General features: G+C 42.2%; 1 protein-coding gene across 1 annotated transcript; it reads right to left on the bottom strand.

Moving 5' to 3' along the window:
• Nucleotides 1-36,636: 36,636 nt before the first annotated feature.
• Nucleotides 36,637-124,751, bottom strand: HUNK (hormonally up-regulated Neu-associated kinase). Its single transcript, XM_069760842.1, has 11 exons — nucleotides 124,581-124,751; nucleotides 94,178-94,418; nucleotides 64,988-65,280; nucleotides 57,999-58,054; nucleotides 56,879-57,014; nucleotides 55,527-55,654; nucleotides 54,147-54,276; nucleotides 47,202-47,370; nucleotides 46,945-47,028; nucleotides 39,987-40,149; nucleotides 36,637-38,092 (listed from the first exon to the last, which is right to left on the bottom strand). The coding sequence occupies exons 1-11, from the start codon at nucleotides 124,676-124,678 to the stop codon at nucleotides 37,425-37,427; spliced, it is 2,166 nt and encodes a 721-aa protein (XP_069616943.1). The 5' UTR covers nucleotides 124,679-124,751; the 3' UTR covers nucleotides 36,637-37,424.
• Nucleotides 124,752-144,179: the final 19,428 nt, after the last annotated feature.

Raw genomic sequence — 144,179 nt, 5'->3', positions numbered from 1 at the left:
GAAATAAAGTTCTGGACTTTATTCAGCGACCAACGATCTCCCAGCAGGGGCCTGATCGTTGGTCGCTGTCACACATAACGATTTCATTAACGATATCGTTGCTACGTCACAAATAGCAACGATATCGTTAACAATATCGTTATGTGTGAAGGTACCTTAAAGAAAACTATCACCAAGGATTGGGTGAGTGCTGCAATTCTTCTTGCTTTGCTTGTCGGTCTATTGAAGTATACATTGAGGAAAAGTCGGAGAATTAGGTCAGAGTCACACTACCGTAGAATACGGCCGAGTGCTATGCGAGTACATAACAAAGTACTCGGCTCAGTGTTACTCTATGGGGCAGCTCAAATCAGCGTTTTTTTCACAGGCATATTCGGCGTGCGTGTAAAATCGCAGCATTCACCAATGCAAGCCAATGGGTGCGAGAGAAAAAAATCGCACAGCTCTCGGATCATGCGAGTGCTATCCAAATTTTACACACAGATGTCTTTTGAAAAGCTGGCAATTCAGCAGCCACATACAGTAAAATCACAGCAGGACCCGACAGAATAGAATAGATGGATTACATACAGTATATACACATAAAATATATAGATATATAGATGTCAGTGACATATATAATTAGTACAGTGCGTGTGCAGCCTACTGTACATGTATTTACTTATTAAAAGATTATTTTTCTGAAAAAAATAGTGTGGGTTCCCGAGTAATTTTCTTAACCAGAACAGAGAAAGCCGATGGCTGGGGGTAAAGGTGGTAATACCGATAGAGCTTCCCAGGCTATAAATATCAGCTCACAACTGTATACTTAGCATTTACTGGCTATTAAAATGCTGAACCCCCCAAAAATGACATAGGATCCTCCTATAATTAATAACCAGCAAAGGCTAAGCAGACAACTGCAGGTGAGACACTGAGCAGCGATAGCAGATGCTGCTCAGTGTCTCTGCTTAATGTCTGTCTGGTCAGGCTGTATGGTCGCATTATGCAATCATGCAGCCTGCCATCTTGATGTAGCAGAGCTAGACTCATTGTGGGACGAATGGATTATTATCTTCTCTGTGAACAGATGAGGAATATTGTTGTTTGCTATTTTAATTATCTTGCAGGGGACAATGGCGTCAATGGAATGAACAATGTCGTAAGCATGGTTTAATTAAGATTTATTAAAGGAGTCTGTGCCATTCTTTCAATTAAATGACTTTATTCTGGGTGTGAGTGTTTTTATACAATATGACTATCAGGTTAGTAATGGGGGCATTTTATAGACACCTCTCCATTACTAACCTCTGGGCTTGATGTCACCTGACAATACAAAGGTGACTTCAATCCCCCCAAGTATTACCACACTTGCCACCGCATCAGGGCAAGTGGGAAGAGCGAGACTAAGTGTCAGAATTGGCACATTATATAGATACTCCTTTTTTGGGGTGGCTGAGATCTGATGTTTTTAGCCTTGGGGGGGCAGTTTCCATGGCCTATTCCTAGGCTATTAATATCAGCCTACAGCTGTCGGCCTAGCCTGTTGTGAATTCTGTTGTTAAGCTCCCTCCTGTGGTCATGAATGGTACTTCGGCTGGTTTTGTCCATGGGCTTCATCTGGTGGTTGTGAGTTGGGCTGCAGCTTCTGAGGTTCCTTCCACAGGTGACGAGGTTAATTCGTTAGCTGGCTGCTCTATTTAACTCCACCTAGATCATTGCTCCATGCCACCAGGTCATAACAGTACAGGTGGACCAAAGTATTAATGCATTTCAATAGAGGGATAAGAGAAGTTCTGAGACCATTTTTTTTTCTTTGCAGTGTGTTTTGTCTCTCTTTTCCCCTTTACCTCTGGGTGGTTCAGGATACAGGTGTAGATATGGACATTCAAGGTCTGTTCTCTTGTATGGATAATCTCACTGCAAGGGTACAAAACATTCAAGATTTTGTGGTTCAGAATCCGATGTTAGAGCCTAGGATTCCAATTCCTGATTTGTTTTTTGAGGATAGATCTAAGTTTCTGAATTTCAAAAATAATTGTAAATTGTTTCTTGCTTTGAAACCTCGCTCCTCAGGTGACCTGTTGTGAATTCTGTGGCTGAATTCACTCCTGTGGTCACAAGTGGTACTGCGGCTTCTGAGCTTCCTCCCTCAGGTGTTCTGGTGAGCTCGTTAACTGCTTCATTACTTAACTCCGCCTGATGCTGCTATCCTTGCTCCTTGTCAATGTTTCAGTGTTGGATCTGAGCTTCTCCTGATTGTTCCTGTGACCTGCTGCTCTGTATAGCTAAGTGCTTTTTGCTTTTTTGTTGCTTTTTTTCTGTCCAGCTTGTCTTTTGTTTTGCTGGAAGCTCTGAGACGCAAAGGGTGTACCACCGTGCCGTTAGTTCGGCACGGTGGGTTTTTTTTTGCCCCCTTTGCGTGGTTTTGCTTTAGGGTTTTTTGTAGACTGCAAAGTTCGCTTTACTGTCCTCGCTCTGTCCTAGAATATCGGGCCCCACTTTGCTGAATCTATTTCATCCCTACGTTTTGTCTTTTCATCTTACTCACAGTCATTATATGTGGGGGGCTGCCTTTTCCTTTGGGGAATTTCTCTGGGGCAAGTCAGGCCTATTTTTCTATCTTCAGGCTAGCTAGTTTCTTAGGCTGTGCCGAGTTGCCTAGGTAGTTGTTAGGCGCAATCCACAGCCGCTTTTAGTTGTGTTTAGGATAGGATCAGGTGTGCAGTCTACAGAGTTTCCACGTCTCAGAGCTCGTTCTTGTATTTTTTGGTATTTGTCAGATCACTGTGTGCGCTCTGATCGCTAAGCACACTGTGTTTCTGGATTGCCTTCATAACACCTGTCATTAGCAAACATAACAGTACAAGGAGACAAAACTAATGATTCTCAATAGAGAATCACTTTTTTTTTTTTCCCCTAGACATTTGGGTGATTCTGGACACAGGTGTGGACATGGATATTCAGGGTCTGTGCTCTTCAATGGATAATCTCGTTATAAATGTACAAAAAATTCAAGATACTATTGATCAGAAATCTATGTTAGAACCAAGAATTCCTATTCCTGATTTGTTTTTTGGAGATAGAACTAAGTTTCTAAGTTTCAAAAATAATTGTAAGCTATTTCTGGCCTTGAAACCTCATTCTTCTGGTAATCCTATTCAACAGGTTTTGATTATTATTTCTTTTTTGCGCGGCGACCCTCAAGACTGGGCATTTTCTCTTGCGCCAGGAGACCCTGCATTGAGTAGTGTCGATGCGTTTTTCCTGGCGCTCGGATTGCTGTACGATGAGCCTAATTCAGTGGATCAGGCTGAGAAAAATTTGCTGGCTTTGTGCCAGGGTCAGGATGATATAGAAGTATATTGTCAGAAATTTAGGAAATGGTCAGTACTCACTCAGTGGAATGAATCTGCGCTGGCAGCTTTGTTCAGAAAGGGTCTCTCTGAGGCTCTTAAGGATGTCATGGTGGGATTTCCTATGCCTGCTGGTTTGAATGAGTCTTTGTCTTTGGCCATGCAGATCGGTCGACGCTTGCGCGAGCGTAAATCTGTGCACCATTTGGCGGTACTGCCTGAGGTTAAACCTGAGCCTATGCAGTGCGATAGGACTATGACTAGAGTTGAACGGCAGGAATACAGACGTCTGAATGGTCTGTGTTTCTACTGTGGTGATTCCACTCATGCTATTTCTGATTGTCCTAAGCGCACTAAGCGGTCCGCTAGGTCTGCCGTCATTGGTACTGTACAGTCCAAATTCCTTCTGTCCATTACCTTGATATGCTCTTTGTCGTCGTTTTCTGTCATGGCGTTTGTGGATTCGGGCGCTGCCCTGAATCTGATGGATTTGGATTATGCTAAACGTTGTGGGCTTTTCTTGGAGCCTTTGCGGTGTCCTATTCCATTGAGAGGAATTGATGCTACACCTTTGGCCAAGAATAAACCTCAATACTGGGCCCAGCTGACCATGTGCATGGCTCCTGCACATCAGGAAGTTATTCGCTTTCTGGTGTTGCATAATCTGCATGATGTGGTCGTGTTTGGGTTGCCATGGCTACAAACCCATAATCCAGTATTGGATTGGAATTCCATGTCGGTATCCAGCTGGGGTTGTCAGGGGGTACATGGTGATGTTCCATTTTTGTCGATTTCGTCATCCACCCCTTCTGAGGTCCCAGAGTTCTTGTCTGATTATCAGGATGTATTTGAAGAGCCCAAGTCCGATGCTCTACCTCCGCATAGGGATTGTGATTGTGCTATCAATTTGATTCCTGGTAGTAAATTCCCTAAAGGTCGATTATTTAATTTATCCGTGCCCGAACACGCCGCTATGCGCAGTTATGTGAAGGAATCCCTGGAGAAGGGACATATTCGCCCATCGTCATCACCACTGGGAGCAGGGTTCTTCTTTGTAGCCAAGAAGGATGGTTCGCTGAGACCGTGTATTGATTACCGCCTTCTTAATAAGATCACTGTTAAATTTCAGTATCCCTTGCCATTGTTATCTGACTTGTTTGCTCGGATTAAGGGGGCTCGTTGGTTCACTAAGATAGATCTTCGTGGTGCGTATAATCTGGTGAGAATCAGGCAAGGAGATGAATGGAAAACTGCATTCAATACGCCCGAGGGTCATTTTGAGTATCTAGTGATGCCGTTCGGACTTGCCAATGCTCCATCTGTGTTTCAGTCTTTTATGCATGACATCTTCCGTGAGTATCTGGATAAATTCCTGATTGTTTACTTGGATGACATTTTGATCTTCTCAGATGATTGGGAGTCTCATGTGAAGCAGGTCAGAATGGTTTTTCAGGTCCTGCGTGCTAACTCTTTGTTTGTGAAGGGATCAAAGTGTCTCTTCGGTGTGCAGAAAGTTTCATTTTTGGGGTTCATCTTTACCCCTTCTACTATCGAGATGGATCCAGTTAAGGTCCAAGCCATCCAGGATTGGATTCAGCCGACATCTCTGAAAAGTCTGCAAAAGTTCCTGGGCTTTGCTAATTTTTATCGTCGCTTCATCTGTAATTTTTCTAGCATTGCCAAACCATTGACCGATTTGACCAAGAAGGGTGCTGATTTGGTTAATTGGTCTTCTGCTGCTGTGGAAGCTTTTCAGGAGTTGAAGCGTCGTTTTCGTTCTGCCCCTGTGTTGTGTCAGCCAGATGTTTCTCTTCCGTTCCAGGTCGAGGTTGATGCTTCTGAGATTGGAGCAGGGGCGGTTTTGTCACAGAGAGGTTCTGATTGCTCAGTGATGAAACCATGTGCTTTCTTTTCCAGGAAGTTTTCGCCCGCTGAGCGTAATTATGATGTGGGCAATCGAGAGTTGCTGGCCATGAAGTGGGCATTCGAGGAGTGGCGTCATTGGCTTGAAGGAGCTAAGCATCGCGTGGTGGTATTGACTGATCATAAGAACTTGACTTATCTCGAGTCTGCCAAGCGCTTGAATCCTAGACAGGCCCGTTGGTCGTTATTTTTTGCCCGCTTCGACTTTGTGATTTCGTACCTTCCGGGCTCTAAAAATGTGAAGGCGGATGCTCTGTCTAGGAGTTTTGTGCCCGACTCTCCGGGTTTATCTGAGCCAGCGGGTATCCTCAAGGAAGGAGTCATTGTGTCTGCCATCTCCCCTGATTTGCGGCGGGTGCTGCAAAAATTTCAGGCGAATAAACCTGATCGTTGTCCAGCAGAGAAACTGTTCGTCCCTGATAGGTGGACTAATAAACTTATCTCTGAACTTCATTGTTCGGTGTTGGCTGGTCATCCTGGAATCTTTGGTACCAGAGAGTTAGTGGCTAGATCCTTCTGGTGGCCATCTCTGTCACGGGATGTACGTACTTTTGTGCAGTCCTGTGGGATTTGTGCTAGGGCTAAGCCCTGCTGTTCTCGTGCCAGTGGGTTGCTTTTGCCCTTGCCGGTCCCAAAGAGGCCTTGGACACATATTTCGATGGATTTCATTTCTGACCTTCCCGTTTCTCAAAAGATGTCAGTCATTTGGGTGGTCTGTGATCGCTTTTCTAAAATGGTCCATCTGGTGCCCTTGGCTAAATTGCCTTCCTCCTCCGATTTGGTACCTTTGTTCTTTCAGCATGTGGTTCGGTTGCATGGCATTCCTGAGAATATTGTTTCTGACAGAGGTTCCCAGTTTGTTTCAAGGTTCTGGCGAGCCTTTTGTGGTAGGATGGGCATTGACCTATCCTTTTCCTCGGCTTTCCATCCTCAGACTAATGGCCAGACCGAACGAACCAATCAGACCTTGGAAACATATCTGAGATGTTTTGTTTCTGCAGACCAGGATGATTGGGTGTCCTTTTTGCCGTTGGCTGAGTTCGCCCTTAATAATCGGGCCAGCTCGGCTACCTTGGTTTCTCCATTTTTTTGCAATTCTGGGTTCCATCCTCGTTTCTCTTCAGGACAGGTTGAGTCTTCGGACTGTCCTGGTGTGGATTCTGTGGTGGATAGGTTGCAGCAGATCTGGACTCAGGTAGTGGACAATTTGATCTTGTCCCAGGAGAAAGCTCAACTTTTCACTAATCGCAGACGCCGTGTGGGTCCCCGACTTCTTGTTGGGGATCTGGTTTGGTTATCTTCTCGTCATATTCCTATGAAGGTTTCCTCTCCTAAATTTAAACCTCGTTTTATTGGTCCGTATAGGATTTCTGAGGTTCTCAATCCTGTGTCTTTTCGTTTGACCCTCCCAGACTCCTTTTCCATACATAATGTATTCCATAGGTCGTTGTTGCGGAGATACGTGGCACCTATGGTTCCATCTGTTGAGCCTCCTGCCCCGGTTTTGATGGAGGGGGAATTGGAGTATATTGTGGAGAAGATTTTGGATTCTCGTGTTTCTAGACGGAAACTCCAGTATCTGGTTAAATGGAAGGGTTATGCTCAGGAAGATAATTCCTGGGTTTTTGCCTCTGATGTTCATGCTTCCGATCTTGTTCGTGCCTTTCATGCGGCTCATCCTGGTCGGCCTGGGGGCTCTGGTGAGGGTTCGGTGACCCCTCCTCAAGGGGGGGGTACTGTTGTGAATTCTGTGGCTGAATTCACTCCTGTGGTCACAAGTGGTACTGCGGCTTCTGAGCTTCCTCCCTCAGGTGTTCTGGTGAGCTCGTTAACTGCTTCATTACTTAACTCCGCCTGATGCTGCTATCCTTGCTCCTTGTCAATGTTTCAGTGTTGGATCTGAGCTTCTCCTGATTGTTCCTGTGACCTGCTGCTCTGTATAGCTAAGTGCTTTTTGCTTTTTTGTTGCTTTTTTTCTGTCCAGCTTGTCTTTTGTTTTGCTGGAAGCTCTGAGACGCAAAGGGTGTACCACCGTGCCGTTAGTTCGGCACGGTGGGTTTTTTTTTGCCCCCTTTGCGTGGTTTTGCTTTAGGGTTTTTTGTAGACTGCAAAGTTCGCTTTACTGTCCTCGCTCTGTCCTAGAATATCGGGCCCCACTTTGCTGAATCTATTTCATCCCTACGTTTTGTCTTTTCATCTTACTCACAGTCATTATATGTGGGGGGCTGCCTTTTCCTTTGGGGAATTTCTCTGGGGCAAGTCAGGCCTATTTTTCTATCTTCAGGCTAGCTAGTTTCTTAGGCTGTGCCGAGTTGCCTAGGTAGTTGTTAGGCGCAATCCACAGCCGCTTTTAGTTGTGTTTAGGATAGGATCAGGTGTGCAGTCTACAGAGTTTCCACGTCTCAGAGCTCGTTCTTGTATTTTTTGGTATTTGTCAGATCACTGTGTGCGCTCTGATCGCTAAGCACACTGTGTTTCTGGATTGCCTTCATAACACCTGTCATTAGCAAACATAACAGTGACCCTGTTCAACAAGTGAAAATCATTATTTCTTTGTTACGTGGCGACCCTCAAGACTGGGCATTTTCCCTTGCGCCAGGAGATCCGGCATTGTGTGATGTTGATGCGTTTTTTCTGGCGCTTGGATTGCTTTATGATGAACCAAATTCAGTGGATCAGGCAGAGAAAATCTTGCTGGCTCTGTGTCAGGGTCAGGATGAGGTAGAGATATATTGTCAGAAGTTTAGGAAGTGGTCTGTACTCACTCAGTGGAATGAATGTGCCCTGGCAGCAATTTTCAGAAAGGGTCTCTCTGAAGCCCTTAAGGATGTCATGGTGGGATTTCCCATGCCTGCTGGTCTGAATGAGTCTATGTCTTTGGCCATTCAGATCGATCGACGCTTGCGTGAGCGTAAAGCTGTGCACCATTTGGCGGTATTATCTGAGCATAGACCTGAGCCTATGCAATGTGATAGGACTTTGACCAGAGCTGAACGGCAAGAACACAGACGTCGGAATGGGCTGTGTTTTTACTGTGGTGATTCCACTCATGCTGTCTCCGATTGTCCTAAGCGCACTAAGCGTTTCGCTAGGTCTGCCACCATTGGTACGGTACAGTCGAAATTTCTTTTGTCCGTTACTCTGATTTGCTCTTTGTCATCCTATTCTGTTATGGCATTTGTGGATTCAGGCGCTGCCCTGAATTTGATGGACTTGGAGTTAACTAGGCGCTGTGGTTTTTTCTTGGAGCCCTTGCAGTATCCTATTTCATTGAGAGGAATTGATGCTACGCCTTTGGCCAAGAATAAGCCTCAGTACTGGACCCAATTGACCATGTGCATGGCTCCTGCACATCAGGAGGATATTCGCTTTTTGGTGTTGCATAATCTGCATGATGTGGTCGTTTTGGGGATGCCATGGCTACAGGTCCATAATCCAGTATTGGATTGGAAATCTATGTCTGTGTCCAGCTGGGGTTGTCAGGGGGTACATGGTGATGTTCCATTTTTGTCTATTTCGTCATCCACCCCTTCTGAAGTCCCAGAGTTTTTGTCGGATTACCGGGATGTATTTGATGAGCCCAAATCCAGTGCCCTACCTCCTCATAGGGATTGCGATTGTGCTATCAATTTGATTCCTGGTAGTAAGTTTCCTAAGGGCTGACTGTTCAATTTATCTGTGCCAGAACACGCCGCTATGCGGAGTTATATAAAGGAATCCTTGGAGAAGGGTCATATTCGCCCGTCGTCATCACCATTGGGAGCAGGGTTCTTTTTTGTGGCCAAGAAGGATGGTTCTTTGAGACCTTGTATTGATTACCGCCTTCTTAATAAGATCACAGTCAAATTTCAGTACCCTTTGCCGCTGCTGTCTGATTTATTTGCTCGGATTAAGGGGGCTAGCTGGTTCACCAAGATAGATCTTCGTGGTGCGTATAATCTTGTGCGTATTAAACAGGGCGATGAATGGAAAACAGCATTTAATACGCCCGAGGGCCACTTTGAGTACCTGGTTATGCCATTCGGGCTTTCCAATGCTCCATCAGTATTTCAGTCCTTTATGCATAACATCTTCCGAGAGTACCTGGATAAATTCCTGATTGTGTATTTGGATGATATTTTGGTCTTCTCGGATGATTGGGAGTCTCACGTGAAGCAGGTCAGAATGGTGTTCCAGGTCCTTCGTGCGAATTCTTTGTTTGTGAAGGGGTCAAAGTGTCTCTTTGGAGTTCAGAAGGTTTCATTTTTGGGTTTCATTTTTTCCCCTTCTACTATCGAGATGGACCCTGTTAAAGTCCAGGCCATTTATGATTGGACTCAGCCGACATCTGTGAAGAGTCTGCAAAAGTTCCTGGGCTTTGCTAATTTTTATCGTCGCTTCATCAGTAATTTTTCTAGTATTGCTAAACTGTTGACTGATTTGACCAAGAAGGGTGCTGATGTGGTCAATTGGTCTTCTGCGGCTGTGTTGTGCCAGCCAGATGTTTCGCTCCCGTTTCAGGTCGAGGTTGATGCTTCGGAGATTGGAGCAGGGGCTGTTTTGTCGCAAAGAAGTTCTGATGGCTCGGTGATGAAACCATGTGCCTTCTTTTCTAGAAAGTTTTCGCCTGCTGAGCGCAATTATGATGTTGGCAATCGAGAGTTGTTGGCCATGAAGTGGGCATTCGAGGAGTGGCGTCATTGGCTTGAAGGAGCCAAGCATCGCGTGGTGGTCTTGACGGATCACAAGAATTTGACTTATCTCGAGTCTGCCAAACGGTTGAATCCTAGACAGGCTCGTTGGTCGCTATTTTTCTCCCGTTTTGATTTTGTGGTTTCGTACCTTCCGGGCTCTAAGAATGTGAAGGCTGATGCCCTGTCAAGGAGTTTTGTGCCTGACTCTCCGGGTGTTCCTGAGCCGGCGGGTATTCTCAAAGAGGGGGTAATTTTGTCTGCCATCTCCCCAGATTTGCAGCGGGTGCTGCAAAAATTTCAGGCTGATAGACCTGACCGTTGCCCAGCGGAGAAACTGTTTGTCCCTGATAAATGGACTGGCTGGTCATCCTGGAATCTTTGGTACCAGAGATTTGGTGGCTAGATCCTTTTGGTGGCCGTCTTTGTCGCGGGATGTGCGTTCTTTTGTGCAGTCCTGTGGGACTTGTGCTCGGGCTAAGCCCTGCTGTTCTCGTGCCAGTGGGTTGCTTTTGCCCTTGCCGGTCCCGAAGAGGCCCTGGACGCATATTTCTATGGATTTTATTTCGGATCTCCCTGTCTCTCAAAAGATGTCGGTCATTTGGGTGGTTTGTGATCGCTTCTCTAAGATGGTCCATTTGGTACCCTTGTCTAAATTGCCTTCCTCCTCTGATTTGGTGCCATTGTTTTTCCAGCATGTGGTTCGTTTATATGGCATTCCGGAGAACATCGTTTCGGACAGAGGTTCCCAGTTTGTTTCGAGGTTTTGGCGATCCTTTTGTGCTAGGATGGGCATTGATTTGTCTTTTTCCTCGGTTTTCCATCCTCAGACAAATGGCCAAACCGAACGTACTAATCAGACTTTGGAAACATATCTGAGATGCTTTGTTTCTGCTGATCGGGATGATTGGGTGTCCTTTTTGCCTTTGGCTGAGTTCGCCCTTAATAATCGGGCCAGCTCGGCTACTTTGGTTTCGCCGTTTTTCTGCAATTCTGGTTTCCATCCTCGTTTCTCTTCAGGGCAGGTTGAGTCTTCGGACTGTCCTGGTGTAGATACTGTGGTGGATAGGTTGCAGCAGATTTGGACTCATGTGGTGGACAATTTGACATTGTCCCAGGAGAAGGCTCAACGTTTCGCTAACCGCTGGCGCTGTGTGGGTCCCTGACTTCGTGTTGGGGATTTGGTTTGGTTGTCGTCTCGTTATGTTCCTATGAAGGTTTCCTCTCCTAAGTTTAAGCCTCGTTTCATTGGTCCGTATAAGATTTCTGAGGTTCTCAATCCTGTGTCATTTCGTTTGACCCTTCCAGCTTCTTTTACCATCCATAATGTATTCCATAGGTCGTTGTTGCAGAGATACGTGGCGCCTGTGGTTCCATCCATTGATCCTCCTGCCCCGGTGTTGGTTGAGGGGCAGTTGGAGTATGTGGTGGAGAAGATTTTGGATTCTCGTATTTCGAGACGGAAACTCCAGTACCTGGTCAAGTGGAAGGGTTATGGTCAGGAAGATAATTCCTGGGTCTTTGCCTCTGATGTTCATGCTGCCAATCTGGTTCGTGCCTTTCATTTGGCTCGTCCTGGTCGGCCTGGGGGCTCTGGTGAGGGTTCGGTGACCCCTCCTCAAGGGGGGGGGTACTGTTGTGAATTCTGTTGTTAAGCTCCCTCCTGTGGTCATGAATGGTACTTCGGCTGGTTCTGTCCACGGGCTTCCTCTGGTGGTTGTGAGTGGGGCTGCGGCTTCTGAGGTTCCTTCCACAGGTGACGAGGTTAATTCGTTAGCTGGCTGCTCTATTTAACTCCACCTAGATCATTGCGCCATGCCACCTGTCAATGTTCCAGTATTGGTCTAGTTCGCTCCTGGATCGTTCTTGTGACCTGTCTTCCCAGCAGAAGCTAAGTTCCTGCTTGTTTTTCTCTGTTTGCTATTTTTTCTGTCCAGCTTGCTATTTTGATTTTTGTCTTGCTTGCTGGAAGCTCTGGAACGCAGAGGGAGCGCCTCCGCACCGTGAGTCGGTGCGGAGGGTCTTTTTGCGCCCTCTGCGTGGTCTTTTTGTAGTTTTTTGTGCTGACCGCAAAGTTACCTTTCCTATCCTCTGTCTGTTCAGTAAGTCGCGCCTCACTTTGCTAAATCTATTTCATCTCTGTGTTTGTAATTTTCATCTTAACTCACAGTCATTATATGTGGGGGGCTGCCTGTTCCTTTGGGGAATTTCTCTGAGGCAAGGTAGGCTTTATTTTTCTATCTCTAGGGCTAGTTAGTTCCTTAGGCTGTGACGAGTTGCATAGGGAGCGTTAGGAGCAATCCACGGCTATTTCTAGTGTGTGTGATAGGATTAGGGATTGCGGTCAGCAGAGTTCCCACGTCTCAGAGCTTGTCTGTATTATTAGTAACTATCAGGTCATTCCGTGTGCTCTTAACCACCAGGTCCATTATTGTCTTCACCACCAGGTCATAACACTAGCCTTTGATGGTTATTAATTCTAGGGGGGTTCCCATTTTAATAGTAAAGGCTAAGCATGCAGATGTGAGCTGATATTAATAGCCTGGGAAGCTCCATGAGTATTACCCCCTTCCCAAGCTATAAACATCTGCTCCCAGCTGTCGACTTTCCCTCTGCTGGTTAAAAAAATTACGCAGGAGCCCATGCCATTTTTTTCCAGAAAAAGTATCTAATTAAATAAGCTGCACACACACTTTACTAATTATATATGTCACTGACATCTATATATCTATCTAGTCTATGTGTATATACTGTATGTAATCCATTTATTCTATCCTGTCGGGTGCTGCTATGATTTTACTGTATGCTTTTCATCTAAGTCTATCTATCTATCTATATACAGTGGGTAAAAAAAGTATTTAGTCCGCCACCAATTGTGCAAGTTCTCCCAATTAAAAAGATGAGAGAGGCCTATAATTGACATAATAGGTAGACCACAACTATGAGAGTCAAAATTGAGAAAAGAAATCCAGAAAATCACCTTGTCTGATTTGGCAAGATTTTTTTGCAAATTATGGTGGAAAATAAGTATTTGGTCATTAACAAAGTTTCATCTCAATATTTTGTTGTATATACTTTGTTGGAAATGACAGAAATCAAACGTTTTCTGTAAGTCTTCACAAGGTTGGCACACACTGCTGGTGGTATGTTGGCCCATTCCTCCATGCAGATCTCCTCTAGAGCAGTGATGTTTTGGGCTTGTTGCTGGGCAACACAGACTTTCAACTCCCTCTGGAGACTGGCTAGGCCACTCCAGGACCTTCATATGCTTCTTACGAAGCCACTGCCTAAATAATTTTTTTCCCCACTGTATATATGTGTGTTTTGAAGAATATTTCCTTTGAAAACTATGTGTAAATGACATAGAGGATTGCCCTATGTAAAAGCTCATGTTAAAATCGCAAATGGAATTGGATAGCAATCACACTGCATTTGGATGTAAATTGGATGTTAGGTGTGAAAAATCGGATTGTACTCGCTTAAAAAACACATGACACTTGCATTACTCTCGTGCGATTTGCAGCAGTGAGAATCGGACTGATTTTACATACATTTAGTGTGACTCCAGCCATAGAGTGAAAAAGAGAAGCACAGACACATTAGAGTTTCAGCTTTCTAGTCAAACCTGGATTCACATCTACACTGCTCAGTATTGCTGTATAATGTCCTCCCCTCAGCTGCTGCTACCAAAAGAAAAAAAGTATATCATCACAGAGCGGATTTAAATTCAATTCACCGCATGAAGAGATCCATACAAATTAAAAGACAACATTTTTATTGGTATTTCAGTATAAAAACATACACAAAAGACAAAATTTGATATACACAAAACAAAGTGTCCTATGGGGGGAGAGACAACAACCACATCCACCACTGGATATAACGCACAATCTATAAATATACGAATGCATATAGCTCTGACCACTAAAGAGGCTACTGTTAAATAACAGAGAGGGAGGGATGGGTAAACATATGTTAATGCCTTTAATGCAGTGCAGGAAGGAAAAATCCAAGGAGGAGCTCTAAGATGCTCCCACACACCGGCGCAATGACCTTGGCCAAATACCTAGCACTATGCTACATACCCAAATATCCTCACTACACAAAATGCAGCAAACCAACTATTCAGTGGAATGGGCATATTACCTGATGGTGCGGTGTGTCTCAATTCCCCCAAGCGCCCCGACGCGCGTTTCGCCCAAGCTTCTTCCGGGGGCGTAGTCAAAAGAAAAAAAGAGCAGGAATCCTTCATGTTTCTGCTTTCTCTCTCAAAGAATATATATGTCCACCCCAAGAATATATATGTCCACACTGAAGAAACATGATCCACCACATAATCACCACCACAAAGGAGTGAAGCCTCAAACAGTCAGGAAAGATTAGGCTGAACAAGTGCTCTCCTGCACACTGGTTATTGTATGTGCTTCTAGTCAGAACCAGTCCCACGTGTCTTCCACGCAACAAACTTTGTCTAACCTACCCCTTGGATAGGGAATGGTAGGACCAAAACCATGAGTACATCCATACCACTAGTGTGTCGCCACCGGGAGCCAACCTATGAAGGTTCCATCATCAGTGTAGCATTACCTGGACTATGCATAGTATTCACTCCAATAGCAAGTGAAAAGAACTGTGCTCCAACCACCCTGAGAGGCCCTAAACTTGCTTGTTTCATAAGGAGAAGACACCTCTATTTCATACGCACAATATGCAGTGCAACCTATACAGTGAAATGCCGCCACTTTGCCTTTAAGAGAGAGACTGTCCCCCGTTTTCTCCTTCATTAAAGCATCACTTTTACAAGTTCACATGTGTGTCGGGCTGCTTGAAATTTTACTACCATCACAGGCGCTCCAACACCTGCACCCAGACACCACCTCCACAGGAGCGACCCCGGGAGGGTGTTATACCCTCTCCATAAGTGCAACCTCTGGCTATTGACAATTGTTGTGGACACGAGGGAAGTGTTTAGTGGTCCAACGACCCACCTCAACTACCGTGACAATAACATCTACTGCCAGTGGAACTACATCTCCCACTGGCCCCAGAGCAACATCGGGTACCTCCCCGTGGGTCACCGAAGAACTTATTACCTATATATAGGGTAAGCTATCCTGACCGCTGGGACCCACATTGATTGACAGATACCATGTTGGAGGAAATATTATCCAGCAAAACAATTGCTCAGCCTTAATAAGAAACGACATCAACATGAAAATAAATTGTTTGTGACGGCTGTGCACAATTTTGCAACTTTTCAGGGAGCAATGTGTGAAAAAACAGTTAGGCGCCCTAATGAAGCTAAATTTGCATTATAACAGGTATCGTATGTCCCGTTTAGTCATGTAAGTTGCAGACATGGTAAATTCTCTCTGACAGAAGCTGCGGAACCAGCAAATGCCCTCCGGTGCTGACAAGACGATGAAAACGCTGAACTCACAGAGATGAACAATATGTCTCCGTAGCTGTGATACAAACAAGAGGAAAGAAAGTGGAAAGTACATGTAAAGCTGAGTCAGAGAGGAGCTGACAACCACTTACCGACGTAGCCATAACAACTTCGCAGATTTACGCACTATGCCACTCGGCGGATAAATTTAGGAACTTTCAATAGTTGTCTGGGACTTAATATAGAATTGAAATAATGTTTGTGGAAAATAGATTTTCAGGACAAATTGTCTAAAAAAGTTTTTGAAAAACTGAGAAAAACGCAACAGCAAAGTTCTTTAACTTTTAACGCCATCAAACTACTATTGTTCCCTCCTCGCTACTTGTTAGGGCACACATTGCACTCTCACATTTTCCAATGCATGGTGACCAATGGTCAGTAAAATTCTTGCTATATATATATATATATATATATATATATATATATACTATATAAAGCTGAATGTGTGTGTGTGTGTGTGTGTGTGTCCGGGATTGGCATCTGCACCGTCGCAGCTACAGCCACAAAATTTTGCACAGTCACACGTTTGGACCCCGAGAGCGTCATAGGCTATATTGTGAGGCGAAATTTTAACCCCGCGCGTTCCAATTCACCAAACAATTTTGCCCCTATCTACATAATGGGGAAAAAAGTGAAAGGAAAAGTGTTGGAGGCGTCGCAGCTACAGAAACAAAATTTTGCACAGTCACACGTCTGGACCCTGAGAGCGTCATAGGCTACGTTGTGAGGTGAAATTTTAACCCCGCGCGTTCCAATTCACCAAACAATTTTGCCCCTATCTACATAATGGGGAAAAAGTGAAAGGAAAAGTGTTGGAGGCGTCGCAGCTACAGAAACAAAATTTTGCACAGTCACACGTCTGGACCCTGAGAGCGTCATAGGCTACGTTGTGAGGTGAAATTTTAACCCCGCGCGTTCCAATTCACCAAACAATTTTGCCCCTATCTACATAATGGGGAAAAAGTGAAAGGAAAAGTGTTGGAAGCGTCGCAGCTACAGCAACAAAATTTTGCACAGTCACACGTCTGGACCCCGAGAGCGTCATAGGCTATGTTGTGAGGTGAAATTTTAACCCCGCGCTTTCCAATTCACCAAACAATTTTGCCCCTATCTACATAATGGGAAAAAATGAAAGGAAAAGTGTTGGAGGCAAATTGACAGCTGCCAGATGTGAACAAGGGGGACTTAAAGAATGAGAGCGATGGCGCCAAAGAGTATATACCGTACAGTTGCTAAGGTGGGGCCTCGACATGGGATACTCACCACACACGGGGATATGAACACACACACAAAATGCGCCACACACTACCACGTGCTTGAACACATATTACCCTCAGCACACATTTCACCACAAATACACCAACCTCGCCACATAAAAGTCAAAACACAAAAGTCGCCACTCAAAACTCGCCACGCGCAGAACTCGCCACATGCAAAAACTAGGCTCTTGCAAAACTCGCCACAAGTGCAAAATTCTCCTCATGAAAAACTCGCCACACGCAAAACTTGCACACGCGGAAAAATTGCCACATGCACAAAAGTTGCAACACATGCAAAAGTTGCCTCACACAAAACTTGCACATACTCAAAAGGCACCACACATAATACTCGCAACGCGCAAAACTCGCCATGCGCAAAACTTGCTGCACACAACTTGCTACACTAACCTGTCACATGCAACTCGACACACAAAAAGTTGCTACACGCATGTTGCTACACAAAACTCATCTCACAAAAGTCGCTACATGCATGTCGCCACACGCAACTCAACACACACAACTTGACAAACGAAACTCGCCCTAAAACACACACAAGTCTGGTATTATCCTTCAAAAATAAAAATCTGATTAATAAGCAGACAAACTACAACAATTGCACCATATAGGAAATACGGCAGCTGTCAGTCACATGACCTGTCTATTATGTGCATGTGTGAGCTAATATATACTGCCAGGGGGAGGGCTTCCTGTTGGCTGGGGATTTATCAGGCTGCCAATTTAGCTTACAAATACTGAGGTAAAAATACTGAGCAAATAACGTGTGAACGAGGTCTAATACAGGAGGAGATGACACACAGGTATATACTATATACAGGGGAGATGACACACAGATATATACTATATACAGGAGAGATGACACACAGGTATATACTATATAGAGGAGGAGATGACATATAGGTACATATATATACAGGAGGTGATGACATACAGGTATATACTATATACAGGAGGAGATGACATACAGGTATATGCTATATATAGAAGATGACATGCAGGTATATACTATATGCAGGAGGAGATGACACTCAGATATATACTATATACAGGGGAGATGACACACAGGTATATACTATATACAGGAGGAGATGACATACAGGTATATGCTATATATAGAAGATGACATGCAGGTATATACTATATGCAGGAGGAGATGACACTCAGATATATACTATATACAGGGGAGATGACACACAGGTATATACTATATACAGGAGGAGATGACATACAGGTATATACTATATATAGAAGGAGATGACATTCAGGTATATACTATATATAGGGGAGATGACACACAGCAGGTATATACTATATACAGGGGAGATGACATACAGGTATATACTATATACAGGAGATGACATACAGATGTATACTATATATAAGGGAGATGACAAACATGTATATACTGAGGTGATGAGGTGAAAATGAGAGGTGTGAGGTGAAAATGAAAAGGTGTGAGTGCAAAATGAGAGGAGTGAGGAAAAATAGTGGAGTGATCAGAAAATGACAGATGTGAGGTTGAAATGACAAGTGTTAGGGGGGAATGAGAGGAGTGAGGGAGAAAATGAGAGGTGTGAGGGAGAAAATGAGAGATGTGAGGGGGAAAATGAAAGATGTGATTGGGAAAATGAGAGGCGTGATGGGAAAATAAGAGAAGTGAGGTGCTATAACTAACCACAGATATTTACTATGCCCAGGCAACGCCAGGCTCTTCAGCTAGTATATATCTATAATATAACGCTGGGAGCGTCACTCTGTCCGAAGCCTCTATAGACTGCGCAAGCGCAAGCGCCGGCGCAGTCTGGGCCTCACAGAGCGACGCTCCTGGGAGATCGCGGTATGCGTAAGCACTGAACGCATACCGCGATCTCCACCGGAGAGTCAGGGACCGCCAGGAGGGAGGGTAAGTATACTCACCTTTCCCGGTTCCAGCGCTGCTTGCGGCTCCGTCTCCCGGCTCCTCTGCTCCCGGCTCCGGAGGGCGCGGACTGCGCAGGCGCCGATTCCTGCTGCCGGAATCGGCGCCTGCGCAGTCCGCGCTTTCCGGCGCCATTTTCTTGAAGACACACTCCGGCTCCACTGCAGGTGTGTCTTCAAGAAAATGGCGCCGGAAAGCGCGGACTGCGCAGGCGCCGATTCCTGCTGCCGGAATCGGCGCCTGCGCAGTCCCCGCTTTCCGGCGCCATTTTCTTGAAGACATACCTGCAGTGGAGCCGGACGATAGGTGAGTATGGTATTTTTTTTTTTTTTTATATGGCAGCAGCATTCGGGGGCATACACACTGGAGCGGGGGGCATATAATACAATGGTGCCGCTGGATGGCAGCAGCACATGACAGAACGGGCGCAGGATGGCAGCAGCACATGACAGAACGGGCGCAGGATGGCAGCAGCACATGACAGAACGGGCGCAGGATGGCAGCAGCACATGACAGAACGGGCGCAGGATGGCAGCAGCACATGACAGAACGGGCGCAGGATGGCAGCAGCACATGACAGAACGGGCGCAGGATGGCCGCAGCACATGACAGAACGGGCGCAGGATGGCAGCAACACATGACAGAACGGGCGCAGGATGGCAGCAGCACATGACAGAACGGGCGCAGGATGGCCGCAGCACATGACAGAACGGGCGCAGGATGGCCGCAGCACATGACAGAACGGGCGCAGGATGGCAGCAGCACATGACAGAACGGGCGCAGGATGGCAGCAGCACATGACAGAACGGACGCAGGATGGCAGCAGCACATGACAGAACGGGCGCAGGATGGCCGCAGCACATGACAGAACGGGCGCAGGATGGCAGCAGCACATGACAGAACGGGCGCAGGATGGCAGCAGCACATGACAGAACGGGCGCAGGATGGCAGCAGCACATGACAGAACGGGCGCAGGATGGCAGCAGCACATGACAGAACGGGCGCAGGATGGCAGCAGCACATGACAGAACGGGCGCAGGATGGCCGCAGCACATGACAGAACAGGCGCAGGATGGCAGCAGCACATGACAGAACGGGCGCAGGATGGCAGCAGCACATGACAGAACGGGCGCAGGATGGCCGCAGCACATGACAGAACGGGCGCAGGATGGCCGCAGCACATGACAGAACGGGCGCAGGATGGCAGCAGCACATGACAGAACGGGCGCAGGATGGCCGCAGCACATGACAGAACGGGCGCAGGATGGCAGCAGCACATGACAGAACGGGCGCAGGATGGCAGCAGCACATGACAGAACGGGCGCAGGATGGCAGCAGCACATGACAGAACGGGCGCAGGATGGCAGCAGCACATGACAGAACGGGCGCAGGATGGCAGCAGCACATGACAGAACGGGCGCAGGATGGCAGCAGCACATGTCAGAACTGGCGCAGGATGGCCGCAGCACATGACAGAACGGGCGCAGGATGGCAGCAGCACATGACAGAACGGGCGCAGGATGGCCGCAACACATGACAGAACGGGCGCAGGATGGCAGCAGCACATGACAGAACGGGCGCAGGATGGCCGCAGCACATGACAGAACGGGCGCAGGATGGCAGCAGCACATGACAGAACGGGCGAAGGATGGCAGCAGCACATGACAGAACGGGCGAAGGATGGCAGCAGCACATGACAGAACGGGCGCAGGATGGCAGCAGCACATGACAGAACGGGCGCAGGATGGCAGCAGCACATGACAGAACGGGCGCAGGATGGGAGCAGCACATGACAGAACGGGCGCAGGATGGCAGCAGCACATGACAGAACGGGCGCAGGATGGCAGCAGCACATGACAGAACGGGCGCAGGATGGCAGCAGCACATGACAGAACGGGCGCAGGATGGCAGCAGCACATGACAGAACGGGCGCAGGATGGCAGCAGCACATGACAGAACGGGCGCAGGATGGCAGCAGCACATGACAGAACGGGCGCAGGATGGCAGCAGCAAATGACAGAACGGGGACGCAGGATGGGAGCAGCAAATGACAGAACGGGCGCAGGATGGGAGCAGCAAATGACAGGATGGGAGCAGCAAATGACAGAATGGAGGCGCAGGATGGGAGCAGCACATGACAGAACGGGGGCGCAGGATGGGAGCAGCACATGACAGGATGGGGGCGCAGGATGGAGCAGCACATACCAGGATGGAGACCATATACCAATATAAATGCTCGCCACCCGGGCGTAGAACGGGTTCAATAGCTAGTATATATATAGTCCAGATAGAAGAAGAAGTGGAAGCACTCACCAGTCTTGACAGCAGGTAATCCTTTATTAACACATACTCTTCATGGCTCGGGGGTGCATATTTACAGATGAGTGTACAGGTAAAACGACGGCCGTTATAGCTGTTATAGCTTCTTGGTGAGAGCACCCGAGGTCTTGCTGTTCGGCTGATATCAACGCTTGCTGGGTCCGGTGTGTCGGCTCTGATGTCCTGGTGGTGCGGTCAGCTGTATCTGGATTTACGACTATATATATATATATATATACATATATATATATATAGTTTTGGGGCTTTTATGCAAAACAGATACACTTTCTTCCCTCTTTATCTCCAGAATTCACGGTTTTGGCCAAAACAATATGGTCTGCTAGCTCACTGAGGAGTCAGCTACAGCTACCTATTGAAGTATATGGAGGTGAGAAGGAAGGGGACAGAGTGAAAATGAGATGCAGAGACCCATAGACATGTATCAAAATATTAAATTCTTTAACCCTTAAGGTAAACACCTAAAAAACAAAAAATGAGCGCTAGCTATTTTTTTTACAAAGTTCAACATTTTTTAAAGATATGAAAATAATAAAAATAAAAAAAAAGTTATGGCTCTTGGAAGAAGTGGGGGGAAAAAACAAAATAGCAAAAAAAGCAAAAAATTGACTGCGTCATTAGGTTGTTAAACATACCCCTTAAGATGAATTCTTTGTTGTTGAATTGTTGTTATGGGGCTCTGGCTAGGTTAGGGAATGGGAGGTCACAGAACTGGCGACTCAGCTTTTGACAGATAGAGGAAACAGTGAGGCCTCATTCAGAAGTCAGATTTTCACATACGAGTGTTTTGTATTTTTCACGGATAGCTTTCCTACCTTTGATAGTCCACGGGGCCATTCACATGTCGAGGAGAGTGGAGACATGTCTGATTTCAATCCAAGAGCTGTATCAAAATCTGCAATACGAGTCATTGAAGCCGTGAAAAAAACAGACCGTACTTGGATCTCATCTGAGTGTGCTCTGATTTTCGCGGACTGTCAGAAAGGAAGAGGTGGAGTAACAATTTTTTTTTCTCCAGGTATGAGATAAACGAATGACAATCGGACCGCTCTATAATCAAAGTCTGAGCAAAATAATCAGTGCGTTTTTCTCATACGTGAGAATGAAGCCTCTAAATTCTATTCCGTTCTAAAAGAGATAGGTGGGGTTGGGACCTTGAATAGTCATGAGGATTCAGTTTGGTGAAGCAATGCAGTCAAAGCCACACAACCATGGTGCTTGTCCTTTTCAAAAATAAAATCCTTTTTCTTGCTTTATAAAAAAATGTATCTTATGGGAATTTGTTTTAGGAAATGATAACCCACAAACGGCATCACATCCTGACTGATGAAAAGTGTCCTTCAAAACCCATGAATTCATCATCTCTGACCACTGGTGATATAACCGATCCTCTGGACTCTGTCACGTCTAAAGGAAAACATTGACTGACTACACAAATAAAATGTGAAAGTAGGAAACCGGCGCACGATGGCTCAACTCTGAAAAACCAAGAGCAGATGAGAAAAGTCTGGTCATCTGTCAGCAACACGGACTGTGTTACTCTGCATACAGAGAAGTAATGTTATCCACCCCACCGCTATACATCACTGGGACGTTTCGATGCAATTCACAGTTTATCAAATTTCACCACTGTAGCTATATACATATATGCCCGCTTCCTGTTACTGTATATCTGACACACTGAATGATTATTGGTTCTTATAGGGAACACGTCAGCACATTTTTACATATGGAAGTAGTGGTATGGTTGTATAGGTGCTTGTCCTCTAATAAAAACGACAGCTTTATTGTAGAGATCTGATGTACCAGTCGTAAGAAATCCAATGTGTAAGCCATATACAAATGAGTCTAGAAGTGGTCTGGGGACGTGTCAGAGCACTTGGAAGAAGCAGTTAAAGAGAAGTTCACAATGCAAAAGTAGAGCTGCGAAGTGGTCAGCGTGGAGTCCGATAGTGGTTGACGCATGGGCCAACTATTGTAATCCTGATGTTGGAAGATTTGTGCCTACCGGCTCCTGACGGTTACCACAAAGTTTCTACAAGAGCACTATGCCACAATCAAGGGAAATTAGAAGATATAAGAAAAAAAAACTATTACTTTGAAAATATTATTTAGGGTCTCGGACTTCATCTAAACAAAATAAGGGCCATTATCAAGAAAAAAAAAAGTATACTTAGACTTATAGTAAATCTTTGCAATTTGATCCTCGAAAATGACTGCAATAGTGCACCTGTGCCCTCCCAGCATGCTGACATGAATTCAACTTTTACTACATCTTTTTTTATCAACAGGTCTATGTTAGAACTCATATCTAGGAACTTATACTTGCAATAGATTAGTCCAGTGCTCCACTCTGTTGTCTGTGCACAAATTGGCGCAACCCTCCACATGGTTGCAGCAACTTAGAGAAATCCAGGAACTGGGGCACTAGACATCCTCCTTTTTGGTAAATGTATTAGTACAGAAAAATTACAATGTTTCAGCCGTGCAGGGCCTTCATCAAGCCATTAAAAAAAGCATACAATAATTTTTTATGGTTTGATAAAGGTCCAGCATGGCTGAAATGTGATTTTTCTGTACTAATAAAGTTAGCAAAAGGAGGATGTCTGGTGCTCCCGATTCCTGGATTTTTACATATTTGAGATCTGCAGTATGGGAGGCAGAAACAGTAACAGTGAACCCTGGGCTGTACTGTTATCTTGACAGTGATTTTCTTTGCATAAAAACCTCAATAGAAGCATTTTTCACAAACATAATGCATGGATATATAGAGATTTATTTCTACTTTGTAAATGGAAAACAGTAAATTTACTAAAAACTTTAAAAAATGTTTTATTAAACATGGCAAAAGCTAAATAACATATGCAAGCCTTGTAATCTTAATCATACATACTTAATCATCTATACAGCACAATAAACATATTATTTATAGTTATCGGGAAATTTCATAATTTAAAAAGAAAATGTTATGGTTATAAAAGCTGGAAGACAGAAACAAAAAATAAAGTACAAACCCTCTTGCTTAAAATAAAAGGGTTAACTTTGCAGCATACAGATGCCTTCCTCTCTCTTCGGATACATTTTTCCATAGTAGTTTTGGGGCCATTTTTGGAGCAACAATTCACAGGAAAATATATTTATGTCATGTAAAATATGTCAAAAACTATCATCAATGTCATTTTGTTTGCATATCTTGGGTGGATCAAGGACTTTACGGAATAAGGGGGCCCCAGGACTGTGACCAAGGGCAGTCGTGAACGTTGAGTAGGACTTGTCGCGGCACAGTTCCCTTCAATGTAGCCAGAAGAAAAATCCGACAACTGTCAACCATATCATCCACATGGCTGCCAACATGATTAGATTTTAATAATCTCTAAATTACTTTTAAACTACAAATTATATTTAGTTATTGACAACGGTACCTCCATAATTATAAAATTTCACACTCTATTAAAACAAAAATTGTCAAAAACATTTTTTAAAACACCCCGTTACAAACCCAGATGGTCATTTTATAAGGTCCATCACAATAAATATAGCCATTGTTTAAGCATGGTGGGATGTCACCTCCTCCTGACCACATTTCTGTTGTTAGTGATGACATGAGGCTACGCACGCAGGCTCAGTGTGATATCTGGGATGCTGTAGGTGTTGGGGAAAGTACTGACGATTGCCTGACTTGCACCTGTAGTGAATGCGTATTATAAATAATGCTGGTGGAAATTGCCTCAGTACCCCCTGATGAAGCAATATGCGAAACACGTATCGGAATCCTTTTTTGGACCTTTTTCTACACTGAAATTGTAGTTGTGATAGATAGGTATTGTTTCAGTATTGAATATTAAACTATTAGATTTTTTTGCTCTGCTGACCACGTATCCTCCTTATATACAGTCTTTTTCGCCGCCACCTGGTACAAGAAGAGTTAATATATTGCCACGCTCTCACCTTTCCTGCCAAAAATACCCTCAACCAATATTCTTTAGAAATAGTTTCTATTTTTGTAGCTAATCAAGACACAGAGAAATCTCATGGCCACATCCATTTATTCGTTTCTGGAAAGAAGATGCAGACCCGTTACCATGGAAACTGTTGCTCAGATTTCGCTTTTTATTTTTTTCTTCATTAAAGGAAACTGCACCCTAAAGAGTAAGACGTAAAAAAGATGTAATGGTTGATATTATGTAATTGTATTTAATAATTGAGAGAGAAGCTTCATCGCCTTGTAATGGAATGCAAAATACGTCTTTTGTATAAGCATCTATGTCGCTAAATTATTCACAGATATATGACCCTGGAGAGCAACTAGTGACAGTTCTGCAGCCATATGTTTGCTATCTGTGGTTTTATTGCAGCATTTTGTGAGGGATATTAGGTCTTCTCGACTCATGGCCAGATTAGCTTTGGTCCCATGCACATGAAGAGAGGGAATAGATTAAGTCACTATTGTATCTGTCTATGCCTCCGAATGTACATATGCAAATTTTTTCTAGAAGACTCGTATGAAAATTAACCTTAATACTTAACAACATTGGAAGCATTCGATGTTTAAAGGGGTTGTCCAGGATTGGGGCTCAAGTTTGTAGACTTGTTCCTCAAGGTTAGACAACCCATTTAAAGGGACACTGTCACCTGAATTTGGAGGGAACAATCTTCAGCCATGGAGGCGGGGTTTTTGGGTGTTTGATTCACCCTTTCCTTACCCGCTGGCTGCATGCTGGCTGCAATATTGGATTGAAGTTCATTCTCTGTCCTCCATAGTACACGCCTGCGCAAGGCAAGATTTCCTTGTGCAGGCATGTACTACGGAGGACAGAGAATGAACTTCAATCCAATATTGCAGCCAGCATGCAGCCAGCGGGTAAGGAAAGGGTGAATCAAACACCCAAAAACCCCGCCTCCATAGCTGAAGATTGTTCCCTCCAAATTCAGGTGACAGTGTCCCTTTAAGCTACATCCACAGTCCCACCTTTAGACACTTTTCCATAAATTCCTACCATTTTAAGCCACAGAAATCTTGACATTGTTTCCAAAAATTGGAGTATGTCCTGGCAAATTTGTCACACACCTCTGAGGTGTGTATGAGCATTTAGATGGGTCTTCCCATTTCAAAGATTATTCCACCATGAGAAGCCAGAAAACCATACACCAGAAAATTGGAAAATAAAATAAAATTGGAAAAGAAAATTGGTCATACACTAGAAAATTTGGACCATTTTTGTTTTTCATGACATGAATGAATGCTGAATTAGATGCAGATAGAAGGCATACAGCTTGTTAAAAGTTGATCTGCCTGTTGCATTTTTATAGTCATTATCGGGTGCTGTAGTTGGAAAGTTGTTCACAACAAATCTACATTCATCTAAAGAAGCCCAGACTAGACAACAGATCATGGTAGAAGCCAATTTGCGAAGTGTCATTTTAAAGGGACTCTGTCACCTGAATTTGGAGGGAACAATCTTCAGCTATAGGGGCGGGGTTTTCGGGTGTTTGATTCACCCTTTCCTTACCTGCCCCCTGCATGCTGGCTGCAATATTGGATTGAAGTTCATCCTCTGTCCTCCGTAGTACATACCACCAAAAAACCACTCCTCTAAGTCTAGGCAAAACGATCCTCTCCACAACTCAATAACTATAACCAATAGAGATGGTGAAGTAAACACAATCGATATTAAATATAAATAGCAACTCTTTATTATTGTATAGAAAATACATCAAACAATGACAGTACATGTGCATATATACAAGTATAAGGACTAATATATAGGTAATAACAGCAGAGATGGAAATACTAACAACTCTGCTATCAATGGACTATCTAATATAGCAACAGAGACATACAACCTGAGAACTCCCATAGACACCCCCACTACTAAAATACAATGTCTCAAAAAATACTATCAGTAATAATTACTCTGCAGCAGACTATCACTCCATGTATACAATAGATGGGCTATCAACCTATAGATAGTATGGTACACGCCCCGTATTAAAATAAGTCATATATGCAGAGGCAGTACCCACTAGGAAGCTAAGTCCCATCTACCCTATAAACAATACCATGTGTCCGTACCTGCAGCCATAGTGAGGGTGAATACGTGGTACCCAGATGACCCCGACGCGCGTTTCGCTGTCCTGCAGCTTCGTCAGGAGGTGACTAGCTCAATGCATGGCGTCCTTATATACAGCCTAAAGTGCCCCAATTGTGTGCAGCTGCGGCGGCGCGTCCCCGGCATGTTGCCGCCCGATGATGAGCGCGGCGCTCAGGGATCGCGTCACCCGGCAACAAAAGCCCGGTCACATGACCGCGCCTGTTGCCAGGGCAGCGCGATACCCATACAGAGCGCAGCTACCCCCATCGAGCAACAGCGCATGCGCGGGTCGCGCTCTAGTCTGCAATAACCATAAAAACATCCACTAGGTATAAGATAATGTACCCCCAGCCCCAATAACCTACGTAACTATATATATGGGCCCATCAGTATAAAATATACATCAGTACAGTTAGATAGCCCCTGATTCTATAGTATATAAACGCAAACCTCATAGATAACTGTGTGAACCAACACAATGCACTGGCTCATAGCACTACTACCTTACAATATTTGCATAGTGTGATTCCAAGCATAAAAAAGGAGCATATCCATCATGTAGAACACTAATAATAACCATAATGTAAGGAAACATAAATAAATAAACATCTGTATGTAGAGCCACAGTATACGTTATCCACCATGTTAGGGACATAGCGGCAAGTCATGAATACATCTATACCCAGTATAGTCTACCACTTCATCGTACGTAATCTATCCCCACATGGTTTTTATACTATATAGGCCCCAACATGACCGGTTATTATAGCTGTTAATATCTACATATTGTAATTCAAGACAGTTCTTCTTTCAACAGGACTCTTCCAATTCATGCGATCATTGGCTCCATTTGGATATAATCAGTCAGCTAGATCATCGCTCATGGACTCATCATAGATCTCTCCATACCCGTCGGACAAGGAAGTTGGGGTAAGTATACAACCAATATACCTAGATAAATAAACACGGTAAATAAAAACATCATTAACAACAACTTACACAGAACTAAAATTCGCGCCATACATTAGATGAAGGATTTGAAGCTCAACACCTCATTTAACCCCTGAGGTGCAAGGGTATTAAGTACAACAATCCATTTGGTCTCCCTTTTCAGCAGTTCTTTTTGATAATTACCTCCCCTTATTCCCAACTGAACCCTGTCTATTCCTCTTATTCTGAATCCCCTAGGGTCACTCTTATGATGGACTAAAAAATGTCTGGGGATAGTTTTTAGCGTTGTGATATCCTGAGTAGGATCCACATTTTTGATGTCCCTCACGTGTTCTAAAACCCTCACTCTTAGTTGTCGTGTGGTCATGCCAATGTAAATCTGATTACATGGGCAGGATGCAAAATATATTACCATATCAGTTCTACAAGTGATATGGTGAGTGATATTGTATGTACGTGATTGGTCACTATTAAAGAATGTAGATGTACGTTCAATGAATTTACAGGCCGAACAGTCTCCACACTTGAAACAGCCCCATTTGGGACCCAGTCTCTCTGAAAAGAAGGAGTTTTTGGGAGGTATATAATGACTGCGGGTCAGGATATCTTTCAGGTTTTTTGATCTTCTCCACGTAATAGATGGCACCTCTGGGAGATATTTAGCTAAATCATTGTCAGCTTTCAATACTGACCAATGTTTTTTACAGATATCTAATATATCCGTCCACCTGGAATTAAAGTCAGTGATCAATCTCACTGGTTGTTCTGCTTGTATTGCTGATTTTTGTTTCTTGACAAGTAACTGATTCCTAGGTGTAAATTTGGCACGCCGATAGCCCGCCCTGATGTTATGATGATTATAGCCCCTTTGTTTCAGATTTTGTGTCAAGATTTTTGCCTGTTGCTCAAATTTCAGATTATCCGAGCAAATACGTTTCATACGTAGAAATTGTCCCACCGGGACGGACCTGATAGTCTGTGGGTGATGTGATGACCCCGCATGAAGGAGTGCGTTGGTAGCTGTCTCCTTACGAAATACGTCTGTAGTGACATATCGATCGCTGCCAACCTCTATCAACACGTCTAGAAACTCTACACGTTTTTTACTAAATTTCCATGTCAAATTGATGTTGAGCGAGTTCTTATTTAATTTGTTGAGGAATGATGTAAGCCCCGTTTCTGTTCCCTGCCAGATAAAATATCATCAATATATCTAGACCATGAGATCACGGCGGCAAAGTCCTCCAAATCATAAACGATCTCCCTCTCCCACAGCCCCAGGAACAAATTTGCATACGAGGGCGCACAAGTCGCCCCCATAGCGGTGCCCTGGAGCTGTAGGAAAAAACGATCTTTGAATGTAAAAAAAATTATGTGTCAGGGAAAAAATCAATAAATCAATAATGAAATCAATCAGATCTGAATCAAGGTTGGTCATATTTAAGAAGGACCTTGACGCCGCGATCCCATGGTCATGGTGTATGGAAGTGTAAAGCGCCTCCACATCACAGGTAACGAGGAACATATCATGCTCAAGTTCCACATCATTCAATCTCCTTAGAATATCTGACGTGTCGCGAACAAAGGATGGCAGCGTCTCGACACCATTCTGTAGATAAAAATCGATAAACCTACACACTCCCTCACATAGTCCACCAATCCCAGAGACTATGGGCCGTCCCGGTGGGTTACTGGCGTCTTTGTGTATCTTTGGGGTCATATAAAATGTGGGGATAATGGGTGAATTGTTAGTCAGTCCATCCAACATTTTTTTGGAAATAATTCCCTGCTCAAAGCCGTTTTGGAGTAGCGCATCTAAATCATTCTTAAATCTGTTAAGAGGGTTACTGTCAAGTTTGGCATAGCACTGTTTCGTATGGAGCTGTTTGAAGGCCTCACGTTCATACATATCTACAGGCCATAACACAACATTTCCCCCCTTATCCGCAGGCTTTATAACAAGATGTTTCATCTTTTTAAGTTCATTGACTGCCCTATTCTCGGTAGCAGATAGATTGAATTTAGAGATATCCTCAGGTAACAAAGCAATATCATTTTTTACCAACTTCACAAAGATGTCGACATTTGGACTTATACCTGTAGGGGGGAAATGTTGTGAACGGCCTTGCAGATAGGCAGGAAAGCGCTCGTTATCCTCTTGTCCTTGCTCATCTAAGAGGGATTCCAAGTCTAATAGCGCATGCTGCTCTATGTCTGTTGGAAATAAATTTTTAGACTGCTTAGCAAAAAATTTTTTAAACGACAATTTTCTGGCAAATAACTCCAAATCTTTCACCATTGTGAAATAACTAAATCTGGCTGATGGAGAAAAGGAGAGTCCCCTTTCCAACACCCTCATTTGTGCCCTAGATAGCTGTGTGTCCGACAGATTGATTACCTTAAGGTTTCTTATATTCTCTTGTTTCTCTTGTTGTAATTGCGTGTTTGAATATGCGGGAGCGGGGTAGCAGGTTTGTGGGTTTGCTGATCCGAATTGTTTCCTTCTTTTGACCCACCCCGTTTTCCTAAAAAAGGCTCGCCACATGATTCTTCTGATCTAAGCGATGTCACAGATGATGAACGTGATATTGGCTTACGTTGAGCTTTTTTGTACTGCCACTTATAGATCCTATTTGTTGAGTAGTCTTGCAGGTCCCGTTGGAATTTTCGGACCTTAAACTCCTGTATCTCTTTCTCCCACTTATTCAAATCCGTATCCAGTTCTTTATCAAATTTATTACAATCTTCAACAGATAATACGCTCTGAATATTATTTTTCAGGGTTTCAATCTCTCCTTCTATGCTGTCCAGTGCTTTACGATCTGCTCCAATAAGTAGCTCTAGCAATGTGCGTGAGCATTTATTAATTAATTATTAATTTTGCCTTGCGCAGGCGTGTACTATGGAGGACAGTGAATGAACTTCAATCCAATATTGCAGCCAGCGGGTAAGGAAGGGGTGAATCAAACACCCGAAAACCACGCCGCCATGGCTGAAGATTGTTCCCTCCAAATTCAGGTGACAGAGTCCCTTTAACTTATGTCGATGAGCAACCGCCACCGAAAAGTATGTCAAAAATAACAAATCTGAGATCACTGATGTACGGCCGGCTTTAGTCAAACGACCAAGTAAAAGGCTACATTAATTGATCTGTGGTGTCTTACAGACCACCTGGTAACTAAGTTGAGACTTGAGGATGCCCAATTTTCCTTTCTATGAGAATAAGAAAAAATGATCATAAGGCCTTATTAAGATGTCAGTTATTCTCACCTATGAGAAAAAATGAACCAATTTTATATATCAGACTTTGATCAGAGTTTGGTCCAAATGTCATCAGTTTTTCTCATACATGGAAAAAAAACCGTTTTCCACCTTCTCCTTTCTGATAATCAGTGGGAATTGGATGGCATCTGTGTGGTCCGATTTTTTCCAGGATCCATAGACTTACATTCCCGATTTTGATCCAACCCTCACTTCAAAATCGGACATGTCTCCTCTATTTACCACAGACCACTCGGTCCAGGAATGAACAAGGAGTTGTTCCACAAACGATCACAGGTATGAGTGCTACCCGTGAAAACCAAAGATAACACACATACATGAAATGCTGAATAAGGCCTTACCATGAATAAGGAGGAACTGTCACGTAGTGACAAGGAACTGTGGGCTCCCATCCAATCCCTTGAAGAAAGGGCACCCTAGGCTATCCCTATCCCCTGCACTACCCCAGATGGTGGAGACACCGGGCTCTCTAGTTTGCTATGCTCCTATCTTAACCCTTATCTGTTTCCTTTGCCACTCAAGGAGCTTTGAAGCCTAATAAGTGTATTGGAAAACACTAACCAGACAGAGGTAAACAGACAGGAATAAAATAAAATAAAAAAATCACACAAATACATTCACAAATCAACAAGTGGAAATCAAGGGAGCAGTAAAAGCGGTAAAACCAAGTAGGAGAGGATTAGGATAAACACACAATACCAAATCCATGCAACTATCTCCTGTAAACTACACCAACCGCCTGTTACTAATTCAGAACTCTCCTTAACCAATAAAAAAGGAAGTTGAAAGTATCACTGGCAACTCCCAAGTTCCAGTGGCAAACATATATACCAGGGGGGAGTAGCCAAAACAGAACAGCTGAGACAATTCAGGATGGAGAGCTGCAGGAGATCAACTGAACTGATTAACCCTTGAAATGACAGAGCAAGGAAAACCTGCAAGGTTTAATAGGATGGGGAATCAGTTCTAATCAGTGCAGGAGTATGTGTAACCAGACGCTGCAATCTCTGTTGCAGTATACCTACCGTGACAGGAACTTTATGAAGCAGCCAATATTTTTGAGTTTGGGAAGACCAATATATGGCGTTTCCGGATCATCGCGACCAAGTGGATTGCTTACTGGATGTTCAAAATGGTCACTGTAAGCTGAGATCTAAACCATGACTGACACCTCCACCTTTTCTATGCATCAATTTTGATAAATATCCACCATTAAAAGGATATGACTACAGGCGATATGTCATGTGAGGTTATGAAAACCTGACTAATAGAGTTGTACCGTCAGCTGCTATGCAAATGGCACAGAAGAATCACTTTAGCTATAAAAGCTTGTAACATACACCTTTTTACACCAACAGTGCCACACTTGTCTACAGGTTGTGTGTGGTAATGCATATCAACCATCTTCACTTAAGTAAAGGCGAGGAACAATTGCAGATATGAACCTCGGCGCCATTTCAGGAAGGAAGCAGCCATGGTTTTCTAATCGGTGATGCTACAAGCAGAGCTCTCACAATGCAGATTGGGATCAGTAAACATCCACCATGATCCACTATGACATAGGAGGTACTAATGGCACAAAGTGAGCCCACCTTTTCTAATGGGGATCCTGTGAACTGGTGGCCCACGAGGGAACCTTAGCTTTGGGTCACAAGGTTACACTAGCTGAAAATGTAGCTCCAAGGAGGGTCAGTGTGTGCTATCCTAACTCTACTCATATTCAAGGCATTCCAGGTTGATTTGTAGTGTCTGTTACAAGAGCCTTCAACGGGGCCACTTGCTTTCTAATTGTTTTAAGCTAATTGTAGATTAAAATTTGGACAGGGAAGAAAACGTGCAACTCAAAATCAGACAGAAATCGTGTATCTGTAACATCTGTGCCGGCTCCTGTCCCTTTAAGCTATGCTTCAGCCGCTAAGCGGCACGGCGCCTTTGTTGCAGGTGACATCATCAATTCTGTTTTATTCTTGGTACTTTTGGTGGTGCTGGATCAGTGAGCTATGGGGTTGTCCGGTTTTGATTACTCCTTTCTGAAAGCCCTAGGCCAGGCTACCTGCTATTTAAACCCTTGGGCCTCTGGTTTCCACTGCCAGTTAATTAGTTCTGCTGCCTGGTTTTGTTCTAGCCCTTGCTTGTGTTGTTTTCCTGATTGCTCCTGTTTTCTCACCTCGGGGGGTGTATTTTGACCGTACTGTTGTTTTAAAATTTTGTTTCTGACATGACGTTTTGGCTTTGACCATGCATGGCAACCCTTCCTGCCCGTGGCTCGCTCTTCCAGACAGCAGCCCTTACATGTAAGCAATCCAGGGGACCCCATTTTAAGACCAGATCCCTGTACAGGAGTTAAAGAGTGAAGATGGGGGTTCCTCTGGAATCTGCCAGACATAATGTCTTGTGCCAAGTCTAGCCAAGGCAGCCTTTTTGAGCGAGTGGCCTCTAACAGACGTTAACAATATCAAAATTCATACTGTGACATTTTGTTCCAAAGTGAAGGATTTTTTTTATACAAAAATGTATATCTAGCAATCAAGTTCATATAAGACGCAAGACAATGGTTTTTCGAGAAATGTGATTTTATGAAAACGTTTGAATTACAATTTAAAAAAAAAAAGCGATTTAAATATTAGGTACAATAAAATTTCCATACACATGCCAAAAAAACAATCCGCATCTGATGATGGCTTATGTTACACATGGTGAGAAGGAAGATGAATGTTTGCTTTTTGCTACATCTCGAGCGACTTTGAACAATAAGCACTAATTACATATTCATGTAATATGTTCACGGGTTTCTGCTCAAATTGACGTCTTCTTCAAAAACATTCTTTGGTAGAATCTGAGAACAAGAATTTGGCAGATGACAGATCTGATCTGGTGGAGTCAACATCAGGCATTGCTTGTCCCTCTACACATGTTATTAGGACAGATTCCAGCTGTATTTTACAAGACACTTTGAAACGGCAGCGAGTTGTAAAGAAACAGAAGGCGAGAAGCCTGTAAGCAATAGAGAGTCAAGCCTTTTGTTCAAGAATATTACCAGCTACAAATCAGCTTTTTACATTTTTTTTTTAATTGATTCAGGATGCATAGAGCTACCGCTCATCTTCTAGGACCATAGACACTAGAAAATAAATCCAATAGAAGGGGCAGATTAGATGAGTTAAGGTACCGTCACACTCAGCAACTTTGCAAAGAGAACGACAACAATCCGTGACGTTGCAGCGTCCTGGATAGCGATCTCGTTGTGTTTGACACGCAGCAGCGATCTGGATCCCGCTGTGCCATCGCTGGTCGGAGCTAGAAGTCCAGAACTTTATTTCGTCGTCAGGTCGGCGTGTAACATCATGTTTGACATCAAAAGCAACGACGCCAGAAACGAGCATAGGGCCCCTAGATGTGTGTGTCGGATCGGTACACTCCGGCTGTTTGACATGGAGCCAACAACCAGCGAGAACGAGAAGTGAGTCACCGTTACGTCACTGGATCGCTCCTGCATCGTTCTGGAGTTGCTGTGTTTGACGTCTCTACAGCGACCTAAATGCGACCTAAGCGCTCCAGCGATCTAGTTTAGGTCGGCTCGTTGTCTATATCGCTGCAGCGTCGCTGAGTGTGACGGTACCTTTAATCTCAGCGTCAACAAATGTTTATAACCAGATTAGCAGGGTTGTCTGCCATTTTTGACATTAGACATAAAAGTGGGGGCTTTCACATAGTAGCCTTAAGTCCACCTTATTAATGTCACAGAGGAGGATGGTAACTTACTCTACGAGACAAAATGAAGAACAGATATAAAAAGAAAAAATGTCCAAAAATATTGGCACAGACTACGTTTAGAAATACACTCGGAAATAATGAACATGCTCACCTACTTGGCAACAAAGGTTGACGTTCGAATGATGTCACAAAATTGGAAAAAAATTTTTTTCCTTTGTGCCTTAACCTTGGATCACATGTCAAGTTGTCATCTGTTTGTAACGGATCCAGTATTAAAAAAAGAAAGTTGGAGCAAATGGAATAAAAAAAAAATGAATGTACACTTTAGTGTTTGTTTTGCATTCATTATTTGTTCCATTTGCAACCGATCCATTTTTACTGGAGATGTGTGGCAAAATTGCTTTGATGAATCCCAGCTAATGTTTGATTGATCTAGCTGAAAAAATTAGAGAGGAAAACGGAAGACAATTTAGGACATTTCCTTCTCTACTCAAATTGGATAAAATTGGAAAAATGTATAGATGAAAAAAGTTAGGCCTAATCATCTGTTACCATCGCAAACACCTTGTAAAAAAATTAGACATTAACCCTCCATTTCTAATGGTTAACAAAGAAAGAAAAAAAAGAAAAATCAACTTTGAACTTACTAAATTGCCAGAACTATAGAGATGCCTGAAAGACAGATATACAAAGTCATGCCTTTGTATTCATTCTCACTGGGCTGCGACAATGTAAGCAGAGACATAAAGGGTCTTCAAATGCCTTTGTTTCTGCAGTATAAGTTAACCAGAACTTTCATTCCAAAAAAATGTTGGAGTAGGTGTTTTTTTTTAACTTTTTGCTTAAAACAAAAATTCCAAAATTCCAGAGGGATAAACTTAGTTTACGTAAAAGGATTGTAACCCACATCATGCAGAGATCCTGAGAGCCTGAATGCTTTTGTACAACAACTTATGAAAACATTTTAAAAAATGTGGTCTCTTTCCATGTTACATTATCTGCCTGTTAATAACTCATTTGTTTAATCAGACTTACAATGAGTTTTATGAGCTGGACCTGTAATCAGTTAGGTGCTTCACTTCAAGGAAAGAGTGAAGATATAGTAGTGATTATTCCGCACACAAATGTCTGCCTCCACTCTTGTTCCTTAAATAAAATATGTTGAGGACTACTATGGAGGAACTTAAAGGTACAGTCCAGTTTAGACAACTTATTTCCAATTATAAATAGTGTTTTGGGCTTTGGAGGACCTTGTCCTGCAATGCCTGATTTTCCCTTCGAAGGCACTGCAGGAAAACCTACTGTTTACAGCTAATTGCATCCTGACAGGGAAACACTTCACTTCTAGTCAGTAGGGATTGTCTAAGGTGGAGATGGTTTGTACCTCTGCCTGAGCCTGTTCCATCACTAGAAATAGGCATGACCAACATTTTTGGGTCGAATCAAACAATAGTTGTAGGTAGAAGTAGGTAATTTTGACTTTTCATATCAGTGTAATATGGAAAGCAGGCAGGCAGGATGTCAATCAAACCAGGGCCAGCATTCTCTCAAGAATAGCTACACCGCATTGACTGTATATAGACTTGGGAATACAGCCTCGTTTTACATGATGCCGCATCTGCTCCAGACTAGAAGGACATCATTGGCATGAAGCTCTTCTGGATAAAAGGTTAGTGGCAATATGGTGGTCTAATTCCTGATTCCCTTTATTTATTTTTTTTCAGGTGGAGAAACCCTTTAAAATGTACTAAAACAAATATAATATATTTTTTTTCAAAACATGTTTTTATATTGTTTCTTGACGCTCACATTACAAAAATCTTGAATTATAAGTCCACAGAGGATGTGAATCAACCATAAAAGTACCATAAAATGCCCAACGTTTCTTCATCAGTCTTCAAAGAGCAGCGTAAAAACTTTATGACGAAAAAACAAAGAAAAAGGTGACCCAAAACGATGAGACTGAGGAAAATGGTGACACAGTGCCAATCAAATATTAACATAATAACACTTTGAGGAAATAAAGTCCTTAACGTTTACAACAGCCGTTTTGAATGCAAGTTGTTCAGCTCTGTAGAAATTCTGGTGAGTCAAGGTCAGTGCAGGAGATCACCAGCTGAGGAATCATGTTTGGTCCATGGCAAGTTGCATTAGCAGATTAGTACAGCAGATTTCTGCGCTTTTAGATGTCCACAGAAATATCCATTAGTAAAGTTTGCAAGAAAACGGTCAATATTTTAGTACTGTACCAGACAGAGATCTTGTAGTTTCCCTGGCATCACTGCCGCAGAAGTGCAATTCACAGAAGTGATGAATTTTTCAATGCATAAAGTTAAACATTCACGGTAAATGCTCTTGATGCAATGAGGAAAATGGCAAAATTCACATTTACAGATATAATTCAAGTTCTCCTCTTTCTACAATGGTTGGGGCAAAAACCCATCAAATAAACCACAGTTCTTAAGAACAAGTCCAATCAGCAAAATACGTTCATATCGCTGGAATTGAAACTGGTATAACCTGGACTCATCTGCTGCAAAGCCGGCATTCGAGATTCCAAGGAGTTTTCAGGTTTGGGAGAGGTTACCTGACTCCGCTTTCTTAACATTTGTCCAATGCCCATCATAGGAAATCGACCTCGGCTCCTAACGCAATTTGGGCTTCCCAAGTTGCCAGAAATGTTATTGTTACACGATGGGGAATGGGGAGAAGTTGGAGACATGGATTCGGAGCTAGACGGGCTACTTTTGTCTTCGTATGTGAAGGACGAAAGGGTGGAATGAGCCTTCACTGGGGTTGTGTTGTCAAACTGAAAGATGGGTGAAAGAGTTCTTTCACTGGAATGACGAGGGGAGAAGGACACCGGGGAACCTATGACTCGATACTGGTGAGATGGAGACAATTCTATTTGGTCTTCTCTGTTCACAGATTCGAAGGAACGTACAACATTCATATGAGGTTCCCTCATGCGGACACCCATGTTCATGTTCACAGTCTCTTGTGAGTGGGAGTCTTGGCGTCTCATGATCTTAGGCGTTCTTGGATCTGGACTTTGCATTTCCAAATATTCCAAAGAACAGGAAGTGACACAGACTGGCTTGCTTAATCTGACTTCATGGAAGGGACTTAACCCACCAACGGATTCTGCAAAAGGGAAAAGAACATCAATTGTTTCAATCTGCAATGACTAACTGCTAGACATACGAGCTAGACAAATATTCTCACCAACTACAGTCTCCTATGATGAGTAATGACGAAAGTAAAAAAAAGGTAAAAATATAACTTGCTTGGAAAAATCAACCACATTGTGAATACCGTAAAGTGGTGGCCATTTAATAGCGCTTCACTCCTAGAGAGTCATGACCACAAAGGACTTTTCTTCCATCCATATTCTTAGTAACCACATCCTTCTCACCATTAGATACAAATGTATGGTGATGTGTTAATTTCCTACATATGTGACACGATGTTGTTTATTTATGCACAAAACCTAGCATTAATGTGTCCGCGCGATGCAAAAAAGACCTTCAGTTCAGCATCACCATAGGTGTTGCTTAGGAATCATTTGCTTTAAAGGGCCCGTGAGCCATTACTCTATGCAAATAATAACATATATAATAACATATATACTCAATCGACAAGGAATTTCTTATTCGTGTAGAGAGGCTAATGGGTTCTAGAAACCCATCCTTGTATCATTTTAACATTCATATCTTTAATTCCATAATAATTCAGAAAGTATTCTAACTCTATAATACAAAGTAAAAAAAGAAAAAAAAGAAATGGAAATTTTAAAAAAAGTCTTAATTCCAAAATTGTTTCCAAAAAGTAAAATATTTCTATTTTAATTTTAAAAAAAATATTTTTCGGTATCAAAGCTAGTTTTTAATATATATGTGGTTGGTGCTGCTATTTCTGATTCAGATCTCCAAAACTAAGGCATTGGCATCTAGCCACATGATAAAAATTTGTCTGAAGTCGCCACTAGAGTGTTAGGAGTTTACTTCATACTGTTTATTCACTTAAATCAATAAAAAAATCAGTATGCAGTAAACCGTGGGAAAGAAGAACCTTTCTGTGTCTTTTTTTTAAATGTAAACTGAATACCTTTCAGTTGCCATTTAGCCGCTTTTGGAACAGTTTTTCTTTTTCTTCTATGACCCTCTGTTCCAAAGTTATGCCCTCCGGAATAAAAAAAGTGTGAATTTTCTCTTCCATCCACTGAGTGTAAAACACAGATCTTTTCCAGGGGCGTCGCTGTGTTCTGATTGGCCGGCATCAGAAAAGAAAATACAAATGCCTACGGAGAAGTTCTATGGTACATGCCCAGTTCGTTGAAGGGAAAATTTGCACTTCTTTTTCCAGGGGGCCAAAACTTTGTAAAGGTGGAGCACAGAAGAAAAAGAAAAACTGTTCCGGAATCAGAGGAGCAGTGGCAATTGGAGGAGGTAATCAATTTAAATTTAAAAAATGAGTGAAAAGTCCCCTTTAAAGCAGTTGCTTGCCTTAAAAAGTCACTTTTTTTGTTTACAAGGGACCCCCAATAGAGTATTTTCCAGTTAGGGTCCACAATCTTCAGTTCTCCTGCAGCAACACCACAGGTGGCATGGAGCATTACACAATTTCTAGTAAAATGTATGAGCTGGCAATGTTGTATGTACACATCAGGCTCTCACCTACCATGGAAACCTTCAAAAGGAACCTGAAGACCCACCTCTTCCGACAAGCCTACAACTTGCAGCGATCCTCTGTCTGCTGAACCGCCGCGTGACCAGCTCTACCCTCTCCTAGTGTAACCTCACCCATCCCCTGTAGACTGTGAGCCTTCGCGGGCAGGGTCCTCTCTCCTTCTGTACTTGTGTGTGCCTTGCTTTACTCATGTTTATTGTACTTGTCTATATTTGCCCCATTCACATGTAAAGCACCATGGAATAATAAATGGCGCTATAAAAATGTATAATAATAATAATAATAATAATGATAATAATATATGCTGGTTGCCCCAGATGGAGACATCAATTTAAAACTGATAACTTACCCCGTTCAGATTTTGAGGACTTTCTCTCCTTGAGAGGAGGCTTGGAGTTATGGCCCTGAGTCATGACACTTGGAGCCTGCCTGTGGGATGGGGAGCATTTTTCCATTTTCTTCTGACCACAACGCTGTTCTGATCGCTTTTCTGAATCCTTAGGTTTTCTTTCCTGCAAATAATGGAAAGAACATAACATTATTGAAAGATAAATCTTCATGAAAGGAGAAAAGAAACACAAAGATTTTCTCAAATGAAAGATCGGGAATTTAAACATTTTGCTATATTTACTAGCATTTTTTTCTACTTTGTAATTGGGGCTGTGGGGGGACAACACGGCTGCCACTTGAGTTGCACAGCGACTGTACGGAAGATTTTTCTAAACACCTGAACGCAAGTGTGGATGTATGATATATATTTAGTGAATATAGAAGCTCAGTAGAACTTTTTATTGTGTTTTATGTTTGTTAAAGTTTGTTTTATATGTTTTTTTAATGAGTTTGGAAGAAAGAATACGCTGTACATTGGTGTCGTCACTCACAGAAGAGAATACTGTATTTAACAAAGTGACTCAGCGACTCATAATTACCGGTAAATGTTTTCTACTTTCTACAGGGGACGCACATTCTTTGGATAAGTCAATCTTGCAAATCCTAACATAACTATGAACGTAACACCTCTATTTTGACACCTACCTGGAATTTCTCTGTTTTTGAGATCTGACTTTGTCTGGAAGCACTCATCAAAAAGCTTTTCATAATAATATGTAAACGTCAAGAATCTTTACGTTTATGTGCCTTTCTTAGAAATCTGCCTTTTCATGTGCTAATTGTTTATTCCATTGAACTCAAAGTTCAAAGAACTCAAGACAATGCCCCATTAGAAGAGACTAGTAGAACTGGAATTTGCTTCATTTTCATGGGCTGCTGACATTCTTAAGGGTACCGTCACACAGTGAAATTTTGATCGCTACGACGGCACGATTCGTGACGTTCGAGCGATATATCCGTGACGTTCGAGCGATATCGCAATGTCTGACACGCTCCTGCGATCAGGAACCCCGCTGAGAATCGTACGTCGTAGCAGATCGTTTGAAACTTTCTTTCGTCGTCTAGTGTCCCGCTGTGGCGGCATGATCGCATGGTGTAACATATATCGTATACGATGTGTGCATAGTAACCAACGGCTTCTACATCGCACATACGTCATGAAATTATCGCTCCAGCGTCGTACATTGCAAAGTGTGACAGCAGTCTACGACGCTGGAGCGATATTGTTACGACGCTGGAGCGTCACGGATCGTACCGTTGTAGCGATCAAAATTTCACTGTGTGACGGTACCCTTAGTCCTTATACAAACAGGTGTAGCTATAGGGGGAATAGAGGTAGCAGTTTCTGATGCCTGAGGGACTTCTAGGAACATCTAGGACATAACAAGTCATAAGAATTGTAAATGACAATGAGTACATGGAAACCCAAGATTTTACATGACCAAAAGCTGAGTCTTCTATCAAATGTGCAAACCAAGGGGCAGGATTGAGCAAAGTGGTGTAGAGATTCAATAGAAATTAAGTATTAGTTACAGGCAAATTTGCTCTATTCAGGCCAGCAGTCCGATTATTAAAAAAAAAACATTTAAGCTCTGAGATCTCTCCAGATCACAAAGCACAATAAAGGTAGGGGAGAGAGGAGGTTAAAAATTAATACAATATTATACTCATCTGCCCTAGGCCTGTTCCTTCCCACTCGTGCTGTCACCACGCCCTCTGGTCTGTTGACCTTATGGTGCTGACTAGGCCCCACATGGCCTCATGCTCCGGACCGGTCAGGGAGCTGCGGCAGTAGGATAGGACAGTGCCAGGCCTTGGAGAAGCGAGTATAATATGCATGGGGCCTAAGACTACTTTTTGATGTGCATGCCCTCTAAATTGTAAAAGGTAGCGGAATATGTTGTTGCTATATAAATTATTTATATCTTTATAGGCACCTACAAGTTGTGAATCTGACAATCTGCTAATGTAATTGTCCTGACACAGATAAGTTGTTCCCCCGAGTGCAGGGGTTAATGGCTTGCAGACTGAGGAAGGCCTGGATGTGCAGTTTCCTTGTATCACATGAAGCAGCCACATCCTCCACTTTCATTGCTTTAGAAAGCAGAGCCCAAGGAGGAGTTTCCGATCCCTCTTTCCCTCTTCAGAGAGCAGGAAGTGACTTCCCTGACCATTGCTGAGACACGCTCCATCTGGCAGGGCCCAGGACACAAAACATTACTTCCCTATTGTATTACATCCTGAGCCAGCATGAAAACCACTGGACCGCGTCTTGTTGGGAAGGGGGGTCTACCCTTTCTAAATAATTATGGCGGTAATACTAGACCTCTACAAAAGGTGTTTCCTTTTCTGTTCCCAAAGATACAACATAATCATGGACCAATACATCCTTACATCTTCTGGACTTTCCTTTTGTTTTCCTAAGAGCATTTCCCTCTAGCAATAACATCCTTTATTATATAACACCAGCATATTCTGCAGGGCTGCACAAATGTGGTGGGAATCAGCAAACGCTGGACCTTTAAGCTTTTCGGTTCCCTATTTTGCTGTATATGTGATACTAGAATTATTTAATAGTTTTCCCAATATGGAGTAATTATCCTCACTTTTAAAGCTAGACATATATATTATGTCAGCCAAACATTATGAATTTTTATAGGACCAGTTAATCTTTTAATGCTGTATTCACAGGGACGTGTATGAGGATGGATTGAATGTCCTTCAACTGCAGCTGCTTTTGGAGAGATTGATCAGGTATGTTGGGTTTCAACATGCCTGATCCTTTTAGCTTTGTTAGAAGACTCTCTTATCTCAATGAGGATCCGAAAAAAAAGAATGTGCACGTGTATGGGAATCTTGGAAGAATTTGCTGTTGGCTAACCAAGAATTTGTTGGGAAGCCATTCATGATGTATTGGCACCTACACAGTGGCGTACTGCTAAGAACACAAGACTACTCATTCGCTATGGGTCTGCTCTGCGAGTCAGGGGGAGCCTGGTGCCTATTCCGTTTGCTGGACTTATGTGGAGGCTATTATGCTGTTTGGAGGGTTTTTATACTGTTTTGAGGGCTCTGTGGGGGCCATTATATAGTGTGGAGGATGTCCTATTATGTTGGGGTCTCATACGATATAGGAGGGCTGTGTCGGGGCTATCCTACTATGTGTGGAAAACTGTTGGGGCCATCATACTGTGTTGAGGTTATGATACTTTCCATGAATTCACTCTGAGGGTATCATACTGTGTTTGGAGGGCACTTTTGCTGTCATCATAATTCTTGGAGTCACGAAAGAGGTATTTTAGTGTGTGGTAACACTAAAGGGTTTCAATAGGAGCAAAATCATTGCAAAGTTGTGAGATATGTTCTTTTGTGACCCTTTTGTGCTTTTTCATTTTTGTGGGGAGGTAGCAATTAGGACGTTTACTGGGCTCCATGATTTCTATGTATGCCCCTGCACCTACACCAAATCTACGAGGCCTTGCAGACAGTAACCCACTATCATCTTGTTTAGTCCTGGAAGCATTGGGTGCCTGATGTGTCATCTAGACACTTATCTGCATTCCCTACTTGTAAGACAACATGCACATTAGGTTTAGCCATAAACTTCAAAATCCTACATGCTCTTCAACTGTCAAATTGTAAGAGAAACAAATTGACCATTTGGGACCCCTTCTATAATATAACATGGCACCACACAATATAGTAACATAGTAACATAGTTAGTAAGGCCGAAAAAAGACATTTGTCCATCCAGTTCAGCCTATATTCCATCATAATAAATCCCCAGATCTACGTCCTTCTACAGAACCTAATAATTGTATGATACAATATTGTTCTGCTCCAGGAAGACATCCAGGCCTCTCTTGAACCCCTCGACTGAGTTCGCCATCACCACCTCCTCAGGCAAGCAATTCCAGATTCTCACTGCCCTAACAGTAAAGAATCCTCTTCTATGTTGGTGGAAAAACCTTCTCTCCTCCAGACGCAAAGAATGCCCCCTTGTGCCCGTCACCTTCCTTGGTATAAACAGATCCTCAGCGAGATATTTGTATTGTCCCCTTATATACTTATACATGGTTATTAGATCGCCCCTCAGTCGTCTTTTTTCTAGACTAAATAATCCTAATTTCGCTAATCTATCTGGGTATTGTAGTTCTCCCATCCCCTTTATTAATTTTGTTGCCCTCCTTTGTACTCTCTCTAGTTCCATTATATCCTTCCTGAGCACCGGTGCCCAAAACTGGACACAGTACTCCATGTGCGGTCTAACTAGGCATTTGTACAGAGGCAGTATAATGCTCTCATCATGTGTATCCAGACCTCTTTTAATGCACCCCATGATCCTGTTTGCCTTGGCAGCTGCTGCCTGGCACTGGCTGCTCCAGGTAAGTTTATCATTAACTAGGATCCCCAAGTCCTTCTCCCTGTCAGATTTACCCAGTGGTTTCCCGTTCAGTGTGTAATGGTGATATTGATTCCTTCTTCCCATGTGTATAACCTTACATTTATCATTGTTAAACCTCATCTGCCACCTTTCAGCCCAAGTTTCCAACTTATCCAGATCCATCTGTAGCAGAATACTATCTTCTCTTGTATTAACTGCTTTACATAGTTTTGTATCATCTGCAAATATCGATATTTTACTGTGTAAACCTTCTACCAGATCATTAATGAATATGTTGAAGAGAACAGGTCCCAATACCGACCCCTGCGGTACCCCACTGGTCACAGCGACCCAGTTAGAGACCATACCATTTATAACCACCCTCTGCTTTCTATCACTAAGCCAGTTACTAACCCATTTACACACATTTTCCCCCAGACCAAGCATTCTCATTTTGTGTACCAACCTCTTGTGCGGCACGGTATCAAACGCTTTGGAAAAATCGAGATATACCACGTCCAATGACTCACCGTGGTCCAGCCTATAGCTTACCTCTTCATAAAAACTGATTAGATTGGTTTGACAGGAGCGATTTCTCATAAACCCATGCTGATATGGAGTTAAACAGTTATTCTCATTGAGATAATCCAGAATAACATCCCTCAGAAACCCTTCAAATATTTTACCAACAATAGAGGTTAGACTTACTGGCCTATAATTTCCAGGTTCACTTTTAGAGCCCTTTTTGAATATTGGCACCACATTTGCTATGCGCCAGTCCTGCGGAACAGACCCTGTCGCTATAGAGTCCCTAAAAATAAGAAATAATGGTTTATCTATTACATTACTTAGTTCTCTTAGTACTCGTGGGTGTATGCCATCCGGACCCGGAGATTTATCTATTTTAATCTTATTTAGCCGGTTTCGCACCTCTTCTTGGGTTAGATTGGCGACCCTTAATATAGGGTTTTCATTGTTTCTTGGGATTTCACCTAGCATTTCATTTTCCACCGTGAATACCGTGGAGAAGAAGGTGTTTAATATGTTAGCTTTTTCCTCGTCATCTACAACCATTCTTTCCTCACTATTTTTTAAGGGGCCTACATTTTCAGTTTTTATTCTTTTACTATTGATATAGTTGAAGAACAGTTTGGGATTAGTTTTACTCTCCTTAGCAATGTGCTTCTCTGTTTCCTTTTTGGCAGCTTTAATTAGTTTTTTAGATAAAGTATTTTTCTCCCTATAGTTTTTTAGAGCTTCAATGGTGCCATCCTGCTTTAGTAGTGCAAATGCTTTCTTTTTACTGTTAATTGCCTGTCTTACTTCTTTGTTTAGCCACATTGGGTTTTTCCTATTTCTAGTCCTTTTATTCCCACAAGGTATAAACCGCTTACACTGCCTATTTAGGATGTTCTTAAACATTTCCCATTTATTATCTGTATTCTTATTTCTGAGGATATTGTCCCAGTCTACCAGATTAAGGGCATCTCTAAGCTGTTCAAACTTTGCCTTCCTAAAGTTCAATGTTTTTGTGACTCCCTGACAAGTCCCCCTAGTGAAAGACAGGTGAAACTGTACAATATTGTGGTCGCTATTTCCTAGATGCCCGACCACCTGCAGATTTGTTATTCTGTCAGGTCTATTAGATAGTATTAGGTCTAAAAGTGCTGCTCCTCTGGTTGGATTCTGCACCAATTGTGAAAGATAATTTTTCTTGGTTATTAGCAGAAACCTGTTGCCTTTATGGGTTTCACAGGTTTCTGTTTCCCAGTTAATATCCGGGTAGTTAAAGTCCCCCATAACCAGGACCTCATTATGGGTTGCAGCTTCATCTATCTGCTTTAGAAGTAGACTTTCCATGGTTTCTGTTATATTTGGGGGTTTGTAACAGACCCCAATGAGAATTTTGTTACCATTTTTCCCTCCATGAATTTCAGCCCATATGGACTCGACATCCTCATTCCCTTCGCTAATATCCTCCCTTAAAGTGGACTTTAGACAAGACTTTACATAGAGACAAACCCCTCCTCCTCTCCGATTTTTACGATCCTTTCTAAACAGACTGTAACCCTGTAAGTTAACTGCCCAGTCATAGCTTTCATCTAACCATGTCTCGGTTATTCCCACTATGTCAAAGTTACCTGTAGATATTTGGCCATTTCTTTTCCCATCTTTCCCAAGTCATGGGTCTTGGAAGCTTTCCCCATCGCTGGCCAATGGCCATGCTGCTTTCTGATGGGGAATTATCTAGTTTTCATAAGCTTTTTAAAATAGGAAGGTTGGATGCCATAGACAAATCAATCAGAGTGCATGTTTCATTTTTCTAATTCAGTTTCTACATTGAAGGCTGAATGCTAATTGGCTGGTATGGGCAGCAAAGTTCTTCCTGCCTGATACTGCATCAGACCGAGTGACGGCATTCAGTAGGATAACAAAACATGTTATATGCTGTCTCTTTATATGCACACGGCTTATTTATTGTGAGTTACTTGCATTATGGAGAGTAGAGGGCTACAGAGATTCTGGAACTCACCTCGTAGGAGTTCTTATTTGACTTGTATCTCTCCAGTGGATGCATCTGGTTCTTGTGGCAAACATTGTCATTAATGTCAGGTTTCTAGCATGAGAAAAAACAGATGTTAATTACAGAGCTCTGCACATTCTGCAGATAACAGGACCATTGTGATCATCACGGCTTGCAAATCATCCACTCTGTAATCCCCAATCTCCTTGAGAGAAACCCCCCTGCCCTCCCTTAAAACATGGCGACAGCTGGAAAGTCAAGCTTACCCTCATAGTGATCAAGTAGCGCTCCAATTTCCTGTTTAGCAGGAAGTAAACAGCAAGGGTATGACACGCGCGATTGGAGAGGATGACGTTGATGACATCACTGTGCTTATAACCGAGCTTCTCCGACATGTGACGGATCACGCTCTGACTCAAGTCTTCAAGATGGATCCTGGAGGGTAGAAAGACACTGGTCATTAGTGGATGCCCCTAGGATGAATTTAAGAAGCTGGACGTAGAATTAACAATTTTTGTTGGTAGACGTCAATACTTTCAATGATTGTGACTACATGTTAGCCTTGGTTCATGCATTACCCTTACTTATTTTGCTATTCCATCAATATTTTGGAAGTCGGCACAAAAAAAGTTGGCCGGAATTTTGGCCAGCGAAAGCTGCAGGTCAATGATCAGCTCAGTATATATTTACACATGCTGGTTTTTGAAGGGTAAGGCCAGATGAAGCGGCCAAGTCAGGACTGTAGTGGAGCCATGACAAATAGCAGCATAGCAAAATGGATTTAAGTGATAGTGTTTGATGAGTATTTAACAAAAATTACCTAATTTTGGAGCGGGAAAAGTCATTATTCCTCCAAAAATCAAGCAACAGCTACAATTGTAAAATAAGCAGCTGTCCTGCTACAAAACATTCACCCAACAGCAGCATTTAATTTTTCGGTGTGGTTTTGCGGCCATGACCTGGTTGATCCCTCTAGCCTTATCCTAATGTTTTTCAGGAGGTTATTTAGTATTTGTGCTACAATTTTTTATTAATGCAATTTTACCTAATCGCTATAAAAAACTGCAAAACTATGATGAATATATTTTGCACAGTAGAGCTTATGTCAAATGAATATAGATGGGCATGGGGTCATGATGCCACGATGTTAAACCGGCCATACATTAGCCAATTTTTTTTTTTGCCAGGTTAAATTCATATGTTGTAGTTATTATACAGTTGCATGTATTTTGCAAAATGGATCTAATCTAGTGGAGAAAACCAGAATATGAACATAACGTCTGAATACGCTCTCTAAGGTTGTATCCATAAGGAGTATACAAGAAGTTTTTAATGCTGATTTTGAAGCAGATCCGCTTAAAAGTCCACTCCAAAGAGTATTCAAAATTATTTTGGAATGCTTTTTGATGTGAAGTTTGAAGAGCATTAACTTCAGATTCCACGTCAAAACCCCAAGGTGAATATACCCTAAGGCTATGTTCACATGTCCAGTCACAGCGGATCCAGCAGCAATCAGCTAACAAAAAAGCTGTGCAGACACAATTTTTTTGTCTGGCTAAAAAAAAAAATGATTTCAACTGGATCTGATCTTTTAACATTGAGCCTATGGAAAACGGATCCATTAAATAGCCATCGGTTTTCTTCCATTTGAAACGGATCCTGTAAGCAAAGAACGGATCCTTTTCAAATAGTTGAGAACCAGATGGCTATTTAATGGATCCGTTTTCCATAGACTCAATGTTAAAAATATAGATCCAGTTGAAATCATTTTTTTTTTTTAGCCGGACAAAAAAAAGTTATGTCTGACACAACTTTTTTGTTAACAGATTGCTGGTAGATCTGTTCTGATGAATACTGGAAATTTGAACTTAGCCAAAGAGGGTTGAGAATGGGCAGACTGCTCATCAAATATTGAATTCAGTGGAATACCCACCCAGATTAATTAATTATATGATTAATTTATTTATTAGTGTGTTTGAATATATGGAATGTAATGAAACTCTGAAAGAGAACACCCATGTGGATGGTGCCCTAGGCAGGCTTTAACCCAAGGACCCAATGCATCCAGCCGGCCAGTCGCTCTCTCCAGATGACACATTTGATAAGATGTGATCCTTGTGAAAACACCCTCCAGCGCCCAGCACATGCAGCCATAAGACCACTGAATAATTAAAGGGACCTTCATGTGGTAGTGGTCTGAAGCATGGTCTCTTTTAACTGGTAATGATGTCTCCTCGTTAACTGCCTCAGGGGGTTTGTAGGACTTCTCATGACCTACTGCTCCCTCATTAGGCTAATAATCTCCTTAAGAAGCAGATGTTGTCCTAAGGGGTACCAGGTGTGTTATTCGGCACTTCTCCATACTGGACTTTGCATGGGTTGCCCATGTTAAAGAAAATTTCCAAATTGCTAAATCCCCTGTAAATAATGTCCTCTTCTAATAAAACGTGGCCAGAAGACCAAAACCCTTTTCTTAATGTCCTAATAGGGCACATGGAGAGGAGATCCCCCTTGCTCGGGACCTCCTTCAATGTTTTAATACTTACACAAGAAAAATGTCCTATAGTAAACAAATTTGGCACTTCAAATTACCATAACAACCCATTAGGTCTAGACTGGAATTAACCAGCCGCCCAAAAAGAAGAGAACCAAAATACACATAAAATATCACATTTATTGTTAACTAAAAAATAATTAATTAAATAAATACATAATGGCTCCCTACAATGTAGACTAAAGGTACCGTCACACTTAGCGACGCTGCAGCGATACCGACAACGATCCGGATCGCTGCAGCGTCGCTGTTTGGTTGCTGGAGAGCTGTCACACAGACAGCTCTCCAGCGACCAACGATGCCGGTAACCAGGGTAAACATCGGGTAACTAAGCGCAGGGCCGCGCTTAGTAACCCGATGTTTACCCTTGTTACCATCCTAAAAGTAAAAAAAAAAAAACACTACATACTTACCTACCGCTGTCTGTCCCCGGCGCTCAGCTTCTCTGCTCTCCTCCTGTACTGGCTGTGAGCACGGCGGCCGGAAAGCAGAGCGGTCACCGCTCTGCTTTCCGGCTGACCGACGCTCACAGCCAGTACAGGAGGAGAGCAGAGCACAGCGCTGGAGGACAGACAGCGTTAGGTAAGTATGTAGTGTTTGTTTTTTTTTACTTTTAGGATGGTAACCAGGGTAAACATCGGGTTACTAAGCGCGGCCCTGCGCTTAGTTACCCGATGTTTACCCTGGTTACCAGTGAAGACATCGCTGAATCGGTGTCACACACGCCGATTCAGCGATGTCTGCGGGGAGTCCAGCGACCAAATAAAGTTCTGGACTTTCTTCCCCGACCAGCGACAGCACAGCAGGGGCCTGATCGCTGCTGCCTGTCACACTGGACGATATCGCTAGCGAGGACGCTGCAATGTCACGGATCGCTAGCGATATCGTCTAGTGTGACGGTACCTTTACACGGACCTGGTGCCTAAAAAAAACACCGCATTGCATAAAGCTATATTACACTTGTAATAAGTCATACAGGGTATTATATATTAGTGTAATAAACCAGTGCCTATGGCATCCTTGAATAATAACATTCCTTGATGTAAACCCTGTATAACAATATTGCACATCAGGTATATATTATATTACCTCTTGCTGAGGAGCCATAAGTACATCAAATGATAGACGGCAGAGTTATGGGTGGTCAAGATGTCCCCTCTCGCCCCGACGCGCATTTCGGAAGAAGCCAAGGGCGAAACGCGCAATATTATTATACACCATATATATGTGTATATATGTGTATACGGTATATTGTTTTTTTAGGCACCAGGTCCGTTTAAGTCTACATTGTAGGGAGCCATTATGTATTTATTTAATTAAATATTTTTTGGGGGTGGTTTACTTGGTCCCCTCTATGGGTATTTTTCTGTTATGATGTATTATGTCTTTTACCATTTTTAATAATTACCAATACATGTGATATTTTAAGTGTATTTAGGTTCTCTTCTTTTGGTCGGCTGGTTAATTCCAGTCTAGACCTATTGAGTTGTAATGTTTTAATACTGAACCATCGTTCTTGGCAGCAATTTGTCCTGTGTAAACCAGATGTGCGCTGCAGAGAACAGTGACAGCCTATGGGCACCGATTGATCCATGACAGATTGCTCTGTGCACATGGGAAGAGAGGTCAGCCTTCCTAAACAGGCCATTAAGTGACCACCGATCTGCAAACATATAGCTGATTGTTTAACGCCGCTAGTTGGCAAGTGTAAAAGCACCCTAAAGGTACCGTCACACTCAGCGACGATGCAGCGATATAGACAACGAGCCGATCGCTGCAGCGTCGTTGTTTAGGTCGCTAGGAGACGTCAAACACAGCAGCTCCAGAACGATGCAGGAGCGATCCAGTGACGTAACGGCGACTCATTTATCGTTCTCGCTGGTTGTTAGCTCCATGTAAAACATTGCTGGCATCGTTGCTTTTGCTGTCAAACATGATGAATCACGCCGACCTGGCGACAAAATAAAGTTCTGGACTTCTAGCTCCGACCAGCGATGTCACAGCGGGATCCAGATCGCTGCTGTGTGTCAAACACAACGAGATCGCTATCCAGGACACTGCAACAACACTGATCGTTGTCGTTCTCGTTGTAAAGTTGCTGAGTGTGAAGGTACCTTTAGAGCCTCGATAAATATGGTGCACGCTCTTCAATTCACTGCTGGGATCTTGGTTTTAGGAGTAAATGCTGTTTCAGTACTTTCAGTGAAGCCCAGTTATCATCCCATCAAAAATTAATGAATGTAACTGTTGCTATTAATTGATTTATAAATGGCACTGGAAGGGTCTTAAGTCTTTAATAAGCTTCAATATTATAAAACATTGCTTTCACTGAAAAAAAAAATATTTTGAGGCATTAAGGCCTTCTGCTAATCCCATTTGAGCCACAATTATAGGAGGAGCAGACTCGCCCCTGACTTTCCCCATTACACACAGTGTAAACATGCTGTGCTGAAGGAAACCTTTGTAGAATTAGCCATTGCTTATTGTTACAGCCTTGTTTGCATGTAAATAGAATTACCAGATCTGCTGATGACAGTAATGAATCGGGGTGGAGGTTTTGACTATTGTCTGAAGACACAGGAGCTGTAATATTTCCCACTAGTAAGGTGTGAACACATTTGGAGTTGTCAGCTGGCCATACATCTAAAGGTACCTTCACATTTAGCGACGCTGCAGCGATCTAGACAACGATGCCGATCGCTGCAGCGTCGCTGTGTAGTCGCTGGAGAGCTGTCACACAGACAGCTCTCCAGCGACCATCGATGCCGAAGTCCACAGGTAACCAGGGTAAATATCGGGTTACTAAGCGCAGGGCCGCGCTTAGTAACCCGATGTTTACCCTGGTTACCAGTGTAAATGTAAAAAAAAAGAAACACTACATACTTACATTCCGGTGTCTGTCGCGTCCCCCGGCATTCTGCTTCCCTGCACTGTGTAAGCGCCAGCCGTAAAGCACAGCGGTGACGTCACCGCTGTGCTCTGCTTTACAGCCGGCTGGCGCTGACAGTGCAGGGAAGCAGAACGCCGGGGGACACGACAGACAACGGAATGTAAGTATGTAGTGTTTGCTTATTTTTACATTTACACTGGTAACCAGGGTAAATATCAGGTTACTAAGCGCGGCCCTGCGCTTAGTAACCCGATGTTTACCCTGGTTACCAGTGAAGACATCGCTGAATCGGCGTCACACACGCCGATTCAGCGATGTCTGGGGGAGATCCAGCGACGAAATAAAGTTCTGGCCTTTCTGCTCCGACCAACGATGTCACAGCAGGATCCAGATCGCTGCTGCGTGTCAAACACAACAATATCGCTATCCAGGACGCTGCAACGTCACGGATCGCTAGCGATATCGTTGTTAAGTTGTTCAGTGTGAAGGTACCTTTAGACAGCTCTCTTCCCTCTCCTTCTCCCAACTGACAGCTCCCTCTCTCCTGACAGCTCTCTCCATCCAGACTCTCCAGTTCACAGGAAAACTCAGCCTGACCAAGTGCGAGTTCTGTATGACAGAGCCACTGCCGGACTGCTATGTCATCAGTTTATCTTCCTATCCAACAAAAGGATCAGTTGTTGAAATTCCAATACCGAATCCTTCTTCCCTCCCCACCCGACATCATCTATTGGGGGTAGAGTTGTAAGGTCCCAAATACATTGAATGATTAGGAATTCTTGACCTTGGCAATCACTCTTATTACATATGTTCCAAAACTGATAGTATGATATATCAGTCCCTCTTAGAATCATGGAATGATAGACCTCCAGGTTCATCATGCCTAACCCCCTGCTCAATGCAGGATTCACTAAACCATCTCAGACACATGTCTGTCCAGCCTCTTCCATTGAAGGAGAACTCACACCTTCTTGTGGCAGCCTGTTCCACTCATTGATCACCCTCACTGAACAAAGTTTTTTTGTAATATCTAATCAAATCTGTATCTTGTTCCTTTCAGTTTCTTGTGGATATTACAGATTTATACGTAGGACCGGTGGTAAGTCTACAGGATCATCTTTAGATATGATGCACAAATAGTTGAGTTGACTTCTGCTTTATCTGCAGCCACAGTCCACTCATGACATAATTGAAGTTTTCCGTACGTCCAAAGATTTCAAGTGTTTAGAAGAGTTTCTAATGATTGCTTGCGAAATTAGCCTTTTCCCGATTTGCCTCTTTATCCAGCGAGATGTTGAACGTTGGATTGATTGTGCAGATGTGCCTAGTTTTAGATTACACCACAGCAATTCGTGAACCTCACGTCCTTCCAGTTCCAATTATATGAAACAATTTACAAACTAAGATCGATCTCGATCTACTTGCCCATAGAGCCATGTCGGAAAGATAAGCGGATACCAGACACCTCAAATGCCATATATCAGGGGCTACAAAAATATAGACAGGAAAAAAATACTAAGTACTTCAACCTTGATGTCCCTAACAGACAGGTTCTTGGCAAATCTCTTATATGTCATCCATAATATTCCTACCGCTGGATTAATTTTCTTTTTTGTAGTATTTTCATTTATTTATTCTTTTTCTGATAATTTTGATTCAAAGGGTTACTTAGGCTCTTACAGTATTCTGTTTTCTCATGGATATAGTCATAAAATCTACAGGCACAGAATTTTAGATCCATTTCAATTAACAATTTGGAGAATCTACCTGTTTGGGTATGTGTGAACTCCTTTTCCATGATAGTTGTCATTTAGCCATCGATTTGCCAGTGCTTGCTGGATGTTTGGTCTTTTTAATGGATCGGGTTCCAGCAGGGACCGAAGGAAATTAACAGCAGCTGAAAAACAAAAAATTATGTTACACGAGCTACTCCAGAAATATAACCTCTACTTCCTAATTGAATGATCCTACAGATTATTTTCTATTTACTAAAGAAACTTTAATAAGACATACGGTAATTAGGAGGGTATTCTCCATCATTCAAAGAAACTAGCCATTCCAAAGATCTTTTAAAATGTATTTAAAGGAGTTGTCTCATCTGAACAATTCCTTTTTCCGTGTGCCCTATTAGATCAGAGATGTGGTACTTAACTCAGGACAAAAAGTAGAACCGTTCCACTGACAATTTACATCGGCTGCTTTTCATTTAAAGGTGACAAGTCATCAGCTCAAAAGTTGTCAGTTTTTCCTTTTAATTAATTCTTTCGGCTCCACTGAGTATTGCCCTTTTTGTCTTTTTTAAATCTGACGTATGGTTATAGAGTTATGGGCATTTATATTTAGTGCCCATTTTTATGGAGGTGCTTATTTGGCAAGTGTGGAAAGCAGCCTAAAGACACGCCCAAAGAGAATCATGTGAGCCACGCCCCCTTAGTAAAGACCATAACAATTAGCACGAAATATAAAAGCCCATATCTCTGTACACGTAGGGCAAATTAAAAAAAAAAAAAAAGGATTTGTTTAGGGGATCAGACTGTAAAATAAGAGCAAAAACTGGCCACTTTTGACCTGATGACAATTCCCCTTTAAATGGCTAGATGTAAAGGTACATTTTTCCTGTAGTTGACAATGCAGTGAAAATGAACAGTTGACAGATGCCGGACTGTAGCAATCAGCTAATCACCACCACCTCATCTCTAATAATAAGAGCTGTCTGGAATGAGACACCCCCTTTAACATGCAAAACATGGTTTTAATTTTTGATCTACAAAGGCTTATTCCAAAGTGTTGAATAAAATAAGTGAATTACCGTAATTCCTTTTTCCTCATTTTTGGCTATGCAGCATGAATTACAAAACCGAATGGCATAACATTCTGAAACTTTCTATACATGCAGAGAGAGTGTTAATTTGAAAATCCACCCCAAAGTCTTGGCTCGATACCTAGCAGCTTTACAGAATAGGCACTGCAGGCATTTTTACCCAACATACCCGATTTCATACAGACTATTTTTTTCCCTTCTTGCAGTTATGGAAAAATGTTATAGCGATTGGCCTGGAAAGCCATCTTTAGCCACAGAAAGTGAGAAGCGACTTGTAAGGGCTTCGCGGTGCTATGAGTCGCCTCGGAGATTCGGTGACTACTTACCAGAGGAGAGGTTTGAGGGCAATGGATTCATGGCTTTGTCTACCATCTTCTGATACAAAGCCCGCAAGCTAAATGGTTCCACGGTGAATGGCAGCGTGCCCGTCAGCATGGCGTACATGTTAACTCCACTTGAAAAACAAAAACGGTGCAAGACCGGTGAGTACTGGGTAGAGAGGTAAACTATATACGCATCATTTATGAGTCAACTTTGGCACTGATACTAAAATGGCAGAAACGGTTTGAAATAAATGCTAATATGTAATTATAACTTTGGCGTCGGTGCACAAAAAAAAAATTATCTCAATACTGAATGCATAAGAAAATGGTCACACATACAGTAGGTTAGCATCAGAGCTGTATACTAAAAACTGTATTAATAGTGACAGACAACAAAGTATGTTGTCTTATCCTGCACTCCTACTCAATTTCATCTTTTACCCACTTCTTTATAACATCCATGTTATAGGTTATCAAAAAGGTAAATGAACAAAAGAAGGAAGAGTAACTGTCGGACCAGACTACATAGCATTTGTTTGTAGTCTGTTGCCATAGAGACATGTAGGTCTGATAGGAGCTATAAACTTAAAATGGGAGTTTCTTGGTATAGGATGAATTAATAGAATGTGTGAATGTTATTAAGGTGTATTCACGGCAAGATGTCCAAGCTTTATGGTTAAAATTGGCCACACATTTTTAAATGATGGCAAAGTATAATGTTGAAGGGGTTGTCCAGAGAAAACAAGTACGGTAATCATCTTTCGACAGGATAGGTGATAACTTGTTGATCGGTGGGAGTCCGACCGACAACAGTCACAGTTCAACCAGTCCCCCGTTTGGTGGCCATGTGTGCCTCTGTTTTATATGTTCTCTCCTCAAACAGCAAACCACAAAAAACAAAGCAGACATTTTGTGTTATTGCTTGTTGTCATTCCTGGGGCAGCTGGAGCTGGAGGGCTGGTAACTCATTAACATCATCCAGCTTTGCATGCAGTATTGGAAAGCTAACTTCTGGTGAAGGTCATCAATACCAGAAAAAGGTCAACCACACCAGCAAAGGTCTGTTTATCTACATTCCAATGTATGTGTTAAGAGGGGAGTCAGAAATGGTAATGTTCTATGGCAGGTCTCCTTATCATGTCTAAGGGGCAGCAAAGTACCATTTAAGGTATGCAAAGACTTTGTACCAACTATAGTTGCTACAGAAATCCAAAACCAATCAACACAAAAAAAAACAAAAAAACATTTCATCGGAAGAATCGAGTTGTATTCCAAACTTTGCATAATAATAATAATAATAATAATAATAATAATAATAATAAAAACATTAAAAAAATAAAATAAAAAATACCTACATTGACCAGACATCCACCTTGGGTCCGTATTTCTTCCTTGCCAAGAGTTCTGGAGCAGCATAGGCAGGACTTCCACACTGTGTACTGAATGGGTCTGTGTAGCCCAGGATCCCAGCACAGTTGCTCAATCCAAAATCTACAATGACACATATACAAATAAACAGGGGTAAAGATGGAAGCGAATTTTAAACCGATGTCTATTTTTTTCCATCCATAGTATATAACTATAAAGTTGAGGATGACATTAGCTGTAGCTCTAATTTATCCTTGAATTCTCAATACCTTTGATATCCCAAATTTATTTGGTCAAAATATTGCAAGATGTTCCAAAAATTCTTAATTTTTCATATTTTTTCCTACAATAATCGGTTACTTGAATGTGATTGTATACAATGTGCATTTTCCAGTGGTGCCCTCCAAAAGCCAATTTATGGAGGTTTTTTTTTTTGCAGCAAAGCAAGAGGAACTTCAAAAAAAAAAATATCCAAAAAGTTGTATTTTTGGCCACTTTATTCTTGAAATTTGTCTTCCTTTTACAATAGAATTGCTTGAAATCTGGTTATTGGCGGAATGCCAGATGTTCAGTGGCGTAACTTGAAGATCATGGGCCCCCATTCAAAAGCTCCATTGGGGCCCCCAATTTTTTTGATAGTATCGGTCTTTTCATAAAGGCCAAAGGGACTTTTTAGGCCCCTTAAGCTCCATGTCCCGGGTGCAATTGCAGCCCCCCGCACCTATTGTAGTTACGTCTCCAGATTATGGAACTCATGTCAAGAGCTGGATTATGGGACATTCTGGATAATTAGAGTCTGGAGAAATTGACTTTTACTATAAAATGGATTTCTGAAGCTCTTTTCATTTGGAACGATTCAACAATTTCAGGAAAAAAAATGATCCCAAGTAATAATGTGTCAGCCGCATCCTTCATTCGGCAAATTAATCACGGGGTGCAGGCAGCATACTGCAGTCAGCAGAGAAGTTTGGCAGGACGGGGAGGAAGAGGAAAACAATAGGAACAGAGGCTCCATTGAGGCAACCTGCAATCTCTGCTTGGACAGATCAAGAGTAAACGAAGGAATACAAAGTTAATGGGAGACTCATTAAAAAACAATGTACGTACCGATGAGCTTGATGTCGTTGTTCTCGTCTAGTAACAAATTTTCAATCTTCAAGTCTCTGCAGGGAAAAACAACAATTTGTGAGTGTCCAGAGTCCTGGGAATCAGGGATCATGCAGGGGTTAATGTCAGTCATTATTATCAAGGCAGAAATTGTTCTCTGGGTCAAGGGAGAGATAGTTGGCCATCATCACGGCAGCCAGTCAGGATAATGCGAGATCACTGGATTGTCTGCTTTGGATCAGATCAGCAAGTGTTCTATTCCTCTGCAGCGCCACCACAGGAGAAATGAAGCATTACACGGTGCCCATTAAAATCAATAGAACAATTCACGTATTGCTGGTTCCTCCAAAAAGAAAGATTTTTGGATGTTCCAAATTGAGAATCCATCGTAATTAATTTGAGCATTCCCTTTTAGAAGGACAACCTGCCTAGAATGACGTAGCAGAGTCTAGAAATACTGGATGGGGAAGCAGTGACAGTTTTTCTAAAAAAAAAAAAAAAAATCACTATAATTAAGAAATGTCTGAATAATGTTTTGAAACTTTTCGCCAATTTTTTATTTTTTTTTGTCAATGGATTGTTGCTGGATCCATTCTAACAACTGATCACTACTGGACATGTGAACATAGCCTGGACTCCATTGTGACACATGGCCCCATCTATTAGGACAAGCGCTGATTCGTCTAGCTCTGGATACAGTATAAATTCTTAGCCGTCACAGTATAGTTCTCGGAATATAAAAGATAATGCAACCATTCACTGTCAGCAAGCAGAGGTATTAAAATGCGTGAGAAATTGAAGCACGAAGTATCTGCCATCTTTCCACTATTTTGCTGCATGGACATGGCTACCTTGGGATCAAGCGTTTTCACTGTCTCTCGGCAGAGACAGTTTTATAGTAAAACTATAAATTGCCTAATTGCAAATTCTTGTACCCAGGAAATGGAATAAATATAAAAGTAAATCCATAAATACGAGGAAAGGGAGAAAAAAAAAAGTGCAATCTTGATGGTGTATGAATAAAAGATGGTTTTGTAGAGCGAGGAGCCACAGGGGCACGTAAGCCCTGTACACGTGATGATCTGCAGCCCACAGGCAGCATCACAAGTAATAGGAACTGACAAATGCATTCTATTCTGCGCAATTACTGTCTGATTGCAGAAGCTTCTCCTCTGCAGCACAAGCGGCCGACGAGCGCTGTTCACTTTCAGTGACGGTGGGCAGCAATACAAGACTTTATTCTAGGGCATGAATGTGAAAGTGCCCCCTTAGATTACTAATGTCTGGACAGCATAGCAAAAATTTTAAAAAAATTAATAAATAAATTACCTCTTCCCTAAAATTCTTGATCCCTCACATCAGAGTGTTTAACCTTGAATCAACTATGTTGAAGGGTTTATGGGGCCAGATGAAACTGGGGTTCTCTTCTCAGGATACACCCTTAGCTTCCCCTAAAACAATGAGTTTTATCATCAGGAAATGAACTATTTAAATCAAGTTTTTGTGTTAAATGAATTTTTGTTGTTTTTTGTTTCCATATCGCAATTTTTATTAAACTGGAGAGCTTGCAATTTTCACACCGACCACTGGGGCTTTCTTTAAACTATAACTTCCTGTTGTATCAGGAAATTCACATGTATATTAACAGCAGTGAACAGCGTCTGACCCTATCTGTTCTACTGAAGCATCTAATGAGCGTGTGAAAATACCATTGTGAATGGAGGGAGAGCCATCAGTTTTGACATTGGCTATTGTGATTGGTGGATCCTATGTTATTAGCTGTGCGTAGAGGTGTTATCCTTCATTATAACCCTGCCTTTCATAAGGAAACTGCTGGAAACTATTTTAGACTGATAGTTCCTGTACTTTCATAATCAGTCTGACGGGCCAGTGCAAGGATTGCAAGATGACTCATTTTGTTTTTTAGTATGAAAAAGAAAATATTGCCAAGAATGTTTAAAAAAGGGCATATAATATAAAAAAAATTGATTTAAACAAGAGCTCATTTTCTGATGACATATTCCTTTTAAAGAAGCACTTTCCCCAAAGTTTTTATCCTCTTAATATATTGTAGTCACCATATTATATAGCACTGTGTACTTACAATTGTTCATTTTGCCTTTCTACCCAGAAAATTCTCTTGTCCCAGATAAGTCTCTTGTCCCTGCATTTATCATTCCCCTCTTCAACTTCTGAGCCAGCTACTCTGCTCCTCCCCATGCTATAGACTTTTGCAGTGACCCATGACTCACGCAGGGAAAATTGACCTCCTGTTTCTACATAGAGCTTAGAAGGATTCAGCTCGTCAGTTCTTAATCATCTTGATCATTGGAAAAAAAGAAGAATTAGCTGGGTAGAAAGGCAAAATTAGCAATTGTAAGTGCACAGTGCTATGTAATATTAAGATTGCAATATATTAAAAGGAAAAAAAAACGTTGATGGGAGGAGGAATGCTTTTTAAACACACACGTTTGATATGATTTTTCACAAAAGGACGACTGAAGGAGGTGCATTTACTGGCAGTTCTTATTTTAGAGAGTTAAGCTATTTGGTAAAATAGAAAGCGGGTCAGCAAATTGCGGTCCATGAACGTTCCTTTCTACGGCTCCTTTTGAATTCAGAGAGTCGTTGAGAAGGAGCGCCGCATTTCCTGTCCCCCCAGAATATAATGTCACAAAACCCTGTCTGCGTCACCTATTTATAACTTCTATCCTCCACACAAAGGAGCCAGGTAAATCCTTGTCTTGTCATGACTGCTCTCCCATTGTATTTATATCCCTCCTGTCTTTCATATATTTCTTCCAGCAGAAAATTTATGAATAATGGAAACTTCACACAAAGTTGTGATCTTTCTGCTAACAATACGGGTGACTCATTCATTCAGAGAATTCTACACGGTGGAGCCAGCAAACATTTCCGACAACTGAAATTGTCCTGTGCCATGTTTAATAGTGCTGTCGTAAATAAATGGCCTGTTTTCTGGATGTAATCTCCTTTTATCATGGTAAATGATGGCATAAACAAGAGCAATTATCTTCCTTTGTGTCCAGCTATAAATAGAGCTGAGGTTTAATGGAGAGTAAAGCTGTCAATCCACCAGCAGTCATCACGTAAATCTTCTGACCTTCATGTCCTAACTACTAATACTGTTAATGGAGACGTTCTGACCTGTAATGAACAGAACTGCAAAGCTATGGCTACCATGTAATAATGTAATCTACAGTCAAAGGCACCAATCAACTTCATATTTAGGTCAAAGACTCCTACACACATCAGATTTTAGTTGATGGCAGTAAATGATTTCAACGTAACGAGTGAACACTGGTAATGCCAATGAATGCATAAACATTTAGTCACTCAACCTGACCAAACATGCTTAATTATACCAGACAACAAACTAATTATCTTTCTGGGTTTATTGTTTCAAAGAAAGATCGATCTTCCTTTGAACTAGAGATCTTTCGTCTTCCTTTCGGACAAAAAAAAAAAAATCAAACACAGCCGACTTCATTTCAAACTATGACTGTCTTATTAATTGGCTAAAATTATCGCTTGTTCTTAGGTTTTTACCCGATGAACGGTCATTTGGTTAAAATTGTTCATTTTTATCAAGTTTAAACTTAAGTGTTTCTGGTCCTTAAGACTGGCCCACTGGAGAAGCAGAGTATCCACTGGTAGGCCACAAATCTCCAGCAGAAGGCAATGCCATTTTGAGGTGACTTTAGAATAAATTACTTGGTACAAGTGTCTATTACTATGGAGAGTGGGAATAATTTCCTATAAAACTATAGTGTTAGTATCGCCAAGTCCTAAATTCAGAGATTTCTTTTCCCCTGAAACAGTGGCACATCCGTCCATGGTGTTTGGGATGGAACAGATTAAAAAAAAAAAAATACAGCTATTTTTCAAATCCTGTACAGCCCCTTTAAATCTAAAATAACCAAGACAGTTTTGTTTCTAGGAAAACAGAGATCTGACAATATCACCCTTGGTATGTTGTCTATCTTACTGTATATGACTATCATTTTCTAGACCACAGAAAAATCTGCACCCAATAAGCCTTCCTGGCACATTCTGGATACTTTGCATGTGCCTTCAGAGCTTGATTTTTTAGCGTTAATACATCAGATTACTACAAGACAGGTAGAATTTTCATTGATGTTCTATGATACATATAGCCATGCTACTTTCATTAACATTTTTGAAATTAAAATATTTCATAAAATTATCCTATCAGGTTGCCTTTGAGTAAGGTCATACATAACATAAAAATCTGGGGTTGTGGACTTCGCAGCAAAGATTTGAATCGGACCACATTGCAGGAACCCATTGGGGTTGACAATGGCCATTTCTTCTGTCTAACCGCTTAGATGCCTTGGCGGCTGTCTACCATGACATCTAAGGAGTTAAGCTGGTACAATCAGACCTAACTCCATTGGTTGCATTCTGTGAAAAAGAGCTGGCTCTGGCTAGGTATTGAGTGGGCTCAGCTAGTGGTCCTTCCATCTTCTGCCATACATAAACAGTGGATGTTGGTGGGTGCCAGACAGAGGGTAGGGTTGTTCAAAAACCTAACAACTAGTTTTTGAGCACCATAGCAGCTGCATGATCTGCCACCATTGGTGGTACAACACTGCCTTTATGTGATTTAATTAACATGATAAATGAGAGAAGCCATTTTAAATTCATAGAAACACAGATAATAAATGGGAAATGTTTAAGAACATCCTAAATAGGCAGTGTAAGCGGTTTATACCTTGTGGGAATAAAAGGACTAGAAATAGGAAAAACCCAATGTGGCTAAACAAAGAAGTAAGACAGGCAATTAACAGTAAAAAGAAAGCATTTGCACTACTAAAGCAGGATGGCACCATTGAAGCTCTAAAAAACTATAGGGAGAAAAATACTTTATCTAAAAAACTAATTAAAGCTGCCAAAAAGGAAACAGAGAAGCACATTGCTAAGGAGAGTAAAACTAATCCCAAACTGTTCTTCAACTATATCAATAGTAAAAGAATAAAAACTGAAAATGTAGGCCCCTTAAAAAATAGTGAGGAAAGAATGGTTGTAGATGACGAGGAAAAAGCTAACATATTAAACACCTTCTTCTCCACGGTATTCACGGTGGAAAATGAAATGCTAGGTGAAATCCCAAGAAACAATGAAAACCCTATATTAAGGGTCAACAATCTAACCCAAGAAGAGGTGCGAAACCGGCTAAATAAGATTAAAATAGATAAATCTCCGGGTCCGGATGGCATACACCCACGAGTACTAAGAGAACTAAGTAATGTAATAGATAAACCATTATTTCTTATTTTTAGGGACTCTATAGCGACAGGGTCTGTTCCGCAGGACTGGCGCATAGCAAATGTGGTGCCAATATTCAAAAAGGGCTCTAAAAGTGAACCTGGAAATTATAGGCCAGTAAGTCTAACCTCTATTGTTGGTAAAATATTTGAAGGGTTTCTGAGGGATGTTATTCTGGATTATCTCAATGAGAATAACTGTTTAACTCCATATCAGCATGGGTTTATGAGAAATCGCTCCTGTCAAACCAATCTAATCAGTTTTTATGAAGAGGTAAGCTATAGGCTGGACCACGGTGAGTCATTGGACGTGGTATATCTCGATTTTTCCAAAGCGTTTGATACCGTGCCGCACAAGAGGTTGGTACACAAAATGAGAATGCTTGGTCTGGGGGAAAATGTGTGTAAATGGGTTAGTAACTGGCTTAGTGATAGAAAGCAGAGGGTGGTTATAAATGGTATAGTCTCTAACTGGGTCGCTGTGACCAGTGGGGTACCGCAGGGGTCAGTATTGGGACCTGTTCTCTTCAACATATTCATTAATGATCTGGTAGAAGGTTTACACAGTAAAATATCGATATTTGCAGATGATACAAAACTATGTAAAGCAGTTAATACAAGAGAAGATAGTATTCTGCTACAGATGGATCTGGATAAGTTGGAAACTTGGGCTGAAAGGTGGCAGATGAGGTTTAACAATGATAAATGTAAGGTTATACACATGGGAAGAAGGAATCAATATCACCATTACACACTGAACGGGAAACCACTGGGTAAATCTGACAGGGAGAAGGACTTGGGGATCCTAGTTAATGATAAACTTACCTGGAGCAGCCAGTGCCAGGCAGCAGCTGCCAAGGCAAACAGGATCATGGGGTGCATTAAAAGAGGTCTGGATACACATGATGAGAGCATTATACTGCCTCTGTACAAATCCCTAGTTAGACCGCACATGGAGTACTGTGTCCAGTTTTGGGCACCGGTGCTCAGGAAGGATATAATGGAACTAGAGAGAGTACAAAGGAGGGCAACAAAATTAATAAAGGGGATGGGAGAACTACAATACCCAGATAGATTAGCGAAATTAGGATTATTTAGTCTAGAAAAAAGACGACTGAGGGGCGATCTAATAACCATGTATAAGTATATAAGGGGACAATACAAATATCTCGCTGGGGATCTGTTTATACCAAGGAAGGTGACGGGCACAAGGGGGCATTCTTTGCGTCTGGAGGAGAGAAGGTTTTTCCACCAACATAGAAGAGGATTCTTTACTGTTAGGGCAGTGAGAATCTGGAATTGCTTGCCTGAGGAGGTGGTGATGGCGAACTCAGTCGAGGGGTTCAAGAGAGGCCTGGATGTCTTCCTGGAGCAGAACAATATTGTATCATACAATTATTAGGTTCTGTAGAAGGACGTAGATCTGGGTATTTATTATGATGGAATATAGGCTGAACTGGATGGACAAATGTCTTTTTTCGGCCTTACTAACTATGTTACTATGTTACTATGTAAACCTAGACTGATATGTGCTAAAGGCCTATAATGGTAAAGCCATACAATGGTACACAAACTGGCTAAACCTACAATATGCCAACATTAACTGTTTAATCTCCAACCTCAGTTACTTTACTGTTGGGAACAAAAATACAACATGGATGACATCAAACTTGTATTCACCTGTGAACAACTCCAGCGCGATGCAGATGTTCAACAGCTTGAATCAGCTGCCGGATGTATTTTCTTGCCTCATGCTCTTCCAGTCTTTTTTGCTCATAAATTTTATGCATGAGGTTTCCTCCACAACAAAGCTCCATAACCAAATAATAACTGTTCTCCGTCTCCAGAATGTCGAGTAGCTGCGTAATGTTGGGGTGACGAATCATTTGTTGAATCTGACCTTCTCGACGCAAATTCTTGGTAACATAAGTGTCCTTCTTGGCTTTCTTCTTATCAATAACTTTCACGGCCACCTGGACAATAAAAAGATAAGTTTATTAATGGTGGCAGTTACACATTTCAAAAACTCAAAAAAGTTCTACAACCAAGACTTATTTGTTAGTGTCTACAACCACAATGATCTTGTGATTTAGAGAGGTCTCTTTAAATTTTTGGGCCTGTTTGGTGCACATTCAGGTATTAGAGCATTACATTATTTTCAAACTGTTTATGGCTAGGGTGTAGAAGAGCTGAAAAGAACAGCTGTCATTCTGGAAGTTCCAACAAGTCCACTGAAAGTAGTGAATGGTCTACTGACTTCATGCGGATGTCCAATGTGGGGAAGCAAGGACGGAGCAGGTTGTCAATAATGGTTGTTCTTGAGCACTTACGAGAAGCAAAGAGGTTGTTCAAACAAGCTAGATTATGAACAAATTATAGGCACGTTATTTTTAGCTTCTTAAACCAGATCATTAAGAACACAGTTTATGTCAAAACTACAAAGATATCCAGTTGTTGCTTTAATGGTTTATTCTGAGCTTCTGTTTCATCTGCAGGTAGAAAATCCCCAGAGATGTTAAGTTTGCTACCAACGTTTTTTTCCTAAGATGCAATTACAAGGCAACTTCTTTTTTATTCTTTACTGGAGCACTTAAAAGGACTGAAATGCTCAGGGATGCAAGCGTGAAGCCTGTGAGTAAAAATATTTAAAGCCTATCTATCATCAGTCAAGTAAAATGGGGTAATGACAAGACAAAGAGAGGGGGGAGGGGAGAGAAAGAAAGAATAAGAAAGACAGAGAGAAAAGAAACCTTAGCTTCTCTCGATTGGATATGGAATTTTGTAGCCATATCTTTATTCTTAAGAAATATTCTCTTCCTACATTTGCTACATTATATTATATGGTTGGCAAAGTACCTACATCACATCCCATAATGTATTGTGCCACCACGTGTAGGGCAAACTACTGCTATGATCACAGTGGCTCTCATAAAATAAATATTCGCTCCATTGAAGAAAGCACTGGATCTTATCCAGGGTTCTAAAAATGTGATACGGCAGGAAAGACAACCTAAAAGACAGGTAGGTTGCTCCATTGCTGTTCAGGTCAGGTTCTGGTCAAAACACAGTCCATTAAAATAATCGTGAAATATTCCATCAAATATCAGATTATGAAAATATTGGTGAAGTTACAGTACATTTTCACTATATAGCGACACACTAAGTGCAGTCACTCCATAGATACTGTAAGAACAATTTGTGGCACCATGTAGGTTCCATGCACACAGATTTGAACATGAGCCATTGGGTTCTTGCAGAGATTACAGCTGATTGTTAGAGTTCATCTCTGGGTTTCTCCAGAGATTACAGCTTATTGCTGGAGGATCTCTCTGGGTTCCTCCAGAGATTACAGCTTATTGCTGGAGGATCTCTCTGGGTAACTCCAGAGACTACAGCTAGTTGCTGGAAATCATCTCTGGGGTACTCCAGATATTAGCTTATTGCTGGAGGATATCTCTGGTTTCTTCCAGAGATTAGAGCTTATTGCTGGAGGATATCTCTGGGTTCCTCCAGAGATTAGAGCTTATTGCTGAAGGATATCTCTGGGTTCCTCCAGAAATTACAGCTAGTTGCTGGAAATCATCTCTGGGGTACTCCAGAGATTACAGCTTATTGTTAGTGGATATCTCTGGGTTCTTCCAGAGATTACAGCTAGTTGCTAGAAGTCATCTCTGGGGTACTCCAGAAGTTACAGTAGATTGCTGGAAGTCCTGAGATAGGATCACTCCAATCACTTTATCGCCAGTGGATCCTAAGAAAAAGCACATCTATTGCATGTTGACTAGCTAGGATCATTCACATGAGGTTGAAGTCAGTCAAACACCCTGATATTACGAGAAATGGACAACTATCTGATGTGTATGGGGTAGAGTTGAGTGAAAAGATTCGCAGGACCATAGAACTTCAAACCTCTTACTACCTGCAGCAGCTGCGGTGTTTTTTCTGCTTAGTAGGCCTACGCAATTTCTTGTATTCATCGCGCCATAACGTAATAACATCACGGGGTCAACTAATCAGAAGAGGTGCAAGCAGTCGGAAGTTCCCAGTTCTCTGATCCGGCAGCAATGGACTACCAATGTGGCCACTGCACCAGTGTCCTGCAGATCTTTTTTGCCCAACTCTGGTGTTGAGACATCCTGATCCTTTCGTTTTCACGGGACATAAAAATCTCTGCCAGGAGGTGAAGGGCGATGGCTTTCTCCCTTCTCTCCACTGATAGCACAAGAACGCCCGGTCAAGAGGAGATAGGCCACTGACAAACGTCGAGTGGTGATTTCTTCCCTCTTCCCACTAAAAACACCGTTTGGCCAAATTCTTGTGTATGGCGATAGGCCATGTTTAGGTCAAAATTGCTGTAAAAACAATTGAGATTTTTTATTCTGGAGAATTTGTTGCTCAGATGTAAAAATCATGCAGCAGAAAGCGGCCCTTAATTTAATAAAAATTCTTATTATTTGCAAATATTATTTCACCGCCTTTTGTGTGCTGGGGCATATTGATCTTGTGACTGACCGTGACATTTGACTGACAGAATTATTTACTTTGTGTGTCTCATAAAAAACGATAATGATGTTCTGCTCCCCTCGCCTTCTGTGCTCCATTTGAGTCCAAAGACATTAGAGACCACCAGCGATACATAAAATGCTGATTGTTTTAATTAACAATACGGCAGCAGCAGGTGATAATATTAATTTATCGCAGAAGCAATAATGGCAAATTACACGGGGCTCCCATAAATCAGCAAGTCCTCCACATCCTCCAAGGCGTCATGCGGGTTTTATTAATAATTTAGTGTTTGTGTTAAATGAACTGAGTTGGTCAAAAGATATGAATCCAGCAGAGTTATTACTTCACTGTGAACAGATTTTTAATAATTTATCTGTATTTGCTTTTAGCCTCTCAATGACCCTCGATGCGAATGTTCGGAAAGTGAGAGTGCAAATTCTGGGAAGACGCGTTAAAATGCCGCAAATGAAACATAATTGCCATTAGTAGAATCATCACCTAATAACGGGTGAGAATAGGATCTTCTGCTGAATATGTTTTACCCCTGAACCCATAAACAGTGTCCACCCATTTTATAAGTATATTAGAGGCGGAGGAAATAGGGGGCCGGGAGGTACACAAACCTAAATTGTGATGCCCTGGTCTGCAGATTATTATCACTTTATCAGATTTTATCATTTTACAATTTACAGCCTAATAGCCTTATCATAGTCCAGAGCTGCATTCATAATTCTGCTAGCTGGTATTAAGAACAATCAAGTAGGCCTGTTGACAGACACATCATTAACAGCTCAGCTGAGCCTCCATGATTATTTCTAAAATTACCAGTGGGTATAGCTATGGAGCCTGCAGGGAGTTTTAGTAGATTTCAGCTTTGATGCCTGGAGAGTAGTGAATGCAGCTCTAGAGTATAATACAGGATGTAGCTAAGGATCAGTGCAAAAACATAATGCAATGTATGTACACTGTGACTGCACCAGCAGAATAGTGAGTGCAGCTCTGACGGATAATACATGAGGTAACTCAGGATCAGTACAGGATCAGTAATGTAATGTATGTATACATTGACTGCACCAGCAGAATAGTGAGTGCAGCTCTGGGGTATAATACAGGATGTAACTCAGGATCAGTACAGGATTGGTAATCTATGTACACAGTGACTGCACCAGCAGAATAGCGAGCGCAGCTCTGGAGTATAATACAAGATGTAACTCAGGATCAGTAATGTAATGTATGTACACAGTGACTGCACCAGCAGAATAGTGAGTGCAGCTCTGGGGTATAATACAGGATGTAACTCAAGATCAGTAATGTAATGTATGTACACAGTGACTGCGCCAGCAGAATAGTGAGTGGAGCTCTGGAGTATAATACAGGATGTAACTCAAGATCAGTAATGTAATGTATGTACACAGTGACTGCACCAGCAGAATAGTGAGTGCAGCTCTGGGGTATATTACAGGATGTAACTCAGGATCAGTAATGTAATGTATGTACATAGTGACTGCACCAGCAGAATAGTGAGTACAGCTCTGGGGTATAATACAGGATGTAACTCCGGATCAGTAATGTAATGTATGTACACAGTGACTGCACCAGCAGAATAGTGAGTGCAGCTCTGGAGTATAATACAGGATGTAACTCAGGATCAGTAATGTAATGTATGTACACAGTGACTGCACCAGCAGAATAGTGAGTGTAGCTCTGGAGTATAATACAGGATGTAACTCAGGATCAGTAATGTATGTACACAGTGACTGCGCCAGCAGAATAGTGAGTGGAGCTCTGGAGTATAATACAGGATGTAACTCAAGATCAGTAATGTAATGTATGTACACAGTGACTGCGCCAGCAGAATAGTGAGTGCAGCTCTGAAGTATAATACAGGATGTAACTCAGGATCAGTAATGTAATGTATGTACACAGTGACTGCGCCAGCAGAATAGTGAGTGCAGCTCTGAAGTATAATACAGGATGTAACTCAGGATCAGTAATGTAATGCATGTACACAGTGACTGCACCAGCAGAATAGTGAGTGCAGATCTGGAGTATAATACAGGATGTAACTCAGGATCAGTAATGTATGTACACAGTGACTGCAACAGCAGAATAGTGAGTGCAGCTCTGAAGTATAATACAGGAGGTAACTCAGGATCAGTAATGTAATGTATGTACACAGTGACTGCAACAGCAGAATAGTGAGTGCAGCTCTGAAGAATAATACAATAACTCAGGATCAGCACATAATAAGTAATTTACGGTATGTGCACAGTGACTGCACCAGCAGAATATATAAGTGCAGCAGTGGAGTGCAATTTAGGATTAGGAAAAGATACATTACAAAATATTTTTATTCTAATTCATACAAATTGCTCTTCATATACACGAAAGCAATCTTAGTAAACGGTCAAAAACTGTTTAAAAAAAGATTTATTAAGATTAATTAACTTTTAAACCTCCCAAGAAAGTCACAATACAAAAGTTATCGCATACAGTATATGTTCCTGGAAAGAGAGAACATTCTCAAATTACTGTGTTCTGGCTTTGAACCTGAGCAGGATAGATGAGTGGAATAAGTTATCATGTGTATCACACATAATTCACGCTGTTAAACAGGTTTCAAAATAGCTACAGGCCTCATTTTTGGATACCAAGTTCAAACAAGATCAGGGTCCAAATCAAGGTTAAGATTTGTATTACAGAGGCAAGTTTAAAGGTTTGACAGTGATTGACAAGAACATTAGATTTATAAAATAAAATTACATGCAACATATGAAAATATAAAAAAAAATGAATAAAAGCATCAAAACTATTCCTGGACATAAGTGTGTCAAAGAAAAAACTCTGACCATCACTGCAAGCTTTGATTTATTCATATATGATCATATGAATGTTTTGCTTAAAGATTTTTTTTAAATTATGTCTATTATTGTAAGAGGCATGGCATGTGAAAATATGAGTTTTGGGTGTTCACGGCCTCATAAGTGATGTTCTGCCGACCTAGATAAGATGTATAAGAGAATCAGAGCTCTTTAGTAAGGACCGACTTCCAAACTGCTAGATTCAATCACGTCTCAGGAACAGGTGAGGAGGTGATAAGTAGGTTAGCTGTCCGAAACCATTACTTTCCCACATAGCTGTTAGTTTTCACAAAAATCGAACCTGTCATGCGATTTTACCAATATAAAGCACGGCCACTACCATTAAGCCCTCTTTATCAGCAAACTATATCTGTCCCCAACCCCTCTGCAAGGCATCAAAAAGACCTTTTATTACACTCACAGACCCAACGATCGGGTCCGATGGGCATCACTGGTCTCGATCCATTACCTCCTCTCTTAATGATCGCCATCCTCCTTCCCTGCTTGATGTGGATGACACGTTCTACATTATCGGTCCGCAATTCGCACTCCTGCACAGGCATATGTCTCTATGGCCTGCCAAGGGCAGAACAAAGTAGGGCTTTACCTACAGGTCACGACTTATCGGCACTCTTTGGTCTTTCCCGTTGCATGCGCACTACAGTTCTGTGCAGGGCTGACAGAAGTGCAATTGTCGTGAAGAAAGGAAGCACCGGATCAAGAACAGAGATGCCCATCATTGCCGTCATTGAGTATAATAAAAAGTTGTTTTTGTGCATTGTTGAGGTGACTGGGGATATATACAGCATACTAGAATGTTGTAAAAGAGGCCTTAATGGTGGTGGCGTTACTTTATATTGGGAAAACCTGGTGACAGGTTCCCTTTAACAAATGGAATGAAAATTGCATAAAAAGGGTCAATATAAAAATACAAGTAACTGAAGATGTATATGTAATATATAGAAATTAGGGATTTACGCTCTCGGGTAGGCATTAGGTAGCATTCCAAAAAAGCCACTACCTGGCATAAAAGGTTTCACAGTAAATAACCAGTTTATTTAGCAGGCACATATGTCAGTGCGGGCTCATCCGAACAGGTTAGTCGTTTCTCCTGGAGCAAACTTTATACAAAGAAGTGGTACGGTCCTACCAGTACTGGTATCCCCTTCAGCCCGAGTTCTAGCGCCAAACATGAGTGTTCAATTCTGGGCATAGTTCACACTGGACAGGCTCCAGCATTCACATTGTTCTCTGCAGCTCAACACACAGACTGATCAGCTTTCCTAGCTGACCCATGCAAGTCTCTCTCCCAGTTCCAGCTATAGCTCACATTTTGGTTGGTCACTCACCAGGAGCACACTCAACACTGCTCAACATCTAGCAGATTGAAACCTATTGAACACAGGCCCTGGTTTTTAGTCAAGGCTAGTCAGGTGCATGTAATCAAGACCTGAAGTGCTAGGATTTAACTCTGTCCCACTTGGCTTTGCTACAATATATAAATCTATAAAGCAAAAAGAAAACATGGATCTGACCAGCTGTCCGCAATGAAACGAGACGTGTGCTGTCTATAAGCTGTAACTGAGCTATAATACCAGCCACAGTACGTGAGCAAAAGTGGTGCCATTTGAAAATGTGCTTGTTTACCTCCTTGGGAGAACATTTTGCTCCCAGACACAACAAAATCAACGGTAGGGGAGCCAGAAGGACCCTACATAATAGATAATTAACTACCAGAAATTGGTAGATTTGGACAATCTTATGTGTATGACCAACTTATCACAACTAAAGGCACCTATTCCTATTATTGCATTCTTGCCTATGTATAACTTCCATTCATCTATTTTACATTTCTTTTCAAAATAGATAAAGTAATCCAAGCCCAATTATATAAAATCGTATAGAAGCAAAACCTGAGAAACCAGCTGGCTGTTAAATGCTGACTTCAATTAAAACTGAACTTTACGATCCCGGGATGCAGAGAAAAACTAATCACACAGCATATTCACTGCACGATCTGGAACCACATAGCAGCTAGCTCAAATGAAACACTGAGTGGATGAGGTGAGGACCACACTTATATATCTAAGGCTGTCACATCACATATGCATCACCTGGTGTGGTGTGAAACATTATCCTGCTGTAAAGTTCTGCAGAAAAAAAAGCTTATACGCCAGACTCCTACAGTGAGACACTCTGCAGGGAGCAAGCTGCACTACGTTCCTTCTACCATGCCGGGACATCCAGCAGAATGCGGCGTGCCAACCTAGCACTGAACTGTCATAAGTTGCAAAGTTTGCAAATCTTCTAATAATATTTATAGAGAAAGTTGTTTCCCTGAGGGTAAAGAAAGCGAATACCAAGGAAATTACATGGAGACTACTGGATCAGAGAAATATACATCTGGGATGTTTCCAATATTGCAAAGTCCACAGAACGGCAGACTTAGGAGGCCCCATACACATGGTTGTATTACTGCTTTGTATGAACACAATCCACCACCCACAATTCTTTCTGTACCTTAATATGCCTCCAATTTAATTATTTCTGGAAATTTTGGATATGCCAGGTTCCATTAGATGCCATATTATGGAGAAGTTGCCCTAGAAGCTTTTCCAGATGAATGTGCCATATAATCATACAGCTCTACGGTGCAGAACCGGGAAGACTTCTTGTCATACATATTCAATGCATGAGAACTGATGGACAACATGGAGGAGTTAGTACAGATACTTATAGGTTGACTATATCATGAAATAGTTTGTAATGAGCTCTTCCATCTAAAACCAAAAACTATCTAGCATTTTCTTTTGACAAATATTCTATTCAAATGAGCTTCTATTTTTTTGGAAACACGGCCAATATGATTTCTACCACAAGGGCTCTCACTCAGCTTCCCGAGGTTATCGGTATGGCAAACCTGCCTAGTGATGAGAAAGTATCACCACATATTAAAGATGATCAAGAAAATACCTAGAAAATGAAACAACAGGCAAGACTTAAAGCAGACTAATTGCAAGAGGATCATAGTATTACATCTGGGACAGTGTTCATGTGGCACACTAAGACATCACATGGCATAAACATGCATGATATAACATTCACTGGGTTAGTGTCATGGCTCGGTTTGATGATTCAATCTGCTGACCTTTTGCTGTGTAGTCGGTTCCTCTGTCTGCTGAGCTATTGCCTTTTCCTCACTGTCCAAGTGCTGATAGTTCCAATAGTTTTTGTTCCCCTTCTTGGTTTGTGCCTCTACAGGTGTCTTACATTTTCCCATCTTGGTCTCTCCTATCACATTCTGGGCTGCGTTTTATATGTTCACCCTGCACTGCACTTCCTTGCTGGCCATACTTCTAGGTGGATTTGGGTTTAGGAGTTCCAGACCTTCAGCTAAGGGATATACCTTGTATGGTAAACACGAGTTGAATTCCTGCTGTGAGTCTGTTAATTTTTGTTCCCAGTTTCTCTTCCTTTCGCCTCTTTAGATTTTTGGGAGATTATACTTGTTCTGTTTACTTTTGACTTTCCTTAGCTTTCCCTTTCTACCCTATAGGAACTTGTTTTAATTTTCTCATCCACAGTTTTCATATCTCCCTGCACATTTTCCTCTCCTCTTGTTTACAATGTGTTGTGGCCTACTTTCTGGTTCCTCAGAAGGTACGTGAAACCCCTCAATGGCCTTTTAGGAAGCCAGATTCAAATGTGGTGTTTTTGAGTTGTGTGACTAGGATCTTTATAGTCTGTAAAGGGATCTGTTGGGTGTGGGGGCAGTGTCTCCTTGTAGTAGGTCTTCCCTTTTTCCGTTACCCATGAATGAGTGTGTGCTACATTTATAACAGTTGTAGTGGAAGAAGCCAAAAGGTGCAGTAATTGCCTCTGCATTTTGGTGCCTGAAAGGGTCCAAATGGTCTCTGTGTGGTTTGAATGAAGGGAGCCCAGACATGTGTCCTTTATTCTTCCGAGTAGATCAGAAAACAACAAAAGTGCCCCGTAGACATTAAGGTAAGGATGTTCAAACCCATCAACACCAGCAGATTCATCCAAAAGTCTAATGCAGGGGTCCCCAACCTCTGGTTTGTGGGTCTTTAATTTGTGGATCATGGCTGTCTGCCAGATTGATGCATTACCACCATTTCCATGAATAGTGGGACTCTAGATGGAGACTGGCATATTGGCTTTAGGGTATTTCTGGAGATAAAATGATATCCCCGCTAACACTCTCGCACCCCTCCAATCTATTCTAAACTCTGCTGCCCGACTAATCCACTTGTCCCCCCGCTATTCCCTGGCCTCTCCCCTCTGTCAATCCCTTCACTGGCTCCCCATTGCCCAGAGACTCCACTACAAAACCCTAACCATGACGTACAAAGCCATCCACAACCTGTCTCCTCCATACATCTGTGACCTCGTCTCCCGGTACTTACCTACCCGCAACCTCCGATCCTCACAAAATCTCCTACTCTACTCCCCTCTTATCTCCACTTCCCACAATCGTATACAAGATTTCTCTCGCGTATCACCCCTACTCTGGAACCCTCTACCACAACACATCAGACTCTCGCCTACCATCGAAACCTTCAAAAAGAACCTGAAGACCCACCTCTTCAGACAAGCCTACAACCTGCAGCTACCACCGATCGACCAAACCGCTGCATGACCATCTCTACCCTCACCTACTGTATTCTCACCCATCCCTTGTAGATTGTGAGCCCTCGCGGGCAGGGTCCTCATTCCTCCTGTACCAGTTATGACTTGTATTGTTTAAGATTATTGTACTTGTTTTCATTATGTATACCCCTCCTCACATGTAAAGCGCCATGGAATAAATGGCGCTATAACAATAAATAATAATAATAATAATAATATCGCCAGTCAGAGGAGGTGCTTGAAGCTGGACTGGATGTGACAGTGTGGTGGGAGCGCTTGATGCATAAATATTGAAACAGGTAACATGGCAACCCCTGGATGTAAGTATCCTGGCACAATGTCTTGGTGTGATGGGGAAACGTTGTCTCATATTATACTGGTTGCAGGGACTTTGGGTAACACAACTTTGAAGGGGAAGACAGAATAAGGGTGTCATTACTCCGGGAGTGTGGAGGGGGACGAGAAGTCTGGATGTTACTCCCGTCTCTCTCTCTCTCAGAGATGAATGTGACTCTCCAGGTAAGAAACATTGGGGACCACTGGTCTATTGTATGGGGGCTACCTGATGAAACCTGACAGATAATGTTGGAGAAATGAAGAATCCAGATGTGGATTTCGATGGAGAAGGAAGAATCATGTATAAGTAATTCATTGATACGTGATCATGGTTGGGACAGGTTGGAATCAATGATCTTTCCAACTTCTATTAATCTGTTATGACATATGATTTTCAAAGGGATAATATTAACAACCTTGACCAGCTAGAGAAATTCCACTCCAAAGAGCATGTTCAGCTGATTTATATGAGCACTTTCAGGATGTGAATGAGGAACCATTACAGAATAGGCCAATTTGAAATCCAAATGAAATCACTTTCTCGTGAAGGAAGACTTAGTGGACCATTGGAGGAAACCAGCAGGAAAACATTTTGTGAAGGTATTTCAATTCTAGTATCTAGGCCACTAGCATTCCCCTTTCCTTAGTATCAGAAATAAATAATTCTATACATATTTTATACTGCCATTTTGAATTATAAAAAATTTTGAAATAAATACTTTCCGAGTAAAAACTGTATCTCACCCATCTGTAATATTACATTTAGTTTTTTGGAGATTTTCCATACATTCCCATGCAGTCAGATACAGTCCCTGAAAAATCTGTCTTTTGTATGGAACGGAAAGCAGCAACCTGATAGCCCCTAATAATGAGAGGGTTTCAGCTACGAGGGAAACTCAATCCGAAAGAAAAACAAACCGCCAAGAGTTTAGCAGTTATTTCCCTCTGTTAGCAATTTGGAATAGTCTGGTTTCCTCACACATTGAAATGTATTTTTCAGATTAAAATAGCAGGGAGGGATTCTAATAGAAAAATGATGTCAACTTTATCGAGGGTAGATTTTTTTGATATGGGAGCCCAAACAGAAAAATCAGTAAAGTTATACACCTTTTAGGATCTCAAATATCCTCCCAGCCCGATGGCATGATGGCAAGTAACAATACTCTTTCAATAAATGCAAAAATTAACATTTATTTAAAGACCTACAAGAAGAACTCCCAATAGGACCATTATCCATCTCTTTATACCAACTTTTTGGATAAGCCACCATAAAAGGTAGCAGGTGAGCTATAAGAGATGTAAAAGCTCTTGGGCACCCAGTGAAAAATCTGTAACCGGGACCCCCATCTATCATATGTTGTTTGATATCATTCCCCACTATAATTATCTAGGAGGTATTGGCACCTTTATCTTAGATTGCCATGCTCCTCAATCTAAACTGGACAGTGCATCATATATCCTAGGACACAAGTCATGGGAGACAGTGGGATTGGCCTGCAAAACCATTTTTTCACCTAAGGGGTAAAGTTGAACCAGGACAACGTTGAACCATCAAAGGGAAGTGAGATCCATTTTTCGGTAAATACCTTCTTGCTTTTATGTATCCTCCCTTTGCATTCACTTTAAAGGGGCATCTTACACTTTCTCCCTCATGTCTTTTCATTATGAATAATCATTCTAAATTCTAAGAAAAATAATACATGTCTGACCTAATGCTAGTCTGTGCGGCATAGAGAGGCAGTCAATGGCATGGCAGATGGAACGTTGAGTTCACACATGCTGCAAATACCCTACAATGGGAATACCATTAGCTAATAATACCAATAAAACTAAGTGTATGCAGCTACTGTAGTGGTGCAAGGCGCAAGCTAAAAGTCAGCATTAAGATCTGGTCAGCTTTACATTTAGTTCTCTAGTGCCAAAAAATAGAAAAATAAATTGGTCAGTAACGTAGAAACAACTTATGTGAAGGTGTTCAAATTAAAAAAAAATTAATTTTTTGGTCCATGTGCCCAAAAGTGTTACCCTTTGTGATTTTCTTTACGGATGGTTTACGGATCAGATCGATGCATGTGAAGAGCAGTCAGTTCTTACACGCATTGGACGCGTGCGTGATCACATGGAGCCAGTCATGCCTCTAAGTTGCATATGTAACTGGTCCGATAAGTCTCGGGCTACTCTGATCTTAGGCCTTGAGTAAATTGACATTCATATATTTTCAGTCCGTGTGCACAACGGAGCATACACGGACTGACATTAGTTGCTTACGGAGATATTCAAGTCCTCAATTTGAGTACGTGACTAGTGCGCAGAGCTCAGCCTTTGTATGAACTTTAGCCTAAGTCATAATATATCAAATAATGTGACAGGAGAGGGGAAAATACGAGAAATGAACTCAAAACTTGTCAAGACTTGAAACCTTGTTATGCTTTTCATGTAGATGCAACTCGGATAGCTGACAGATTGAGTAAGACAATATGACAGGTGAAGCACTTCTAAGGGATCCATTCACACTGTCCAAATGACAGCCGACCAGCAACATGTTTGCCAGTTGGCACGTCATTTAAAAAAAGCCAACCCGGTCTCAGATGCGCAGTGAACGATCAGTAATAGACGGGTCAAGTTTGCCATTGTCTTCGGCATCGCAGGACCTGTTTACACAAGATGATGCGCTGCCAAGAACAATGATCTTTTGTGCATCACAAAAGATCATTTTCTCCAACGAACTATTGTTTTGGTCACTCGTCGGGTGATCGGCAGACGCTTTAGACTGCACGATTATCATGAAGCTTCTATTCACGATAATCTTGAAGCGTAAATGGACCTTTGGTGGGCACTGTTCTACTAACATTGAGGCTACGTTTCCATGATGAGTATTTTATGCTGCGCATTTTGCTTTTTTTTTTTTACATAGCGTCATCTGACCTGCGGTGCTTGTTGCAAATCCGCAATATATCAATTTCTCTTGAGAGTACACTGAGTTTTACGTGTGGCTTTTTCCAATAGAATTACATTAAATGCAAAAATTTCACTGATAAAAAAAATACGTTAGTTTGTAGCATGTTTCTGCAATATCAAAAATGCACTGAATACTCATCTTGGGAACGCAGCCTAAAGGGGACCTGCAGATATACGAGTACATTTTAGGTAAATAACGTGAAAATCCGATTTAGGTGGGTTACTGGAGGAGCGGCTGCAGGGAGAAAATGAAGCTTTATTCTACCTGCTGCCGCTCGCTTCTAGTCATCGGGTCGGTGCACTGAGCCACCGCTTGCGACATAGTGAGTCTGCTGTAGTCACTCCCCAGAACAATGTGTGTATGTATGGGTGTAGATCTGGCTGTCAATCCAAGCGCAGGGAAGTGATTACAGATTACCCTTATATCTAGAGGTAAATGGTGTTTGTGGAAATGACAGGTTCCCTTTAAGTGAGGTGTAATACATAGTAACATAGTAACATAGTAACATAGTTAGTAAGGCCGAAAAAAGACATTTGTCCATCCAGTTCAGCCTATATTCCATCATAATAAATCCCCAGATCTACGTCCTTCTACAGAACCTAATAATTGTATGATACAAAATTGTTCTGCTCCAGGAAGACATCCAGGCCTCTCTTGAACCCCTCGACTGAGTTCGCCATCACCACCTCCTCAGGCAAGCAATTCCAGATTCTCACCGCCCTAACAGTAAAGAATCCTCTTCTATGTTGGTGGAAAAGCCTTCTCTCCTCCAGACGCAAAGAATGCCCCCTTGTGCCCGTCACCTTCCTTGGTATAAACAGATCCTCAGCGAGATATTTGTATTGTCCCCTTATATACTTATACATGGTTATTAGATCGCCCCTCAGTCGTCTTTTTTCTAGACTAAATAATCCTAATTTCGCTAATCTATGAATAAGGATATCTGGAGTATTGAAACTGGCTACCAAAGGATTCTCCGCTGGGCCCTGACTTTGACACTGCCCAAAAAAACCACCAGAAGACAACCTTATTTGGAACCATCACTTGTCCCTAGGGTCTACTCTTTATGGGATTATCCACAAGCACCATATTACACTTTCTCAATTAAACGTTCTGTGTGTACTATGCATCCTTGTATTTGGGGAATATTGGATCATGAGCGTACAATCGCCAGATGGACACTTGAGAAGTAAAGGATCTACGATAATACACAGGCACGTGCGACTCCCGACCTGACTACAACCTTCCAAGCAGCAGGATTTGGTCACTTTCGAGCCTTCGCTAATACCTAGCGTGTCTGGTACAGAAGGGCTCAGTAATGTCATTTCAGTGTCTGCAGGATTTACAAAACTGCCGTGCCAAGTTCTTTAATTTTTTTTTTCAGTGCACTGGGAAAATGGGCCCCGAATAGATGAGCTGCGGGTATTCAGAATGTATTCTTAGCCGTGTATTAATCTCATATAATCACTTGGTTATTTTTAGAAATTCATTATAAAAAGGTCCAATTCTGCATAATCTGCATTATAAACACTCATTATACAGAGGAGCGTAGAGAGCAGTGTGAGTGGGCGACTTGTCTTTATGGACTTCTAATTAATAATAATAATAATAATAATCTTTATTTTTATATTGAACATATATATGAAGCTCTCTAATAAGAATGAAGAGCCGAGCGTCATGTCCGTACATTTCCTCTGTGTACTATTTAAAATGAGACCTTGGGCTGAACTAATAGTTCTTGCTTCTAAACCGTCCTGATTTAATAGCTTGGATATAAGTTGATCACCTGATCAAATCTCATTTTAAGTCTCGATCTCAAGTATATTAACACCCCTGTAAGAACTTGTCATACTGGATCACCCAACCACAAACCAAGTTTGAAACTTTTTTGGCACCAGTCGATCCACTAAAAAAAATAAATAAATACACGATCATGAGAATTTTTCTGTCTTTGGTTGTCCAATATTATGCCAGAGAAAACTGAGTTATCCAAAGCCTCTTTGTAACCCTCCAATGAGAGCAGGAAAGGACCTCTCAATTTGATTTCAAAGCAAGGGTCAGAAATCAGTGGACCTCCGCCGATCCTCAAGTTATCACCCATCTTTTGAGTAGGCGATAACTTTTAATGTTGGGTATAACTCTTTAAAGAACAACCAGTGAAGAAACAGCATCCAGCCTTAGCCAATCTTAAAATATTTGGCTGATCTTCTGAATTTCTGCCATAGTTTTGCAGTTTGAACAGTTTCAGATTTGCAAGTCCATTGGCCCCATGGTCGTTTTTGGAAGATTCAGTATGGAACATTCAATAATTACTCTTGTTAGTAAGTAGCAAGCTACCCATTTCTGAGATGGCTTTTTATGGTGGCTCAGTGGTTAGCACAGTTGCTTTGCACTGGGGTCCTGGGTTCAAATCCCACCAAGGTCGTTGTTGCATGTTAATGGGGTTGCAAAAACCTACTTGTATGAGATTAAACCTGATTGTACGAGATTAAAAAACATAGGATTGCTGATCCCCCCCAAGAAACGTCACCATGTTTCTCCAATGGTTGTGTCTAGCATTGCAGCAACGATTGGGCTGAACTGCAATACCAGATACAGCCCACCTACAGTAGAGGCGCTATTTAAAAAAAAGAGAGATCATCAAATACTTCTCCACTTTTTTTAATGCAGTCTTTAGCTTATTATATCACCAGATCAATCTGGGAAAGAACTGTAGATTCTAAGTTGTAAATTAGAAGAAACCAAAAGGAAATATGATCCTTGAAGGGCTTCCTAAAATATATTAATGACAGAAAGACAAAACTCAATTTTTTCACGTTTTAAAGCCTCAAATCCTTGAATCAATGTTTAAGTTTGTGGTCAAAAAGCGCGTTTCTTCCATCTCTTGGGGAGGAAAATAGGAATCTGCCAAGGAATGGCTGAAGATGTGTACATGCCCAGCCAGAGTAAACATGAGCTGTAGCCAGACGGTTGAGGATGATGGAAATAATCATGTAGAAGATGATGAGGAAGCAATTCATCAAGAGGCTTATGAATAAATATTTTCCGATGCCGGTTACCAGCCTCGTGTTACATAATCAGATTACAGATCTCCAGGTATACGTATATGCAAAGTGTCAGCTAGCAGGACCTCGTGCCAAGTGCTAGCAGAGTGTTCTCATGATGAGCCGTCGTTACATAACCCTTCCAGTGCATGCATAAAATTCCAACATGGGGTCATTATTTGGGTGAGCCCTAGAAGTAATGAGAGCAAAGGCAGCCAACGCATTCGAAAAATTACAGTATATCGAGGCATGCAAGACCTCATACCGCTTTTACAGTCCACATTCTCAAAAATAACATGTCAAGCCACAGCGTGTGGAATAAATTACCACCCTTCCAAAATGGAAAAGTATACTAATATATGGATTTCAACTCTTCAGTGTATACAACCATGAACATATCATGGAATAAATCTTGGGCTTTAGATTTTTCCTATAGAGGCTATGCTCTATAAATTTTGCAATAAAAAAAATCCAGAGAACAAACTGTGTGCTGATCATCAATGGTTTTGAACCAATGTGTTTTTTTGCAAGACAGTGATGAATTGTCTCATCTATCTTGCTACAGACAAGAAAAGATAAAAAAACACAGAGGTAGACACAACAACGCACGGGCGGACATATCATTGGGGCAACCTCAGCAGCCGCACAGGGACCCAAGAGGTAAGGGTGCCCATTACAACTTATATATATATATATATATGTGTGTGTGTGTGTGTATGTGCCGAGGATTGTTGCCAAGTACAATCAAGGTGACCAGGATCTTATTTTTTGTTCCAATATACAATATTAGTGTGGGTAATGAAAATCTTGCTATATAGTAAAATACTGTATGCCATTTTGGATGAGAGTGAGTAAACTTTCCATTAGAGATATATTGGGCCGTGACATCATTATGCCTCGGGAACCTAAAGTACAAGAGATGCCCAGGATGTCAGTGTTCGAGCACCAGCCAAGTAAGGACCGCGACACTGCAAAAACGCTAGTGCATGCCCTTATCATCTCCTGCCTCGACTACTGCATCCTCCTACTCTCTGGACTCCCCTCTAGCACTCTGGCACCACTCCGTTCCATCCTATACTCTGCTGCCCGACTAATCTCCCTGTCTCCCCGCTATTCCCCAGCCTCTCCCCTATGTCAAGCCGTTCACCGGCTTCCTATCGCCCAGAGACTCCAGTTCAAAACCCTCACATTCCCCTCTGATCTCTTCTTCCCACAACCGCATCCAAGACTTCTCCCGTGCTTCCCCTATACTCTGGAACTCACTACCCCAACACATCAGACTCTCGCCTACCATAGAAACCTTCAAAAAGAACCTGAAGACTCACCTCTTCCGACAAGCCTACAGCCTACAGTGATCCTGAACTTACTGAACCGCCGCACAACCTGCCCTGTGTTTCATCACCCATCCCCTGCAGACTGTGAGCCCTCGCGGGCAGGGTCCTCCCTCCTTACGTACCCGTGTGCCTTGTTATTTGCTCATGTTTAATGTATTTGTCTATATTTGCCCCGTATTCACATGTAAAGCGCCATAGAATAAATGGCGCTATAAAAATTTATAATAATAATAATGCCAAGGTCTGGCAGCCATGGAGTACCATCGTAGATGTTGAACCTTTTTCATATGATATTCCTAGGTTTTAATAGTCCAACACCTTACTTTCAAGCTACCAAATATGGCTTCCTAGATCCTTTCAAGATGTGCTTTTAAAGATTAAGATTTGAGACGAGTGCAACTGCTCTGGTAGTGGGGCTCATCTCCATTCAAATTGTCATTTCACTTGCCAAATGGGTGGGTTTGAAGGTCCCCTTTAAGAAGTAAGCAGTACTGAAGCACCTTGCTTGCTTTAGCATCACCAGGAGTGACTCTTGCCAGAAGGAACAATGTAACGCTCGTAGACAAAAGGCAGAGAACAGTTATATTTAGCTACAAATCAAACAGAATATTCTCTCTGTATTATCCGCACATCCAACTCCATATTCTGAGAATTCAGAGGAGATTACAAGAGATGTAGAGGCTTATTGATCGTCATTGCTTCCAGGAGAGGATGAGACGCTCTCCATCTATGATGGGTATGAGACAAGTTGTCTAGAACTAACAGTTATTAAGTAATACGGCCCTTTCAGAAGATTGTAAAATTCCCCAGGTTGGAGTCTATTATTCAAAAAACTAAAAGATGATCCAGCTTCCAGCTTGGAAGCTGGATCATCTTTTCGTTTTTTGGATATTCTTCACGTCACGTCAGGACGGAGATCCGTGCTTCCTGTATTTCCTCGGTGTGCTGGCTCCCTGCCTTTTGTCCTGGAGTCTATTATTACTCACCCAATGAAGCTCCAGTATCGGCTGACTACTTATAGAAACCATTAAAATAAAAAAGGTGCCAAAAAGAGCATTCAGCACAGATTCGGGCAACCTGGGACATAGAAAGAACATTGGCAGGAAGAGAACATATTGGAACGGTGGATCATCACGGTTAAACCGAATCTGTAATGGTAAATCAGGTGTGCCCCATATCGCCTAATGGAAAGGGTAAAGGTGGGCAAATAGAGATTCAGTCCTCCTGAACGATTCATGGAATATATGCAAAAGCTGACATTCACAAAGTCTGCGTAATGGCTGCAAGACCCAGATCCGACACCAATGAAGCCTACCCCTCGGGGAAGGTCTGGAGGTGTAAAAGTGCTCATACACCTTTAAATGGTGGCCGAGCTCAATAAGCACACCACTATCTCTACCGATTGCCACATATACATGAATGCTCAGCTCCATAGAGAGAGCATATGAAGTCAATTGAAGAAGTAGAGAAAGCTGTTGACAGTCATCTCTCTAGAAGAACAAAAATATCGGTGTTTCGGGAGGTTCCCAAGTACATCAGATGTTCTCTCCGAAGTCACTTTACATTCATATTTTTGGGAGCTTCAAACCTCTGCACTTTAGCCTATACTCATGAGACAGACATTTCATTAATTAAAAAGAGTTGTCCAGGTTTGTCATGAAAGTGAGTGCCGGATTCTTTGGTGGAGACTGAGAGCAGGGGGTTGTGTGCAATATTCATATTCCCGGCCACATTCCGACTAGACTTGAGCAACTTTGCTCAACTCACTTGAATTGAGAAAGGCTGCGCACATCTGGTTGGAATGTGCCAGAAGTATGCATATCACTTACAGTCACATAATCAGACGCTCTCGCTATCGGCTCCGGAGAATCCTGATAGTGCTCTGTTCGCGACTTGTTATGATTCTGAAGTCAAAAGTCACGTGGAATGTTGTGTTCTGAAATAGTTGTGTTCTGAAACAATGGAAGTAATCATTTAGGACAATATAGAAGGGTAAAAAATGTAGAGACGAGAATTGTCAGTAAACCGCTGGCCAAACCCAGTACCGTTCCAGATCTTCACGACTCTGCATTCCTTTGAAATGTTAACAGAGTGATAATAACGTCTTGGTCTCCATCCTATAGGTTCTTGAACTTGTGACCCATATTAAAGAATTATCCTGGGCTTCTTTAAAAAGGAAATAATGGGCAGACTGGAGTACGCACCAGATTTAAGTCTTCGCAGGTGCGGGATTACTAGAAAGGTGAGTGCGGCAGCCAGGGGATCTGTAATACTTCAGCAAATAACAAAGGCTGAAAGGTTTAAAGGCATTTGGGCTTGAGAGCGACATGTTGGAGCCCGGCCATAGGATGCTCACACACTATAGCTATACATAAGGGAGCTTGACAAAGGTAAGAACCTTGTAAAATTGATGGATAGAAGGCTTAAAAAAGCAGATCTCCGAGGTGTAATATTATATAATATATTACACTAGATTCTTGGTATTGTAAAATGTACAGTTTCAGTATCTCTGCAGCAGAAGGAGGGATGTCAAGGCTGAAAGTATATACAACTGGGAGCAACTGAAAACAACCTTCACGTAATTTCGTGCTCAAGATGGGGGTTTGTTTTAGTGGATTTTAGCACCTTAGGGTTGCAGTTGGATGTTTCATTTGGAAGCATCCTCTATAAGGTTAAAGGAAACAAGACAAGAATGCAAGTTATTACATATCCACAGGATAGGTGATAAGTTGGTAAACATTGAGGGTCCAACTGCTAAGACCCCCGCCAAACCCAATATCAGGGCTTTGGAGTACCCCAAGTTTAAAAGAGCGACGGTACACCATGCTTACAACCACTCCATTCATTCTTAATGGGACTGCAAGATCTTTATCAGCCCCAAAGACAATGAATGGAGTATTAGGACCATCGCTTTATTAAACGGGGCCACTTCAAAACCCTATTATTGGGATTGGTGGAGGTCTCAGCAGCCAGACTCCCAGAAAATGAAGGTGTTGTCCAGGCTTGGGGTTCAAGTGTGCAGTCCCTTGATGTGACTACAAACTTGTGATTCCTCACAGCTTGCACTGTGATCGCTGTCAGGATCCTCAAAATACTTGCAGTCACATGCCCGCCAGCTCCCGTCACAGGACAATCGTGACAGCGTGCAGTGCATGAGATGTGAGCCCCAAGCCTGGACAACCCAGTCAACCTCGTAGATATGAGATGGGTGGTTATGGTGGACAAATCTCTAAAATACAATCCTAAATTTAGCCTAAAACTAAACCAGGCAGGCAGAGGACGCACCAAATTAACCAAAATTATTATTATTATTATTATTTATTATTATAGCGCCATTTATTCCATGGCGCTTTACATGTGAGGAGGGGTATACATAATAAAACAAGTACAATAATCTTGAACAATACAAGTCACAACTGGTACAGGAGGAGAGAGGACCCTGCCCGCGAGGGCTCACAGTCTACAAGGGATGGGTGAGGATACAGTAGGTGAGGGTAGAGCTGGCCGTGCAGCGGTTTGGTCAATCGGTGGTTACTGCAGATTGTAGGCTTGTCGGAAGAGGTGGGTCTTCAGGTTCTTTTTGAAGGTTTCGATGGTAAGCAAGAGTCTGATATGTTGTGGTAGAGAATTCCAGAGAGAAATCTTGTATGCGATTGTGGGAAGAGGAGATAATAGGGGAGTAGAGAAGGAGATCTTGTGAGGATCAGAGGTTGCGTGCAGGAGAGTACCGGGAGACGAGGTCACAGATGTATGGAGGAGACAGGTTGTGGATGGCTTTGTATGTCATGGTTAGGCTTTTGTACTGGAGTCTCTGGGTGATGGGGAGCCAGTGCAGGGATTGACAGAGGGGAGAGGCCGGGGAATAGCGGGGGGACAGGTGGATTAGTCGGGCAGCAGAGTTTAGAATAGATTGGAGGGGTGCAAGAGTGTTAGAGGGGAGGCCACAGAGCAGGAGGTTACAGTAGTCAAGGCGGGAGATGATGAGGGCATGGACTAGGGTCTTTGCAGATTCAATGGCTCGTTATATGAAAGATGGGGCAAAACTTGATAGATACCTTTCTCTTCCTTATACATCCTATTGGTTGGCTTAAGGCCATCATACACAGATTAAAGTCAGGCGATATTGGCACGATTGGTTTGGCAGCCAATTGTGCATAGGGGCCTCCCAAAAGAAGGATCCTGCACATAGGATTTCCAATGGAAGATCCTTTTGTTTTCCAGAAGATACTCCTACAGAAGTCAAGCAGCAACTCTCATAGAGAACACATGAGCACTTGGTCAAGCAGAGAATTTTGGTTTAGGTGGGATTTGGGATAGATAGCTACTGGCTAAATGATTATTTAGCCAACAGCTATCTAATGTGCATGGGGGTTTACTATAGACCAATAATTTGAATCATGACTTAGATTAAATTTTTATACTTTTTAAGTCATGCCCCCATTTCACAACGCAGTATCATCTAGTGAGACGCAAGGAGTGTCCACAACATCCAGAAACTCTTTAACAAGTAATTTAGACCAGGTTTTTTTTTTACATATATCTTAGTAAATCTCCCCCAATGTATCTGACCTGCGAAAATACATCACATCTGTGGAAGGATTGGAAAAAGCCTTAGCAGTCTATGACCGATCTCAGCTTAAGGACCTAATTTTTTACTGTGTACATATGACTATATCCGAAGTAATTCATTTCAAAAACCTGACCGGCACATCCAAACATAGACTCAGTGTGAACAGGTGCTGAACCTAGAGTCGCCAACTCGTATATAGTTAAGTAAATAAGGCAGCACACTGCAGCGCTAGAACATACAAACTTGAAGAACGAAATTTGAACTGCATTACTGCACTAGAAATATGAAAAATGAGAGCTTTTAGCGCATAAAAATGGCCAATTTTATGTGTACCTGGTAGCCCCTTTACGGCATCTCTCTTATACCAGGTCCTACACTTGCCTTACCTCGCTGAGAATAAACGTCTCCATCTGAATGGGTACATGTGAAACCTCTTTCTAGATCAAAATTCTCTCTCTCTATGGAGGGGTATCGGACCTGCTGTAATTAAAACACCTGTGGCTAGGAGGCGGAGTGCACGATCAGAAGGCTAGAGAATACATTTCAAAAACTTGACCGGCACATCCAAACATAGACTCAGTGTGAACAGTTGCTGAACCTAGAGTCGCCAACTCGTATATAGTTAAGTAAATAAGGCAGCACACTGCAGCGCTAGAACATGTAAACTTGAAAAAACGAAATTTGAACTGCATTACTGCACTAGAAATATGAAAAATGAGAGCTTTTAGCGCTTAGAAATGGCCAATTTTATGTGTACCTGGTAGCCCCTTTACGGCACATCTCTTATACCAGGTCCTAAACTTGCCTTACCTCGCTGAGAATAAACGTCTCCATCTGAATGGGTACATGTGAAACCTCTTCTTAGACTAAAATTCTCTCTGTGGAGGGGTATTGGACCTGCTGTAATTAAAACACCTGAAGCTAGGAGGCGGAGTGCACGATCAGAAGGCTAAAGAATACATTTCAAAAACCTGACCGGCACATCCAAACATAGACTAAGTGTGAACAGGTGCTGAACCTATGAACTGCATTACTGCACTAGAAATATGAAAAAATGAGAGCTTTTAGTGCATAGAAATGGCCAATTTTATGTGTACCTGGTAGCCCCTTTACGGCATCTCTCTTATACCAGGTCCTAAACTTGCCTTACCTGGCTGAGAATAAACGTCTCCATCTGAATGGGTACATGTGAAACCTCTTCTTAGACTAAAATTCTCTCTCTCTGTGGAGGGGTATTGGACCTGCTGTAATTAAAACACCTGAAGCTAGGAGGCGGAGTGCACGATCAGAAGGCTAAAGAATACATTTCAAAAACCTGACCGGCACATCCAAACATAGACTAAGTGTGAACAGGTGCTGAACCTAGAGTCGCCAACTCGTATATAGTTAAGTAAATAAGGCAGCACACTGCAGCGCTAAAACATGTAAACTTGAAAACACGAAATTTGAACTGCATTACTGCACTAGAAATATGAAAAATGAGAGCTTTTAGCGCATAGAAATGGCCAATTTTATGTGTACCTGGTAGCCCCTTTACGGCATCTCTCTTATACCAGGTCCTACACTTGCCTTACCTCGCTGAGAATAAACGTCTCCATCTGAATGGGTACATGTGAAACCTCTTTCTAGACCAAAATTCTCTCTCTCTATGGAGGGGTATCGGACCTGCTGTAATTAAAACACCTGTGGCTAGGAGGCGGAGTGCACGATCAGAAGGCTAGAGAATACATTTCAAAAACCTGACCGGCACATCCAAACATAGACTCAGTGTGAACAGGTGCTGAACCTAGAGTCGCCAACTCGTATATAGTTAAGTAAATAAGGCAGCACACTGCAGCGCTAGCACATACAAACTTGAAATGTATTCAAACTTGAATTTTTGAAATGTATTCTCTAGCCTTCTGATCGTGCACTCCGCCTCCTAGCTTCAGGTGTTTTAATTACAGCAGGTCTAATACCCCTCAACAGAGAGAGAGAATTTTGGTCTAGAAAGAGGTTTCACATGTACCCATTCAGATGGAGACGTTTATTCTCAGCGAGGTAAGGCAAGTGTAGGACCTGGTATAAGAGAGATGCCGTAAAGGGGCTACCAGGTACACATAAAATTGGCCATTTTTATGCGCTAAAAGCTCTCATTTTTCATATTTCTAGTGCAGTAATGCAGTTCAAATTTCGTTCTTCAAGTTTGTATGTTCTAGCGCTGCAGTGTGCTGCCTTATTTACTTAACTATATCCGAAGTAAGACATTTAGTCATAATTAAATCTTTCTGAAGATCCCAATTAAAAAGTTTTATTCTGAAAATTAAAACTTGGATGGTAGATCGGTGGAGGTCCAACCGTTGGGCCACCCACCAATCCTGAGAACAGAGATCTAAAATGCCCCATGGGAATGATTGGTGGAACACTCATTCTCTCTGGGACTACTAAAAAAGCTGAGAGTCCTATAGAGTGATCGGAGGGGTGGTAAGCATGCTCCATTCGACGGCATTTCACAGCCCCTCAGTATTAGTGGGGTCCAAGTGATTGGATCTCCACCGATTTTTAAGTGATAGCTTTTCATTTTTTTTTTGCTTTCCAACATCTGCACAGACCCCATAAACATTCCCTGATGTGCCCCATCCTTCAATTCATAGGAAGCACAGAAACAATGGAATGAACTCACAGAAAGATCAAGACCCCAGAACAGCACACAACTCTCATAACCTGATTCTGCAGCCTTTCCGTGATCCCAAAAATTCCCCAGAGGCCAGAAACCTGAGCTGCAACAGCAGGTATTGCTAGCACTCATTCTTGTGCTTTTAGTAATAATGATAGCAACCAGGAGGTTAGTATTACTTGCTTTTTTGCTGCTTTTTTTTTCTGGGGGGTAAAGTTTAAGAAGAATTACTGGTGGGAAAAGTGTTGCCCTATTTAATTGTGCTATGCATAAAAACAGTTGGAGGCATTTTTTTTGTTTGTTTCCTATTTGAATATTTTTTCACATAAATTGTATTAAATATGTATGAGCAGAAATAGCTTTCATAAGTCACAGGCAACACTTATAAAAGTGAGGGCATCTGAAAGAGGTGATTGTTACGGGACAGCGAGGGGCACTGAGCAAAAAACAAAAACAGGTCTCCAATGCCTGGATCTAAATGTGCAAAAATGGAGAGAACATTCCAAAATAACAAAATACACGGTATTTAGATTTGACAAAATATTGAGATTTCCCTCTGTATTCCCACTGGAGGAAAGTCATATTACCACTAGGTGCACTCCCTAGTACCATTATCAGAATAGGTTTACCATTTTAGCCATCTACACAATGGAAAGAAAAAGGAAGCCATCTTACAACTCTGTTTCTCATCACCTGCTATCCCTTATAAGACCTCATAAAGGGCTCTATTTAAATAATATAATTAAATTAAAGAATTATTAGTAATGACAAATTATGAAATATTCAATGCCAGCACGGTGGCGCAGTGTTTAGCACAGCAGCCTTGCAGCGCTGGAGTCCTGGGTTCAAATCCCACCAAGGACAACAACATTTGCAAAGAGTGTTTGCGTGGGTTTCTTCCGGGTTCTCCGGTTTCCTCCCACATTCTAAAGACATACTGATAGGGAATTTAGATTGTGAGCTCCTTTGGGGACAGCGATGATGTGAGCAACCTGTAAAGCGCTGCGGAATATGTTAGCGCTATATAAAAATAAAGATTATTATTATTATTATAAGAGTTCACAAAAATTGGAGATGTCTTGACTTTAACTACAGCATCAAAAGGGTAATGGAATCAAATGTTGTATGGGACGCAGCCAATGGAAGATGGAGGGGCGAATAATAATCATAACGTTATTATAACCTTTATGACAGGGTCTAAAAATCCTGAATATGGTGGATCCTTGGCTTATTTGGATATTTTTTTCCTTTTTAACTAAGCTACGTAATTAAACACGTTTTACCATCTTTTGTTATACCAGGTGCGCAGTGGAAAAGGTCCCACAAGAGCTGCTATGACAGCTGGAGGCACTTCCCTTTCCAAGGGAAAGTAAAACCAGGCGTCATCATCCAGTACTGGCTGAAGGGTAGGAGAGAACTAATAGCAGAATTTGTCCACCGATCTGTCCATCTCATTTATTTATTTAGGCTCAGTGGTTAGCAGGCTACCCACTCTGAGATGGCCTTTTACTATGGCTCAGTGGTTAGCACTGTTACTTTTCAGCGCTGGGGTTCTGGGTTCAAACTCGAGCAAGGACAACATATGCAAGGAGTTTGTATGTTCTCTCCATGTTTGCATGGGTTTCCCGCGGATTCTCCAGTTTCTTCCCACACTCCAAACACATACTCATAGGAAATGTAGGTTGTGATGTGTGAGCCCCAATGGGGGACAGTGATGAGGCCTGTAAAGCTGCAGAATATGATGGTGCATGATAATAATAATTATTGAGCCAAAGTAAATGGTTTTTTTTACACTTAATCCACCAGGAGACAGATGGGAACCCGATGCACATTCTTAGTGGAAGAGTTCCTGTGAATGCACAGTCATTCTCAATAAAAGCCTTTGAGCTTTACGGGAACACACGGACTCATCAGGTTGATTTGATGGTAAAACACTTTTAGACCAGGTCACCCAATGCTTGGATGTTAAGGTAGAGGACTAATTTTGATTCATATGCAATGACCCTTGCGTTAACATGCTGAGAAAAAAGCCAATTAGGACAGTGGTCCTTGCACATAGAGAATCCATTTGGTTGAGGAATTTGGTCTCTGTACAGTGCTCTGGTATATGTTGACACCATAGTACACACGGGTCATTTCATATGTACAATAATTAATGCTGCCAATCAGTAAACCATTTTCTGGGTGGTATGCCCACTTTACCCCCTTCCCCCAATATTAACCTGCCTGATATTTCAATAAGCCGACGACAAACAGAGGTTAAATCCGTTCACACATTCAGTATTTGGCCAGTATTTTACATCAGTATCTGTAAGGGGAACGATCAGAGGAAAAGTATAATAGAAACGTCACCACTTCTGCATTTATCACCCACTCCAGGTTTTGGCTTACAAATACTGATGCAAAATACTGATCAAATACTGAACGTGTGAACGTGGCCACAGGGGAATAAATCCCCCCTATGCACCCGGTTTTCTTAACCTTGAATGACACTAATATGGAAAACAGTAATTGATATTTCACACAATTCACAGTGACAGGGACGGAGACACAGATCAAACCTTCCAAGGTAAGTCACTGACTTTTCGTTAGGAGAAACTTGAGAAACCTCCAGTTTTTTTGGGGGGATATCGGAAAAACTGATGAAACTCTGATGGTAAAAACACGGAGCAAACTCCTCGGAGTTTGATCAGAGTTTTATTAGTTGTTTTCGGATGAAAGAAAAACGACAGTTTCTCAACCATCGGACTTGTTCAGACAACTGTGCACATCGGTCCAAGATTGGACCGCTAATGGATGAACTGGCTGTAGGTCTCCTAACCCGAGCGTGACAGCATCATGTATTTTTATTACACACTCGGGTCAGGGGAGCCGCGGCCAGTCCGTGCATTGAGGTTCAATTTTGGACCAATTTACATGGACATCTGAACGCACCCTTCTCATATCAAGCAGTCTGTGACAACAGGATTTTTTCAGTCTTTCATTGATCTGAGATTCAGATCAAAATTGGATATGTCTCTGTGATTTTGTGAGGACCACTAAGTCTGCGGAAATACACTGACGTGAACAGCCTCATAGACGATATTACATACAAGCTGTATAAAACATGGATAGAGGTTATATGTGAAAAACTGACGTCTAAATGAGCCTTTATTCCTATAAACTATCAGAAGGCAGTGGGGGAATATAAAACTATAATTTCCAAACAACGTCACTGAAAGATGTATAAAATCATATAGAATATGGATCAAAACTACATTCAGTGTAAGTAGGACACCCGTACACATATATATTGGTGTGAGTGCTCTGTATATAGTATATATTACACAATGTACACCATATGCAGAGCACTCACACTATTACGGCGGTGAGGCGGCCAGAGCCGCCGCCTCACCGCTGCCAGAGCCGCCACCTCACCGCCGCCAGAGCCGCCGCCTCACCCCGACCTTCTATCTCTTCCCCACTATCCCATAGAATGTAAGTCCGCAAGGACAGGGTCCTCTCCCCTCTGTACCAGTCTGTTACTGTAAAACTGTTTACTGTAAACAATATCTATAACTCTGTACATAACCCCTTTCTCATGTACAGCACCATGGAATTAATGGTGCTATATAAATAATATAATAATAATAATAATAATAAATAATTATATATAACTTTGTAGAACATAAAGTAAATAAATAATGCATGATAATAAAATATTCTTGTAACCCAGAGTACGTGGAAACATACACGCACAGCATGGGCTGCAATAGCTTTAGTTTTACACGTTACTTTACATATACACGCACATATTTTCCTACGCAGCGTGGAAACAATACAATTGAATATACACAATAAGCAACTAAAATAGATACAATTCAAAATAATAATAGGTAACCAATATAGTAAAAAAAAGAAGATCTCCCTCCCCATACCCCCAGCCCATACAGCCGTCCGCAGGGTCTCACTTACCCTTTCTCCAGTGACCACATGTAACCCTTCTCTGACTTTGGCAAAAGACCCCTCTCCGAGTTTCCTCCCGATCAGGTAGTTGCCCACTCTCTTGGTGTGCTGGAAATTGCGCAGGGTGTCCCTGGACACGTTGCTCACAGAAGCTGGTAGAAAGGAGTCTTCAATTTGGACTGGGGGCTTTTCCCCAAGCAAGAATCTTGGAGGAGAGTCACTGATGCCATCTCCAACTGCAGCTGGCATCCTGGAAGGAAAGAGAAGGGTCCACAGGTCAGATCAGGTCCAAATGTAAAGTAAATTCAACAATCCTGCTATAGAGTGGTGGTCAATAGTCTCGAAAGCCTTAGTAGATCCACCATGTGTTCATGTAAGGTCTACTGTGCATTGTAAGGTCTACAGTGCATGGTGCAGATGACTGTGCCCAGGTAGTCGTAGCTGGCACTGCTCTCTGTTTTATCAATGGGGAGTAAAAAAAAAAATCCACAATCAGAGTGGGTGGTTGCACATGATCCTTGCCTGATAGTCACAGCAGCTCTGGTAATGAATGCACAGCTCTGGAGTAAGGGGAAGCAGGCAGAGAAGGCAGGACAGAGGTGCAGTGACTGAGGGCTCCCTGTCTAAAGAGCCTCATTCACTCAGAATGTGCAGTAATTTAATCCCATCACAGGCGGCAGGAGCAGATGTGATCTAAGCTCAGCAACTCTGAACAAACCCCTTTCAAATCCTATCCCCCTCCTCCTCCAGTGACTGCAGCCAGCCAAAAGCCTCTGTTTCCTTCACACACTCCTTTTAGTCACTTCTTTATTTTTAAGGGGGAGGGTGGTGCGAAGCTTGGACTCCTATAAATAAAACCCAGCGGTCAATCACAGCCTAAGAAGCAAACCCACAAATGGAAAACCTTGAATACAGATCTGACTTTTAAAGAAACAAAAAGTTTCTATTTTTTATACTAGAATTCCATAGAGATGAGTAAAAATGACACAATGTTTCCCGTCTTGGAATAAACCTAATGTTCCAAGAGGGCGAAAAACAAAAAAAAGTCAACCGGGATAGTAATACAAGTGGTAGTCATTTCGGTGGATAAATAAAAATAAAGTGTGCCCGCAAATTCCAACCACTTGTAGGGCTGCGGCCGCCGGGCGATGGTGTGATTTACCAGCTAATTGTACACAGGCTTATTTTTATAGGCCCCTGTCTACAAATATCTACCACCGGCTGTGTGATGGTTTTATGGAAGCCCGCAACGTGGGAGCGAGTAAGACTTGTGCGGTATTGGGGACTCCATTAAAAGCCTTAAGATCCTGCACAGATTTATAAATATCCGTCTATACATACAAAATTATGAAGGATGAAAAAAAAGAAGCAACTAAAAATGTTTTTATTCTTTGGGACTGTTTTTTTTTAAGATCAGCATCCACGTTTCAGATGCAGTTCAGTAAGGAGTCAAATCTAGCACCTTCTAGACCTAAAGTTGACAAGAGGATCTGTCTGTTTATTTAAGGATGCTCCTTTTAGGACACATAAAATGATATCTATGCCAGTTCTTTGGCCATCACCATAGGTCAAGTCTGAATCTGCCAGACTAAGAAATGTATCTGTGTAATTACACCTACAAAATGGGACAATTTAGGAAGCTAATCAGTGGGCTGTGAAAATTGAGTGGAAACACCCCTGGACTCAAGACGTGTTATGGTTCTTAGATGTCAAGAAGAAACTTAAGCTGGCCATAGACATGAGATAGCTGTCAGTAGAGTGTCCATTTGACATACGGCTGTCTCTCACTATTCCCACATACACAAGAGCTCAACTTGGCCAACCGAAAGAGAGAAGAAAGAGGTGTTTGATGATCGCTGACCTCCACTGAAAACAAAAGGATCGAAAAGTAAAATTCCAACTGCCTGATCCTTCTCTCCCGACATCATGTGTCATGGGACATTCGGGTGGCCCCCGTACACATCAGATGATAGGCTGCTCATCCAAAGTACATGAGGGCCATGTTACAAGATTAATTTCTCTGCTAATTGGTCAACCCAACAATGGACGGTATATTTTAGCTATTTAGTCAGCACTTTTGGGGCATGTTAAAGTGGTCATCTTATTATGGAAAAACTCAGATTGGAATTACTTTAGCATTCACTGCAAGTTGGGCACCTTTGTCAAAGCAAGGACTCTCTTTATTGTATCAACGTATATACCTACAGGACACAAGAACCTGAGTTGTCCTTACTAAAGGTACCGTCACACTTTAGCGACGCTGCAGCGATACCGACAACGATCCGGATCGCTGCAGCGTCGCTGTTTGGTCGCTGGAGAGCTGTCACACAGACAGCTCTCCAGCGACCAATGATCAGGGGAAAGACTTCGGCATCGTTGAAACTGTCTTCAACGATGCCGAAGTCCCCGGGTAACCAGGGTAAACATCGGGTTACTAAGCGCAGGGCCGCGCTTAGTAACCCGATGTTTACCCTGGTTACCATCGTTAAAGTAAAAAAAACAAACGCTACATACTTACCTACTGCTGTCTGTCCCCGGCGCTGGGCTTCTCTGCTCTGGCTGTGAGCACAGCGGCCGGAAAGCAGAGCGGTGACGTCACCGCTCTGCTTTCCGGCTGCCCAGCGCTCACAGCCAGAGCAGAGAAGCAGAGCGCCGGGGACAGACAGCGGTAGGTAAGTATGTAGTGGTTGTTTTTTTTACTTTAACGATGGTAACCAGGGTAAACATCGGGTTACTAAGCGCGGCCCTGCGCTTAGTAACCCGATGTTTACCCTGGTTACCAGCGAAGACATCGCTGAATCGGCGTCACACACGCCGATTCAGCGATGTCAGCGGGACCTCAACGATCAAAAAATGGCCCAGGCCATTCCGACACGAGCAGCGATCTCACAGCAGGGGCCTGATCGCTGGTACGTGTCACACATAGCGAGATCGCTACTGAGATCGCTGTTGCGTCACAAAACTTGTGACTCAGCAGCGATCTCGCTAGCGATCTCGCTATGTGTGACGGGGCCTTAACTGTTAAGTTATCCAAACACATTTAATTGGTTTTCCGACATCATATGTGAGAGCCTCTGAAGTGTCCTTCTAATGGTAAGAGCTGGGGTAAATAAGGTACTGGCATGTTGGATTTTAAGACGCCCAATTCTTTGTCCTCTCTCCCCATTAAGTATACATTTTTTTAAGGGGGTCCATGAAGAACATAACTGTTTAGTTTTTCTTAACGTGTATGGCCAGTTAAAGGCATCTTTTTTTTCCATCATGGAATCTTACCATTTAAAAAAAAAATAATCTGAAATGCAAACTCCAAAGTTCTTTAGAAAAAAAAAGAGTTTGAAAAAATGGAAGGTCCATTTTTGGTGGCAAGAGAATGTTGACATTCTAGGTCCATATCTGTCCATCTTGGGTGCTTTTACAGGTAGTTAACAAAGTCCTCCCACTCATAAGAGGCACTGAGTAATCACCACAAACCAACATGTTCTTGAATTAATTTGGATCTGTTTAATGCAAAGGAAACACATAAATCTACAGTAGGGTGATCTGGCGTGCTCTGAATGCTTTCATTCTCTTGGGAAATTCTGACTATTCTGTTCAAATATGTATAGCCTCTTATATGAGGCTAAATAGTGCTTGTCAAAAAAAGATTGCTTGCATTTAGAGATGATAGTAATACATTATGCTAATTATGAAGATGACTCCTGTTAATGGTTTACTAGCATTATCCATGCTTTCGTAAATACAGGTGATGTAGGCGTAGGACATGCCGAGGTGGTAGTCTTACCTGAGCTTTGGTGCTTGAAGGAGCCCAAAGGCCAGTCAGACATATAAGAAGACACCAATCTTATAGATGGGACATGGTAGGTTGGGATGAGTCACATATATTTCGGCAATAACGTCAGACTATATATTGTATATGGGGTACTCCTGAATGTCCCCTGACAGAATATGTTGGGGAACATAGGATTGGAATATACGGTAATCACCCAATTCATTTGTTCGGTAAGGAGAAAAAGCATAACCAGATGTTCCTAGCATCGGCTCAATGATAAGGACCTCAGGAGCGCTTGGTCAAGCCAAGGGTTTCTGTGTATGAGGGAGTTGGGAGAGATACAGTAGCTATCAGCCGAATGACTAGCCACTGGCCATCTTCAGGCAAATTTGCCATATTGGGTGTGTCAGAGAAAACTGGGTGACGACAGTCATAAAACTCTAATGCTAGCTATATTGGTTGTCACCTAACTTTCGGAGAAAAATGTATGACTGATTTACAGCAGGAAAGAAAGAATAGACAATGATGAAGGCTGGAGGCTGAAATTCCAAAGTGATAGACTATGTGTGCAAGGAGTCGGCTGCTCCCTACAGTCCAAAATTGTGAGAACCTCTGCTCTAGCTTTGCCATTTCTTGCATTTTAGTTTCATCAGTTTTGTGATTTACATGAGTGGCTGGATGGTGCCCTACACAATGGTTGGATGGTGTCCTACACAATATTTGGATAGTTCCCTACACAATGGCTGGATGGGTACTCAGTGGTTGGATGGTGCCCTACACAATGGCTGAATGGTGCCCTACACAATGGCTGGATGGGTACGCAGTAGTTGGATAGTGCCCTACACAATGGCTGGATAGTTCCCTGCACAATGGCTGGATGGGTACACAATGGTTGGGTGGTGCCCTACACAATGGCTGAATGGTGCCCTACACAATGGCTGGATGGGTACACAATGGTTGGGTGGTGCCCTACACAATGGCTGAATGGTGCCCTACACAATGGTTGGATGGGTACGCAGTGGTTGGATGGTGCCCTACACAATGGCTGGATAGTTCCCTGCACAATGGCTGGATGGGTACTCAATGGTTGGATGGTGCTCTACACAATGGCTGAATGGTGCCCTACACAATGGCTGAATGGTGCCCTACACAATGGCTGGGTGGGGCCCTATGCAATGGATGAATGTTGTTGCCTTTGACGTGGATGATAATTAAGACAATACATATGTAAGCTTAATATTCAATTAACTTAAAGCAGCACAACCACCAGTTTTGCTATATTACGATCAACTTTTAACCTTTATAGCCAATTTTCAATACAATCCTCTAATGACTGGTGGAACAATCATCTAGGCGCAAAGCTTGGATTTTGACCTCCCCAATCCATAAACAAATATGAGATTACTACAGAGCTGTGACTATAGCTGTGAAATGGGCAGTCGCTCGAATGATCACTATCTCATCTATCGCCATCTTTAGCCTTTAGAGCAAAGCACGAAAACCAAGAATTGGCATGGAGTAATGTTAGTCATGTGAAACTAACACAAGATCTGCGCAGATGCCTGGAAATTAAAAGGAACACGTCAACGCTATTCCAGTCATAGCAGAGGGTGCGTTTTACTTTGTTGGACCAGTCCGGCGTTTCATTGACAGCCCATTGATTTCCCTTCCCCCTTGGGTGGCAATGCAGATTACAGCTGATCAGTCCAGTCAAGGACGCCCTAATCTGTTTATTGACACTTCAGTCAAAGGTAAGTGCAGTTGACCCTTTAAAGGGGTTGTCCAATGAGGTAAGCAACATAGCAAATCAGTAAAACTATACCACATTTCTAATTGGAGGTATTTGCTAATATTATTATTATTACACCTACTACATATTGGTAAAGGATCTTGGAGATGGGAATACCCCTTTAAATTAAAACAAAGCAATATCCTTTAATGGGACCAATTCTAGTTAAAATAATACATTATTTTAAGAAATTAATGGGGAATTACTGTTGGAGCAGATGCAAATGTGAAGTGTCACATTAACTCAACACTAAGGAGTAACAGCATTAGGGAGGCATCAATGCCGCATACCTCAGCCATTAACCCCTTAATCCCATATGACGTACTATCCCGTCCAGGTGACCTGGGACTTAATTCCCATGGACGGGATAGTACGTCATATGCGATCGGCCGCGCTCACGGGGGGAGCGCGGCCGATCGCGGCCGGGTGTCAGCTGCCTATCGCAGCTGACATCCGGCACTATGTGCCAGGAGCGGTCACGGACCGCTCCCGGCACATTAACCCCCGGCACACCGCGATCAAAGATGATCGCGGTGTGCCGGCGGTGCAGGGAAGCATCGCGCAGGGAGGGGGCTCCCTGCGGGCTTCCCTGAGACGATCGGTACACGGTGATGTGCTCACCGTGTACCGAGCGTCTTCTCCCTGCAGTCCCCGGATCCAAAATGGCCGCCGGGCTGCATCCGGGTCCTGCAGGGAGCACTTCCGGGTCAGGATCAGGCTGCAGCTGCAGCTCTAATCCTGCCCGGCTGTATGTCAGATCACCGATCTAACAGAGTGCTGTGCACACTGTCAGATCGGTGATCTGTGATGTCCCCCCCTGGGACAAAGTGAAAAAGTAAAAAAAAAAATTTCCACACTTGTAAAAAAAAATAAAAAAAAAAATCCTAAATAAAGCAGAAAAAAAAAAAATATTATTCCCATAAATACATTTCTTTACATAAAAAAAAAACAAAAAAAACAATAAAAGTACACATATTTAGTATCGCCGCGTCCGTAACGACCCGACCTATAAAACTGGCCCACTAGTTAACCCCTTCAGTGAACACCGTAAGAAAAAAAAAAAAAAAACGAGCCAAAAAACAACGCTTTATTATCATAACGCTGAACAAAAAGTGGAATAACACGCGATCAAAAAGACGGATATAAATAACCATGGTACCTCTGAAAACGTCATCTTGTCCCGCAAAAAACGAGCCGCCATATAGCATCATAACCAAAAAAATAAAAAAGTTATAGTCCTGAGAATAAAGCGATGCCAAAATAATTATTTTTTCTATAAAATAGCTTTTATCGTATAAAAGCGCCAAAACATAAAAAAATGATATAAATGAGGTATCGCTGTAATCGTACTGACCCGAAGAATAAAACTGCTTCATCAATTTTACCAAACGCGGAACGGTATAAACGCCTCCCCCAAAAGAAATTCATGAATAGCTGGTTTTTGGTCATTCTGCCTCACAAAAAATCGGAATAAAAAGCGATCAAAAACTGTCACATGTCCGAAAATGTAACCGATAAAAACGTCAACTCGTCCCGCAAAAAACAAGACCTCACATGACTCTGTGGACCAAAATATGGAAAAATTATAGGTCTCAAAATGTGGAGACGCAAAAACTTTTTTGCTATAAAAAGCGTCTTTTAGTGTGTGACGGCTGCCAATCATAAAAATCCGATATGAAAAACTCGCTATAAAAGTAAATCAAACCCCCCTTCATCACCCCCTTAGTTAGGCTAGGTTCACATTGCGTTAATGGGTTAACGCTAACGGACAGCGTTGCACGGCGAAAATGTCACAATTAACGCCGTGCAACGGGTCCGTTAGCACAACCATTGACAGCAATGTGATTTTCGGGTGTAGCGCATCGCTAGAGCGTGCCATTTTCGGCTCGCGCTAGCAAGGTGCCGTTCTTTTGTGGCGCGCCTCAGACGCTGCTTGCAGCGTCCGCGGCGCGCCCGAGGTCCGATCCCCGATCTTCCAGAGCGGGGACGTTAACGCGACCACTAAACACGACACCTAAAAAGACATTGCGTTAGCGCAATCCGCTAGTGCTAAACGGATTTCCCTAATGCAATGTGAACCTAGCCTTAGGGAAAAATAATAAAATTAAAAAAAATGTATTTATTTCCATTTTCCCATTAGGGTTAGGGTTAGGGCTAGGGTTAGGGCTAGGGTTAGGGTTAGGGTTTGTATTACATTTACGGTTGGGATTAGGGTTGGGATTAGAATTAGGGGTGTGTCAGGGTTAGGTGTGTGGTTAGGGTTACAGTTGGGATTAGGGTTAGGGGTGCGTTTGGATTAGGGTTTCAGTTATAATTGGGGGTTTCCACTGTTTAGACACATCAGGGGCTCTCCAAACGCGACATGGCGTCCGATCTCAATTCCAGCCAATTCTGCATTGAAAAAGTAAAACAGTGCTCCTTCACTTCCGAGCTCTCCCGTGCGCCCAAACAGGGGTTTACCCCAACATATGGGGTATCATCGTACTCGAGACAAATTGGACAACAACTTTTTGGGTCCAAGTTCTCTTGTTATCCTTGGGAAAATAAAAATTTGGGGGGCTAAAAATCATTTTTGTGGGAAAAAAAAGGATTTTTTATTTTCACGGCTCTGCGTTGTAAACTGTAGTGAAACACTTGGGGGTTCAAAGTTTTCACAACACATCTAGATAAGTTCCATGGGAGGTCTAGTTTCAATATGGGGTCACTTGTGGGTGGTTTCTACTGTTTGGGTACATCAGGGGCTCTGCAAATGCAACGTGACGCCTGCAGACCAATCCATCTAAGTCTGCATTCCAAATGGCGCTCCTTCCCTTCCGAGCTCTGCCATGCGCCCAAACAGTGGTTCCCCCCCACATACGGGGTATCAGCGTACTCAGGACAAATTGAACAACAACTTTTGGGGTCCAATTTATTCTGTTACCCTTGTAAAAATACAAAGCTGGGGGCTAAAAAATCATTTTTGTGAAAAAAAAAAAGAATTTTTATTTTCACGGCTCTGCGTTATAAACTGTAGTGAAACACTTAGGGGTTCAAAGTTCTCACAACACATCTAGATAAGTTCCTTGGGAGGTCTAGTTTCTAATATGGGGTCACTTGTGGGGGGTTTGTACTGTTTGGGTACATCAGGGGCTCTGCAAATGCAACGTGACTCCTGCAGACCAATCCATCTAAGTCTGCATTCCAAATGGCGCTCCTTCCCTTCCGAGCTCTGCCATGCGCCCAAACAGTGGTTCCCCCCCACATATGGGGTATCAGCGTACTCAGGACAAATTGGACATCAACTTTTGGGGTCCAATTTATTATGTTACCCTTGTGAAAATACAAAACTGGGGGCTAAAAAATAATTTTTGCGAAAAAAAAAAAAAAATTATTTTAACGGCTCTGCGTTATAAACTGTAGTGAAACATTTGGGGGTTCAAAGCTCTCAAAACACATCTAGATAAGTTCCTTATGGGGTCTAGTTTCCAAAATGGTGTCACTTGTGGGGGGTTTTAATGTTTAGGCACATCAGGGGCTCTCCAAACCAACATGGCGTCCCAACTTAATTCCAGTCAATTTTGCATTGAAAAGTCAAATGGCGCTCCTTCCCTTCCGAGCTCTGCTATGCACCCAAAAAGTGGTTTACCCCCACATATGGGGTATCGTCGCACTCAGGACAAATTGCACAACAACTTTTGTGGTCTAATTTCTTCTCTTACCCTTGGGAAAATAAAAAATTGGGGGCGAAAAGATCATTTTTGTGAAAAAATAAGATTTTTTATTTTTACGGCTCTGCATTATAAACTTCTGTGAAGCACTTGTTGGGTCAAAGTGCTCACCACACATCTAGATAAGTTCCTTAAGGGGTCTACTTTTCAAAATGGTGTCACTTGTGAGGGGTTCCAATGTTTAGGCACATCAGGGGCTCTCCAAACGCAACATGGCGTCCCATCTCAATTCCAGTCAATTTTGCATTGAAAAGTCAAATGGCGCTCCTTCCCTTCCGAGCTCTGCCATACGCCCAAACAATGGTTTACACCCATATATGGGGTATCAGCGTACTCAGGACAAATTGGCCAACAATTTTTGAGGTCCAATTTCTTCTCTTACTCTTGGGAAAATAAAAAATTGGGGGCGAAAAGATAATTTTTGTGAAAAAATATGATTTTTTATTTTTACGGCTCTGCATTATAAACTTCTGTGAAGCAATTGGTGGGTCAAAGTGGTCACCACACATCTAGATAAGTTCCTTAGGGTGTCTACTTTCCAAAATGGTGTCACTTGTGGGGGGGTTTCAATGTTTAGGCACATCAGTGGCTCTCCAAACGCAACATGGTGTCCCATCTCAATTCCTGTCAATTTTGCATTTAAAAGTCAAATGGCGCTCCTTCCCTTCCGAGCTCTGCCATGCGCCCAAACAGTGGTTTACTCCCACATATGGGCTATCAGCGTACTCAGTACAGATTGTACAACAATGTTTGGCATCCATTTTATCCTGTTACCCTTGGTAAAATAAAACAAATTGGAGCTGAAATAAATTTTGTGTGAAAAAAAGTTAAATATTCATTCTTATTTAAACATTCCAAAAATTCCTGTGAAACCCCTGAAGGGTTAATAAACTTCTTGAATGTGGTTTTGAGCACCTTGAGGGGTGCAGTTTTTAGAATGGTCTCACACTTGGGTATTTTCTATCATATAGACCCCTCAAAATGACATCAAATGAGATGTGGTCCCTAAAAAAAAATGGTGTTGTAAAAATGAGAAATTGCTGGTCAACTTTTAACCCTTATAACTCCCTAACAAAAAAAAATTTTGGTTCCAAAATTGTGCTGATGTAAAGTAGACATGTGGGAAATGTTACTTATTAAGTATTTTGCGTGAGATATCTCTGTGATTTAAGGGCATAAAAATTTAAAGTTGGAAAATTGCGAAACTTTCTAAATTTTCGCCAAATTTCCGTTTTTTTCACAAATAAACGCAAGTTATATCGAATAAATGTTACTACTAAAATGAAGTACAATATGTCACGAGAAAACAATGTCAGAATCGCCAAGATCCGTTGAAGCGTTCCAGAGTTATAACCTCATAAAGGGACAGTGGTCAGAATTGTAAAAATTGGCCCGGTCATTAACGTGCAAACCACCCTCGGGGCTTAAGGGGTTAAAGAATTCCTTATACACCATTTAGCGGCATTATGTATCGTGTCATGTACGCTCCGCAGAGCGTTTCCAGGAGATGACACCGATATAGGTTGTTCCTTCATTAAGAACTGAATATTGCAATAACTAATTCAATATCAGATTATATAAAGGGTCCCGTTAAAAGATATACCTCCAGGCTGCCCGTTCCCTGCACCGTATCCTCCTCCTGAGCTCATACAGGCATCGCTTACAATTAAAGGATATGACGATTACCATTAGAAAAATAAAACTGCCTTGTAAAAACAGTAGGACGCGGGGACACGTTGAGTGAATCTTAGGAAGGGAGTGGAGTTTCACGCTGGCAAGAAATTCTAAAAAAACACACCCATCACATCATAAACTGAGAACATATGCGCTAATGTACAGCCCTCTACTGGGACCTTCTAGGTTCCCTGTATGGTTAGTGAGATACATCTGGTTTACAAGAAGTGAAAAGCAGCGCGCAGGACTGTAACCACGTAAGGTCGTCAAGGTTGTGATTTATGGACGCGATGCAGATGTTGGACAACTGAATCCCCACACTTCAATAACATAAGAAAACATGATGGAAAACAGGGCATCTGGATGCAACATGCAAGTTTCCTGATTTGCGTCACTGCTCTTTTAAAGGGACTCGGACCCCATCATTTAGGTTTAGTTCCTTTGAACTTGCCTTCCGTGCGTAGTAAGGGAGGGCACTATACAACGCCATAATTAAAGTACTGTTCTTACTGTGCGTCTCGTTCTGAAAGCTTCTATTTTTCATTGTATTACCTCATACTCACTTTCTCCTCCTCGGTCTTTTTTAAGCAGTAAAATAACTTAAAGCGAGTTTGAGTTCGGTTTTCAAATTTTGCCTGTCTGCAGCTACCACAGGAGCGATCTCACTACGTACTTTTCATCCACTGATCCCAATAGTAAAACGGTTTACAGTAAACTTTTAGGCTCCCGCCAGTGGACTGTAAAATATAAAGAGCACTTGTTATCATATCAAAAGTGCCCATATTTTGCTTACTTCATTGCAGCTGCTCCCCTTAGTATGACTTTTTTAAATCTGCCATATAGGTCCAGGGATATGGGATTTTTTTTTAATTTAGTGCTAATGTGTATGTTCTTTACAAAGGGGTGTGTCTTTAGGTTGCACTGTATTGCACTCACAAAGCTATGCCCCCTTGGCAAAGTTCATGACAATTAGCACTAAATAAAAAAAACATATCTCTGGAACCGTTTGGCGAATTTAATAAATAAAATAAAACAGTAAAAATAAAAGAAGAGCAAATACTGTTCAATTTTTACCTAATGACAGGTGAAAATAGTTGTGTATCAGAAAAAGAAGATACATTATAAAATTATGAAAGGCGAACATTAAATTCGAGTTGGTCGTGCGTGGTCGACTACACTGGTGGACTCAAACAGACGAGGCCCCTATGCAAGAACAATATGCAAGAACGGGCCCTTTGCAGTCCAAGAGCTCCTAGAAATGCAAAATTCCACCTACTATAGAGGTAGAAGTGGTCCCCTTACCTCTTGGGGCCCAGGTTGTACCAATGATATGTCCGCCCCTGGGCCAATATGTTGCCCAGTCTAATGTTCAAGCCATTTAGAAAGACATAACTGTTATCACTACTCGCGATTTGAACAGGCTACTAGTTTACTAACAGACAAAGAAAGGGCTGATACACCAGGGCAATATGGCCACCACTCAAAATGTAAAAAAAAAGTTTCATCGTTAGTTCAGGTGCCATTGAATACTCTATGAACGATGCAGATAAATGGTATGAGTTACTATTGTCTATAGAAAATGTCATAATAGATTATTATTATTATTTATTGTTATAGCGCCATTTATTCCATGGCGCTTTACATGTGAGGAGGGGTATACATAATAAATACAAGTACAATAATCTTAAACAATACAAGTCATAACTGGTACAGGAGGAGAGAGGACCCTGCCCGCGAGGGCTCACAATCTACAAGGGATGGGTGAGAATAGAGCTGGTCGTGCAGTGGTTTGGTCGATCGGTGATTACTGCAGGTTGTAGGCTTGTCGGAAGAGGTGGGTCTTCAGGTTCTTTTTGAAGGTTTCGATGGTAGGCGAGAGTTTGATGTGTTGTGGTAGAGAGCTCCAGAGTAGGGGGGATGCACGAGAGAAATCTTGTATGCGATTGTGGGAAGAGGAGATAAGAGGGGAGTAGAGTAGGAGATCTTGTGAGGATCGGAGGTTGCGTGTAGGTAAGTACCGGGAGACGAGGTCACAGATGTATGGAGGAGACAGGTTGTGGATGGGTTTGAATAGATGAAGAATTATATTCCTCGTTGCAGTAATGGCTCAGCATTCCTCCTCTGGGTCGTTAATGAGTTACAAGCCTGGGGTTTGGGGCCGGAGGTGGAATCCTTCCAAGAAGGTCAGCCAACTGGTTACTTTATATAATGCATATGGATTTCCTCATCTCAGGTAGGAGCACGCATGATGATATTAATTGCATTTAATGGCAGCAGAAGCATGCAAAGCTATTAAATAAATCTTCCAGGGAGTATGACGAGTGTCAACTTTCCTTCCCACAGAACTTAAAAGAGCATGAAAATGCATCTAACCCACCTACAATAATTACAACAAAAACGGAAAAGTCAAATATTATATTGGCAACAACTGCCATTGCACCCTACAGAGGAAGTCTTTATTCTGTACATCGGTGAAAATAGCAAGAAAAAAGAAACCATTGAATTATGCACACCACCGCAATGATAATAATAGAAGAAAAATCCACTTTATTGATACACAACATTAAAACATACGGTAATTAAAAATAACCACACAGCTGTCACCATCCCAAGTGCATGGCATAGACCTCAATATATACCAAATGCAGAATAATGCTTATCATATATAGATACATGTACAAAAATATATATCGGAGATATCCCTTATTACATGGCTCATGGGGCACCTACAATATCCTGTCCAGATGAAGACAGGGGCAAAACCATAATGAATTTTGCCCCATAGATGCAAAGTCTTAGAGAAAAAGGTTAAAAAATAACCTATACAATGACTAATAAACTTGGGCTGAAAGGTGGCAGATGAGGTTTAACAATGATAAATGTAAGGTTATACACATGGGAAGAAGGAATCAATATCACCATTACACACTGAACGGGAAACCACTGGGTAAATCTGACAGGGAGAAGGACTTGGGGATCCTAGTTAATGATAAACTTACCTGGAGCAGCCAGTGCCAGGCAGCAGCTGCCAAGGCAAACAGGATCATGGGGTGCATTAAAAGAGGTCTGGATACACATGATGAGAGCATTATACTGCCTCTGTACAAATCCCTAGTTAGACCGCACATGGAGTACTGTGTCCAGTTTTGGGCACCGGTGCTCAGGAAGGATATAATGGAACTAGAGAGAGTACAAAGGAGGGCAACAAAATTAATAAAGGGGATGGGAGAACTACAATACCCAGATAGATTAGCGAAATTAGGATTATTTAGTCTAGAAAAAAGACGACTGAGGGGCGATCTAATAACCATGTATAAGTATATAAGGGGACAATACAAATATCTCGCTGAGGATCTGTTTATACCAAGGAAGGTGACGGGCACAAGGGGGCATTCTTTGCGTCTGGAGGAGAGAAGGTTTTTCCACCAACATAGAAGAGGATTCTTTACTGTTAGGGCAGTGAGAATCTGGAATTGCTTTCCTGAGGAGGTGGTGATGGCGAACTCAGTCGAGGGGTTCAAGAGAGGCCTGGATGTCTTCCTGGAGCAGAATAATATTGTATCATACAATTATTAGGTTCTGTAAAAGGACGTAGATCTGGGGATTTATTATGACGGAATATAGGCTGAACTGGATGGACAAATGTCTTTTTTGGGCCTTACTAACTATGTTACTATGTTACTATGTTACTATGTTACTAATGAGCCGACCCTCCCAAGTATTTACATGGACCATCTATCCATGTTGTGAACTCAAGATGAAAGGGGAAGAGAATATTACTTGATATGGTCAGATTGCTTGTAAGAGAACAGAATTCAGAGGTCCCAGGATGGCAGACAGTACTATTAGGTTATTTTTGAGCCTTCTTCTCTAAGACTTTGCACCTATGGGGCAAAATTCATTATGGTTTTGCCCCTGTCTTCATCTGGACAGGATATTGTAGGTGCCCCATGAGCCATGTAATAAGGGATATCTCCAATATATTTTTGTACATGTATCTATATATGTTAAGCATTATTCTACATTTGGTATATATTGAGGTCTATGCCATGCACTTGGGATGGTGACAGCTGTGTGGTTATTTTTAATTATGTTTTAATGTTGTGTATCAATAAAGTGTATTTTTCTTATTATCATTGCAGTGGTGTGCATAATTCAGTGGTTTCTTTTTTCTTGCTATTTTCATTGTTGTTCTTTCTACTGATTGCACCCTGGCTCTTCTTTATCTTTTATATGGTGGTGCGCCGGATCTTCCTGGTTTGATATTCTGTACATCGGGTCTGACTGTCATCAGATGTGCATTATGTGACCTGAGGCCAGGAATGGGCAGCAGCTAGTGATGAGCGAGCATGCTCGGGTGTTATCCTCCATGCTTGGGTGTTATCCTCCATGCTCGGGTGTTATCCTCCATGCTTGGTTATTATCCTCCATGCTCGAGTGTTATCCTCCATGCTCGGGTGTTATCCTCCATGCTCGGGTGTTATCCTCCATGCTAGGGTGTTATCCTCCATGTTCGATTGTTATCCTCCATGCTCGGGTGTTATCCTCCATGCTCGGTTGTTATCCTTCATGCTCGGTTGTTATCCTCCATGCTCGGGTGTTATCCTCCATGCTCGGTTGTTATCCTCCATGCTCGGTTGTTATCCTCCATGCTCAGGTGTTATCCTCCATGCTCGGGTGTTATCCTCCATGCTCGGGTGTTATCCTCCATGCTCAGTTGTTATCCTCCATGCTCGGGTGTTATCCTCCATGCTCGGGTGTTAACCTCCATGCTCGGGTGTTATCCTCCATGCTTCTGTGTTATCCTCCATGCTCGGGTGTTATCCTCCATGCTCGGGTGTTATCCTCCATGCTCGGTTGTTATCCTCCATGCTCGGGTGTTATCCTCCATGCTCGGGTGTTAACCTCCATGCTCGGGTGTTATCCTCCATGCTAGGGTGTTATCCTCCATGCTCGGTTGTTATCCTCCATGCTCGGGTGTTATCCTCCATGCTCGGTTGTTATCCTCCATGCTCGGTTGTTATCCTCCATGCTCGGGTGTTATCCTCCATGCTCGGTTGTTATCTTCCATGCTCGGTTGTTATTCTCCATGCTCGGGTGTTATCCTCCATGCTCGGGTGTTATCCTCCATGCTCGGGTGTTATCCTCCATGCTCGGGTGTTATCCTCCATGCTCGGTTGTTATCCTCCATGCTCGGGTGTTATCCTCTATGCTCGGGTGTTAACCTCCATGCTCGGGTGTTATCCTCCATGCTTGGGTGTTATCCTCCATGCTCGGTTGTTATCCTCCATGCTCGGGTATTATCTGAGTATCTCGGGCGTGCTTGTATATTATGTTCGAGTCCTGGCGGCTGCATGTTTTGCGGCCGATAGACAGCTGCTACACATGTGGGGATTGACTAACAAACAGGCAATCCCCGCATGTGTTGCAGCTGTATAACAGCCACGAATGATGCAGCCACGAGGACTCGAACATATAACGTGAGCACACCTGAGATTCTCGGATAACACCTGAGCATGCTCAGATAACACAATATTCGAGCACGCTCACTCATCACTAGCAGCAGCTTAAGGATATGAGCACAAGAACACAAATTGTCGGTTTGGAAGCCACCTGGAGAATGGACAGGTCACATGTTTTAGCAGCTGCAAGGTTAAAAGAAATGACGAGAGACGGAACATGTGCATAGCAAGTCGCTTCAGTACTTTCGGTGTTTCTCTTTTGTGTGCTTCTTCAGGTGCTTCCATGAGGAATCCGCATGAAAAAAACGTGGTGTGCACATACCCTTTGGCCTCATTCAGATGTCAGTTTTTCACATACAACTTCCATCTGCCGTTTTCACAGACACATATATGGTGCTATACACATCTGAGGTTTTTTTGCAGACCTTCCGCAAAAATCACTGCACTTTTAGAAGATTATCATTATCTCAGCACGGGAACATTTTTTTTTAAACACATCCAATTGTGGAAGTTATTATTATTGAAAGATCTATTGATTAAAATGTAGATTAAAATGAACTTTGTCCGTGGGAAAAAAAACCCTTTAAGATCTATTTTGGTTTAGAATATGAACTATCAGAATTAAACTTTGAGAGAAGTTTCAAGCATTAATACATTTAAAAAATTAAATAAAAAAAGATAAAATGCCACGCGTGTACGGTTACGGCTCAGCCTCATTACAGACACTTCGCTTGCACCTAGAAGAATGTGATCACAGATACAACAACACAATGGCTGGTGGGTGAGAATTCTGATTATCGTGGAATGTGTTATATACAACATCCCTTTCAAGTTCTTAAAGGTATAACAGATTAATTGTGTTTGCTTCAATTTTCGTTCCTATGGGAATTATGTACATAGCCGTTTTCAAACATATACATATATATCATTATTAAACGGAATGCATGTAAAATCATTACCGTTAAAAGGGTTTCACCGGAAAATGCAGGGGCGGACATATCATTGGTGCATCCTGTGCAGCCGCACAGGGGCCCAAGAGGAAAGGGGGCCACGTCTTCTACCAAAGCAGTTGGAATTGTGCATTATGAGGAGCTATCGGGCTGTAATTCCCCTTTAAAAGTCACAATTGCCCATTTTTTGCCCTGAGTATGCAGTTCCATTTCTTTTTTTTTTATAAATATGTCGTTTGGTTCCAGAACTATGGGCCTTTTTATTTAATGCTAAGCGTTATGGTCCTTACAAAGGGGCGTGGCTCACATGATTCCTTGTGGGCCACACCTCCTTGTTATAAAAAAAACAACACAAAAACATTAAAGAGCACCAAATAATGAGGATCATACTTCCTAAGCCATATGGTGGTTTAAAAAAAAAAAAATGGAATATTCAGGAGAGCAACGGAAAGAAAGTAAGAGCAAAACTGGCCATTTTTTACTTGTTGACAGGTTCTCTTTAAATGGAGGGCTGAGGAAATGCCTCCATACACTTACATTTTCAGTCATGTGCAACTGGGCAATCGGACTGTGGACCAACAGCTGAAATGACCCAAAGGTCACGTACACCCCGTGATGAAACTATTACAGCTTGCACCTCTATGGGCCCATACCGTACTGTTTGATGTAAAAGAGTATGGTGGACCGTCTGACACCTTTGAGGACACAGTTTTTAGGAGACTACCTCACATGGTAGGTAGGCAATGGTGAAACTTGAAGCTCATGGGTCCAGCTATGATTGGTCTTTAATAGTATTAGTCTTGCCAAATGGATCATTTTGGGCCTCCGGGCTTCAGGGCCACAAGTACAACTGCAGTCCGTGCGCCTATTATAGTGACATCCCTTTAGGTAAGGGATCCTGTTCCAGATTTAATATTGGGGCCCAGGAGCTTGAAGTTGCACCTCTGCTTGGAGGGGAGTAAACAGTGCCGAGTGGAGGTACTGTCCAATGGCCACTCTGGTGTGTCCTTAGAGTCGTGTGTATGTGTGGTCCACGTTCTGACATTTATGAGGACACCGGCATTAGGAGACCACCTCACATGGTAGGTAGGCAGCGGCCTAAGCTGAAGCTCATGGGCCCACCTATGATTGGTCTTTTATAGTATTGGTCTTCTCATACGGGCAAAATGGATCATTTGGGCCTCTGGGGCTCCAGGGCCCTGAGTACAACCCTTTAGAGTCGTGTGTATGAGGTCATGAGTTATTACCCCCTCAATCATTTTTGCGTCCTATGACATGAGATATCATGAGTCCCTGCTCATAAGACCATGTCCGCGCCCCGTCTGCCTCTCCCTAGGTGATACTTCATAAACCAATTTGTTCCTTATGACACAATAATCCTATATGAAATGCCAAGACATATCCCAAAGCGCGAAGGATTACACAACGTTTCTGAAAACTACACTTCCGCATCTAACACAAAAGTAATCTCGATGTATCAGTACTTGGTATTAACCCTACTCTAAACCGTAAATCCTCAGACGATATAAACTCTTGAACGTGCTCAATAGGATGACACGATGACTCAACGGGATTATTACACTGACATCCACCGTGAATATAGGGAGAATTTTCCGAGCCTCGTAAACACAAGATTTATCAAAACTGTCTCTGTTGTCCATAGCAACCAATCACGGCACAGCTTTCATATTACCAGAGCAGTTTCAAAGATGAAAGCTGAGCTCTGATTGGTTATCGTGGATAACAATGACAGTTTTTTTTATGTTAGAAGGACGTGCATTAATACTAATGGAGGTGAGGAGTAAAGCGGTTGCCCAGAGAAACCATTATGTTCATTTTTGCTGGGTAGAATGGTTGCTATGGGCACCAGGCAAAGGAGGAACTCAAAATGGTGCACCAAAAAAAGAGCTGATGCCCATAGCAATAGTAGTTTTGAAAGTAAACACTGATGTCGGGCCTATTATACTTATTTTCTGAGCAGAGGGTCAGCATAGTGTGATCACAGTGTGATCCAATTTTCTCGAATGAGGAGAAGATGTATAAAAATAAGTGTCCATCTTCTCCATTTTATCAGTCCATGAAAATCGGACTGCACTTAGATGTCATCTGAGTGCAGTCTGATAATTTCCACTGACTCATTGACTTGCATGGCTGAGTGTGATCCGAATATTGAATCAGACTCGGGAATACTTCATTTTTTCCCTTGGACCGGCTCTGTTTGAGGAAAAAATTCGACACGTGAGTACAGTGTAGGACTGTGCTGCCAAGGGCCCACCGGTAACCAACGCCAGAGGTGTTGCAACCATACCAGGTGAGTGGTCCTACATCTCTTATTTATCTGTATCATCGCATAAGACCCTATTGCGCTTCTTGTCTCCTAGTTTTCTCTCCACTAAGTACCGCTGATATAAGAGGGTGATGGCCCACCGGAGGATTCTGCTGTTCTCCTGTGAGCCAGTCCGAGCCTGTGTGAGTGGCACCATAGACTAACATTGGTCATTTTGGTCCAAAAATATGGTCATTTGTAGAAGCCCTTGGGGTAGGTCATCAACATTGTAGCCCTTAAAATTAGAGAATACCCTTAAAGAGGTTTTCTACTTTCACACTAATGACCTATACTTATGATAGGTCATCAATGTCTGATCTGTCGGGGTCCGGCACTTGGCACCCCCGCCGATCAGCTGTTATCAGAGCCAGCAAAGGACTTCCTTGTGGAGCTGGCCATCTACTTGTAGTGGCCGCGGCTTGTTACCGCACATCCGCTCCTTTTCAATTGAATAGTTAGGCCAGTCTCACACGTCCAGATAATTCCGGTATAGGAAAAATTGGTACCGGAATTATCCGTGTCCGTGTTTCCGTGTGCTCACGTGGCACATCAGTGTGGCACACGTGCGGCATCCGTGTGCCGACTGGGTACCACACGCACCGTGCAGGAGACAGCGTAAGGTAAGTATTTTATTAACAGCCGGGTGGTGCACAGGGGGTGGGAGGGTGTTGGGGACAGGGATCTTTTTTTTAAAGGGACACTGTCACCTGAATTTGGAGGGAACAATCTTCAGCCATGGAGGCGGGGTTTTTGATTCACCCTTTCCTTACCCGCTGGCTGCATGCTGGCTGCAATATTGGATCGAAGTTCATTCTCTGTCCTCCGTAGTACATGCCTGCACAAGGCTTATGCAGGCATGTACTACGGAGGACAGAGAATGAACTTCAATCCAATATTGCAGCCAGCATGCAGCCAGCAGGTAAGGAAAGGGTGAATCAAAAACCCCAAAAACCCCGCCTCCATGGCTGAAGATTGTTCCCTCCAAATTCAGGTGACAGAGTCCCTTTAAACACCCAAAAAAAAAAAAAAAAAAGGATTTTTCATATCTTCTCTCCAGCGAACGCTGCTGGAGAAGAAATGAATGGCGGCTTCAGCACCACACTGGGGGGACAGCGCTTACTGTAGCGCTGTCTCCTGCACGGCACACGGACTGCACACGGACAACATCCGTGTGCGGTACGTGTTTTACACAGACCCATTGACTTTAACGGGTCCGTGTAATACGTGCGCTCCCACGAACACTGACATGTCTCCGTGTTTTTCAAACGGACACACGGTCCGTGAAAACACGCTGACATGTGCAGAGACACATTGATTTTAATGTGTCTACGTGAGTCAGTGTCTCCGGTACGTGAGGAAACTGTCACCACACGTACCGGAGCCACTGACGTGTGAAACCGGCCTTAGGCGGATGTTTAGTACCCCACGACGACCAGTACAAGTACACAGCCAAGCTCCGCAAGTCAGTTCTTCCAGATGACGGCCGTCACCGCTGGCACCAATAAGAGCTGATTGGCGGGTGCCAAGTGCAGGACCAAGGCCAGCCAGACAATGATGCCTTATCCTAAGGATAGGGCATCAATGTAAAACTAGCGGGCAATCTCTTTAAGCCGTGTTCATTTTGGATGCTTTTTTTGTGACGATTTTCCAAAACAAGGTAAAATATTTGCGTTTTTAACACATTTTTGGAAAATCATCTCCAAAAACGCATTGGAAATGCAATGTGAAAACACTGTCAACTGTGTCTCTTTACAGCACCACGTTATGGGTCTATTCTCCATTAGGTTAGTATAAAATCCACCAACAAATAAACTTCTATAATCGTCTGTATTAAACCAGGGGCATGAGGAGGTCCAGTCCGGTCCTACAAAGGTTTATGGGCGCAGTATTACAGCTGCATGGAGGCCGATGTGCAGCCCACACTTTCCTCCTTTCCTTAATTACCCATCTATGTGAAACAGACTAATGAACGTGGATGACTTCTTAATTTAAGTTTATTTGTCAGTTTCTAAAAGTGGAAAGCGAAGTGGTCTTAATTACACTTATAAGCTAATTTCAGGAAGCAAACCATAATAACCTGCGGTGGACGGCAGTAATCTGATGCAGGATCATTACTGAACTGTTACCAGCTGTTACAACTATGGACGCCGCCGGCAAGAAGAGGACTTTCCGAGCCGGTTATAAGAGGACTTGTCATTAGGTCAAAAGTGTTCAGTATTTGCTCTCTTGAATATTCTTTCGTTTGTTTTTTTATCAGTCCGATTCCTGAGATATGGAACTTTTTATTCAGTGCAAATTTTTATGATCAATTCCAAGGGGGCGGAGCTCACTGGGTAATAAATCAGAGAATAATTAAAAATTCTGAGAACCCCGCCCCTTTGCAGTAAATAAAAAGGCGCTCCTGTGTTCTGTACGATAGAACCGCTGCCAGACTCCTTTGGCGGTGGCTATTGATGAGCGAACATGCTAGGATAAGGTGTTATCCGCCATGCTCGGGTGCTAGCTGAGTGACTTCGGCGTGCTCAAAAAATATGTTCGAATCCCAGCGGATGTTCAAGAGCCGCAAAACATGCGGGATTGGACTTTCGAACAGCCGTAACACATGCAGGCGCGTGGACTGGGACACATTATTCGAGCATGCCAAAGTCCCTCAGTTGGCACCTGAGCATGCTGAGATAACACCTTATCCAAGCACGTTCGCTCATCACTAGCGGTGGCTTATCTTGTCAGACATGCCGTAGCCTTATCTTCCCCGACATCATCTATCTCTGAACTGTTGCTGTGCAACAATAAAACAATATTCACCGTAAATAAAAAAAACGGAAACATTTATGTTTTTGTTTTAAGTTTATTATTAAGTTTATTAATATTTGGGCACACAGATGCTTTTGTACAAAGGGAACTTGTCACATTGTGCATGAAGCCTGATTTTCCAGCAGCACGCTTCAGAGCAGGAGAAGCTGGTCAGATTAATGTATCGTTTTATGGGGAATTATTCAATGGGCCGTAACATTGATGGCTCCCACAACATTGATGGCTCCCACTGATCAGCTGTTCACAACATCGTCGGCAGCCGGAACTACTCCGTTACGGTACACCGCAGCTTCGTCGACGCACTAGTGGCCATGGCTGGGTACTGAACATCTGCCCCCCATTGATTTGACTAGGAGGCGGATGTGCAGTACCCTGCAGCGGCCACTATACAGTCGATGGAGCTGTGCAACTCCGTTAATTAGCAGTTCGGCCGCCACCAACACTCGGAACAGTTGATTAGCGGGGTGCACGGTGTCGCACCCCGACCAATCAGACATTGATGACCTACGCTGAGGCTATGCCATCAATATTAAAGTCCTGGACAATCCCTTTCAGTATAACTTATATTTTCTGGACTTAAATCCTTATTAATTCTAGACACAAAAGTCTAATGAACGGTTCTACAATGATTATCAGCCATCTACAAAAGCACCCCCCCCCTCTTCCCTATGCAAATTTTTTTTTCCAACTGGGTGTGGTTCACAAGATGACTCCCACATAAAATAATTCATGACCACGCCCATTTGGATAAAAAGATTAGATTCCTTCTGCAGGGAAGAGGAGGCCATATCTCAGGAACGGAGAGGCCCAGGAACAAAAGAAAAACATCACCGGATTGAGGAGAACAGTGGCATTAAACAAAAGACATATTATGGCCGGTGACAGATCTTCTTTAAAGACCATGCTATGATATTTTCTGACAAGTGGGTTGAAGGAACCACTGTAGTGTTATTGTCTTTTTGTGCATTAGACAAGGAACCGTGACAATCCGGTGAAAGGTTTCGGAACCTTGGGCTGATTTCCTTGCAGAGGTTGATTATTTTTGACGCCTTTACGCCTCTCTTCAACTACCCTGCCATCTAGAGTCGGAAGGAGCACACTACAAGAAAATCGGGGGAAAAAATTATATCCTTTGTTCTTCTTGCTTTTTATGTTCTTACAAACACAGCCAATCTGTTCTGATTGTTAATTTCAGTAGGAATCTGCAGGCAAGCCTCTCGTCACTTCCAATCCTATAGCATTTTAGGAGAAGAATAAAAAACCTGTTAAGTAAAGAACACGGGAGCACGTACAATACAGAAGACACAAAGCGGATCTGTTTATGTTCTGCCACCCGGCGTGCAATGATTTCCTATTTACAGCCGATGAATAATACGCAGCTGTATGCGCACAGAGCGCCGAGGTGGAATTTTTTGGGAAAATGCAAGTTAGTAGTTACTGGGCGTACCGTGCGCAAATTACAGTCACTTTCGTACTGCGCGACGTTAAATGACGTGGCTATTGTGGTTATTTTATCCAACCATTGATGTATTTTTCACTCCGAAATAGTAGTGTGCTTGTTGAGTCACCCCACCGGTGATGAGGAGAGGTGGGAATCCCTGGGAAAGTGGTTGAATTGCTGAAGACAATGGCCCTTTCATGTCTCGAAAACATTCTGCCGCACGTATCGAGATAGCCGGTGTTCTGGAACGAGCTGTACCAATGTGGATGATGACTCACGTGAAGAATTAGGAACAGAAGCGATCAAACGTCTGCAGATAACCTAGCTGGCTGCCAGGAGAAATTCATCTATGGGTTATTACATTATTTTTGGAAAAAGAATTGAACTTTTCCAACCTTTGACCCTAGTTTATCCAAAATTGTGGGTAGTCAATAGCGAGACACATGTTGAGTATGGGTGTCTTGGGCCGCGTGTTTGAGACTTATGACATCATCGCACCTGCACCGTGACATCACGTGTGAGATCATCAGTCATTGATCCGTCTGATTCTGAAATGACAAGGGCTGCCTACTAAGGGTACACCTCCTTTGTAGGGTCCGCAAGGTACAGGGGCATCCCTTATTAACCAAATATGTCAAAGGTCCTAGCTGAAAGGTATGCATTCTGAAAAGGTCTCTTGCTATACATGAGCAATCTATATTAGTATCATTTGTAGAATCAAATCGTGCTCGAACACATATAGAAGTACAAAAATGAGAAGAATTTGATGAAAATCAAAACATTAAAAACTAGACAAAAAAAGGCGCAAATTCAATAAGGGCCCTTGATGCAGCAGTTCCCTTCCTGAGATATGACCCCTCTTCTCTATATGTAAATCTAGCAATTTTTGACCAAGTGGGTGTGGTTCACAAGAAGACTCCAGCATAAATGATTTTATGTCCACGCCCATTTGGATAAAAAGGCTAGATTTCTGTACAGGGAGGATGAGGCCATATCTCAGGAAGAAAAACATCACCGGATATGCGCAACCGCGATCTGTTATTGATCATTTTGGATTGGACAGAGGGCCTACTGCAACATTCACAAGTATATGTACTGTAGAGTTATGTCTCTGGACTCCGGGCCTGGCTATCACTGTAAAACTAATAAAGGAAGTGTCATTTCTTGCAGACCTGAAATTTCCTTCCCATTAAAGCTTAGGACAGATTGGATCCAGTGTCTTAAAGGAACAATTAAGGTTTTCCAAGATTTGATCTACCATTTTCATGAATGGAGCTGAGCTGCAATACCATAGACGACCTGTGGGCAGGTGTGGCGCTGTTTTCTTCATCCTGGGCATTAACACCAATTTCTACGAAACTTTTGAGAACAAGTCATTGTCATCCGTCCTCATACTTCTATGGATAGATTAAGAATTGCTCCTCACTTATAAGGAAAACTCAAATATCTCCTTGACATTGTATCGGACAGAGATATTCACAGAAGTATAAGTGCTCATAAGCCGAAAGAAAATAGATTATTTTCATACAGTTCCATCATCAGAAAATCTGGATTTAAAAAAACTGCAACAGATTGTTTTCCAAGACACCCTGGCAGAGCGAGGAACAATCTTTCCACTCCTTCTGGTTTCTTCCTTGCCATTGTGTTCTTGTGCTTCTTAGAATGCAATGCCCGCACTCTTGGAGCAACCTGCTCTTATATTTTTTATTGCGCCACCTAGTGGTCATTATAGATTACGCTTTCGGAAAATGTAGAAATTTGGGGTAATGCAATAGATTACATGGCTCTTACACATGTAATAAAAGATATTTATGAATTGATAAAAATAGAGTTCGTGCTAGTAATCGAACAACAAAATCTAATAAGATTTCAATCCCACTCGATCCCTAAAAAAATAGCAAAATAATGACTATTATTATGTATATTGAACCATGCAGCCCAGATTATAACAGACCGGTAAAAGGGACAAAAGGGCACAAGATGTAGCAGAATTTGTGGCTCACAAAGAAGAATGGTTCATCCATTGTCTGACACAAATTGGCCATAGAAATGGGAATTTGGTGCCAATTTGTTTGCCCTGCAGTGATCTCCAGATTGGCATTTTGCCAAGGACGGGTTATGGCCGACAATGATTACTAAGATCTGTAATTATGGCTATAAGTACTGGGGTGTTGGATATTTGAACTATTCTGCAGCAGATCAGAGGTCCGTCTCCGCTCAGAGGTGAACTGCAGGCGGGAAAATGTCGGAAAAGAAGTAAAGTCAGAAAGAAGACCTGGGCTCACTAGGAGGCAAAGCTTATATTTTGGAGTGTGGCTCGTTCCCATGTTTTGTTATGGGGCCACATCGTTACTTTTTTCTATAAAGAACCTAGGTTGCTTCGGAGTCTAGCACACATTAATGGGATTCTTCTAATTCAGTAAAAGATGGCTGATTTCTTTAAGTAAAAACCCTATTGAAGTGAATGGGGCAGAGCTGCAATAGTCCATGCAAACTACTGTACACAGGAGTGGAGCTGCTTTTGGAAGTAAAAAGAAGTTTTTTAAACCATTTACTATCCCTTAAAATAGTCTTTCCAACATGTAATACCATAACTTAGGGTGAGTTCACACTGCATTTTGGCACCCATTCATTGGTCCCATTAGGGATTGTGCCCGAAATCTCCCCACAAAACGGAATTCAGGCGTATGCTCTGTCAGGGCTATAGACTATGATGGTGCCGGCAGAGTCAACATGTCCTATGACGCGCGTCATTTTCAGACATATACGCCTACTGATGGCGCTACTAGGCGTATACACTCGAAAATGATGCATGGCGGAGCGCATGTTGGCACCATTACAGTCGATGGCCCTAACGGCGCATATGCCCAAATTCCATTTTGGGGAGGGTTCAGACTTAAGCCCCGATGGGGCCACTGAATGAGGGCTGTTGAGTTTCAGTCAGTCCAGAAATCGCAGTCCTCACTTGAAGGCCACGTTCAGTATTTGGTCAGTATTTGACATCAGTATTTGTAAGCCGAAACCAGGAGTGGAACAATCAGAGGAAAAGTGATAGAAACGCGTCGCTGCTTCTAATTTTGTACCCACTTCTGATGTATTCGGTCTACTGATGTAAAATACTGACCGAATACTGAAAGTGTGAACGTGGCTGAAGCGTGAATGTCGGATGTGAGAACCCCGGCTAAGCTGATGGCCGCTGATTACCGCACGTTACATAACGACTTATTGCTGGAGTCATTCGGTTTATTTCCATGCACCACATAGAGGGAGCACAGAAGCTCGTTGCTTTAGTAACAGCCGCAGGCATTTAGCTGTACTGTAGAGATAGCTGTACGGCCGTGTCTGGAACCGCGGAAAGTCAGGACAAAGCTGCGCAAGAGCAAAACGTGCACTCACTGCGCTCTCCTCTTCTATTCATGCTGGGCTGATATGGGATTAGTGATTCTGAGCGTCCATTTACCACGCTTCACCTGCCAAAACAATAACATAATGCGAGCAGAGAGCTCTTAGCCATCTCATACTATGGGGGTCACTTAACCCTACAGCTGAGGCGGCAGTCAGACCCTTTAGTGTTTCATCAATGGATTTTACAAAGGAGATGAATCAGTAATCTGTTTCTACTTTCTCAGTGACCCATGGACTTGGAGCTTCAGAGACTTTTCTGACACTGTTTCCAAAGCAGCGCATTCTCTCTCCTGAGGTTCTCTGCAGAAAATCGCTGGTGCGAATTGTCTCATTGACTTTAGCAATTGGCGGACACAGACAGAAGAGGCCCCTGTGCAAGACCAACATAAGGTCCTGTTACAGCCCAATAGCTCCCCATAATATACAATTCCACCTGCTTTAGAGGCAGATGTGACCCCCTTACCTTTTGGACCCTCGTGCACAGGTTGCACCAATTATACGTCCACCCCTGAGGTTAGCGGACCAGTGTTCGGACCAGCTTGTGTCCCATCTACAGCAATTGCATGTGAAAATTGAACATGTGAATAGTGCTCGTCATACTTTTCTTTATGAGCCTGATCATCCTCTCCTCCAACATTAGCAAGAGCAGGGGAACAACACAAAGGGAAACAGACAGAAAGAGCCAGTCCCGTTGGGTCTCTGCTGCCCCGTCATGGCAGCCCAAGGCATCAGCAAGCAGCAGATCCCATCCAACATGCTGAAGCCTGTGGACATATAATGTCATAATCTATGGCCTGCTGACCCTATAGTAAGAGAACGAACCCCAAAGACCACAACTTATAAAATGCAGGAGTAGTAAAGTAATGATCATAGCGGCCAACAGAAGGAGCACCATGACCTAGATACTTTCACTGATCACTCGTACGATTGGTAATTGATTATTTTGCAATTTTTTTTATTTTTTTTTACATAAAGCAATCCAGAATGATATAAATAAATAAAAATAGCCCTTTTAGGAAAGACTCTGTTTCATCTTTATGTCTGCAATCTATTGTTCTCTGTTATCATCCCTTTCAGGCTGGTAAGTGGTATCGTTTAAGGGGAAGTCTGGTGTAATCCCTGCCCCCATGATCTGTACTTTATCTCATATATCTCCAGTGCAAAGAACCTCAGTGTCCATGCTCAGTTATTCCTCTGTTAATTAATGCATATTTTTTCATCAGGCATTATACGCAAATATAAGCACAACATATATATATGTATTCTGTATACATACAATAGAGCTCTGCCAGCTAACAGAAAAGCCAGCTGACATTACAGCGGTGTCTGCACAGCTCACTTTTTTTGCTCCTTCCATTATTGCTATAATGGTTGATAATTATCACATTTGGCAGAAAAGAAAAAGCTAAAAAAGCAGCGATAGTGTAAATCAGTTCATAGTGCCTTAAAGGGTGAAGCACAATGTCTCATTCAGTCCACAGTGGGATCATGCCAAGCTGTCACCATGATAAACATTCCTATCACAAGGCTGGCGACGTGGCACACTGAGGCCATAGTACTATCACGCCGTAGTAAAGCTACAGGCTCAGGCCGTTCCCTTTGTCTAGTAAACAGATGTTACTGTTCCCTTTCTTTATGCCATCTGATTGACAAACTGGATATTGGACGAACGTAAAGTGATAATTTATTGATGCCAAAAAAAAAAAGATAATGATAACATTGTTCTGCAAACATGTTCTCAAAAGAAGTTTGTAAAAAAAACAGAGAACAATAGTAAGCGACTAAGCCCAGTGATAACAATAATAGTAATTGTTTCCAATGCAAAGCAATAACGTAAGGACGGTACAGTATGGGAAACCTGTGTCCGTGGAAAACACTGGAATCTCGCAGATAGAAATGTTTGTGCAAACAATGCAACAACTCCACATACGGTATGCTAAACTGTAACTTAGTGTGTTTATATACATATATGTGATGTGTGTGTATGTATATATATATATATATATATATATAAAAATAAATATGAAATTACTGTATAACATGAAATCATGTAGAATATATATATATATATATATATACATATATATATATATATATATATATATATATACATGTAGCATGCAATTGTGTAGTCAGATTTGTTTGCAAAGATTTGAGGATAGAATAGAATGCATATACACACGTCCATATTGCAGGTATATATGTGGCTGTATCATGCATGTATATTTGTGAGTGAGTATGTGGAAGTAAATGGAGAAAAATATATAGGATTTCACAGTATAGTGCTGTACTCACAGAGCTGTTTTCAAAAGCATGTACAAGTTATCCTGTTGAATTTGCAAAATATATGTATGTAATGCATGTGTGTGTGTATATATAATTAGTGCATGCAGTGCACATGTGTATATATATATATATATATATATATATATATAGTTGTGCATGAAATGCATGCAAGTGGGTGTGTATGTATATATATATATGTACGTATATGTATGTAGATACAGTATATTGTAATATTTGCAATATATATGTGTATATATATATAAGTGCTAGATAAGTAGTGCATATAATGCATGCATGTGTGTGCATATATATATATGTATATATATATATATATAGTGTGTGTAACATAAGCATGTATATGTATGTGGTTAGATACAGTATATTGTAATATTTGCAATATATATATAATATATATATATATATATATATATATATATATAGAAGTACCGTATAAGTAGTGTATATAATGCATGCATGTGTGTGCATATATATATATATATATATATATAATGTGTGTAACATAAGCATGTCTATGTATGTGTATGTGGTTAGATACAGTATATTGTAAGTTACAGTATAACATGCAATGTTTGCAAGTTACATTTGCAAGACTATGTATATGTGTGCGTGTATATATATATATATATATATATATATATATATTTATTTACGATTGCAATGCATAATATATAGTATAGGATACATTTCTAATATATAAATCCGCGTATAAATTTATATGTATCAGGGTTGGGTTTTGCTAGGCGTAGCGTAGATATAACAAAACTTTACTTGTTGCCATGGTCATCCTCTTCGAAGCTCCATTCCTTGTGTTCTTGGCCATTATTCTCATTGATACAGGGTGATCGCGGGGTAGTTAGTACGACCATGGCTTCTCCGATGTGTCTAAGCCGCGCTGCATCAGCTAGTGCTCAGCCCCGGCATCCAGGCTGCTTCAGATATAAGAAGATGGGAAGCAGCCAGCGATACACACAGGCGCTGATCGGCTTCTGGTTGGCTGACGCCGGTCACATTATCCACATGGATTTGCCTGATTAGCACGGACCATGTTATAGATCAGGGAAACAGACATCGGTTTTCTTGTTGCTTAGCGACGGCTGAATAGGAACACAGGACACAGACAACAAAATAGTGGCGAGATGATGAACGTCGTGATCATGCACAGCCGGGGACAATAAAAGCTCCGAGCCAACACAAAGCCCGTCACGATAAAATATAACGGCTCGACTCTTTATTAAATTGGAGGGGGGGATATTGGTCTGGATGTCATGATGGCTCCCAGCAGATAAGGGGTGCTATGATTTAATGCAATAATATGTATCAGACACAAATCCAGCGATTCCAGTATTACATTTTGCACAAAGCATTACAGAAATATCTAAAACACAAATGGATTTCTTGTGTTTTGTTTGCCTCGGAGCAGGGACAAAGGGTCTAGGATGGTAGGATGGCTGCGAGTCTGTGCACTGAAGCACAGAAGACGCTGATTTTACACGATAACTGGCAGAAATGGAGCGTGAGGATCTCATCATCCAACACAAACGGATTTATCGGGGAGCTGCAGCTTCAGATTCTGATGCGCAAGGTGCATGAGGCTCATTCATCAATAGCGTCCAAAAAGAAAAACTGTCTTTGTTGTCCATAGCAAGCAATGAGAGCTCAGCTTTAATTTCTTAAACTGCTCTGGTAAAATAAAAGCTGCTCTGTGATTGGTGCTTTGAAGGGTGTGCACCAAGTTTGGAAGTTATCCCCAATCTATAACATAAGGGAGAGCATCCAGATTGCTGGTGGTCCCACTGGGTTGCTGGGAACAAGGGTTTCTATAAGGCTGCCAATTATGAACATGGTTAGCGAGGTCCTCTCTCTCCTGTAGAGTGTAAGCTCTTATGGTCAGTGAGGTCCTCTCTCTCCTGTAGAGTGTAAGCTCTTATGGTCAGTGAGGTCCTCTCTCTCCTGTAGAGTGTAAGCTCTTATGGTCAGTGGGGTCCTCTCTCTCTCTCCTGTATAGTGTAAGCTCTTATGGTCAGCGGGGTCCTCTCTCTCTCTCTCCTGTAGAGTGTAAGCTCTTATGGTCAGTGGGGTCCTCTCTCTCTCTCTCCTGTATAGTGTAAGCTCTTATGGTCAGCGGGGTCCTCTCTCTCTCTCTCCTGTAGAGTGTAAGCTCTTATGGTCAGCGGGGTCCTCTCTCTCCTGTAGAGTGTAAGCTCTTATGGTCAGCGGGGTCCTCTCTCTACTGTAGAGTGTAAGCTCTTATGGTCAGCGGGGTCCTCTCTCTCTCTCTCCTGTAGAGTGTAAGCTCTTATGGTCAGCAGGGTCCTCTCTCTCTCTCTCCTGTAGAGTGTAAGCTCTTATGGTCAGCGGGGTACTCTCTCTCCTGTAGAGTGTAAGCTCTTATGGTCAGCGGGGTCCTCTCTCTCTCTCTCTCCTGTATAGTGTAAGCTCTTATGGTCAGTGAGGTCCTCTCTCTCTCTCTCCTGTATAGTGTAAGCTCTTATGGTCAGCGGGGTACTCTCTCTCCTGTAGAGTGTAAGCTCTTATGGTCAGCTGGGTCCTCTCTCTCTCTCTCCTGTATAGTGTAAGCTCTTATGGTCAGCGGGGTACTCTCTCTCCTGTAGAGTGTAAGCTCTTATGGTCAGCGGGGTACTCTCTCTCCTGTATAGTGTAAGCTCTTATGGTCAGTGAGGTCCTCTCTCTCTCTCTCCTGTATAGTGTAAGCTCTTATGGTCAGTGGGGTCCTCTCTCTCCTGTAGAGTGTAAGCTCTTATGGTCAGTGAGGACCTCTCTCTCCTGTATAGTGTAAGCTCTTATGGTCAGTGGGGTCCTCTCTCTCCTGTAGAGTGTAAGCTCTTATGGTCAGCGGGGTCCTCTCTCTCTCTCTCCTGTAGAGTGTAAGCTCTTATGGCTTGTAGTGTCGCCTTTCTCTCCCTTCTCCCCACGTGTGTTTTCCAAGCAACTACAAACTTTCCAGTATTGAGATTCACGCGAATTTATTCACCATAAATTTAATTTTGGGGGAAAATTCAGCGCGACATCAGTGCTGCAGACAACATAGCCCAATTGGCATACACTTTATACATAAGTCACAGAAAGGCGTTATTTATGTTTGTTGGGTTGTGTACTTTTGCAACTAGTATGTTTAAACCCTTCCCAGCCGATTTTCATTTTTTTCCTCTCTTCTTTTAAATAGCTATAACTTTTTTTTATTTTTGCACTGACATAGACATATGAGGATGTTCTTTTTTTGTGGCATGGGCTCTAGTTTTGAAAAACACAATTTATTTTAAAGTATAGTGGAAAGAAAATTGCAAAAAAAAATAAAGTTCGGTGAAAAGGTAAAAGCCCACAATTTTGCCGTTGTTTTATGGTTCTTCTTTTCGGCACCAATTCTGACTTGCCTTTCTGTTTACACCACGGGAAATTTTGAAATATTCATTATAATGGCACATGATGTTTTATAGATATGGCACAAATGAAAAGTTGCTGTTTTTCTCTTTTGCATCTCTGCGCCTTTTTAGAACAAAATGTTGCCAGATACTTTAAGATGTCGCAGATTAGTCTTCAACTGTGTAAAATAAAAAAAATAGACACGATTTTGTTCTGCATTAGGGTATGTGCACACATCAGGATTTTTTCCTGACAAAATCCTGAGTATTCTGCCAGAAATCCGCGTGCTTTTTTCGCGCGGATTTCTCGCAGAATTTGCGCGTTTTTTGCTCATTTTTTGCGTGGATTTTTTGCGTTTTTTTTTTTCCCTGAATGACCTTTTCGATAGGAAATCCGCAAAAAATCCGGAAAAAGATAGAGCATGTCCGGATTTTTTGCGGAATGCGTTTTTTTTGCGGAAAAAAACGCTAACATCTGCACCCTTAAGGTATGTGAACACGTCAGGATTTTTAGCGTTTTTTTTGCGGAATTTCGCCATAAAAACGCTATAAATCCGGTAAAAAAACGCTAACATTATGCCTCCTATCTTTTAGAATGCATTCCGCATTTTTTGTGCAGATGCACGCGGATTTCTGGCAGAATACTCAGGATTTTGTCAGGAAAAAATCCTGACGTGTGCACATACCCTAGGTTCTGGGGTACCTTTGTTCAAAAATTTACCAACATTTCAAAAAGTCGCAAGTGGAAAATGAAAAACACACCCATACTGTTATAAAAGCCCAAATATGTGAAGGACTTAACATAAACTATTATAAAAATAATGCCAAAGCCATAATGAATTTGGCACAAAAAATGCTTAAAATTCAAACTTTTATACCAAAAAAAGTGCAAAAAGAATGACAAATTGGGGCATACAGTGAGCTTACTATGTTGGACCCCTCTCACACCTCAGTGCATTTGCAAATTAAAACAAGTGAGTGGTGAATTAAATCCTATCATTTTCTCTCTGTAGGTTCCACTCTTGATTTTGGCTCACCAACCGTGTTGCAAAATAATGACAGGAAAAGAAGCCATGTTGTGTTACCTTAGCTTTCTATAAATGAGGGTAAGAGCCCAAGCCACATCCAGTGGTAGTTATTATTATTATTATTATTTATCTATATAGCACCAATAATTCCATGGTGCTGTACATTAGACGGGGTTAAATCAAAACACAAATATCACTTACAGTGAACAAAGCTAACAATGACAGACTGATACAGAGGGAAAAGGACCCTGCCCTTGCGGGCTTAGATTCTACAGGATGGTGGGGAAGGAGACAGTAGGACGGGGGTTGCAGTAGCTCCGATGGTGTTGAGGTGGCTGTGCGGTCATTACAGGTTGTAACCTTTTTTGAAGAGATGGGTTTTCAGGTTCCATTTGAAGGATCCAAATGTGGTGGATAACCGGACATGTTGGCGCACAAAATTCCAGATGATGGGGGATATTCAGGAGAAGTCTTAGAGGCGATTGGGTGAGGAGCGAATAAGCATGGAGGAGAGAAGGAGGTCTTGGTAGGACCGGAAATTACGTGAGGGAAGATATTGATAGATTAGTTCGGAAATATACGGAGGAGAAAGGTTATGGATGGCTTTGTAGGTCAGTGTTTAAACTGGATACGCTGGGAAATTGGGAGCCAGTGAAGGGATTTGCAAAAAGGGGAAGCAGGAGTGTAGCGAGGAGAGAGATTAATTAGTCGGGCAGCAGAGTTAAGGATGGACTGGAGGGGTGCGAGAGTGTTAGAGGGTAGGCCACAAAGGAGGATGTTGGAGTAGTTGAGGCGGGAGATGAGTAGGGCATGCACAAGCATTTTACATAGTAACATAGTTATTAAGGTTGAAAGAAGACTTTAAGTCCATCTAGTTCAACCCATAGCCTAACCTAACATGCCCTAACATGTTGATCCAGAGGAAGGCAAAAAAACCATGTGGCAAACAGTAAGCTTCACATTGGGGAAAAAAAATTCCTTCCCGACTCCACATATGGCAATCAGACTAGTTCCCTGGATCAACGCCCTATCAAGGAATCTAGTATATATACCCTGTAACATTATACTTTTCAAGAAAGGCATCCAGTCCCCTCTTAAATTTAAGTAATGAATCACTCATTACATCATATGGCAGAGAGTTCCATAGTCTCACTGCTCTAACAGTAAAGAATCCATGTCTGTTGTTATCCTTATTCTGGTAGAGTGAGGGTTGAGGAAAGGATGGATTCTGGAAATATTTTTGAGCTGGAGGCGACAGGAGGTGGCGAGATCTTGGATGTGCGGTTTGAAGGACAGGGCAGAGTCAAGGGTTACACAGAGGCAGCGGATTAGCGGGACAGGGGAAAGTGTGAATTCATTTATTGTGATAGATAGATCAGGTAGGGAAGGTGTGCGAGATGGAGGAAACATAATTAGTTCAGATTTGTCCACATTGAGTTTGAGGAAGCGAGAGGAGAAGAAGGATTTGGCTGATAGACACTCTGGGATTCTGGAGAGCAGAGAGGTGACATCTGGGCCAGAGATGTAGATCTGAGTGTCATCAGCATATAGATGGTACTGGAAGCCATAGGACTTTATGAGTTATCCCAAGGGTATAGATTGAGAAGAGAAGGGGTCCTAGGACCGGGCCTTGAGGGACACCAACAGAGAGGGGGCGAGAGGAAGAGGTAGTATGGGAGTAGGAAACGCTAAATATGCGGTTGGTATGAGGAGATCCAGGGTAGGGCAAGGTCTTTGACACCAAAGGAAGAGAGGATCTGTAGTAGGAGGCAGTGGTCAACTGTGTCGAAGGCAGAGGACAGGTCTAGAAGGAGGAGTATAGAGAATTGTCTGTTAGGTTTGGCTGTAAGTAAGTCATTCGTTAGTTTGGTCAGGGCAGTCTCAGTGGAATGGTGGGGACGGAAGCCAGATTGTAGGTTATCGAAGAGCAAGTTAGATGCAAGGTGAGAGGAAAGTTCAGCGTGGATGTGCTGCTCAAGAAGTTTGGAAGCAAATGGTAGCAAAGATATGGGGCAATAGCTGGACATAGCGCTCGGGTCAAGGGAAGGGATTTTGAGCCACAATTTGATGGTCAGTTAAGATCACCTCTGAGACCAGAATTTCACCCTCACCAAATTTTACACTGGTCAATGCAATTTTCTCTGGCAAAAGGTTTTAAAACATATTTTAAGTCAATTTTGGCTGCTGATTACAAATATGAACTCCGTTTTTGGCTATCACATCAGGATTTCAAGAAATTTTCAATTTTTGATAAAAATTACTCCTATCTAATGTTTTATGATAAAAACACATGATTTTTGGTACTACATTTTGTAGGCCAGTAAGTCTAACCTCTATTGTTGGTAAAATATTTGAAGGGTTTCTGAGGGATGTTATTCTGGATTATCTCAATGAGAATAACTGTTTAACTCCATATCAGCATGGGTTTATGAGAAATCGCTCCTGTCAAACCAATCTAATCAGTTTTTATGAAGAGGTAAGCTATAGGCTGGACCAGGGTGAGTCATTGGACGTGGTATATCTCGATTTTTCCAAAGTGTTTGATACCGTGCCACACAAGAGGTTGGTACACAAAATGAGAATGCTTGGTCTGGGGGAAAATGTGTGTAAATGGGTTAGTAACTGGCTTAGTGATAGAAAGCAGAGGGTGGTTATAAATGGTATAGTCTCTAACTGGGTCGGTGTGACCAGTGGGGTACCGCAGAGGTCGGTATTGGGACCTGTTCTCTTCAACATATTTATTAACGATCTGGTAGAAGGTTTACACAGTTAAATATCGATATTTGCAGATGATACAAAACTATGTAAAGCAGTTAATACAAGAGAAGATAGTATTCTGCTACAGATGGATCTGGATAAGTTGGAAACTTGGGCTGAAAGGTGGCAGATGAGGTTTAACAATGATAAATGTAAGGTTATACACATGGGAAGAAGGAATCAATATCACCATTACACACTGAATGGGAAACCACTGGGTAAATCTGACAGGGAGAAGGACTTGAGGATCCTAGTTAATGATAAACTTACCTGGAGCAGCCAGTGCCAGGCAGCAGCTGCCAAGGCAAACAGGATCATGGGGTGCATTAAAAGAGGTCTGGATACACATAATGAGAGCATTATACTGCCTCTGTACAAATCCCTAGTTAGACCGCACATGGAGTACTGTGTCCAGTTTTGGGCACCGGTGCTCAGGAAGGATATAATGGAACTAGAGAGAGTACAAAGGAGGGCAACACAATTAATAAAGGGGATGGGAGAACTACAATACCCAGATAGATTAGCGAAATTAGGATTATTTAGTCTAGAAAAAAGATGACTGAGGGGCGATCTGATAACAATGTATAAGTATATAAGGGGAAAATACAAATATCTCGCTGAGGATCTGTTTATACCAAGGAAGGTGACGGGCACAAGGGGGCATTCTTTGCGTCTGGAGGATAGAAGGTTTTTCCACCAACATAGAAGAGGATTCTTTACTGTTAGGGCGGTGAGAATCTGGAATTGCTTGCCTGAGGAGGTGGTGATGGAAAACTCAGTCGAGGGGTTCAAGAGAGGCCTGGATGTCTTCCTGGAGCAGAACAATATTGTATCATACAATTATTAGGTTCTGTAGAAGGACGTAGATCTGGGGATTTATTATGATGGAATATAGGCTGAACTGGATGGACAAATGTCTTTTTTCAGCCTTACTAACTATGTTACTATGTATATTTTTAATCAAGGAATAACAAAGATTACAAAGTGTATGTACGGCAAATCAAATATACTTACAGAATTAAACTACAAAATATAAAAACACATATACAGTATATGGCACGCAGATGAATGACAAATGGAAGTTATTTGAACTTTCTTTTCTTGGCTGATCTGTGGTGTACAGCTTCTGGGTTGTCTCTCATCAAGCTCCAGCAATAGTCAGCCATCATATGTGAGTCCCACCGGCCTTGATACCGTTCTTCCATTGTTTTAATGTCATGAGGAAAAGCTCCCCTTGTTCCTCGCTCACATCCCCAAGGTTCTCTAGACAAAATTCCAAATGGCTGTGTAAATAGTGAATCTTGATACTCATTCTACATCCAAGATTTCGCAGACTCATTAGTAGCTCCTCCACAATCTCTTCATAGTTGTCTGCTTTCTTATTCCCTAGAAAATTCTGCACCACATTACAAAATGCATTCCAAGCTCTTTCTTCTGTCTCATTCATTGATGTGATAAAATTTGGGTCTCTCATAAGTGTTCTTATTTGAGGTCCATCAAATATTCCAGCCTTTTTCTTCTCTTCACTAAGACCAGGAAAAGTTGAACATATATAGTTAAAGCATTCTCCACTGTGATTGAGAGCTTTGACGAACTGCTTCATCAATCCAAGTTTTATGTGTAAAGGTACCTTCACATTCAGCGACGCTGCAGCGATACCGACAACGATGTCGATCGCTGCAGCGTCGCTGTTTGGTCGCTGGAGAGCTGTCACACAGACAGCTCTCCAGCGACCAACGATCCCGAAGTCCCCGGGTAACCAGGGTAAACATCGGGTTACTAAGCGCAGGGCCGCGCTTAGTAACCCGATGTTTACCCTGGTTACCAGCGTAAAAGTAAAAAAAACAAACACTACATGCTTACCTACCGCTGTCTGTCCCCGGCGCTCTGCTTCTCTGCACTCCTCCTGCACTGGCTGTGAGCACAGCGGCCGGAAAGCAGAGCGGTGACGTCACCGCTCTGCTTTCCGGCTGACCGACGCTCACAGCCATTGCAGGAGGAGTGCAGAGAAGCAGAGCGCCGGGGACAGACAGCGGTAGGTAAGTATGTAGTGTTTGTTTTTTTTACTTTTACGCTGGTAACCAGGGTAAACATCGGGTTACTAAGCGCGGCCCTGCGCTTAGTAACCCGATGTTTACCCTGGTTACCAGTGAAGACATCGCTGGATCGGTGTCACACACGCCGATCCAGCGATGTCTGCAGGGAGTCCAGCGACGAAATAAAGTGCTGGACTTTCCTCAGCGACCAACGATCTCCCAGCAGGGGCCTGATCGTTGGTCACAAAAAGCAACGATATCGTTAACGATATCGTTATGTGTGAAGGTACCTTAAGGGAGGAAAGACAATGTCCTTCCTATCCACTAGAGGATCATGGATGACATTCTTATCGCCAGATGCCAAACTCTGTCGCTGAGGCCATTCAGTTTTCATCCAATGCTCTGCTGTAGCTCTACTGTCCCAGTAGCACAGAAAACAAGGGTGTTTTGTGTACCCTCCTTGCAGACCCAAAAGAAAGTTAACCATTTTCAAATCAACACAAATTAACCTCCCATGAACATTATATTGTAACCTCTCTAGAACAATCTTGATATTTTTATATTCATCTTTAAGTTTTACAGAATGACCTATTGGTACATAGCCATACTTATTTCCATTGTGTAACAGAACACATTTTAAACTTCTTTTGGAACTATCAATAAAAAGCCTCCAATCCCTTGAATCATGTGCTGGAAGTCCCATAAAGAGAAGTAGCCCTTCAACATCAGTACAATAGACAAGCTGGCCATCTGAATAGAAGTACTTATGCAGTTCTGCTTCCCTGTTACGATAAAATGAGACACTTGTACCGGGTTTCAACATTCGATTCTCTTGTAGTCTTGAAGCTAATAGTTCAGCAGACTCTTTTTGTAGATAAAGATCTCTCACTAGATCATTCAAAGCAGACTGAGTAAACAGAATTGGTTTGTCACAATCTTCATCACATGGCTGAAAAATATCTGGACGGTCTTCTTCATCAGTATAACAATGTGAGGAGAGTTCTGTGTCAAAGTTTTCTGGAAGCGCAGTAAATTTTGGAACAGGTATGTCTTCACTATGGGCAACTGGTCGAATAGCTGAAGGGATACTCGGGTATTGCAAATATTGCTTGTTTTTCGTATTGAAACCTTTTACATCGACAAGGCAGAAATAGCAGTCTTCTAAATTATTGCTTGGTTCTCTCCGAACCATAGGAAATCCAAACTGAAGTTTAGCATTCTTTCCTTGAGACCATGATCTCAAGCTCTCAATACAGGTTTTGCACACTTTGTGAGGAGCCCAATGCTTGTCTTGGTCTCCAAGTTTTACTTTGAAGTACGCAAAATAGACCATCTTAACAAAGTCAATAATGTTGCGCCTCTGAGTCTTCACAGTAAAGTTTCCACAGATGTAACAACAAATATTTGGATCATTTGAGCACTGTCTTCTGCGAGATGTAGAGGCCATTGTTAGATCAGCAAAACATCCTGCAGAGAAATACTAGCTAAAAGTTGTTAGCTACCTGAGTTGTTCATTGAATTTCTTTCTCCCTCCCTCCCCCCCCCCCCCCCCCCCACTAACACACACACCTTAGGTATTGATTCACAAACAAAAAAACAGAAAAACAGCAGGATAAAAACAATAAATATCAAAATTCATTGAAAATTTCAATATGTAAAACAGTACCTGCACACGACTGTTGTGTACGTTGAAAACTGTTTGTTTACTTTCTTATCATAACAAATGGGAATTATGCATGTTCAAAGAAAACAAAGATATTCTCACATTTATTGGGAGACTAAATGACAACTAAACTTACCTTAGTGAACCGTATAAACCGACACTTTTCATACACTACTTATATTTATCATGGAATTCATGAAAATGGGCTTTATACCTATAGCGCAAAAACGTGATGTGATAGAGAAATTATAAGATCAGATTTGAATTCAGCACCCTCAAATTAGTCTAAAACTGTTCTTAAAGTCCATGCCAGAAAATTTTTATTTTTTGTAGACCAGTGTTATTTATGCTTGTCATCTTCTTTAAGCAAACAACCTTTTTAAAGACCACATTTCAATGCACAGAATTCTGGCCACATGAGTGTTATGATCAGGTGACCTTGGAGCAGCATGAATAACTTTCACTGGAGTAGGTGGTAACTATACTGACCGCAACCTTGATCTTAACACCGCAACTAGAAGTAGCCGTGGGGTGTGCCTAACAAAACCTAGACACCTCGACACAGCCGGAGGACTAAATACCCCTATAGATGGAAATAGGAATTTCTACCTTGCCTCAGAGCAGAACCCCAAAGGATAGGCAGCCCCCCACAAATATTGACTGTGAGTAGTAGAGGAAAAGACACACACAGGCAGGAAACAGGATTTAGCAAATGAGGCACACACTAGTTAAATAGGAAAGGATAGGACAGGATACTAAGCGGTCAGTATTAAAAATCCTTCCAAAAATATCCACAGCAGAACATACAAAAACTCCACCATCTAACTAAGGATGTGGAGCGGATATCTGCAACTCCAGAGAATCCAACAAGACTGAGAAAACACTGACACAGTCTAAGCTGGACAAGAGAAAAACAAATGAATAGCACAGAATATAAGCACACTGCATGTGTGCCACAGAAACAAAAACCAGACACTTATCTTTGCTGAATTGGCAGATAAGCAGAAGAAGCCAGAAGGTGAACCAACACTTCACAAGAAACATTGACAACTGACAAGGGCTAATGAATCCTGCACACCTAAATATCCCAGTCAGAACTGCAATCAGCAGATACACCTGGCCAGGACTGCGACTCAGAGACAACTGCATTCCCACCTACAACCACTGGAGGGAACCCAAGAGCAGAATTCACAACACATGAGGTCCAAGTTTGTCATTGGGGTACAAAGTTTTGGGCACCAATATTGCTTACGATGCCATGCAAGATCCAGTAATGTGACAAAAGTTTTGCTCTGATATACTGCATCTGATCAGCGACCACTGATTAGTTCCAGTACTGAGCTGTTAAGATTTATTGTCCGAATATAGATATTCCTGAAAATCTGCCTCCAAAGTTTATTTTAAAAGTGGGCATTACCAGTGTGAGACATGTAAGGACAGACAGTCCAAAATGTTTTTGTCTGCCCAAACTTCAGTTATTATGATGTTAACTTTTTTTATCTAGGCAACAAGATGTGCTTTCTAGCAGATGGTGTCTTTCCCTATTGTAGAGGAACACAGTCTCTGATTTTTTATAAATACTTGTCATCCATCTGGTGAAAGCATGAAGAATTATCACACTCTGTACTGTAAATCAATAATTACATTTCATTATCCAATGTTGTGTTCCTCTTTTCAGATCATACTTCTGCTTTTGGGGGCGGGAGTGCTAAAAATTATGCCGGAAATATGACAAAATGGTAGTTCAATGGTTATTTCAATTTAGATTATGAAACCAGGTAATGCCGTATGTAGTATATGTTGTGGATGCGCAAGAAATACTGTACTCCCATTATATGATTGTTATGGAACTGCAACACAGAACTAGAAAAGAAGGGGGAAAACTGACAGAAAAAAAACTCAGGTAATCCTACCTTAGGTTTTTCAGAGCATGCTCCGGAGTAATTATTCACGTGCTGTTGCAGGTCGGCTACTTCCAAAGTTAACCCTTGCAAGTGTTGAGCAAGTTCTTGGATGCTGCACATATTGAAGGAATCCGTGAGATAATTTTTATTTTGTAAGGCTGGACAAACTGTTACGGAACTGCAACACAGAACTAGGATAGAAGGGGGAAAACTGACCCTCCACTGAGACTAGGCTGATACCCTACGATGGAGCGGGCGACCCATTCCTTGCGAATAGACCCACCGACGATCCTAGGTTAATCTCAGCGAAGACCTATAGATAGGGGGGAGGAGGTCCCTGAAAGATCTAAGGACTGGATATAAAAACAGGTCACCTCCTCATAGAAACACTGACGGCTGCAGAAACCAACTGAAAACAGAAACTAAAGATAGCAGAACCAGAGATCCCAGAACTGCACAATACCAAACACAGAAAGCTATCAAAGCACCTAGCCAGAACTTAAGCGGATTAACACTGTTGTCCAGCAAGGAATGGGAGGCAGGTGCTGGGTAATAAAGGGTGATACAATCACCTAACCTAAGACAACTGAGCACCAGGGGAAAAAGACCAGCAGCCAAAAAAACACAACAAGATGGCGGATGGTCAAAAAACAAAACAGATTCTAACATGATACATTGAAGAGCAGCTGAATATGTACACAGATCGGTTGTACTAGTAACTCCTCAATTATGCTTACAGGGGGTTTCTCAACTCATTAAATGAGTAAAATTGGAAAAACGTGGATGAAAAAAGCCGCACACATGCAAGATTTGCATAGGGATAGCGATGACACCTACTCTTGCAAATCATGCTATCATGCCCACAGGGGACAAACAAAAGCCCCATGAACTACTCAAAAGGCTTATTAGCCTTTGGAAAGCAAAGTTTATAAAGACTTTTTTTTACATGTTTTAGGTTTTAGATAGAGATGGGTAAAGCTGAACAGTAAAGTTCGGCGTCCGTACTGAACACCTATGGTTTGGGCATGGACACCAAACACAGGCTTCATCAGGAAGTCCATGTTATTTTTCGGGTTCGCCCCCCAAACCCTGGGTGTTTGTCACTCTGCGCAGCAAACACTGCTTCTGATCGGCGGTAAAATCATCACCACCGGTCAGACAGCTGCAGTTCCCATGCTGTCAAATGACAGCATGAGTCCGCAGCTGTGATCAGAGGCTTAAATTTTACCTCTGGTCACCAGTGCTCCCATCAGCCAATGCCTGCTGCCGCTAATAATAGCGAGAGTAGGTGGCGGCTGATGGGAAATTAGTCCATGACAATCCAGCAAATCTTCAGCCAGCTCCTGTGCTCTAAATAAATATTTTAAACAAAATGTCCTGGGTTCACCAGTATTTTTGATAACCAGACAGGCAAAACTCACAGCTGGGGGAAGCAACGCTCAGCTGTCAGCTTCAGCAAGGCTGGTTATCAAGAATAAAGGGGTCTTCATTCAGATTTTTTTTTTATTATTTAAATTTAAAAACGGTGTTCCCCCCATTTTTGACAACCAGCCAAGCTAAAGCAGACAGTTTGGGGATGGAATTCTCAGGTTGGTAAGGGGCCATGGATATTGACCCCCCAGCCTAAAAATAGCAGCCCACAGCTGGCGCTTTGACCGGCTCTTCCCACTTGCCCTGTAGTGGTGGCAAGTAGGGTTCATATTTGTGGGGTTGATGTCACTTTTGTATTGTCCGGTGACATCAAGCCCACGGCTTAGTAATGGAGAGGCATCTATAACACTCTTATCCATTACCAATCCTATAGTTATATAGTAAATAAAAACACAAGTAGAAAGTCTTTTAAATTAAAGAATGACACAGACTCCTTTAATGATTCTAAATTAAACCATACTCACGTCAACGTCCATTCCATTGAATCCCTCGTCTTCAGTTCCCGTCGCCTGTTTTCCAGTACACTATATGGTAAAATTAATGGTGTTGTTCAAAAGTACAACTCGTATTGCAAAAAACAAGCCCTCATACTGCCATATTGACAGAAAATTAAAAAAGTTACGGCTCTGGGAAGAAGAAGAGCAAAAAAAGAAGCAAAATACAAAAATCCCAAAGTGGTGAAGGGGTTAAACTCATTCCTAAAATGTAAACCTATTCTAAGCCAGTATTTTATGCTCTTAGAAAGGTTTCAAAATGTGGAAGCTGAATAAATCTTGTTCTTCCCTGTCTTGGATTCTTTCCAGCCATTTCTAAAGAATGGAGAAGGAATCAAAAGAACACCAGGGGGTGTCATAACAAGCAGGTAACAGCAATCATTCTTTCAGCTTAAAAATGTTCTGCTTTGTATGATTAAACAGAGAAATGTAGTATTATTCATGGGACAGACACTTAAGGTAAAATGCAACATTCATAACGCCTTCAATAATTGCAAGTTGTCCTGGCTCAGAGGTAAGACGACATAACCCAACAGATGAAGGTGGATTGCTTCTAGCAAAAATTTTTTTTTAGAGAGGTCCAATTTTAACTATTCCGCCAAGGATGCTACTCTTGCAGCAATGGTTTCTATTTTATATTTCCCAAAGTATCCATTTTTGTCCCAATTTCTTTTATTGTGGAGATATGAACAACTGATTTAAAAGGGTTTTCCATGGACAAAAGTAAAGTTAATATATTTAAAAAAAATGGATTTAGAAATATGTTTTTGAATTCTTTAATTGGCAAATCATGTGTCACAATTCCACTCTTCAGTGTGTCTGGAATGCAGCTACCGATGACACAGCCGTCCAGTCTGGTGCAGGGGCGTGCTGAGCTTTTGATGTTTTGATTGACATCTGAGTAGTCTAATCTGAGACTGGTAGTTGCTGGCTGTCTCCAGGTGTTCATTGTCCCAGGTAATTGCTTGGCTACTTAGCTGGGCTGTTAGTCCCAGATCTCTGCCAGTCATAGCTTCGGTTTGTCTCTTTGTGCCTAGTGTTTGTCTGTGAGAAGTGACAAAGGGTCACATCACATTTGTTTTGTCTAGGCATAAAATTAATATAGTACACTGACAGAAGCCTCTCCATGGAGCACAAAGCAGTTGCTCCGGCCAATGTCAGTAAGCACAACTTGTCGTTCCTTAACTCAGATGGGCCATCCAGCACATATACAATTGATGTCTAAAGAAAAGACAATACTGCAGTTTGTAAAAGAACCCAAAATTGTATTAATAAGCAGTATAAAAACATTACATGGTCAGATGACTCTAGATTTCTGTTGAATAGAGATGAGCGCATGTTCTCAAATTTAAATTCACCGACTTTGCCAAATTTTCCAGCAAAATGTTAGTTACGGCAAATAAATTTAAATCTCAATACTGGAATACTTGTAATTGCTTGGGAAATACACATGGGTGAGAGGAAAGAGAGAGAACCTCACTAACCACAAGAGCTTATACATTACAGGACAGAGAGAAACAGGACATTACTGATCATAAGTGCTTTCACTCTACAAGGGAGAAAGAGAGAGAGACAGAAGACCTCACTGATCATAAGAGTTTACACTCTAGAGGAGAGAGAAAAAGAGAGTCAGAGGACCCCACTGACCATAATAACTTACACTCTACAGGAGAAAGAGGACTCCATTGACAATAAGAACATAAACTCTGCAGGAGTAAGAGGACTCCACTGACAATAAGTGTTTACACTCTACAGGAAAGAGTAAGAGAAAGAGGACTCTGCAGGCCATAAGAGCTTACACTCTACAGGAGAGAGAGATAGGACATTGTTGGTCATAAGACCTTAGGGTGCTTTCAAATTGCCCCATTGGGGCATACATCTGAAATCCCCTGTAAAACGGGTACGGGACGCATGTGCCGATGGGGCCATAGACTGTAATGGTGATGGGAGAGAACAAATATGAGCTCTGTTGTGCACTTTTTGGGGGGGAGAGTACACCTACAAGAGGCGGACACTCGGGTGCAGTGTACTATGTATAGACTACTATTAGTCTATTGGCCAAGCTGGTGCATGTGTCTAGCCCCCTTTTTGCGGGGGAAGGAAGGGTCGGATGTTTGTCACAATGGGGACACAGAACGCAATGTGAAAGCACCCTTACACTCTAGATGAGAGAAAGAGGACCCCACTGATCATACAGCTTACACTCTATGGGGGAAAGAGAGGGAGAGGACCCCGCTGATCATAGAGCATACACTCTATTGGAGAAAGGGAGAGAGGACTCCGCTGACCACAATAGCTTACACTCTACAAAAGAGAGATAGAACCCCACTGACCACAAGAGCTTACACTCTACAGAAGAGAGAGAGATAGAACCCCACTGACCTTAAGACCTCTACAGTAGAAAGGGAGAGAGGACCTTGCTGTCCATAAGAGCTTACACTTTACAGAAGAGAGAGAGGACCTCACTTGTCCTTAAGAGCCTACACTTTACAGAAGAGAGAGAGGACCTCACTTGTCCTTAAGAGCCTACACTTTACAGAAGAGAGAGAGGACCTCACTTGTCCTTAAGAGGTTACACTCTACCGAAGAGAGAGAGGACCTCACTGATCATAAGAGCTCACACTCTACAGGAGTGCTGACCATAAGAGCTTACACTCTACAGAAGAGAGAGATATAGAACCCGGCTGACTATGAGAACTTACATTCTACAAGAGAGAGAGAGAGGACCGTGCTGACCACAAGAGCTTACACTTTACAGAAGAAAGACTGCACTGACTATAAGAGCTTACACACTTACACTCTACAGAAGAGAGAGAAAGACGACTCTGCTGACCATCTCAAAATGTTTGAATTGCATGAAACCACAAATTTTGGGAAATTCATCTCAAACTCAGTCCTCAGTGAATCTCTACTGTTTTACCATGGTGATGGGAGAGTCAAGATTTGGAGCACGCAACATGAATCAATTAACTCTTTCTGTCATGTGTCCACAGTTCAGACTGGTGGAGTAATGGTGTAGGGAATTGTTTTGGCAAACCCCGGCTTCTCTGCAGCCTTTTGATGGATGTTTGTACAATAGAGCTTACCTAAACACTATGGATGTCCAAGTTCATCCTTTCATGACAGCAGTTTACCCTATGGCAGAAGGACAATGCACCATACCACAAGGGTCATATAGTCATAGATTGTTTGCAAGGACATGGCAGCCAGTTTTCCTTACTTCCCAGTGTTCAAAGGCTGCAGATTCTATTTCTTTAGAGCATCTCTGGGCCGTCAGCATCTTCATCTAATTTTCAGCAACTTTGTCCTCATGGGCCAATATACCTGCTGAACAATTTCAACTACTAATGAATACTGTGCCCTGATGAATTGATGTGGTCCTAAAGGCCAAAGGAAGGCCAAATTGCGGCATGATGGGTGTCTCTACTAAAGGGCCCATTCAGTGATTTCTCATTTGTTTAATATTGCTACCACTCTGACAAAAAAAAAAGCAATCTCAAAGGTTGAGGGTATTTTTTCACAGCACAGCATGACTAATTGCATAAAAATAATGTGTATATTATCTAAATGAAAGGGAAAAGGTGGGGGGAGACAAAATGAATTTCTCAGGGGAAAGGGCTGAAAGTGGAAAAAGATCTAAAGATACATTATTTTCATTTAGCTCTAGTGCTATTAAACAGTTAGCGTTTATGCATGTGCTGCACTAATGTCGTTCTTTGCTTAATTATTTCTCTTACATGGTCTAATGCTTGCTAATCAAGCATTATGAACAAAATGTATCATTCTCAAATCCACATCCTCAGGCGAAGTCAATACGACGTTATTTTGCATATCCCTGAATGGCATTAATGTGAATGTACTTAAGCTCTTACTATATTTAACTGGAAAATAAAAATCAGGAGCATTTGCAAGCAATGTACATTATATCCTGCAAGCTTTTCTATCATTACACTAAATTAGTGTACAGGTGTATTTACACCTTCCGACCACGGCCGTTACATGGCCATTGATCGGCTACATGCAAAATGATTGTCAGTTGTTTAAATGTTTTTTGGATCAGAAGCCGCGACGTCATTCTCATTCACAAAACTGCTAATTCTAGGAATTGAGGACCTGCGAATGACGTCGCGGCCTCTGATTGGTCGCGTGCCGGTCACATGGGCGGCACGCGACCAATCAGAAGCCGGGACGTCATTCACAGGTCCGAAAGGCGCGCTTTTTAAACAAAGAAGCCTCCCGGTTAGCAGCGTGAAGTCCAGGGGCCGCCGGAGAGGTGAGCATATCAATATTTTTTATTTTAATTCTTTATTTTACACATCCCTATGGATCCCAGGGCCTGAAGGAGAGTTTCCTCTCCTTCAGACCCTGGGAACCATGAGAATACCTTCCGATACTTGATGTCCCATTGACTTGTATTGGTATCGGATATCGGTATCGGCGATATCCGATATTTTTCGGGTATCGGCCGATACTATCCGATACCGATACTTTCAAGTATCGGACGGTATCGCTCAACACTAGTAACAATATTTTGAACTTTTAACTTTGAGGCTCCATATCTCACCATCCACTACGAACGTGAGACTACCATCATTTTATAGACAATCATCTTGGCTATCTCATACATAATTTTAATAATTATTTTGCTAGTATTTTGTAAATCCACCTTTGGCTTTCAACACTACCTGAATCCTTCTGGACTGCTCTCAATCAGATTCAAACATGTCTCAATAGAAATCTGATCCCAGGTCTGTTCCACAAATTCCCATACTTGGTGCATACTGGTCGACTCACTTGGGTATGTATACAGCTTTTTCTTCAACTCTACCCACAAGTGTTCGATTGGGGACTAATCCAGCACCTCTACGTCATTGTCATTGAACCATTTCTTTGCCAATCTCGATGTATGCTTCGGGTCGTTGTCCTGCTGGAACACTATGTCGCCTGTTTCATACCCATCATGCTCGTGTGTACGAAGTAACTCGTCTTGTAGGATACTCACATATAGCTCAGTATTGAGACCACCATCGATCTTGGTCAAGTATCTAATGCCTTTGACTGTGAAACAACCCCAGATCATCAGGCTTTCTTCACCAAACTTGACAGTCCCTTCAGTTTTTTGATCCATTAGCCCTTTTTCCCAGACCCATTTGCACCCATCAGAGCCTAGTTACACTATGCTTGCAAGGACATCTGTGATCTCACTATTACGAAGCATAAGAGCCACCTCCACTGCCATGATGGTCGCACCAGAACTAATAGATCTTGTGATGGGCTGACTTGTTGACTCTGATATATTTTGCCTGGATGTCCACCCCTTGGCTTTTCAATGGATGGACGGACTTAATTTTGTATTCTTTCAACTGTCATGACACTTACATGATATTAAATAGTTGCAAGTCAAACTTATGTATGAGATAGTCAAGATGATTGTCTATAAAACGATGGTTCTGACATTCAAAGCAGTAGTAGATGGTGACATATGGAGCCTTAAAGTCAAAAGTTCAAAACACTGTTATCCTTTTGCTCGTTAGTGTGTGTTGAACTTTTAAATGAATGTCCACTTCTAAACACCAGTTCTTATTTTAGGTTTAAAATTATGGGCAAATTCTTTCTGTAGCAAGTTTCTAGAGTATGTGCCATAGAACAGATCCACTGCCAAAATGAGACGATG

The sequence above is a fragment of the Ranitomeya imitator genome, chromosome 3 (genome assembly GCF_032444005.1).
Source record: "Ranitomeya imitator isolate aRanImi1 chromosome 3, aRanImi1.pri, whole genome shotgun sequence".
NCBI lineage: Eukaryota > Metazoa > Chordata > Amphibia > Anura > Dendrobatidae > Ranitomeya > Ranitomeya imitator.
Note: the sequence above shows the minus strand (reverse complement) of the source record. Positions and strands in the feature narration are given on the sequence as shown.

Coding starts and splice junctions, on each gene's coding strand:
- HUNK (XM_069760842.1), bottom strand. CDS start 124,678: ATGGTCGTACTAACTACCCCGCGATCACCCTGTATCAATGAGAATAAT. Junction 94,419..124,580: donor GAGGATGACCATGGCAACAA/GTAAAGTTTTGT, acceptor CTTTCCTTCCAG/GATGCCAGCTGCAGTTGGAG. Junction 57,015..57,998: donor CAACGACATCAAGCTCATCG/GTACGTACATTG, acceptor GTGTCATTGTAG/ATTTTGGATTGAGCAACTGT.